Raw genomic sequence first — 144179 nt, forward strand, 5'->3', positions numbered from 1 at the left:
GCCCTTCTTCAACACAGATGTTCATGTAATAGTTGCATGAAGACAAGCCGCTACTCTCAGCCTAGAAACATTCTGTGCCTAGTTTCAACATAAACAGTTTTTAGCCAAGGAAGGGAAGTCTAAACAATGATGCACTTTCAGAAGCATCATAGTGTAGGACAACGCAGGCAAATGTGCCTTCTTGCTGATTTTTTTTTCTTCTTTCTTTCGTCTTTCTCTCTTCCTTTCCTTCTCTTCTTTTACCCATTTGTGTTGTCCATTGTGTTGTTCTGTGTATGCATGTCAGTAAGTTTATTATGTTTCACGTGATATGGTTATTTTGTTGGAATGTACAATGTAAGATACTGAAGATGTTTTGAAACTTTGGTTGTTATTGATTACTGTGAGACATTGTTTAATTTATGTGAAGTTGTTATTGTTTATTACAAATTTAATAAAGTGTTTTAAAAAATAAAATAAAAACAAATTTAAAAAAACATGTAGGAGAAATGGTGCCAAACGGTGCAGTGTATGTTGATATTCTCGTTAAAAAAAAATGGTTGCTTTGTAGTTGCACTTTCATGATGCTGGTGTTTCCGGAAACCTGCCTATTTTTGTTTCATGTCAGCAGTGAAGGAATACTGGTGTAGTGACACTCAGATGTACACATGCCATGAATATGCAATGCGCGCATGTAGAGCCCTGAGGTGAAACTCTTCGTTGCTCAAATAATGAGCCTCTAAGTTATTTAACTACCTGCTGCTACTCAACTGTTCCGTTTTAGAGGACACTCCCATTATGTGCAAAGTGAGAGTGAATGGTAGACTGGTGTGGATAGAGTGTGAGGCAGTAGTGTGAGTAGAGAATGTGGTAAGATTTGTGTGTAGGAGAGTGATGTAGGTGGGGAGAGCGTAGGGGAGAGAGCTGTGAAGAGGGGTGTGGAGAAAGGTAAGGATGCGATAAGGGGAGAAAACACATAGTGTGGACATCGGAAGGACAGAAGAATGATATGAAGAAGACAGGATTGTGTGAGAGAAGGCGTGGGAAGGAGAGTGGAAGGACAGAAGAATGATATGAAGAAGACAGGATTGTGTGAGAGCTGTGAGAGAAGGCATGGGAAGGAGAGCGGAAGGACAGAAGACTGATATGAAGAAGACAGGATCGTGGGAAGGAGAGCGGAAGGACAGAAGAATGATATGAAGAAGACAGGACCATGTGAGAGAAGGCGTGGGAAGGAGAGCGGAAGTACAGAAGAATGATATGAAGAAGACAGGATTGTGTGAGAGAAGGCGTGTGAAGGAGAGCGGAAGGACAGAAGAATGATATGAAGAAGACAGGATCGTGTGAGAGAAGGCGTGGGAAGGAGAGTGGAAGGACAGAAGAATGATATGAAGAAGACAGGACCGTGTGAGAGAAGGCGTGGGAAGGAGAGCGGAAGGACAGAAGAATGATATGAAGAAGACAGGACCGTGTGAGAGAAGAAGACAGGATCGTGTGAGAGAAGGCGTGGGAAGGAGAGCAGAAGGACAGAAGAATGATATGAAGAAGACAGGACCATGTGAGAGAAGGCGTGGGAAGGAGAGCGGAAGGACAGAAGAATGATATGAAGAAGACAGGACCGTGTGAGAGAAGGCATGGGAAGGAGAGCGGAAGGACAGAAGAATGATATGAAGAAGACAGGATCGTATGAGAGAAGGCGTTGGAAGGAGAGCGGAAGGACAGAAGAATGATATGAAGAAGACAGGATCGTGTGAGAGAAGGCGTGGGAAGGAGAGCGGAAGGACAGAAGCATGATATGAAGAAGACAGGACCGTGTGAGAGAAGGCGTGGGAAGGAGAGCGGAAGGACAGAAGAATGATATGAAGAAGACAGGACCGTGGGAGAGAAGAAGACAGGATTGTGTGAGAGAAGGCGTGGGAAGGAGAGCAGAAGGACAGAAGAATGATATGAAGAAGACAGTACCGTGTGAGAGAAGGCATGGAAGGAGAGCGGAAGGACAGAAGAATGATATGAAGAAGACAGGACCGTGTGAGAGAAGGTGTGGGAAGGAGAGCGGAAGGACAGAAGAATGATATGAAGAAGACAGGACCGTGTGAGAGAAGAAGACAGGATCGTGTGAGAGAAGGCGTGGGAAGGAGAGCGGAAGGACAGAAGAATGATATGAAGAAGACAGGACCGTGTGAGAGAAGGCATGGGAAGGAGAGCGGAAGGACAGAAGAATGATATGAAGAAGACAGGATTGTGTGAGAGCTGTGAGAGAAGGCATGGGAAGGAGAGCCGAAGGACAGAAGACTGATATGAAGAAGACAGGATCGTGTGAGAGAAGGCATGGAAAGGAGAGTGGAAGGACAGAAGAATGATATGAAGAAGACAGGATCGTGTGAGAGAAGGCGTGGGAAGGAGAGCGGAAGGACAGAAGAATGATATGAAGAAGACAGGACCGTGTGAGAGAAGAAGACAGGATCGTGTGAGAGAAGGCGTGGGAAGGAGAGCGGAAGGACAGAAGAATGATATGAAGAAGACAGGATCATGTGAGAGAAGGCGTGGGAAGGAGAGCAGAAGGACAGAAGAATGATATGAAGAAGACAGGACCGTGTGAGAGTGTAACGCTCACCTGGCTCCCACAGAGGCGCTGGTCAGGTCTGGGTTGCTGTGGCCTCTTCAAGCGTGATGCGCAGAATTCGGACCACCGATTGAACAGGACCCCCAAATCTTGCTTGTCTGGCCCGTAGGAATATCCTTCTGCAGATGAGAAAGGGGATTAACTGTCTGCTGAATAGTGTGCTTGCTCCCCCCTTACCCCCTTTGTTCTTCTCTGACTTCCTCCAAAACCCCCGGTTTAAGCTCACCTTATGGTTTGGAAGGATGAACTGTCCATCCTGCTTCTGTGCAGGGGCGCGCGTTCGTCCAGTTACTTCACTGGTTCTCAGAATGGCGCTGGCACATCCACTTGACTTTTCTGAGCGATACGCCGTAAGTATGAAGATGCAAAGTTCAAGTGTGAGCCTCCTTTTATGTTGTTTTTTCTGTCCTTTATTTCAGGTGCAGACAAAAGGCGAGGCGTTGAGGGGTTAAATTGCCGGTGGTAAAATCAGGTGAGTTAGTGATGAGGGTGACCCCTCTAAATGTCTTTATAATTCCCCAGTAATGTCTTTTGTCCTTTTCCCATAGGGGCCGGGGTGCGGTACCTGCCAAATATGTGGTGCCGACCCGCGATGTGGAATGGTTCACCAAGAAAAGCCGGTAGTAATATGGCTGAAAATTCGGCTTTCCTCTTGTGTTCCCTTGCTCACCTTTTGTCTCTTCTTCTCTCCCCTAGGTGCAGAGAAGTGGCGACCGGTGCTGAGAGCCGCGATGGAGCCGGGCGGCGTCTTGGGAACAGGTGAGTGAAGCGCGGCGCTGCAGCGAGCAACGCGGTGCTTTTAAATGGAAGTCTTCCTTCAGGAATGCTGGCGTGAAGATTCCGGATGCAGGTAAGAAGGTTGAAATAGTTCTTGGTTTTCACCTTTATCTTCTCTTATTCCCTTACAGGTGTTCCAGGTTCGAGGCAGGCGTGGCTGGAGTCCAGGTGCAGGAGCAGACACGGTGAGCCTTCAGCTGCTGGGATGCAGAACAACGCGAAGCACGTGTGGCTGTCCGGGCGTGGCTTAAATAGCTTTGGAAGAAGTTCCAGGTGAGTATTCTTCCACAGCCCCACCCAAGTAACAAAATAGTTCCTTCAGAAAAATAGTCTCTTCTAAGCCTCATTTGGCTTGGTTCTTCATGCAGCATGGTCTGCATCAGGTGAGTGTGCAGCATGGTCTGCTTCAGGTAAGTGCATGAAACACTTCCCCTATGGCGCCAGGACTGATGTCCAACATGAACCTGGCGCCAACGGCGCCAGGACAGAGTCCAAAGAGCCCCTATAAAGGGCCGCTGGGCTTTTACCCGGGGGCGTGATGCCTGCTCCCGGGGGTGCTGGGCCTGGCCTGGAGCTCCGGGGGTAGGCATCATGACAGCACTCCCCCCCAAGGCCCCTCCCAAGGTCGTTTCTCCAGGAGGTTTCGGTTTGTTCAGGAAATTCCGATGGAACCTTTTTGCTAGCCGAGGTGCATGTACGTGGTCGCTGGGTTCCCAAGATCTTTCCTTAGGCCCTTACCCCTTCCAATCAATTAGATAGAAAAGTTTTGATTTTGAGATCTTAGAGTCCAAAATGTTCTTCACCTCGAATTCAGGCTCCCCATCTATCTGGATTGGTTCTGGTGGCTTTATTAATCTGGTTCCTGGTTGCACTGGTTTCGAAAGTGACACATGAAAAACGGGGTGAATCAGCATGTTAGCTGGTAGATCTAGCTTGACTGTCACTGGGTTAATTATAGCTTTGATCGAGTAAGGGCCTAAATACCTTGGATTAAAAGTCCGAGGTCCCTTGAGCGATAAGTGTTTGGTAGCCAACCATACTTGATCCCCTATTTGGTATGGAGGCGCCTCCTTTCGATGCAGATCCGCATTCTTTTTGTATTTCCCTTTCGCATGTTGTAAGTGTGCAGTAGCATCCTTGAAGGCTTGAGTAATCGTAGAATGCAAATGGTCCACTGCGGGCATTTCGAGGTTCAAAGGTGAGTCCAAGTCTGAAGTACGAGGGTGATGTCCATATAGGGTATAAAAGGGGCTCTGACCAGTTCCAGAGTGTATCGAGTTATTGTATGCATATTCAGCCACCCATAAAATATCCTTCCAATTACCCTCCGATTGGTGCAACATACATCGTAGATATTGTTCAAGGGTCTGGTTCGTTCTCTCCGTCTGACCATCGGTCTGTGGGTGGTGGCTGGTTGAGAGTCTTACGTCGATTTGTGCCAGTTGACAACACTTTTTCCAAAAATGAGAAATAAACTGGCTTCCCCGATCAGAGATTAGTATGGACGGGAATCCATGCAGACGGATGATATTTTCGAGGATTCCTTGGCAAGAACAAAAGCTGAAGGTAATCCTTTCAACAGAATAAAATGGGCCATCTTGGAAAATAAATCCACCACAACCAGAATAGTATTGTATCCATTACAAGAGGGCAGGTCTGTGATAAAATCTAGTAACAAGGTGTGCCAAGGTGCTGGTGGAATGTCTAAGGGTTGAAGAAGACCAGCGGGTTTTGTTTTTTGACCTTTGTTTTGAGCGCAAACTCCACAGGACATCACAAAAGATTTAATAGCCTTTCGCCAGGATGGCCACCAGAATTGTCGTTTAATTTTTTCCTCTGTTTTGGCAATGCCAGGATGTCCTTCCATCAGAGTATCGTGATGACGGGAAATAACCAGTTCTTGCAATTCCTTTTCTGGCAAAAATAAACGTCCTTGGAAGTAAGGTAAGCCATCGTTGATTGAAAAGGCAGACCCCCTTTTGATCCAATCCTGCAAGGCTGAAGAGTCCAGGAACAGTTTTACCCGTGCTTGAATGTCTTCAAGGGTTTGTAAAGTGGTTATCCCCAAGATTCTTTGTTCGGGAATTATCGGCACAGGTTCTGAGTTAGTGTCCATTTCTCCCATTCCAATTCGAGATAGCACGTCCGCTTTCCCATTCTTACAGCCGGGACGGTAGGTGATTACAAAATCGAACTCAGCAAAGAATAAAGCCCATCGGAGCTGTCGTGAAGACTGAGCCTTGGCAGTTTTTAAATATTGTAAATTTTGGTGATCAGTGATCACGGTGATGGTATGCCTGGCGCCAAGAAGGTAATGCCGCCAAGCCTTAAAGGCGGACTTAATGGCTAATAATTCCTTATCGGTGATTGCATAATTTATCTCCGGCGGCGAGAACTTTCTGGACCAAAATGCTACGGGGTGCAGTTGGTTGGTTTCGGGGTCTCTCTGAGACAGGACAGCTCCCATGGCTAAGCTGGATGCGTCGGTTTCGACTATATATGGGAGATCACGACGCGGGTGTTTCAAAATAGGTGCGGACGTAAATTTAGCTTTTAATTCCTGAAAGGCCTGTTCAGCTTCCTTGGTCCATTCAAAACGTTTATTCTTCCGCAAGAGTGCAGTGATTGGTTGCACCACCCATGAAAATTCCGGGATAAACCTGCGATAAAAATTGGCAAAACCAAGCATGCTTTGGACACCTTTCACTGAACTAGGTGATGGCCATTTGAGGATGGCATCCACTTTCCGTGAGTCCATTCGGACCCCTTTAGGTGTCAGGATGAATCCAAGAAATTCAACCTCAGTGGTATGGAAAACGCATTTTTCCAGCTTTGCAAAGAGTTTGTGCTGGCGCAATTTCTCAAGGAAGGCCCTGACATGTTTTCTGGGATCAGATTCCGAAGAGGAGTACACCAGAATGTCATCGATATACACAACAACACAGACATCGATGAGTTCCCGAAGGACATCGTTCATGAAGAATTGGAAGGCAGCAGGCGCGTTGCACAACCCGAAAGGTATCACCTGGTATTCGAATAGTCCATATTTTGTACGGAAGGTCGTTTTCCATTCGTTGCCTTCTTTTACTCGTACCAGATGATAAGCCCCCCGGAGATCTAACTTGGTGTATATGCAAGCGTCCTTCACCTGGTCAAGGAGTTCAGGGATCAAAGGTAGAGGGTAACAATTTTTAACAGTTATCTGGTTCAATGCGCGGTAATCGATATAAGTTCTAAGGTCGCCTTCTTTTTTTGGCACGAAGAACAAAGCCGAGGATGCCGGAGACTTTGACGGGCGAATGAAACCATTGGCTAGGTATTGATCTAAATATTGTCTCAAATGCAGACTCTCCGGCTCAGTAAGGGCATAAATCCTGCTACAAGGGGGTTGTGCACCGGGCACCAGATCGATTTGGCAATCGTACGATCTGTGAGGAGGTAACGTGTTGGCCTGTTCCTTTTGGAAGACGTCCTGAAAGTCTTGGTATTCCGGAGGTCGTTGCATGGAGACAGAGGTTACTGATGGTAGACTGATCTTCAGATTTTCTGGGTAGCAGGTTCGTGCACACTCCGGAAAGGTTATTCTCTTCGCTCGCCAATCAATTCGAGGATTATGTGTCTCTAACCAAAGGATTCCGAGAATAACCTGAAACTGTGGAGCCTTGATTACATCAAACACAACTGCCTCCCGATGGCCGTCCGGACCTACAAGTGTCACCTCAGCTGTGGAATGTGTTACCGGTCCCGAGGCAATTTCGGTTCCATCAACTGTGGTGATGACATCTTTGCTGGTTTTAGGACGCAGGGGAAGGTTAATCCTGGAGACCAATTCACGATCCACGTAGTTTCCTATAGCCCCACTATCGATGTATGCCTTTATTGCATGCAACCGCTTAGGCTGTTCCGGATCTACGAGGACCATTGGCACGGTGAAATGCGAGGTCTGAGAGTTCGTTTTCAAGCTCGGCAAGCGGACCCCTACGCTTGTCGGGCGGGGTCGTTTCCCGATACAGAGGTTTCATGGATTTTATCAGTGGCTCCTACCACCTTCCTGGGCGGCCTTGCCGGGCAATCTCGTAGATAGTGTCCAGAGGATCCACAATAAAGACATAAGTGCATCTGCCGTCTTCTTCCACATTCCTTTTGCGTTAAAGGTCCTTTAACTCCTCCGATTTGCATTGGCTCAGAGGCTTCAGCCCCCTTGAGGTTAGCGTGGGTCTTGACTAACACCCGGTCTCAAACTTGGGCCGATCTGCTTTTCTGTTTTGCAGTCTGTGATCCAATTGGACCACTAAGTCTATATATTCTGAGCATTCTTGGGGCGGATTTACAACTCGGGACAGGACATCTTTAAGTTCTCCGCGTAGACCTCGATAAAATAACGTGATTCTTTTATCCTCTGGCCACCCAGTTTCCACAATTAGTCTATTAAAGGTTGCAATGTAGGAAAGGAGGTCTTGATTGCCCTGTCGCAGAGATAGAAGTTCGTCATCTAGAGCCCGCCCCTGGGAGTGACGAGCAAATAACCTTTCCATGCTTGCTTGAAATCCTTGAAAATCACAAAGAATCGGGTCATCTTGAGTTACCAGTGGAACTGACCAATCGGCAGCACTGCCGCTGAGATATGACAATACAAAGGCTACCTTGGTCTGGTCATTAGGGAAGGCCCCAGTTCTGCACAGGAAATGCAAACGACACTGATTCATAAATACGGCGAATCGTTTGGGGTCTCCAGCAAAGCGTTCGGGTGGGGCCAGCGGCATGTTTCCAGGTAGATTAATCTGCACTGGGTTACTGGAAAGCACAGCAGCGGGGTCCCCTCCGGAACCGGGTAAAGGAGTTTGTCCAGCTTGACCTTGCAAAAGCTGTCTAGCCAGGTCATCAGCTCTTTCCTTTGTTTCAATGACTTCCCTCCTGAGAGCATTAGTCTCTTGACGAGCGGCGTGTACTTCGGCCCGTAATTCCCCCAGTAGTTGGGCCAACTGGTCAGTCTCGGAAGTTTCCATAGCGCCTGGGTGGGAATTTGTAGGAAGGCTTTGCGTTCTGTAACGCTCACCTGGCTCCCACGGAGGCGCTGGTCTGGTCTGGGTTGCTGTGGCCTCTTCAAGCGTGATGCACAGAATTCAGACCACCAATTGAACAGGACCCCCAAATCTTGGTTGTCTGGCCCGTAGGAATATCCTTCTGCAGATGAGAAAGGGGATTAACTGTCTGCTGAATAGTGTGCTTGCTCCCCCCTTCCCCCCTTCGTTCTTCTCTGACTTCCTCCAAAACCCCCGGTTTAAGCTCACCTTATGGTTTGGAAGGATGAACTCTCCATCCTGCTTCTGTGCAGGGGCGCGCGTTCGTCCAGTTACTTCACTGGTTCTCAGAATGGCGCTGGCACATCCACTTGACTTTTCTGAGCGATACGCCGTAAGTATGAAGATGCAAAGTTCAAGTGTGAGCCTCCTTTTATGTTGTTTTTTCTGTCCTTTATTTCAGGTGCAGAACAAAGGCGAGGCGTTGAGGGGTTAAATTGCCGGTGGTAAAATCAGGTGAGTTAATGATGAGGGCGACCCCTCTAAATGTCTTTATAATTCCCCAGTAATGTCTTTTGTCCTTTCCCCATAGGGGCCGGGGTGCGGTACCTGCCAAAGATGCGGCGCCGACCCGAGATGTGGAATGGTTCACCAAGAAAAGCCGGTAGTAATATGGCTGAAAATTCAGCTTTCCTCTTGTGTTCCCTTGCTCACCTTTTGTCTCTTCTTCTCTCCCCTAGGTGCAGAGATGTGGCGACCGGTGCTGAGAGCCGCGATGGAGCCGGGCGGCGTCTCGGGAACAGGTGAGTGAAGCGCGGCGCTGCAGCGAGCAACGCGGTGCTTTTAAATGGAAGTCTTCCTTCAGGAATGCTGGCGTGAAGATTCCGGATGCAGGTAAGAAGGTTGAAATAGTTCTTGGTTTTCACCTTTATCTTCTCTTATTCCCTTACAGGTGTTCCAGGTTCGAGGCGGGCGTGGCTGGAGTCCAGGTGCAGGGGCAGACACGGTGAGCGTTCAGCTGCTGGGATGCAGAACAACGCGAAGCACGTCTGGCTGTCCGGGCGTGGCTTAAATAGCTTTGGAAGAAGTTCCAGGTGAGTATTCTTCCACAGCCCCACTCAAGTAACAAAATAGTTCCTTCAGAAAAATAGTCCCTCCTAAGCCTCATTTGGCTTCGTTCTTCATGCAGCATGGTCTGCATCAGGTGAGTGTGCAGCATGGTCTGCTTCGGGTAAGTGCACCAAACACTTCCCCTTATGAGCCTGGCACCTATGGCGCCAGGACTGATGTCCAACATGAGCCTGGCGCCAACGGCGCCAGGACAGAGTCCAAAGAGCCCCTATAAAGGGCCGCTGGGCTTTTACCCGGGGGCGTGATGCCTGCTCCCGGGGGTGCTGGGCCTGGCCTGGAGCTCCGGGGGTAGGCATCATGACAGAGAGAAGGCGTGGGAAGGAGAGCGGAAGGACAGAAGAATGATATGAAGAAGACAGGACCGTGCGAGAGAAGGCGTGGGAAGGAGAGCGGAAGGAGAGAAGAATGATATGAAGAAGACAGGACCATGTGAGAGAAAAATAAAGGATCGTGTGAGAGAAGGCGTGGGAAGGAGAGCGGAAGGACAGAAGAATGATATGAAGAAGACAGGAGAGTGTGAGAGAAGGCGTGGGAAGGAGAGCGGAAGGACAGAAGACTGATATGAAGAAGACAGGATCGTGTGAGAGAAGGCGTGGGAAGGAGAGCGGAAGGACAGAAGAATGATATGAAGAAGACAGGATCATGTGAGAGAAGGCGTGGGAAGGAGAGCGGAAGGACAGAAGAAGGATATGAAGAAGACAGGATCGTGTGAGAGAAGGCGTGGGAAGGAGAGCGGAAGGACAGAAGAATGATATGAAGAAGATAGGACCGTGTGAGAGAAGGCGTGGGAAGGAGAGCGGAAGGACAGAAGAATGATATAAAGAAGACAGGATCGTGTGAGAGAAGGCGTGGGAAGGAGAGCGAAAGGACAGAAGAATTATATGAAGAAGACAGGACCGTGTGAGAGAAGGCGTGGGAAGGAGAGCGGAAGGACAGAAGAATGATATGAAGAAGACAGGACCATGTGAGAGAAGGCGTGGGAAGTAGAGCGGAAGGACAGAAGAATGATATGAAGAAGACAGGACCGTGTGAGAGAAGGCATGGGAAGGAGAGCGGAAGGACAGAAGAATGATATGAAGAAGACAGGACCGTGTGAGAGAAGGCGTGGGAAGGAGAGCGGAAGCAAGGAGAGTGGAAGGACAGAAGAATGATATGAAGAAGACAGGATCGTGTGAGAGAAGGCGTGGGAAGGAGAGCGGAAGGACAGAAGAATGATATGAAGAAGACAGGACCGTGTGAGAGAAGGCGTGGGAAGGAGAGCGGAAGGACAGAAGAATGATATGAAGAAGACAGGACCGTGTGAGAGAAGGCGTGGGAAGGAGAGCGGAAGGACAGAAGAATGATATGAAGAAGACAGGACCGTGTGAGAGAAGGCGTGGGAAGGAGAGCGGAAGGACAGAAGAATGATATGAAGAAGACAGGACCGTGTGAGAGAAGGCGTGGGAAGGAGAGCGGAAGGACAGAAGAATGATATCAAGAAGACAGGAACGTGTGAGAGAAGGCGTGGGAAGGAGAGCGGGAGGAAAGAAGAATGATATGAAGAAGACATGATCGTGTGAGAGAAGGCATGGGAAGGAGAGCGAAAGGACAGAAGAATGATATGAAGAAGACAGGACCGTGTGAGAGAAGGCGTGGGAAGGAGAGCGGAAGGACAGAAGAATGATATGAAGAAGACAGGACCGTGTGAGAGAAGGCGTGGAGAGCAGGCCATCACATCCCTGAGTAGGGAAGGAGTAATACGATCATGGAAATGAGAGAGAGAGAGATAGAAAGAAAGAGAAAGTGAGAAAGAGAGAGGGAGAGAGAGAGAAAGAGAGAGAGAGATAGAAAGAGAAAGCGATAAAGAGAGAGGGAGAGAGAGAGAGAGAGAGAGAGAGAGGGGGGGAGACAGAAAGAATGCTTGTGTGCATGAGAGAACGGTTCAGGGTATTTGCTAACATTGCCATTGATAAACCTGGGAGTGTTACCTTACGACAACCCTAGAAGAACCCTGGATGGAGCCAGATATATAAAGCTTCTTAGTTTAGGCCATAATCTACAGTCAGCTTTAGATCGTAGGTGCTACTAATCGCTAGCAGGGAAATCTGAAGATTGGGACACCTGGGTTAGGGTGGCGGGGAGCCCTAGGGAGACAAGGGAGTGAAAACCATTAATCTACCCAGCTCACACCCTGACCAAGCTCACACCCTGACCAAAAAAAGAAAAACTAGGATTTGTTTACTACTTCGAAAATTAAAACCTTTGAAACAACTCTCGAATTGTGGTAATTATTAAAGCCATCCATGGCAGAACTGATGAATAAAAGCAACTCGATGGATCTGACTCCACCACAAACATGCCTGGGTATAGTAATGCACCTTCTCCCACTCCATTTTGCTCATTGGGACTTGGCTATGTTTTACATTTCTTTTTTTTACCACATGAATAGTATGTTGTCTCCTGGAGCCCTTAGCATGTACAGGCTCGGACCATCTAGGCTGCTTAGATTTATGTATTAATAGAAGCATAAAAGTAACAAAGTGTGAAGGTAACATTTCTCACCTGGATTAACCGCTGGTGCTTGCTGGGCACACAACCTTTTTCAAGACTTTTGTGGAGAAACAGGCCAACACTTTTATTCTCTTTTTTCACATTTTCCATAGGCTAGCATAAACCTATGTTACCAGGAGCTCCCATTGACTTTTTATAGAAATCCTATAAAATGAGTATGCTTTTGAGAATTTTCTCCAAAGTTATGTCTTAATTAAATTTGACCTGATTTGTAGGATACTTAGGTAATAAATATGTGAGCTCTTATTTTAACTTTGTTTGGATATTGCAACTTAAGTATTAATCTTGGTCCATGCTGTCCAAGGGTCAGATAAGGCATACTCGTAGTTTCTATTGTTCTCCAGCCTGGGGTCTCGCATGGATTCACATGCTCATGAATATTCCCGGTCGTCAGGCTGGGAATCCTCTGTAAAGAAAAAATCAGTTTCAGTTTCGTTTCTGAACTGTCTTTCTAGTAGTAACCAATCACTGGTCTCTGGGTCATACTGCCCCCAGCCAATGACTGCACTCTCCCTAAGCCCCTCCTCTGGCAGCCATCCTCAGATTTTTACTGCACGTTCAAGTGTTGGGAGTCCTCGTGCTATAGCTCTCGAGCTTTTACTGCGTTTTGCGTTTTTTCAAAGAGTTTAATCTCATTTTTTTTGGTCAATCGAGCCTCAAGCTCCACCGTTTCTACTTCCGATCAACGGGGACCCGTTTCGGAATTTTCTACTCCCCTCAAGGGTGAAGTTTTCGTCGAGTTATGCTTCTTGGAGGATTCCAGAAGATCTTGAGGCCTACTCCGTGGACATGGCCCAGGACAAAGGAAGCTCGACGCCCGGATCCAAGCTGTTCAGGAACTCCCCTGGATGCGGATTGCAGAATGTCTTCAAGGAGGACGAGCATTCGAGATGCCTCTACTGCCTTCACGAAGACAAAACGCACATGGAGAAGGACTGTGCATTTTGCAGGAACATGTCGGAACGGACTATAAGGGATCGTCGGATCCGCCTCACCAACTGGCTGGAAGGAAAGAGCCCAGCAGGTGAGAAGAAGAAGTCTGAGCGGTCTTCTAAATCCTGTGAGGGCGCTCTGGCGATGGGGCCCCAACAAAAGGCAGAGCACCGCGAGTCCGCAGGCACCGGGAGCGCCGAACGGTCGGGCTCCTCGGCTGCCAGGCAGAGCGCACTTTCACCGATGCCATCAACCACGAGCCAACGCTCTGGCTCGGGGAAGAGGAAATCGGAGAACCCGGGTAAGCTTGTGGAGAGGTCCCGGTTGATCCCGAAGGAGACAGCTGCAGGGGAGCGAGGCGGTGACCCTCCCCCCAATGTGAAGGCCTCAAGCGCGCCTAAAGTCATGAAGGCCTTGATTCACACAGCTAAGGCCTCTATCGAGGGAGTCGTGGTGGCCCTGGCAAAGCCTGTGGAGGCTACCCCAGTGGAGGCAACCTCGGGGCACAGAGTTTCCCTGCCACGGTGGAGGGAATCCTCTTTTCAACCCATCGATAAGACCCCCGTGAGAAACCCGGTGGAAAAAAGAGGGGGGGCAGTGGCCATCACAGACACGGATATATCCTCTAAAGAGGAGCTGGCTGGAGTCGTGAAGACCTGGAACAAAAAGTTTGAGGAGGTCCGGTCCCACGGGAGGGATCCCGATGAGGCGGACGAAGAGAGCGACGGTGGTGCCGACGAGGTTCCCGTGGAGGAGGAGGATTCCACTCCCCAATCGTCACGCCCGTCGCAGCTGGTGCCCGAGCCGCAGGACAACTGGGGAGCCATCTTTACGGCAATCCAGGCCTTATGTACGGAGATAAGGACGAGGTTGCACCTTCCCCCAACGGATGATCCAGCGGAGCCTGGCCCATCGGGAAGCCCTCCAAGCAAGCAGAGCAGAGTTCACCCCCCGCCCTTCCAGCCTTCGTGGCCCTCAGACTTCATCTCCTTCCCCTGATCCTAGGGATGACACGGGAACAGAGACGGCCAAGACGGATGACGACAGTGGTGATGACGGGATGGGCCTTCCATCACCACCTCCTAAGGCCTCCACGCCCAACGAAATTAGCTCCTTCCACGCCATGATCGCCAGGGCATCCGAGCTCTTTGAGCTCTGCCCCGAAGAACAGAAGAAGGAAGGCTTCCTCTATCAACGGCGTGAGACCAAGAGGAAGATGGTCCTCTCGGTACCGTTACTTGACGACATCTGGGACGAGGGACTGTCGCTCCTGAAGAACCTGTCCACGACTCCTGCCAAGAGAGACCGGTATGAGAAGAAGTACCGGGTCCCAGTTCCGCCCCTTTGTGCCTTAGGGCACAGCCGACCCCGGATTCGGTCATCTCAGCGACGGCTTCAACTTCAACCTCCCTGCCAGACGGCGAGGGGAAGAAACTGGACACCATGGGACGACGGGTCATCTCGCCGGTGGCGATGACAATTAAAGCGGCTAACACCCTAGCGATTGGGGCCCGCTACGACAGGAAGCTTTGGTTTAAGATCGCTCCTCTGCTGGACTTCCTCCCGGACGACAAGAGGGTGGAGGCCCTGGAGATCCTGCAGGAAGGTAAGGTGGCGTCAGACCACACCATAATGGTGGCCACAGACATTGCTGACACCGGTTTCTGCCAGTTGGGCAACAGTGTTTGTCTTCAACGGTGTGGGTGGCTCAAGGCGACCGATTTCTGTCAGGACGTGCAAACCAGAGTTTTGGACATGCCCTTCAATGGGAACAACCTGTTTGGCAAGACAGTGGATGAGTCACTGCAGGCCATAAAGGCCGACACAAAGACGGCTCGGGCCTTGGGAGTTTTGCAGGAACGACGGCCGCCCTTTCGGAACTCCGGAGGCAAGCAAGGTGCCTCCAAAGGATTTGGCGGCGGCTCCTCACGTACCGCAAGGCGGCCCGCTCCTCATCACAAGAGGCCTACAGAGGACGCGTCAAGTCAGGAGGATCTCGTCGTCGTCGCCAAGGAGGCCAAGGCGGCAAGGCCACTGCCAAGCAGGACTGAACCGGCCGTAGCGTCGGGCCTCCACCTGAGCCCCCTGGTGGGAGGCCGGCTGGCTAAGTTTGTCAGCATGTGGGAGTCCATCTCCACCGACCGTTGGGTGCTGGATGCCCTGGCCCGCGGACACACTCTCGAGTTCCTAAGAAAGTGCCCCTGCATTCCACCCGTGGCCAGGAAGGAAAACCACGTCCCTCAACTGCTGTTGGAAGTAAGGACGATGCTGAAGAAAGGAGCCATCAAGCTCGTCCCAAAGAGGCTCCGGGGCTCTGGAGTTTACTCACAATACTTTCTCGTAAGAAAGAAGACCGGCGGTTGGCGACCCATCCTGGACCTGCGTCGTTTAAACAAGTACATCAAGGCCTAGAAGTTCTGGATGGTCACCCTCCAGCATGTGCTGGGACAGCTGGAGGAAGGCGACTTCCTATCGTCGCTGGACTTGGAGGATGCCTACTTTCACATCCCCATTCTAAAAGGACATCGAAAGTTTCTCAGATTCGTAATCCAAGGGCAGCAGTACCAGTTCAAGGCCCTTCCGTGCGGATTGAAGTTGGCACCCAGGGTATTCACTAAGTGCCTGGCACCAGTGGCGGCGCGGCTGCACCTGCAGGGGATCCACGTTTACCCCTACCTGGACGATTGGTTCATCCGAGCAAAGACAAGCAAATTCGCCGTCGGGCACACCGTGAAGACCGTCCAACTGCTCACGGATCTGGGATGCTCCATCAACTTCTCGAAATCCCACCTGGTTCCATCGCTGGCCGCACTGTTTCTGGGAGCCAAGCTCGATACAGTGGCACGATTAGCCTCTCCGTCGGAGGAAAGGATGAAGGCCATCCTGGGTAAAGTGCAGCGTCTGTTGGCCATGGACGTTGCCAGGGGGAGGTCCATCAAGTCCCTTCTCGGCATGATGGCCTCATGCATCTACCAAGTGTGCCTGTACAGGCTGAGGATGCGTCCACTGCAAGAGTTCCTCGACGCCCGTTGGATGCAAGCGGCAGGCAGCTTCGAAGACAGGATCCCGCTCAACGAGGCTTTCCGCCAAGCTATCCGGTGGTGGGGCAACCGCGTGCATCTGGCGGCGGGCACAGACTTCCAGACCACGGCACATCAGGAGATGGTGACGATGGATGCCTCCCTGGAAGGATGGGGAGCGCACACCGGAGATCTCCACGCAAGAGGCCTTTGGCTCCCGGAGGAGAGGGCACTACACTTCAACGTCCTGGAGCTCCGAGCCGTGTTCTGGGCCCTCAGGTCGTTCCTTCCGTCCCTCAAGGGCAAGGTGGTGAGGACCTTCACCGACAACACCACCACGATGTTCTACATCCGGAAGCAGGGAGGCACCAGATCCCAAGCCCTATCCAAGGATGCCCAGGATCTGTGGCACAGGGCCGTCGCCCAGGGGATGTTTCTGGTGCCCTTCCACCTGGCAGGAATAAAGAACACCAGCGCCGACTCACTCAGCAGGGAGCTGCGCTCGTGCCACGAGTGGGAACTGCAGCAGGATCAAGTGGATCGGCTATTCCAATGATGGGGCAACCCCCAGATCGACCTATTGGTGACGGCGACGAACACCAAGTGCCAGAGGTTTGCCAGCAGGTTTCCCCAGCCGGGGAGCATGGGCAATGCCTTCTCATTCCCCTGGGACGGCATGTTCCTGTATGCGTTCCCGCCGTTGCTGCTGCGACTCATCAACCAACTCACGCGGTCCCGGTGCAGTGTGATCCTCGTTGCACTGGCGTTGCCAAGACAGATCTGGTTCCCGGACCTTCTGGACTTGTCAGCATCCACCCCACTCAAACTGCTGATGGACGCGGATCTCCTCGCCAGAGAAGGAGGTGCCATCCTCCATCACGACCCGGGGTCCCTGAACTTGAAGGCCTGGCTCCTGCAGCACTAGAGTTTGGAGGGTACGATATCCCGGCGGACTGCAAGGAGGTGCTTGGAAAGGCCAGGGCGTCCTCAACTCTCAAGTGCTATGGACACAAATGAAAGAGGTTCTCTGTCTGGCGCCGGGCACAGAAGATTAATCCTCTACGGATTACAGCCCCTCAAGTGCTGCCGAACTTATTGTCGCTGGCCAAGGCGGGGCTGGCCCATGCCTCCATCAAGATCCACCGGCGGCTATCTCCCGCTAAACCAGAACTCTGGGGCGCTCATCCCTGTAGTCCCATTGCCTGGTGAAGGAGTTCATGAAGGGACTGTTCTGATCGTTACTGCCAGTGAAGGCTCTGGCCACGGCATGGGAGCTCAACGTGGTGCTGACCAGGCTCATGGGGCCGCCATTTGAGTGTCTGCATTCGGCACCGTTGAAGTTCCTGTCGTGGAAAACAGCGTTTCTTGTGGCCATCACCTCCGCACGATGAGTGGGAGAGATCCAGGCCCTCTCCTGCAACCTCCCATACCTGACTTTCCACGAGATGAGGGTGGTGCTGAGGATGCACCCCTCCTTCATGCCCAAGGTGCCGTCGGACTTCCATCTCAATGAGCCCTTGGTGTTACCTGTTTTCATCCCGTCGCCTTCGTCGCCGGCCGAGAGGACTTTGCACTCGCTGGATGTAGCTAGAGCACTAAAGTTCTACGTGGACCGCACAAAGAGTTTTCGGAGGACATCACAGCTTTTTGTGTACTTTGGACCTGTGAACCAATGGAAGGCCCTCTCAAAGACTTCCATTTCCAGATGGCTCTCCGGCTGCATCATGCACTGTCACCGGTTAGCAAATCGACCATTGCCCGGCCGTCCGAGAGCCCATTCGACCAAAGCGATTGCTGCTACCACGGCGTTACTATCTGGTGTGCCCCTGCTGGACATCTGCAGGGCTGCAACGTGGAGGTCAACGCACACCTTCACAAAATTCTACTGCGTCGACCAGGATTCCAGGGAGGAGTCCAGAGTCGGCCAGGCAGTGCTGCGCAACCTGTTCGCCTGAAGGTAGGCCTGGTGAGGAGGTAAGAGATGCTTAATGTTGAGTTGATGAAATGCTTAATGTTGAGCCTTGCCACCTCCCGTGGTTGTGCATGTGTGTACTGCTATGTATTTTTGTATTCATGAGCATGTGAATCCATGTCAGACCCCAAGCTGGAGAAGGAACAAGTTACTTACCTGTAACTGTTGTTCTCCAGCATGGGTCTGGCATGGATTCACATGCGAACCCTCCCTCCTACCCATCTGCGGCTCTTCACTTGGTCCTACTGCCACTTTACATGCTACCAAATCTGAGGATGGCTGCCAGAGAAGGGGCTTAGGGAGAGGGCAGTAGGACCCAGAATCCAGTGATTGGTTACTACTAGAAAGACAGTTCAGAAACGAAACTGAAACTGATTTTTTCTTTACCGAGGATTCCTAGCCTGACGACGGGGAATATTCATGAGCATGTGAATCCATGCGAGACCCATGCTGGAGAACAACAGTTACAGGTAAGTAACTTGTTCCGTTCGCCAGCCAACACACCTCACTCCCAAAAATGGTGATTTCTTGGATTGCGAGTCAAGCCATTTTCTGACGCTGAAGATGTATGCAGTCTGCTGTTGGTATAAACGATTCTCCAGCTCTTATAAAAATTGAGTCCCATCCAGTCTCCATATGAGAAATCTAATGCAAACTGCAAAATGCTTTGCAAAAGCAAATCTTTCTGTTGGCATGCGTCAGATATTTGAGAGCCTGTTGAGGAAGTTATGCCTGTATCACTGTCATGCAAATAAATGCTGGTCCTCCATGTGCCAGCTTAAGATGTTTACTTAATATCCAAGATGAAGACAACATATTGAAGGAGCAGGTGTTAAAGAGACCGGATCACATTCACATTTTAAAATGTGAAATTACAATCAAGACAACCATATTATGGAGAAAATGTTTTTGGGAAAATGAGTGTGTCCTTATTATCAGCCTCTGACAAATGTGTGGGGTGAAATATATCCCCTGAATGCCAGAAATAAAGAGGCCAGAGTGATTGGTAATGCCCATTGAAGTATAAGGCCAGCATAGAAATGGTGATGTCAGACATGAGAACTATTGAACCAAAACAGGCCTAAAATCTAAAGAAATAAAGTGGGCTTGAATCACAAAAAGGCATTTCAGCAAGGAAAAGAAAGTCATGAGGCTGGAAATGCTGTTTTACTCAATCGATTGAGCGCTGCACAGTTACTTAAAGAGTCAGACAGCAGTGCTTCCTTTATCTTCAATGTAATACCAAATTGAACTTCCTTTTGTTTTTCCCTCATCCAAATGACAGTATGCAGTGAGAAGTGCTTGCTAGACTTTCCGAGTTTGAACATGTTTTTTTCTTATAACTTCACTACACATATGTTATGTTACTTTGCATTTATATAGCGCCTTATAGATTGAACGCCCTTGGGAACCAGAGTTCAGGTCAGTAGAGAGAGTAGAGAGAGTCAAAGGTGCGTGTGAGCACTGGATATGTGTGCAGCTGGTGTAGCATTCGTGTAATAGCTGCTTCTTAGCGGTAGGTGTGGTGGTTGAGAGATCAAGAGTATGTGTTCGTTCTGGCATGATTTATCCAGACCGATTGTGGCTGCGTTAGGCCTGAGGAGAACGCCAGGTGGGGGGTGTGTAACCAGCAGTGTTTAGTTAGAGTGCTGGGGAGTATGAGGCAGATGTTGGTATGAGAACAGCTATACCAAATGGTGTCATAGTATCTCTGTGTTCTAGTTGAATGGTGGTGTAAAGAAGAGAGAAAGCGTGGTGATGTGATATGATTGGTTACATGCTCTTTGAAACGTTCTATGCACTCCAAACCATTCCATGTAAGTCGCGCAATTCTATGCGCTCCAGTCCGCTCCATGCACTCCAGTCTGCTCCATGCACTCCAGTCTGCTCCATGCACTCCAGTAAGCTCCATGCACTCCAGTCCACTCCATGCCCTCCAGCCCGCTCCATGCGCTCCAGTCTGCTCCACGCACTCCAGTCCGCTCCACGCACTCAAGTCCGCTCCACGCACTCTAGTCCACTCCATGCACTCCAATCCGCTCCACGCACTCCAATCCGTTCCACGCACTCCAATCCGTTCCATGCATTCGAATCTGTTCCATGTACTCCGATCCGTTCCGTGTATTCTATGTTGTTTTATGCACTCCATTCACGTATTTCACCCGTACCATCCACATACTTCATCCATTCCATCCAAATATTTCACCCGTTCCATCCACATATGTCACCCGTTCCATCCACATACGTCACCTGTTCCATCCACATACGTCACCCATTCCATCCACATACGTCACCCGTTCTATTCACATAGATCACTTGTTCTATCCACATACGTCACCCATTCCATCCACATACTTCACCAGTTCCGTCCACTCTACACACTCATCTGCTCTACGCACTCATTCGCTCTAGGCACTCGTCCGCTCTACATGCACTCCCCACTCATCCGCTCTACGCACTCATTCGCTCTATGCAACTCATCCGTTCTACGCAACTCATCCACTCTACGCAGTCATCCGCACTATGCATTCATCCGCCCTACGCACTCGTCTGCTCTATTGACTCGTCCACTCTAGGCACTCGTCCGCTTTATGCCCTTGCATGCTCTACACATTCATCCGCTCTACTCACTCACCCGCTCTACGCACTCATCCGCTCTACGCACTCATCCACTCTACACACTCACACGCTCTACGCACTCACCCGCTCTACGCACTCACCTGCTCTTACGCACCCCTCCTCTCTTACGCACTCATTCGCTCTTACACACTTGTCTGCTCTATACACTCACCCGCTCTACCCACTAGTCTGTTCTACACACTCTTCCATTCTTACACACTCCCCCGCTCTGCGCACTCTTCCGCTCAGCGCCCTCTTCCGTTCTGCGCACTCTTCCGCTCTGCGCACCAATCACGCTCTGCGCACCCATCCGCTCTGCGCACCCATTCGCTCTGCGTACTCATCTGCTCCACGCTGTCATGACCCACAGAACATGCCCCTTCTGGACTTCCTGGTCCTCATCGCGGTGGGGCTTGCATTCATTGTTTCTCCCAACATGGCCGTATCACGTGACACGCCTCGCACCAGCCTTCACTGCGGATGTAGTATGTCCCATAAATATGCCACGCCCCCGCAGCCCCGCGCGTCTCAACGCTATCAACAGGTAGTGACTAGACGTGTACTTTGCAGCTTGGCAAACCTTCTGTTATCCAAGTTCCTGGACCCTTATTCCCACTCCTTCCACCCTCTCCTTTCCACCCTGTTCCTGGAATCCACGTATCCTTGTGACCGCTTCTTCCTTCCTGGATGTCTGTTAGGGAGAATTCTCTGTTTAGGCTGAATTTCCTAACCTAGTGAGTCCCCCAGCAGCTTTGTTGGATTTCTGGAGTTTGTTTTTGTTTCTCCTACCAAGAGTGAGACTCTTTTTCTCCCACTCTTGGGCATGATTTGTGGTGTTCCTTTGAATGTTAATGTGTTTCCTGGGCTATGGGGTCTTTTACTCCATAGGGTCTAATATGTTTTTTTTATGTGTGTTACACAGCACCCTCCGTGCAGCAACACTGGGGTGTCATAGTGACCCCCCACCATAGACTCCATACCCTGGGACTGACTACTGTCTCCCAGGGCATGTAAAGTCACCATTGGCTTTACTAGTCCCAAATTACTAACAGAACCAGTACAAGCCATCATATTGTGGACGTACTGGTAGGGGCAATTTTATTGCCCCTGGGTCTGTTGTTCGAGGGGGCACTGTCCATCCCCCCTCGTCAAGTTTTGGCTGGTGGCAGTGGATACTACTTTTTATATTCAACCACAAATATATCTCTATGGGATTTTCAAATTGTTCGAGGCTAATCCTCCTGTCCCTTAGTCTGGGGGGGAGGGGGGGGCAGTGTTAGGGAGAATTCTCTGTTTAGTCTGAATTTCCTAACCTAGTGAGTCCCCCAGCAGCTTTGCTGGATTTCTGGAGTTTGTTTTTTTCTCCTGCCAAGAGTGAGGCTCTTTTTCTCCCACTCTTGGACATGATTTGTGGTGTTCCTTTGAATGTTAATGTGTTTCCTGGGCTATGGGGTCTTTTACTCCATAGGGTCTCATATTTTATTTTTATGTGTGTTAGACAGCACCCTCCGTGCAGCAACAATGGGGTGTCATAGTGACCCCCCACCATAGACTCCATACCCTGGGACTGCCTACTGTCTCCCAGGGCATGTAAAGTCACCATTGGCTTTACTAGTCCCAAATTACTAACAGAACCAGTACAAGCCATCATATTGTGGACGTACTGGTAGGGGAAATTCAATTGCCCCTGGGTCTGTTGTTCGAGGGGGCACTGTCGCATCTAACTGGTCCTTTTCTGTTGATCCAACTCTTTCTGAAAATGTTGCGAGACTTTTGGGCACTTTTAACCGTGTGACCTTGGACACATTTCGACCAGAGCCTCTTAAAGTGGGTCTGGCCTTGTTAACTTTGACTTTACGGTCTTAATCTGCCTTCTTCTCTCACTGTGTTCTTCCGAAAGTGTTGGGATCTGTTCCTATCTTTGCTCTGCCTTTCTCTCCCTTTCTAACCGATTGATTAGAGTGCCATCTTCGTTAAGCGCTCACCGCTGTCTGAAAATAAGTGTTGCTTTACTTAAGACTTGTCTAATAATCGTTGAAGGGAGTGTATATCTTTTAGTGACCGTGTTTTTGAACTGCTTGATATTAGTGCCAGTGTGTTTAACTAGATGTGCTTTTAAATAAATAATTATATCTCTTTTACATCAAGCCCTGGTCAGTGTTTGCTTGTTCCACTGTGTTCTTTCGACCTATTGTGAATACTCCGTATACTGCCTAACTCTTCTTGAGAGAAGTCTGACTGCTCAGCCACAGCTACCAGGTAAATCTGGGTGGTACAGACTGCTACCAATTGGGTTTACTGCCAACCACCTGTAGTCTTAAATCTTTTGCAGTGGTCCCAGAGGGAACTCTACAGGTTTCTGCCTAACAACGTCCTGAACCCACGAGTATCCTGGAACGCTGAACACACGCTGGAGTCGGAAAACCCGATCCGCCCGCAAGAAGAATCTTCCCGCTGATCCCTGCAAGAAGCGATCTTAAGTGAGACGGGGGAGATTCATGACACGCCACTCATCCGCTCCCCGCACTCATCCGCTCTATGCACTCGTTCTTTCCACGCACTCATCTGCTATATGCACTCATCAGTTCTACAAAGTCGTTCGCTCATACGCACTCATCCGCTCTATACACTCATACACTCTATACACTCATCCGCTCAGCACATTCATCTGCTCCTACGTTCTACACACTCCTCCGCACTTCTGCATTCATCTGCTTTACACCCACGTCAGCTCTACACACTCATCCACTCTACACTCATCTGCTCTGCACATTCATCTGCTCTATGCACTCCTGCGTTCTACACACTCCTCCGCACTTACGCACTCATCAGCTCTACACACTCGTCCACTCTACACACTCGTCCGCTCTACACACTCATCCGCTCAACACACTCATCTGCTCAACATACTCATCCGTTCTATACACTCATCCGATCTACACACTCGTCTGCTCAATGCATTAATCCGCTCAGCACACTCATCCGTTCCACGCACTTCATCCATTCTAACCATTTAATCCTCTCCATTCACTTTGTTCATTCATCATGCATTATCGGTTCAGGCCATGTCACTTGTCATACGCCCTGGATCCGTTCCGTGCTCTCTATCTGTTTCATGCACTACACCCTTCTCATGTACTTGAATTTTCTATTCTGTACTTTCCATTTATGCCATGCACTCATACAGTCAGAGTCATCTGTCTGTGTACTCATCAGTCTCTTGTATTCATCTTTCCATCCTCTTCTCTTTATTCATTTCGGCCATTTTGTTCATTTTGTCCATTGCACTCATTACATCCATTTCATTAATTTAACCCTCATTACTGTTTTCGTACGATTTATTCTTTTTATCCACTTCACTGCTTTGATCTACTTTACTCGTTCTATTCTGTTTGTCCTTTTAGTTTACATTAGCGGTTATTAGTTGTCGATTTCTCGCATGGATCTTGATGTTGTATTGTTTTTTGTCTTAGTGTTATTCAGGATCTAGTAGTTTGTTGGATTGCTGTCATTGAGATGCTGTTATTCTGTTTGGGTTAGTTTGCGTACGGGTTGGTTTTAGGGGAAGAGCCACGTTTTCAGTAGTTTGCGGAAATACATCAGATCTTCAGTTAGGCGGATGTGGGGTGGGAGTGCGTTCCACAGCGTGGGGGCCAAGGCTGAGAATGATGATCCGCCTAACCTGACTGAGTTTGTTTTAGGTATGACTAGGAGGCCAGCTGAGCTTGATTTTAGAGTACGTGGAGGGTGATAGGGTTTTAGCTTGTCTTGAAGATATTGAGGTCCGGTTTTATGCAATGCTCGATGAGAAATGCATAAGGTTTTGAAAGTCACCCTTCAGGCCACTGGAAGCCAGTGCAGAGTTTTAAGGGCTGGGGAGATGTGGTCTCTCGGGCCGAGTGCAAGTAGCAGTTTGGCTGCGGCGTTTTGTGCCCTTTGAAGTTTATTCAGTTGGTAAGCGTGGACTCCGAGGTAGAGGGGGTTTGCGTAGTCCAGTCTTGATATAACAATTGATTGGACCGCGGAGAGTCTGTTGGGAAAGGAGAGATATGGAAAGATGCGCCTAAGAGTTTTAAGGTGGTAGTGGCAGGACTTTGAGACGTTGTTGACTTGGTGCAAGAGTGTTAGGTCAGAGTCAAGGGTGCATCCAAGGTTTTTTACTGAGTTAGAGGGAGTCAGTGAGTTACCCATGGCGGATGGCCAGGATAGTGGGTGTGGAAGAAGTTCGGAGTTGCCACATACCATGATTTCAGTTTTGGAGGGGTTTAACAAGAAGTGGCTTTGGGTCATCCAGAGCTCTATGTCAAGGAGGCAGGAGGCAAGGTCAGGTCGGCAGTTGGATTTTGATTTCAGGAGTTTTAGAATTAGTTGAGTGTCATCAGCGTAGTTGTAACACAGGATGTTGTGTGAACAAATTATTGGTGGGAGGGGGATCAAGTAGAGATTGAACAGGAGGGCAGATAGGCATGCTCCTTGGAGAGGGAGAGGGGTGGGGTGGTTGATGATCAATGGGAAAAGTGGGCGAGCAGAAAAGTTGGCGGGTTTCGGGTGGGAGTGGATGGATGTGTGTGTTAGGGTGATTGGGTTTGGCACGGGGAATTTGAAGGTGGGATGTGGGCGCTTAGGAGTTTCAGTTGCAGTCGGTGAGAAATCGAGGGAGAGGGTTTTCAGGAAGGGTGAAGCGAGGGGGGATGGTGGTGATTGGGGGAATGAGGTGGTGGGTCGAGACAGGGGAGGCGATGAGTGCTGAGAGATTGAGGGGGACCAGGCACTTTTCCTCTTTAGTGTGTTTGCTGCGATTGGTGTGTGAGAGAGGGTAGGGGAGTCAGAGGGGGATGAGGCTTCTGTTCTTGCTAGGGCTAGGCGTGCATTTTTTAGGGAGGGGAAGGGGTGTGGTCAGGGGGATGATAGTGGGGGTTAGTGGGGAAAGCGGGAGGGTGCATGATTGCATGGCGGGGTGTGCCCGGTATGATAGTGAGGGGGGCGGGCATGATCAACGTAGGCTGGTCAGTGGTGGGGTTCGGGCGAGCAGTGGTCTGCATGATTGCAGGGTGGGGTGTGCCCGGTATGATAGTGAGGGGGCGGGCATGATCAACATAGGCTGGTCGGTGGTGGGGTTTGGGGGAGCAGTGGTCTTAGGGTGGTTGGCTCACCATCGTGCCCCTCTGGCTTGGTGTTTGGAAAGGGGTTCGGGGGAGCAGTGGTCTGCATGATTGCAGGGTGGGGTGTGCCCGGTATGATAGTGAGGGGGTGGGCATAATCAACGTAGGCTGATCGGTGGTGGGGTTCGGGGGAGCAGTGGTTTTAAGGTGGTTGGCTCGCCATCGTGCCCCTCTGGCTTGGTGTTTGGAAAGAGGCAGGGTGGGGGATGTGGTGGAGGCAGGGAGGATTTGGGGGGGCTGGGATGGGATGTAGGGTTGGCAGGAGGGGGGGCAGTGCACAGCGTTCGTTTCCGTTAGTCCTCTGTGGATCGGGTGCACTCATGGTAAGTAGCTGTGATATTATTGAAGGTTTCAGGGTTCAAGTCAGTTCTAAGTCAGCCAGGGCATGCTATTAGGCATACTTCTAAATTCAGCTTTGCACAGAGAGGATATTAGGCACACTTCTAAGTTTGGTTTTGTACAGGGAGGATATTAGGCACAAGTCTAAATTCAACTTTGCACAGTGAAAAGTAGAATTTAGGAGTGTGCCTAGTATCCTCCATGTGAAAAGTTGAACTTAGAAGTGTGCCTAGTATCCTCCATGTGAAATGTTGAATTTAGAATTGTACCTAATATCCACCTTATGAAATTAGAAGTGTGACTAATATCCTCACTGTGCAAAGTTGAATATAGAAGTGTACCTAATTAGCCTGGCCTGAATTACCTTAAAACTGTGCATAACATATAAATCCAACTGTGGAAAGTGGAAAGTAGATTTTGGTGTCTGCCTGATACCCTCCCTGTAGAAAGCTGAACCTAGAAGTGTTCTCTCTGTACAAAGTTTGAACTCTGAAATGTGTTAATTATCCCCCCTGTGCAAAGTTTGAATTTAGACTTGTGCCTAATATCCTCCCAGTCCAAAGTTGAATTTAGGAGCATGCCTAGTACCCCCCATGTGAAAAGTTGAATTTAGAAGTGTGTCTAATACCTCTCAGTGCAAAGTTGAAATTAGAGGTGTGTCTAATACCTCAGTGCAAAGTTGAATTTAGAAGTGTGCCTAGCATCCTCCATGTGCAAAGTTGAATTTAGAAGTGTGCCTAATATCCTAACTATGAAAAGTTGCATTTAGAAGCGTGCCTATATATCCTCACTGTGCAAAGTTGAATCTAGAAGTGTGACTAATATCCTCACTGTGCTAGTTATTTCCCCATAGTAAAATATCCTGTTTGTCTGTGTAGATCCTTAGCATATTTAATTAATGTAAATCAATGAATTCCCCTGTAGAAATCTCAGGATGTGTTTTGTTGCCATTCGAAAACTAACAAGCTCTTCCCAGTGTGTTTTGAGCTGGTATAGACATAAAGATATGCCAAAAGAATGAATCCCATAATCCTGTTTACACGTGAGTGTGCAAACCAAAGTTTCCCATTGATCCCCTTCATTTTAAATCAGAAGTGTGAAGCCTGGTGGTGCCTTTTCATGTGCAGGGTGCAAAACGAAATTGCCCCCTTGTTCCCATTGTGCTCTGACCAAAACCACAAAGCCCTGCCTGTTCTTTTTAGGTGTGGCAAAACGAATTTTTCCATTGCTTTTCTGTCCCTCATATTGCATCTGTGGTAACAAGTAGAACAAATGATTTTCCCCTTGAATCCCTTTTCCAAAGAGTGCATTTTTATCAGAATTAATCCCAAAATGATTTTTCCAGTGTGTTCCCACTCTCTGTCACTGGCCTTCAATTCAGAGGGGCCAAGTCTAATTGATGTTTAGAGAGTGGGGGTTGCTGGGAGAAAAGTATTATAACCAAATCGGCAATCACTGTGTGTCTTGAATAGTTATTTTTCTGTATTGGGGGGCGATTTGAAAAGAAATTGTGATTGCATATCTTAGTGTTATCTCTGTTTTGGTTGCTTTACGGAAGTCATTTTTGTTCTTGTGTTGCCACAGCACTTGTGGCTGATGTTAATCTGTTTGTCTAACTTGGTTTAAATAAATACATTGATAAATATATTCATACTACACACCGACCGCGTTCTTAGTCCATTGTGGCACCGGGTACTTGTTGGGGTTGGGTGCGAGATGGGTTGGAGGCCTCACCAAACTGAACAAAAATCATAGTGATTTATTGTGCGCCACATTCATTGGGGGGAAAGGAACCCCCAAGTGTGACTGTGTAATAAACCGTGCCAAATGGAGTGTAACATTTTTTTAAAATATCAGAAAAAGGCTAGTCTACCTAATTCTGTACTTTATGTTTGATCTAGCTACTTGAATCCATACAAAAGAGTTGACCCTTTCCACCTGATCACTTATCAGTCTCTCTTTATTGTTCCCAGATGTGAGCACATTCAGAAAAAATGCATGTTTACTAAAAGTCATCTGGGTATTATGAAAGGAATTTGTAATAATGTTTGATGTTGCATAAATCATTTGGATACAGCTCCACCTATAAACCATAACGATTGCATTGGGGTACAACTAGGAGGGAGATGGGAATCTGAGGACGGGCACATAGTTTGCCGGTGTTGTTTGGTTATTTACCCACCCATTGACTTCCCATGAACATGCTAACCCTTGTGGCCATCTCCACCCACCATCTGCCTCATCCTAACCAAAACACGTCCTCCTAGGATCTCTTTGAGCTCCCTTTAGCAAGCAGTAACATCAAACAGTGTCTTGCCAGTGTTCTTTATAAACAGTGTTCTGAGAGTTAATGGCTTAATTGCAGTAAATGTGTTAATGGTGCAATAAATATGTCTTAACCAAGAATGCTTTCAGCCACTTGATTTATAACCAGTACAGTGTCCTTGCACTGAAGACCTGTTAAAAGCAATCACTGGCGAAGCCAACATTTTTTGGCTTGTGTATAGGCATCTGCCAGGCAGTGCCATCATATGCCCAGGTACTCATACCATTTTCCAGCTGTTGATATTTTATGGCCAGATGGTACCATTATGGCAGGGCCTGGTACATGGCCATTTCATGCCTACACAAAAGCCAACACTGTTGACTGCCAATGCTTGTTTTATTATAAGAAGTCGTCTGAATGCATGACAATGCATTCTCATTGGAAAACTTGTATCATGCTGATACAGGCCCTGTGCTTAATGAAGGAGCAATTAAGATCACACATGGCCGTGTGTGAGAGACAAAAATACAAACTCATGAACAACAACCATTTAGAGATCATTTGTTGCACCCATAATGGATTGATTCGGTTAATTTTCTATCTATTTAATGTTTGCATCCAAACTGACTCACTTTGGGCAAATGCGTATGGCAAATGTTGATTCGGAGAGTGTAATGGCATAATGGTAACAGGAGTAGCCCTACAGGCAACCCTAGGGTAAATAGAAAAAGTCACCCAAGGTTCCTGCTTTTTAACCTACAGTACTCAAGGTTAAGCTTCAGAAAAACGCTTGAGCCCCGTTATGTCTAACTCAAAAGTATTTTAAAGCACGGATTCTGTTAGAGGCAAACGACCCTAGAGAATCAATAATTTTATGTCACCCTCCCAATTATGGAATAATGAATTCTGTGCCATTTGGATCTCGGAAGCAGTGTAAGTAAATACACGCAGCGCTCAGCCAAAGAACACACCAAAGGCGACTTTGCAGTACATGGCCCTCATTAGACGCTTTCTGATATTCTGACAAACGACTTCCGAAAAGACTAATTAATGTTATGTAGAAATCCGGTGAGCAGCGCCTGGTTCTGCGTTTACAATTACAGATCGGTAATGGGAAAGAAAGCGCACCATTGGATGTCATCCAAGAACATTATGCTGACCCAATACTGAGTGCGGTATATACGGTTAACGTGTGGGCGGAAAACCTCCAAATCTGTGCCAGACATTTTTTTTAAAGGAAACACATTTCATTCTGAATCTTAAGAGCAGGCCGCCGTCCAGCAACCAGGGAAGACCCTTGAGGTCGCATGCAGAGAAAGAACACATTATAGCCCAGTGTCCTTACAGAAGGGGTCAGCCACTGACAGGCATTTCATGGCAAAAACTGTGCTCAAAAAGTGCTCTGGAACGGCATCGGGGAAGGAGTCTTTGCAGTTTTTCTCGCCCATCAGAGGTATATAGAATGCAAAAACACACAGATGGCCCTGAAGTAGTGGGCGAGGCAGCTGCTAGACAGGAGGGAGGGGCTGACCATGAGAGATGGAACTGCGCTGCACTCACCCTGCACCCATGCAGGAGAAAGTAGCCCCTGCCCCTAGCACTGCTGATCTACAGCGTATTGGGAGACAAGAGGTGGGAGCTCAACAGCTGTAGGTGAGTTACACATTTTAACATATGCACCTTCTCAATTAGTGTGAAACATCCGTTTTTCAACTGTGCACTTGACCACATGCAAACTATAAAGTAACGCCCTTGTGCGAATTCCACAAAAGACACACAACCCGAAATGACCAGTCCCTCGTGTCAAAGCTATGTATCAGACATGTTCATCGAATAGCAACACCAAGTTTATTATTATTATTATTATTATTATTATTATTATTATTATGAGATGTATATAGCACCTCATTTCAGACTCCTCCAGCTTTCAAGCGCTTGACTAGAGATCCCACTCGTATTGTAGGCATGATCTTGTTCCTAAAGGAAGCGGGTTGACCTCCTGGCATTTTTTCATAAATTAAAAGTCAGTGACTGGCAAACACACTGCTGTCAGGTTGCACCATTCATAAGTGGGCCATCCACCGTTGGGTATTCCGTTGTATCTTCAGGATTGCAATTCTGTATCCAAATGCTAAAAATAAAATACAAGTCTGCAGAATGCCAAGTGAAATCAAGCTGTGTCTGATCTAATTGCAATGGCATGGGGCAACTTCAAGGTTCTGCATACAGAGGGCCCACCGCCACTACCACTTATGCCAACACCACTACTACTCTTCTGCCACCATGGTCACCACCTCCACTGCTGCCACCTCCACCGTCATTCCAGCTACCACCGCCACTACCCATATTGCCATGGCAACACCATCTGAAAGCAATTTACGATTCTGGTGACCACTGGCTCTCAAGCTCCCAACGCACGGCATAGCACCACAGCAACCCCACCAGCCTTAATCTTCAGTCAGCCAGTAATGCTCCTCTCACTTGCATGTGTCACCGTAGGCTTCAAGAACACTGGAGGAGGTGATAGGGATCTGTGCTATGCGGTCATGAAGAGAGGACAACCTGCAAGGGAAATCTGGGACACCGATATCCAAGAGCCCAAGCCTGGCAGGGGTGTCAGTAGGTGATGCTAGCTATGCCTCTCCCATCTCCAGATGTAAAAACCACTTCTGACACAGCCGTTGAAGCCATTCTGCACTGTTTGGTGGTTGGGGAGGCCCCTGAAACAGTTTTGGCGGTCCTTTACCACCAGCAGGTTAATCCCATGGGGAAAATGGTGTCAGATGACAACCACAACCTTAAGAGGACGAGTGGTACTAGGAAATAAATGTAGAGGAGCAGGTGGAGGCCTCTTTCCTAGTCCCAAGCCCTCCGGCACCATCCAATTGGAGTAGCAGATGAAGGGCTACCATTGGGAAATAATGCACAAGTTTAGGTCACATGTTCATACCGCTTCCATTGTACGAAAGACAATATGTACTCAAACAGCCATTCAGAAGATATCCTCATGCTGAGTAAATGGAGGGAAGTTACCGAGAAGGATGTCAATTGCATAAATGCCAGGAAGCGGATCTGTGAATCAGGGATGAACGCTAAACAAAAATCTGACGACAGCAATATAATGTCATAAAGAAGACATATACAGCTAAGTCGAAATGATATGAAAATACTTAAGGCTGACGATCTAACAGAATCACTAAGAGAAACATGTACCAAAAGATGAAGTTATCATGAAAATAAGAAGATGTAGTAACGTGCTGACCAATAACTGTAAATGCCCTGTAATGGAAGGTAGAAGAAGCATATAGAAGCTTGCTAAAAATGAGGTGTAGATATATATATTCTGTAAAAAAAACTTTGTTACAGCGACGTTATGGTTCCAAGTAAAACCGAAAACCCCTGAAATTCGCCAGTTTTGGTAAGCTAAGCTACCACAACTAGCACCACCACCGTGTACTGTTAAGACTAATACCCAGGACATCAAAGATGACATCACTAATGTCATTGATGACAACACTGAAAAACTCATTATGGTAGCTTAGCTTACCATAACTGGCGAATTTCAGGGGGTTTTCGGTTTTACTTGGAACCATAACATCCCTGTAACAAAGTTTTTTTCACTGAATTTCATAGGTTTTTAGTAGTGCAACTTAACCATAACGTCCCTTTAACAAAGTTTTTTTACTGAATTTCATAGGTTTTTAATAGCGCAACTTAACCATAACCTCCCTTTAGCAAAGTTTTTTTTACTGAACATAGATATACATAGTGTGAATTACATATGTGTTTACTAGGATTCCTTTACTTTATATAAATGTAACATAGAATATACTGAACCCACTGCTATTGATTTTGATGTCGGGGACTGTGCGTATATCCGCGGACGGGCGCAGACAACATCAACACTACCCAAAAACTCAGGGAGTATCTTAGATTGTTGTATCATGCCATATAAACACTGAACAAGTTCAAAAAGCATCACATGAACATATTATATGTAATAATAAATAAGAAGTGGAACCTATACATGTAAGACATGAGCCGTCCATTTAAATAGCATATGTACTAGAATGGAATATACCAAATACAAAAAGATATGCCTCCAACATAATTACCTCACAGAAACTGCACAGCTAGAAGCAATAGCAGACCTACACAACAGTAACAACCAAACTTGCCAGAAACTAGTAAGTAAACTTAATTTCTCTTATATATTTCTAAACCTTCTGTATTAGGTACACTAAAAGTAATATTTTTTTTTACACAGAAATGTACAGTACTTTGAAATGGCTTGAAGAACATTTCCCACGTGATGAAATGAGTGAAGACAGTGATACTAATGGTGGACACTTCTCTATATAAGCCAATTAATAAACATTACTTTATGTGTATTTAATACATTTCTTTTTTTTAACAGGCCATACAAACAGTGAAAAGAAGATAACAAAAGAGACATTAGGAAATGCTCTGCAGCGAATGGAACAAAAAATGGATATGCTAATGGAAAATTTCAATCTTTTAAAACATTTTGTGGAGGACCACATACAAGGAAACAACAATATCATTGTCCCACATGTACCTGCTCCCCCTCTCCATGTCCCAGTCAACTATCCCCAAACACTCACCACCAAGAAAAACGTTATGATGAGACTTCCATCCCTTCATCGCCTCCCATCTATCCTCTCCAAACCCCTAATTCCCCTGTATTTGTGTCAGTTTCTGCTTCCCCCTCTCTTTCATAAATGTTATATTTGTATATAATAATAAAATATAATGTAGCTAATTCATAGAATTCAGCGCACAAGAGGCGCACACGGCTGGCGCACAGTGTGCGCGTGCGAATCCCTGCGCCAGCCGCGTGCGCTAAAATCCATTTCCGCGCACAGCGTATTCATGGATTCCAGCCACCAAAACCAGCCGTGGCGCACAGTGGCGCAGCGACCCTGCAGCAGTGCCAGTTACGCCCCCAAGAACGCCTGTCGCGCAGGGAAAAGCCATCAAAATCCCCAATCCAGCGCAAAGGGCTGCGCTAACCCTGTACCAGCACGGCAAGCGGGCTAAGTGTATCACTGGGGTGCGCGGGAAGTACCTCACGCGATTGGCCCCGTGCGAGCAGGGTACGCGTATTTCAGGGGTGTGTGGGAAGTTCCACACACGATTGCCGCAGGGTACGTGTATTTCAGGGGTGTGCGGGAAGTTCCACACGCGATTTCAGCAGGGTACGTGTATTTCAGGGGTGCGCGGGAAGTTCCACACGCGATTTCAGCAGGGTACGCGTATTTCAGGGGTGAGCGGGAAGTTCCACACGCGATTTCAGCAGGGTACGTGTATTTTGGTGTGCGGGGGAAGTTTCATACGTGACATCAGCAGGGTACGTGTATTTCAGGGGTGCGCGGTAAGTTCTACACGCGATTGGCCCCGTGCGAGCAGGGTACGCGTATTTCAGGGGTGCGCGGGAAGTTCCACACGCGATTCCAGCAGGGTAGGTGTATTTCAGGGGTGCGCGGGAAGTTCCACACGCGATTTCAGCAGGGTACATGTATTTCGGGGTGCGGGGGAAGTTTCACACGCGACATCAGCGCGGTATGTGTATTTCAGGGGTGCGCGAGAAGTTCCACACGCGATTGGCCCCGTGCGAGCAGGGTACGCGTATTTCAGGGGTGCGCAGGAAGTTCCACACGCGATCTCATCAGGGTACGTGTACTTCGGGGTGCGGGGGAAGTATCACACGCAACATCAGCAGGGTACGTGTATTCCAGGGGTGCGCGGGAAGTTCCACACGCAATTCCATCAGGGTACGTGTATTACAGGGGTGCGCGGGGAGCACCACACGTGAATTGCACGTGTGGGTCCTCCCAGGTGTTCCCTCTACACCCTCCACGGCCCCTGCAGGTGGCTCACACCACAGGGGCCTACCCTGCACATTTCCTGCAGGCACCCCATCCACCATGGCCATGCCCCCCAGCCAACCCACATGTCAACTTGCACTACTGCCCACGAACGCATGTCCCACTGCCCTCCACCAGGCCCCCACCCATGTCTCCCACCACCCCCACCCCCCAGCAGTGCAGGGGCACCCTCCACCCCCCCTCCCCCCAGCAGTGCAGGGGCACCCACCACCAGGCCCCCACCCATGTCCAACTCATGTTCCCCACCCCCCCAGCACTGTGGGGCACCTGCCAGCAGGCCCCCACCCATGTCCAACTCATGTTCCCCACCACCCCCACCCCCCTGCACTGTGGAGCACCTGCCAGCAGGCCCCCATCTATGTCCAACTCATGTTCCCCACCCCCCAGCACTGTGGGGCACCTGCCAGCAGGCCCCCACCCATGTCCAACTCATGTTCCCCACCACGCCCACCCCCCAGCACTGTGGGGCACCTGCCAGCAGGCCCCCACCCATGTCCAACTCATGTTCCCCACCCTCCCACCCCCCAGCACTGTGGGGCACCTGCCAGCAGGCCCCCGCCCATGTCCAACTCATGTTCCCCACCCCCCCACCCCCCAGCACTGTGGGGCACCTGCCAGCAGGCCCCCGCCCATGTCCAACCCATGTTCCCTACCCCCCCACCCCCCAGCACTGTAGGGGTACCTGCCAGCAGGCCCCCACCCATGTCTCCCACCCCCCCACCCCCAGCAGTGCAGGGGCACCCTCCACCAGGCCCCCAACATTGTCTCCCTCACCCCCCACCCCCAGCAGTGCAGGGGCACCCTCCACCAGGCCCCCACCCATGTCCAACTCATGTTCCCCACCCCCCTACCCACCAGCACTGTGGGGCACCTGCCAGCAGGCCCCCACCCATGTCTCCCACCCCTCCACCCCCCAGCAGTGCAGGGGCACCCTCCACCAGGCCCCCACCCATGTCTACCACCACCCCCACCCTCCAGCAGTGCAGGGGCACCCTCCACCAGGCCCCCACCCATGTCTCCCACCCCCCACCCCCCAGCAGGGCAGGGGCACCCACCACCAGGCCCCCACCCATGTCCAACTCAGGTTCCCCACCCCCCCACCCCCCAGCACTGTGGGGCACCTGCCAGCAGGCCCCCACCCATGTCCAATTCATGTTTCCCACCCCCCCACCCCCCAGCACTGTGGGGCACCTGCCACCAGGCCCCCACCCATGTCCAACTCATGCTCCCCACCACCCCCACCCCCCAGCAGTGCAGGGGCACCCTCCACCAGGCCCCCACCCATGTCTCCCACCACCCCCACCCCCCAGCAGTGCAGGGGCACCCTCCACCAGGCCCCCACCCATGTCTCCCACCCCCCCACCCCCCAGCAGAGCAGGGGCACCCTCCACCAGGCCCCCACCCATGTTCCCCCCCCCACCCCCAGCTCTGTGGGGCACCTGCCAGCAGGCCCCCACCCATGTACAACTCATGTTCCCCACCACCCCCACCCCCCAGCAGTGCAGGGGTACCTGCCAGCAGGGCCCCACCCATGTTCCCCACCCCCCCCACCCCCCAGCACTGTGGGGCACCTGCCAGCAGGCCCCCACCCATGTCCAACTCATGTTCCCCACCACCCCCACCCCCCAGCAGTGCAGGGGCACCCTCCGCCACGCCCCCACCCATGTCTCCCACCACCTCCACCCCCCAGCAGTGCAGGGGCATCCTCCACCAGGCCCCCACCCATGTTCCCCACCCCCCCACCCCCCAGCAGTGCAGGGGCACCCTCCACCAGGCCCCCACCGATGTCCAACTCATGTTCCCTACCCCCCACCCCCCAACACTGTAGGGGCACCTGCCAGCAGGCCCCCACCCATGTCTCCCACCCGCCCCACCCCCAGCAGTGCAGGGGCACCCTCCACCAGGCCCCCACCCATGTCTCCCACACCCCCACCCCCCAGCAGTGCAGGGGCACCCTCCACCAGGCCCCCACCCATGTCCAACTTATGTTCCCCACCCCCCCGCCCCCCAGCACTGTGGGGCACCTGCCAGCAGGCCCCCACCCATGTCTCCCATCCCCCCACCCCCCAGCAGTGCAGGGGCACCCTCCACCAGGCCCCCACCCATGTCTCCCACCACCCCCACCCTCCAGCAGTGCAAGGGCACCCTCCAGCAGGCCCCCACCCATGTCTCCCACCCCCCCACCCCCCAGCAGTGCAGGGGCACCCACCACCAGTCCCCCACCCATGTCCAACTCATGTTCCCCACCCCCCCCACCCCCAGCACTGTGGGGCACCTGCCACCAGGCCCCCACCCATGTCCAACTCATGTTCCCCACCACTCCCACCCCCCAGCAATGCAGGGGTACCCTCCAGCAGGCCCCCACCCATGTCTCCAACCACCCCCACCCCCCAGCAGTGCAGGGGCACCCTCGACCAGGCCCCCACCCATGTCTCCCACCCTCCCACCCCCCAGCAGTGCAGGGGCACCCTCCACCAGGCCCCCACCCATGTTCCCCAACCCCCACCCCCCAGCACTGTGGGGCACCTGCCAGCAGGCCCCCACCCATGTCCAACTCATGTTCCCCACCACCCCCACCCCCCAGCAGTGCAGGGGCACCTGCCAGCAGGCCCCCACCCATGTTCCCTACCCCCCCACCCGCCAGCACTGTGGGGCACCTGCCAGCAGGCCCCCACCCATGTCCAACTCATGTTCCCCACCACCCCCACCCCCCAGCAGTGCAGGGGCACCCTCCACCAGGCCCCACCCATGTCTCCCACCACCCCCACCCTCCAGCAGTGCAGGGGCACCCTCCAGCAGGCCCCCACCCATGTCTCCCACCCCCCCACCCCCCAGCAGTGCAGGGGCACCCACCACCAGTCCCCCACCCAAGTCCAACTCATGTTCCCCACCCCCCCACCCCTAGCACTGTGGGGCACCTGCCACCAGGCCCCCACCCATGTCCAACTCATGTTCCCCACCACTCCCACCCCCCAGCAATGCAGGGGTACCCTCCACCAGGCCCCCACCCATGTCTCCCACCACCCCACCCCCCAGCACTGTGGGGGACCTGCCAGCAGGCCCCCACCCATGTCCAACTGATGTTCCCGACCACCCCCACCCTCCAGCAGTGCAGGGGCACCTGCCAGCAGGCCCCCACCCATGTTCCCTACCCCCCCACCCCCCAGCACTGTGGGGCACCTGCCAGCAGGCCCCCACCCATGTCCAACTCATGTTCCCCACCACACCCACCCCCCAGCAGTGAAGGGGCAGCCTCCGCCAGGCCCCCACCCGCGTCTCCCACCACGTCCACCCCCCAGCAGTGCAGGGGCACCCTCCACCAGGCCTCCACCCATGTCCAACTCATGTTCCCCACCACCCCACCCCCCAGCACTGTGGGGCACCTGCAAGCAGGCCCCCACCCATGTCCAGCCCCTGTTCCCCACCACTCCCACCCCTAGCAGTGCAGGGGCACCCACCAGCAGGCCCCCACCCATGTCTCCCACCCCCCCACCCCCCAGCAGTGCAGGGGCACCCTCCACCAGGCCCCCACCCATGTCTCCCACCACCTCCACCCCCCAGCAGTGCAGGGGTACCCTCCACCAGGCCCCCACCCATGTCCAACTCATGTTCCCCACCACCCCCACCCCCCAGCACTGTGGGGCACCTGCCAGCAGGCCCCCACCCATGTCCAACTCATGTCCCCCTCACCCCCCAGCGCTGTGGGGCACCTGCCACCAGGCCCGCACCCATGTCCAACTCATGTTCCCCCCCACCCCCACCCCCCAGCAGTGCAGGGGCACCCTCCACCAGGCCCCTACCCATGTCTCCTACCACCCCCACCCCCCAGCAGTGCAGGGGCACCCTCCACCAGGCCCCCACCTATGTCTCCCACCCCCCCACCCCCCAGCAGTGCAGGGGCACCCTCCACCAGGCCCCCACCCATGTCTCCCACCACCCCCACCCCCCAGCAGTGCAGGGGCACCTGCCAGCAGGCCCCCACCCATGTTCCCCACCCCCCCACCCCCCAGCACTGTGGGGCACCTGCCACCAGGCCCCACCCATGTCCAACTCATGTTCCCTACCCCCCCACCCCCCAGCACTGTGGAGCACCTGCAAGCAGGCCCCCACCCATGTCCAACTCATGTTCCCCACCCCACCCACCCCCCAGCACTGTGGGGCACCTGCCACCAGGCCCCCACCCATGTCTCCCACCACCCCCATTCCCCAGCAGTGCAGGGGCACCCTCCACCAGGCCCCCACCCATGTCTCCCACCACCCCCACCCCCCAGCAGTGCAGGGGCACCCTCCACCAGGCCCCCACCCATGTCTCCCACCACCCCCACCCCCCAGCAGTGCAGGGGCACCCTCCACCAGGCCCCCACCCATGCCGACCACCCCCCCACCCCCCAGCAGTGCAGGGGCACCCTCCAACAGGCCCCCACCCATGTTCCCCACCCCCACCCCCCAGCACTGTGGGGCACCTGCTAGCAGGCCCCCACCCATGTCCAACTCATGTTCCCCACCACCCCCACCCCCCAGCACTCTGGGGCACCTGCCAGCAGGCCCCCACCCATGTCCAGCCCCTGTTCCACACCACTCCCACCCCCCAGCAGTGCAGGGGCACCCACCAGCAGGCCCCCACCCATGTCTCCCACCCCCCCACCCCCCAGCAGTGCAGGGGCACCCTCCACCAGGCCCCCACCCATGTCTCCCACCACCTCCACCCCCCAGCAGTGCAGGGGCACCCTCCACCAGGCCCCCACCCATGTCCAACTCATGTTCCCCACCACCCCCACCCCCCAGCACTGTGGGGCACCTGCCAGCAGGCCCCCACCCATGTCCAACTCATGTCCCCCCCACAGCAGTGCAGGGGCACCCTCCACCAGGCCCCCACACATGTCTCCCACCACCCCCACCCCCCAGCAGTGCAGGGGCACCCTCCACCAGGCCCCCACCCATGTCCAACTCATGTTCCCCACCACCCCACCCCCCAGCACTGTGGGGCACCTGCCAGCATGCCTCCACCCATGTCCAACTCATGCCCCCCACCTCCCCCCAGCACTGTGGGGCACCTGCCAGCAGGCCCCCACCCATGTCCAGCTCATGTTCCCCACCCCCCCACCCCCAGCACTGTGGGGCACCTGCCAGCAGGCCCCCACCCATGTCCAACTCATGTTCCCCACCACCCCCACCCCCCAGCACTGTGGGGCACCTGCCAGCAGGCCCCACCCATGTCCAACTCATGTTCCCCACCCCCTCCACCCCCCAGCACTGTAGGGGCACCTGCCAGCAGGCCCCCACCCATGTCTCCCCCCCACCCCCCAGCAGTGCAGGGGCACCCTCCACCAGGCCCCCACCGATGTCTCCCAACCCCCCACCCCCCAGCAGTGCAGGGGCACCCTCCACCAGGCCCCCACCCATGTCCAACTCATGTTCCCCACTCCCCAGCACTGTGGGGCACCTGCCAGCAGGTCCCCACCCATGTCTCCCCCCCACCCCCCAGCAGTGCAGGGGCACCCTCCACCAGGACCCCACCCATGTCTACCACCACCCCCACCCCCCAGCAGTGCAGGGGCACCCTCCACCAGGCCCCCACCCATGTCTCCCACCCCCCACCCCCCAGCAGTGCAGGGGCACCCACCACCAGGCCCCCACCCATGTCCAACTCATGTTCCCCACCACCCCCACCCCCCAGCACTGTGGGGCACCTGCCAGCAGGCCCCCACCCATGTCCAACTCATGTTCCCCACCACCCCCACCCCCCAGCAGTGCAGGGGCACCCACCACGAGGCCCCCACCCATGTCCAACTCATGTTCCCCAGCCAACATGTCATCACAATCTAGATCCCTGGTCCCTATGGTCAGCCTCCAAATGCGACAGAACACCAATTGCAAGTTCCGAAACAAACACATTTCCCTCATATACACCCAATGGGTGTCAGTGAATCTCAAAACCCATATCATGATATGCATGAAACCAATGAGATGATACTACACATTGAAGTTTGATAAAAAAAAATATGTATTAAAGGAAACATAAATAGAATCAAAAATAAAGAAACATAAATGGGAATGTACAAAAATGAAAAGAAGCATGTCCGTGAAAAAAAGCAAAACCAAAAATCAAAATCCAAAGTAATGGTGTCCAAAGTCACTGTCCACAAAACAAAATCCAATGGGAAATAAAAAAGAAAGCCATAGCTCCATGGTTAAAATGTGAAAGAAAAATACAATCCAACAGTGAACTATGTACATACGAACAAGCCAGGGTCCATTATCCCAACAAAAAAAAGGAAACCTAACTAACTACACTAACTAATAAAATAAACTATATACAAAAATGTGGCCAATGTCCAAAAGGTCCAAAATAAATCCAAAAAAAATGAAACCTAACACTACCTACATAACTATGTACAAGGGCAGCGGGCTAGTTTGACGGCTCACTTTTGGATGTCCCGGGCCAGGGCATCATCGAACTCCTGCTCAATGTCCCGGAGGCGGTCCTCCTCCATGGCCCCGAGGGTCCGCAAGGCCGTCGAAGTGTCCACCTCCAAACCCCTGCGGATTGCCTCGAGGCACTCGGCCCGCCTCAGGGCCCTCCGCATGGAGTTCTCCGCCCTGACCATTGTGACCCGTGCCTCTTCCGCCCGCTGCCGCTCCGCATCTATGGCGTGGCCCAACCGCTGCCACACGGAAGACACTCTCTGTCCTGGGTCCTCCTGCCCTCCGGCCGATGCCTGCCCCTCCGATGTTAAAGGCCCCGAGCCTTCATGGCTCCCACCACGTTGCTGCTGCTGCTGTGCCTCTGCCCGTGCACTGCCTACTGCTGCCTGCACATCCTCCGCCGGCTGGGGTGCAGTCGTTGATGTGGCCACCCCTGCTGGACGTCTGTCTCCCGACTGTGGCAGGGATGCCTCCTCCACCAGCCTGGCCGCACCGTCAGAGGCAGCTCCACAGGGCACCCAGGTGACTGATGGGTGGGAAGATGGCACGGAGGACGACTGGCGCGTAGGGGGTTCAGTTGAGGTGGGGGTCATAGCAAGCCCCATCATACGGAGGAATCTGGCCTGGGTGACCTGTCCCAGCAGGCTGACGTGGTCAACGAGCCATTCGAGATGACGTGCAGACTCCTCATGAAAAGACTGCAGGTCACCTCGCATGGCCCGTTGACGCAACGCCACACCAGTCAGAACAGGCTCAACCAGGACCCGGATAGCCACGTCCGCAGGCAGAGGAAGGCCAGTTGTCGTGAGCTCATCCCCTGCCTGAAAACGGGTCTGGACGTAGGCATCCCTGCTGGTGCAAGATGATGCAGGGACAGGATCAGGGACAGGATTGCACACAGGCACCTCCGCGGCGGCCTGTGCTGCCTCCTGTCCCTGGTCCTGCACTGCACCACTAGCACCAGTGGGATCCCCACCTCCAGACCCCGTCTCTGTTGCTTGCACGGCCTCCTCCTCCACCAAACCCCCCACCAACCTGGATGACTCCGTGCCATCTTCCCCTGTTGGGCCCTGTGGAGTCCCAGCTGCCCCTTCTGCTGCCGAGGAGTCCAACTCCAACCTCTGCCTCTTGGACCTCCCCCCGGCAGCTGCGGCCTGGGACGCGGCACCGGACTCCTCACTCCCCGACGAGATGACAACATGGGAGGGGAGCCGGGCCTTGCGTCTCCGGCTGGCGGTGGGATCCCCGCCGCTGTGCTCCACAGCACCTTCTCCGCCCTCTTCATCAGTTGACGCTGCAGACAGGGAGAAATAAAACACAGGCATCAGGGCACTGTACAATGGACACATACACACATGACAGTTGTACATGAGTGGCATTGGCAAACCTCAGACATGTCATCACAATCCCCAACACACATGTCATTTCAACTCGCACACATGAGCCATACCACAGCCATATCACAACTGCCAGCACCATCCATACACATACAACAGCATGAGCAGGCAAAGGTGAGCCAGACATCACATGCAACACAGGAAGTGCACCACACATGTACACACACCACCACACTTGCATGCATGTGTACACCTCTGCCACGCGTCGCAGTGTTCAGATGGGCATCCATGTCACATCTGCCGATCAGGCTTCCACATACCGCTGTCACATGCATCCATTTTGCATCACTGTTGCACCCTTGTCAAATACACACAGATGCACATGTACACAGTGCTGATACATGCAGCTGAAAACAACATACATGTGTGACATCACGGACATGTCTACTTACATACACATTCATCCAAACATGTGTGCCCACACAACTGCATTTGGCATGCAAGCCTACACACACAAGCACCATCCATGTCTCACACATTCCAGCCCTCGCATGTGTTAGCCCCACGGCCCTGTACACCCCCACCCATACTTGACCCCATACAAACAGATGTGCAACCTGCACACTACTGAAAAATCACCACACGCACATCTCACAATCAGGATGCATGTACACTTACCGCTCGACTCCAGACGGGTCTGCCTCTCAAGGACCTGGACGTGGAGCGCTGGTGATATGCGTTCCAGCAACCTCATCTGTTCTTCCGACAAGTGGCCCCGGCGCCCCTTGGCATCCGCTGCCTTCAAGAGGCGCCGGGCCTTGTTCAGGGTTCTGGACCTGAAGTCCACCCAGCGCTTCTTGACATGTTGTAAGTCGCGGACTGCCCCCCCTCCGCGTTGATGGCAGTCACGATGTCAATCAAGATCCGAGTCCGTCCTTCCTTGTCGGCGCGGGAACGTCCGAAGAGGGCATCATACTGCCCCAGGACTTGCTCCACCAGGACACCAACTTCGGTGGCACTGAAGCTGGTGCCCCTCTGCCTCTCTGGCCGGGGGTTGTCAGTGGTCTCAGATGGTGTTTTCCCCGACATGACAACCCCAGAGGCAGGAGTGGGTGGGCAACTGGGTCCTGGGGCTGGGCTGTGGAGCGATGGAATCCCAGTTGGGAGTCTTCGGTTCCAGCAGGGGTGGTCACAGCAACAGCACCCCTGGCTGATGTGCAGGCAGCAAATGGCAGGGCACGTGGGCAGCAGGCAGTCAGGCAGTAGCAGATGGCAGGTGGGAGCGTGCTCGGGGTTCTGGGGGGCAGTAGTTCAGCCTTCTGGGCAGGAGGGTGGTCTTTCGTGTGCTTACGTGTGGCCAGCTTGATATGGAGTGATTTGGCACATGAAAATTTGGTGTTACCGGGTGCCACCGCGTACTGCGGGAGGTTGAATCCACGCACGTAGGCTGCAGGGTTGCGTGCACGGTTTTACTGCAGTTTTGGGGTGCCTGAGCGTTGCGTGACCCATCACCACATCACCGGGGTCACATACAGCCTTGCAGGTGCAGGGGGGCTGTTAACATCTTGCTTCCCACCCCCTTCACCCCAATTACCCAGGTCAATTGTGGTGTACACCTCCCATTGGCACCACTCCATCTGTGCCAGCACTTCTACATAAGTGCCATGGTTGGGAGGCCACCAAAGGTGAGGGGCGCCTCAGCTGGGCGTCCTCCTCGTGGCGGGCGTGGTCGGGGACGTGGCCGTGGTGACCAGGGAGTAGGGGGACTCCAGGGTGTCCAGGGCGGCCACAGAGGGGGAAGAGGCAGGGGTGCGCCACTTGAGCACAATGTTGTGCCATGTGTCGGTGCAGTCATGCCACCACCCCCTGTGGTTCCGGGGGATGCAGCTCCTGCATCTGGCACTGACACCCGTTCGACCCGGCAGTCCGTTCCATCGACTGCCACGGGCCCAAGGTGCAGCTGTGGACACCACCACCCAGGCTCAGGGTCTGCCAGCGCAGGCTGCGTTGGCACTTGAAGAGCCCTTGGTAGATCTCCAACAGGCCAGCAGGGAAACGATAGGGGCAGGCTGGGCTGCTCAGACCAAGACATGTGTCCCTGGGGCAGTCATGTAATCTGCTGCCCCGAACAGCCGGGTGTTGGCAAGTGCTGGGGCAGATGCACCCAATAGCACCCCGGTTGTGAGTCTGCCAACCAGGACCGTTGCGGTCAATGACCCTGCCACAGCTGATGTTGCTGCGCAGGGTCCATTAGTGGGCACCCAGCTGCCACTGACACGAGTCAGGCTTTTGGTCATCCCTCCACCTGCCACTCCCTTGGCTCAATCCACCGAACCCACTGGCCATACTGGTAAGGGCGGCATTAGCCAGCCAGGGTCTGCGCCACAGTCCAAGAGGAGGAAGGTTGCACCTGCAGCACAGGCTGGGACCCCACACACAGCCACAACCTCCTGCACGTCGAGGAAGAAGCCTTTCTGTAAGCAGGAACTGGACTTCCTCGTGGACTACGTGCGGGGCCACAGCCGTGACATGCTAGTGGGTGCCAATAGTCAGACTACGGCTGCCCAACGTGACACCCACTGGAAGCATGTTGCGGAACATGTCAGTTCATTCGACCATGAAGTGCGCACGGCGCAAGAGTGCAAAAAGCATTGGAATGACATCAAGCACAGCACTAAGGCTAAGCGTGCCTCTAATTACAACTTGACTCTGGAGACTGGCGGTGGGCCTGCACCAGAGGAGGAAGAGCTCACTCCGCATGAGGCTCTCGTTGCGGAGTTCATACCACCTGAATTGGTCGAAGTAGTGGGAGAGATGCTGGACTTTGATGCATAGTCCAGTGAGTGTTGATGCGTGTTTGTTGAGGATGTGTGTGTTTCACTTGTGGGATGTGTTGTGCATGCTTGCTGCTACATTTGACGTGTACATGGTTCTGATGTGTAAGTAATGCAATGCTTCCGTCATGCATGTCTCCTCTGCCTGCATGCGGGACTCCATGTAGGCATGCTCCCTTGCCCCTCCTCCGCCACTCTGCACCCCAGTTCCACCTTTGCACTGGTCTGCTTCAATCTTGCCAATGTGTACTTTCTTGTTCATGTGCCCTGTGTAGATGCTAACTTCCAGCGTAGAATCTGCCAGACATATGCCGTGTGGTACAGCCTTAGTACTCGATGCAGGGTATCTCACTTGTACTGTGCATGGGTCAGATGTCCCGCAGGGACATGAGTGCCCATTCATGCTCCATGTGCATTGCACGCATGCCCCTATGTGTCCTTGACTGGATGATCACTGTAATATAAGTCCTTGGTTACATACATTGCCTGCCATCTCATCAGCCTTCCCATGTCAACTGTGGCTCAGTCCTGCGTTGCACACATGTTTAGGCTCTCACAATCTGTGTGGCTCACAGGCCTAAGCCTGTTCAATGGCCAATGACTCTGTCCAACTCTTGTTGTGTATTCTTCACACGTGGGCGGCCTCCGGGTTTTCATCATGTGTCCTGCCTACTGTCCCAGCATCATTTGCAGTGTTGTCATTTGAATCACATTAAGCTGTTGATGCCAGTCAACACTGCCTGTCAATACACAGGTGTATGGTCAGCCTTTTGATACCATGCTAGGCATCCCTGCTTTGGTACTGGTGTGGAGGGGTGCTTGGCTTCTAGATATGGTACACATTGAATGCACAATGCACGTGATGTCTGAATTTGACATTGCGCTGCCTTCTCATTTCCTGGTACACACCATGGAGTGCTTGTACATGTAGGTAGTGAGTGGCATACACATTTTCTGCACTGCATAGACCCACTTCCATGGAAACTGCCACCTTTCAACAGGTCTGATCACAGAAGCTATTCAAAGTTGACCCAGCATGCATGCCAGGTTATATGTTGTGTGTCACATGTCTGCCGGATGCGTTTGCTCTCAGTGTGTGTGTGTGTGTCGTGTGCTTCTGACATGTGTAGTGACCTTTTTTCTCTCTATTTTTCAGGTGATGACGCAATGGAGGCGGAGGATGGTATTGTCATGCCAGACACAGGGTTGGTAACACCACATCAACCCGGCACTAGTGGGCTTCGTGGGGTGGTAGGCCACGAAAACCCCCAAGTGCTGCAGTCCATCTTGTCTCTGGCTGCTTATGAGTCCAGCCTTGATGATGACTCTGACGTCCATGTTGAGTTGGATGAGCATCAAGTCCATGTGTCAGGGGTGAGTGATTCTGATGTGGACACTCCTCTGTCTGCGACCCCTGCACTGAGGGATCAGACAGTCTTGGTTCCTCCGCCCGTGGTGGATCGGGACGCAGGGTCACCCTCCACACCAGTCACTGATGTGCCTGTGACATCACGTCGACGGGGGCATGTAGTCGTGCAGCCGCGGGCGGTGCCAACACAGCGAGGACCCCCGGTCCTTGGGTCCCGCAGGGGTCAAGCCCGGCAACGCGGTCGCCGCACGCAACCGCTGTATACTGAATGGGAGCAAGACATGACTGCCAATTCCGATCAGCAGGGGGCAGCAATGGATAACATCGCTGAGAGCATGGAGCGTGTGGCCCGATCTGTGCTCCCCCCTGCTAGGCAGGTGCTTCTCCAGCAGCAGGCGGCACGGACCACGGCCTGCTCGCTCAGGCTGGGCATGGCGGCCTCAGACAGGGCACGCCAGGTTGAAATGTCGTCTCTGCGTCAAGCAATTGCTGCTCATGCAGAGGCGCACATGGATGCCCTGAGGGAGGAGTATGCTACCTTCAGATCCACTCTGGGTGTCCTTATGATGTCCCAGAGGCAGCAGGCAGAGGAGAGGTTTGCACAGCTTGAGCGTACCATCTCGGCTGAGCTACAGGCTTGCCGGGAGGTGCAGCGGTTGTCCAGCCAGGCCTTGCAGGAGGAACTCCGTGTTACACATGCTACCTTGCAAGAGGAAGCACGTGTATCACGTGAGGTTCTGCATGCAGACCTACGTCACATCGCCACACAGAACCAGGCTCACCCGTCCGGCAGACTTGCTGCCGATGAGGGGCAAGCTGCGGCTAGGCGTGGCCAGGCTACTGTGCCACGTCCTCCTTTACAGGATGAGCCAGACTCGGACGACCATCTATCTCCCACATAGGTCGGGCTGTGCTGGCGTTGAGCCCATAGAGGTTTTTTTTTGGCTCAGCATCATCGCATGTGGATGTTGAGCAGCACCCTGTACCTCCCCCCTCCTGGGTGCCTCCCCTCCCCCCGGGTCGTATGTGGCCAATTTTGATTTTTCTTTTAGTTTAGTTAGTTAAGTTTCTGTTTGATAGTTAGTTTAATTAGGTAATGTAGGTTTTCCATTGTTAGTGTAATTAGTTAATAGTTGATTTAGTTTAAAATTGCTAGTCTATTGTGCTTTCATGTGACAGTGCGGTGCTTTGTGGCTTTTGAAGGCATCCACTGTCTGTTCCAGCTGGGCCCTTCAGGCTTGTCTTGTGTATGTGTTTGCTGCTTGGGGTCCTTGACTCACATATGCCACTCCTGCCTCCCTTATCCATGGGCTTGCAAGGATGGTTCGGTGTTACAGAATATTACACAAGGGCTTTGGACTGTCATATCTGTGGCATGTCTGGTGCTGTGTGACTTGTGTTGACACCCCTAGTGGGGATGATTTTGGTGTTATTGTCCACTGTTCAGCTTTTGCTAGATGGGGTGTGTCATGATTAATCTGTACATTGATTACTATGCATTGTGTAGTATGTTTCATATCTTTCCTGTACACGTGCTTGTTGCAATTCATGCTGTAGATAGTGTTCCACACTTTGGATGTGAAAGACGGACTGATGGTGTGATTTGTGATGTGACTCTCTGACATGGTCAAGTAATGAGATGCCTGATGAGACACACACAGATGACTTTGAAGCATTAATCATGTGTTTCATGCCCTTTCTGCAGGGGGATGAGCCTCCAGAGCACCTTTGCCAGCAGACATGGCCCATTGGACGATGGAATTCTGGACCCATTTGTTGGTGCCCACATGCACATGTGTGCACAAGCAGAGGCACAGGGATTGCAGACCCACATCCTAGAACTGCTGACATGTTACAATGAACTCCAGGCAAGGTGAGCAGCACAGGGGGGCCACGACACAGCAAAGCTTGCACCAGGCGAGTTGTACATGCAGGCTTAGTCACAGCACAGAGGGTGAGCTTAGACGAATATTGGTGTTGAAGCACACAATGCAGCTCAGATGTGTTGGTGGACTGATTGCTGTTGATAGTAGGGTTGTCTGGGACACATGCAGGGGCAGTGGCACATACCCTCCGGTACACCAAGGTCCATTGAGGCACTTGTATCAACCATGTAGCCTTCCGAGACATGGAAAGGGGCAGCTCACAGGGACATACAGCAAGGGACATACTCGGGTGCAGTGCATGTCTTTTCCATGTACTTTATGATAAATGCACTGCCAACTTTGTTTCGGTCATGGTGTTACGCAACTTGCTCTGAAGTCATGGCTTGCTATATGGGTCTGTCTGCTTACCCAGGGAACATTGCATGTTGTGTGAATTGTGACACATTGGTGTTCCATTTGCCACGTACCCACCAGCGGCTGACTTACTGCATTGACTGTGTATGACCCATCACAGGGGTGATGTTATATATGGGTAAGAAGCATCTACACCAGATTGTCTGTTTGTAGAGTAGTTTGTTGCTATGGGGCATGTTTGGTGTTGTGTTTTTGTGTAATTGGCACGTACAGGTTGTTGACTGTGGCTCTCTTTGCAGCATTGCAGTGCTCCTGTAACCGGACCTGAGAGTGTGCAGGCAGGAGCTAAGTGTCTTGTTGTTTTTCTTTTGAACTGCTCTGCATAGGCCTGCTGGGGAGTGTACTAATGCATGGATGTATGTGTGGTTCAATTTGGTATGTTTTTTCTCCCTAATCACCCGTGATCCTATGCAATTTTGAACCCTGTACCCTCTACCCGGTGTTCCTGATTCCCGTACCTATCCAAGCAATGTTCCCTGACCCTCTTTCCCCGCTGGGGTTGCGGATGCCTGTGTAAGCCCCGAACTTGCAGGCGCCAAAACCCTAGAGGGGGTGGTTGGTTCGTATCACTCCTGAGCCTGGACTACAGAAGGCCATGACAATGATGTCCAAGTTTGTTTGGATTGTGTAGGTGTTCATGCAGGTAGTACATTTTCGTGCATTCCCTAGTTTCATGTGTCATTCCTCCTCCCCTCTCCTGCCTCTCATTCCAGTCATCCAGTGTGTCAACACCTGTCCCGACTGCATATCCCTGAACCTCCTTCCCCACCAGGGTCTCAGGGGCCTGTGTGAGTTTGACCTTGCAGGCACCCGGGACATGGTGGGGGTGGTTGTTTCGTCACACTCCCGCGCCTGTACAGGGGACCTGTGACAGTACACATCCGTTCATGGTGCATCATCCTATGTCATGTAACACACATGTTTGACATCCTGTCGTGACATTGTTTTACTGTGCTACCTTGGTTGTTGCATCATTGTGGTAGTACTTGGCCTTTGTGAGGTACTGCTACGTCAAGGCATCTACCGGAGAGTGTTCTGGTTCGTTTTTCTGGCTTGGATTTTGTGATTTTGGACATTGATTATGAGGGTGCAGGCACCTTTTTACACACAAGGAGGGAGATGGTGACGAAGGGTAAAGGTGATCCTGTGGCCAGGTGGAATTGAGGTTTGAAGGCTCCATGACCCAGGTGCAGTTGTTCAGTGGGTCATGGTCATTTGTGAGGGGGGGGGTTGTTGATAGTTGCCTTTCCCTGCAGTGTGATGGGAACTCTGACATTTTAATGGTGGTATCCTATGTACATGTTGTGTTCTGCTGATCAATGCCTGTTCATGTGTTGTGTTTACCTTTCAGGTGCGAGGGGATAGTTGTGGTTTGACATGCTGGGGTGTGCACATGGTGAATGTTCACATGTGATGTGTAGAGAACATTAATGGTCACTTGAGTGCACTTGCATATGTGGAGTGCATGTCCTTGCAGAACCACACACTTGCACTCTGATGCACTACATGTACTCCCACCCTTGCATATCCACGTGTACACTGTTTGCCTTCTGGTGCCCACTGTGTCCCTGCAGCACATGTTCTGTGACCGATTATGGATCCTGTACATGCCTAATTTGCTGTTTGATGTGGTCTGTCACTTAGATGTGATGCTCAGGGTGTGCATCACACACAATGGCTGTTCACTGTGCTGTGCGCTGAGCAGTGTGTTGCAGGAGTAGGACACTGCACACATGAGCTGCAGTGTTGATTTTGCAATGCACAACGTGCATGTAGACAAGTATTCATTGTTATGTTACGTCTACGACTCTTGTAATGCATTTGGAAATGACTTATTTTGGGTGGGAGATTTTGTTGGTCTGTCATTTTATCTGATTCCGGGCAGGCATCATTGTCTGATGCCACTGTACATTTAGGACATGGCAATGTGTACCTTATCGTTACTGTGTTGGTGTATGGGTATTGCTTGCCATGTCATGTTGTGGTTTGGGAGGGTTTGAGTGACATGACAGTGATGGCCATGGCCTGTTTTGCAGGTGTGTGTGATGCACACCTTGCATGTCAGGGTCATCCGCTTCTCAGAGCAACTAGCTGAGGGTAGATCTCTCTCCGCGGCAGGGCCCTCCCTCTGGAACAGCCTTCCTGCCTCACTTGAACTTGAGGGGAACCATCTCCAGTTCTGGAAGCACCTCAAGACCTTCATCTTTGCTTCTGCTTTCTCTCTGCCTCTCCCTTGCAGAATTCTTCACTGGAACTGCACTGGAGCTGCAACTGGGCCACTCTCACCGACCTCGGTCCCTGGCCCAGCCACTCTCCACTTGCACTGCCTCCCTGGCAACCCCTGCACTGCGGTACTGTCTCTCTATCCCTACAGCCCACCCTTCCCAGCACTTGTCTGCACTTACCTTTGCAGTTGCCACCAGCCGACCTATGTATTTTTTTTTGGGCTACTTCCCCTGTACTGCACTCCCCCCATTCCTCTTGCACTTTTCCCTTCCCCCTACCCCTGCACTTGCACAATCTCAATGACACCTGGCCTAGTAGTACCGTTGTCTGTCTTCCCTTGTTCCCCCCTCCCTGCCTCATCGCACCTTGAAATACTTGTGTATAGGCCATATCATGTCATATGTCATATGTGTGCCTTTTGGTCACACGGGATAGCTTGTGTTTAAGTAGCTAGGGATGCAGACGATGTGGCACTTCCATGGCAACTATCTCAGGGTGATAGGTTTGTGACAGTTGACTGTCTCTTTGTCATCATCGATTGTCACCTGGTATGTGCCAGGCCTGTGTGCACTCCGCAGGGGTGGGAGTTTAGGTGAAAAATGTGGCCACAAGCTGGGTCCGGGCTTCCTCGCCACGTTCCCTGTCCCCTCCCATGGGCAGCGCCTGTGCGTGTGATTGGGGATGTGGGGGCACCACCATGTCCACCGGGACGCCCTGCCGTGTTGCAACATTGTGCAGGACACATGCTGCCACAATGATCCTGCACACTACTGGTGGTGCATAGAGTAGTTGCCCACCAGAGCGGTCAAGGGAGCGGAAACGTGACTTGAGCACTCTGAATGTGCGCTCCACTATGGCCCTGGTTGCAATATGGGCGGCGTTGTATCTTACCTGGGGTGGTGTGGTGGGGTTCCGGATTGGCGTCATCATGTGGTTGCTCAGAGGGTAGGCACTGTCCCCTGGGGAGGTGATAATAGTTGAGATTATTAGGGTTTGGATATTTGTCTGTGTGTGACTTGCATGCATGTGCAAGGGCATTTGTACTGACCTAGGAGCCATGTGTCGCCATGCTGCCCTGCTTCCAGGGCCCGGCTCAGGGCGGACATTCTGTATATGAAACTGTCATGGGTGGAGCCAGGGTAGTTTGCATAGACAGAGGTGATGATTCCCTTTGCATCGCATACCACCTGTACATTGATGGAATGCCAGTGCTTGCGGTTTCGGTAGATGTGCTCAGTGGCCCTAGGTGGACGTAGGGCCACATGGGTGCAATCTATGGCACTGAGCACTTTGGGGAAGTGTGCCACCCTGAAAAAATCCAGGACAACGGCCTGCCTTTCTGCGGGTGTTATGGGCATGTATATGTGCCTGCGGACTGAGGGGCGCGCTATCATGATTGCCAGTACCTGGTGTAGGCAGCGTGACTGCGTGGCCTGTGAGACCCCCCCCACTATGGCAGTGGTCCACTGAAATGACCCAGTGGCCAAAAATGCAGGACATTGAGCAGCTTCTCCAAGGGGCTCAATGCTTGGGAGCAAAGGGTGGGGGATGTAAGGTCATCTTCCCACTCCCTGACCAGGTCTAGGATGATATGGGGTGGAAACCTATACCTGCCATAGACCTGGTTGTCAGGCATCCCAAAAAGGCTTGTCCGTGGTGCGAAAATGCATGCCCTGGCTATTCTCCTCCTCCTGCGGTGTCCCACGATCAGTGCTGCGACAAATGGGGCATTCATCGTAGCTGTATATACGCGTTTGTTGTTTGCGCGCACTTTTATGCTGTGCGCGGGGATGCTTCCGCCTGCCTTCGTGTGGCAGACGCGTTGACGCCTGTGCGCGTCTTTTGCCGTGCACAGGTTTCCCGTATTCGGATCCATGAATACAGGTTGTTCGCGTGCGTGTGGGCGTTCCGTGTAGTTCCCTGCAGTACTTCCCCAGTTACGCCTTCTTTTTCACGCATTGTTCCCCATTCCGCGTGTTACGCCCACTGTTCCGCCCACTTTGGTTGTGTGCGCCGCGCTATGTGCGCTTTTGCTGTGCGCGTAGCGCACGCCGTGTATGCCTGCGTGCGCCATGGCTGGATTGGGTGCACGGACAGCGGGAAACACGTGCAGCGTCTTCCTTGAATTGCACGCGTGCGCTGCGTTTCTCACGCTTGCGCTCCCTTGCACCTGCTTGCGCGTGGATTTTCAGCGCACGTTTGTTCCATGAATCGGCCCCTATGTGTGTTGTTACTTCATTCCTTTGTGTTTTATTTTTAAAAAAAGGCAGTTAAGGTGTCCAAAATGAGGGTGTCCTAACAACACTATACCTGTCCGTGCTGTCCAAAATCAAAATGGAACTGTTCTTAGAACACACAGTGTGTCTGGGATGTCCGCAATTAACCAAAATGGAGGTGTCCTTAGAACACTATGCCTGTCCGTACTGTCCGCAATCAAAATGGAACTGTTCTTAGAACACACTCCATGTCCGGGATATCCACAATTAACTAAAATGGCGGTGTCCTAAGAACACTATACCTGTCCGTACTGTCGGCAATCAAGATGGAACTGTTCTTAGAACACACTCCATGTCCGGAATGTCAGTAATTAACCAAAATGGAGGTGTCCTAAGGACACAATAACTGTTCGTACTGTTCGTAATTAAAATAGGAGTGTCTGCACTGTCCGTAGAACATCTACGCACATGCGCACCACACTCATAGGTCCTACGAACAACGCGACTGTCCGTAACTGTCCATCGCACATGTGTTGCACTTTTAATTAGTTTGAGGATCCGAACACTGTCTGGAGAACACCCGCGCGCATGCGCACAACCGTCCCTGTACATAGGGTGTCCTGCGTACAGCCATTCCATTGCGAGTGTCCTCGATGTCATCATTTGACCGCACCCACGCTGAGCATGTGTCTTTATTTGTGTACACTGGCCGGGTCCCCAAACACTTTAAAAGTACTTTTTTGCACAATCTAAAGTGTTTTCCAGTAAAAGTTCACCATTGCACATGTCCCAGACGATGTCCCTGGCGATCTACATACTTTTTGGAACTTTTTGAGCCTTTTGAGCGCACCAGCACCCCTATAAAAGGCCACACCCTACAATTGCTCCTCATTGTGCTTCTGGCTACCTGACAGACCATTGCTTCTTCTTGCATTTAGTGCATTGCTGCAGACTCTTGCCTGCTGTCCTGCAGATGGCAACCATGGCTGCTTCAGCTTCATCCCCATCCCCAACCCCTCCACCACCACCACCTCCCCAAGGGCCGGCAGAGAGGAACAGGCGTGAGGATGCAGAGGAGATGGATGAAGAGGATGAAGTAGTGGAAGTCCCTACTACCAGCATTCGCCGTGAGTCTTGGGTGTGGCAGTTGTTTACCACTCTTGGTGGAGTGCCAAAAGCTTGTTGTTAATAAGGTCACCTGCAATCAGTGCCACATGGTGCTGAGTCGTGGAAGACCTGGTTCGTACAGCTTTGGTACAACATCAATGAAGCGACACCTGATGTCGTTCCACGGTGGGGCTATTCGCAAGGTTATACCTTGCGATATTCATAGTAGGTTGTGTTTCTCTACAGCATCCTCCGTTTCCACTCCTGTTTCCACAAGAGACACTCCTGTGGGACAGCAGATCCCTCCAGCTGCCTCACAGGTCATTCATGATGCTGTTGACCCTTACCTTTCAAGGGTCACAATATTGTGTATATACTGCGACGCAGTACTCTGCAGGCGGGAGAATCTTTGCAGTGCTTTCGAGACTGCGGTCAAGGAGCACGAGAAGAACTGCCCACTACCTGAATAAGGCCCACCCTGCATCTTCCTCTCTCCACCTGCCCTTTCTTATCCCCGTGGTTGGTGTCCCTTCCTTACCCTCCTTTCCCCTCCTTTCCTAGTGTGTTGTGTTTAAAAACCCCAAAAGAATATAAAACAACAAACCCCCCAAAAAAGGCTCTTTTCAGAGCCGCCTTTCACAGTTTAAAAATAGAAGTGACAAATAAATAGTGCAGGGCCCTGTGCATTTTCTAGAAGTCTGCGGACATTTATTTTTTTGCTGCCCTATCAGAACCATTGGACTTTTCTATGGGAAGAAGTGGTGGCTCCGAAAAGAGCCTTTTGGTGGTGTTTTTTTGTGTTTCAAAAACTTCAAATGATTAACACCTACAGCAAAATGTATCAATGTAATTCGCAGAAAATCTGATTGCCAGCATAAGTAAGATGTACTCCATCTCTGCGAAAAATGTATGTGCTACAAAATGTAATATTTTCATTGTGAAAAGAGGACATACCAACATCTCTTAAAAAAGCACAAACAGCCTTTTGACATTGCGCCTCGCTTTCTCCATTTGTAGATCAAATAAAGAAGAACGCAGCCTTGTCTCTGCGCAATACGAGAAAAAAATACTTGGGAATTTGGAAACATGTCCATGACCTTCCCAAGTCCTTCTTTCATTGCAAATTGCAAAGAAATTCCAGACACATGTCCTAAACTGTTCCCTCAACAATGAATAATAATTATGTCTGGATGACGCTGTGTCACCAAAGTAGCACAGCGAGGTACCAAATCCAGCCACTTCATTCCACGCACTCCATGCCAGTGCACTTCCATATGAGGGAATCCGAGATGTGCAGCCACTCCACAGCGTTCTGCATGCACCTCCAACCAATGTATTCATGAGTCTCCCAAAATCCAGATAATCTGTTTTCTGAAACACACAGCCATAGCTATCTGCTCTTCTCTCAGCAAAAAGACTTTCTGACAAACTCTCTTCTTACACAACACACCCAGTAAACTTTATTGACCAATCCCTTGCTCTGCTCATTCTCATTGCATGCCTCTCCACCCCAAAATCCCCATATGTAACATGACGGATAACCGTCATGTTCGCGGACACATCGAAAAATCTCAGCGTGATGAATTTAAATTTAAATAATTTATTTGCAGCTGTTTGAGAGACACCTTTTATTTTGAATTGTTTTTGGTTTTATTTTCTTATTTTACTCCGAAAATCTTCACATAAGCTTCTCCACAGCAACCCTTATGTTCCAAAACAGCATGGCATTTCCAATAAAAGATAAAGAAATGCCACCTTCTTTAAAATAAATAGCATCACCAGAATCAATGTTCTCATTAGTACAAAATAACATAACAGCTCTAAGCATGAAAGTAAACATGCCTCGGTTGATTGCACACCTAGCAATGTTTTGCTGAGGACAAAAAACAGAACTATTGTCCCATATTGCCCTAGGTACTAAACCAGAAAAAATAACTTTGGCATTTGGAAGGACTTTCATTACTGCCTGAACCAAGTGTTCCAAATCTGCCAACAAAGTAGGTGCTCTGACTTAGCCCAAATACAAAGCACCACAGTGCAAAACTACCACATGGGGACTGTTCATCCTGCCGATATCTCCACATCCTGCACAGTGCTCCACACCACCTCCACTCCTTTAACATCAAAATTGTTTGCCACATTCCTGCATGTAACATACTGCTCCAAACCATACACAAATATATATCCAACCACCAACACCCTGACTTTCTTCACTTCTGCCATCTTCACTAAACACAGCCTCTTTCAACACAAATCTACAACCTCAACACCTGATTGGCTAATCCCTACAGTCCCATTTTCATGCTGGATTTGCTGGAAAAACCCAGATGTGGCACGCCCTGTCCACAGACAGCTGTGGTGTCTGAGGAGCGCGTAACTCTCAGATAGCCCTTTTACCTTTCCACTTCACTCTCTGTGCCATTCCCCCATCCACCAATCACATCCAAGAATTCTACATCTAACTCCATCATCATAGTTCAGCACTTCAAATGTACTGTTGATCACTCTGAGTACAAGTCTCATGTCGTAGGAAAGCACCTACTACAAAAACTACTATACAAGTCGCCAAGATTTCTACTTGCAGCTTCATGCATATTCACATGCATGAATAAAAACTACAGGTATGCATATTTTCTGCACAGTACATGTACAACTCTTATAAATGCATATAAACAGGGTAACTGCCAGTTAGCCTGTGTAACCTATAAAATTAACTTACTGTTGTTTTTCCCATTTGCTATAATCAACTGTCACTTCCAAACCTGTCTGCTATCTAAATTCTTTTTTTACACACACACATATTTAAAAAGTGTAATTTCATATTAAAAGGTGGGAGAAATAACAATATAATTGTTGAAAAACAGTAGTGCATTATAAAATTACACACACCCAGGATGAGTTTGTGCATCTTTATACACTCACACAGATAGACATTATCATTAGAAAAGGTCCCAGCTGAAATAATACCACTGACTCTACATCACATCCTTCTGCTTTATTATCCACACCTTCACACATGCATACCTTCCATGCTTTTCTATACAGTTTCTGCCATTTACCCTATAAAAAACGAAATAAGTATATAATTATTTCTTCTATCTCCTAACATCCAATAAGACAGACTTAAGAAACCAAGTGAGCTTCATACGCTTAGTATTATACTCATTTGCAAAGCATGTTCAACAAACAGATTCTAAGTAAAATATACAGGCTGCACATAGCCAAAAGAAACTGCATGCACACACTATGGTCAGTTATCAAAAAACATGACTACTACAAATACATAAAAACCAAAGTCTAAATTAACAACAGTGCTATAAACACACATATTCACTAACGTCTTTCTTTTACAATTGCAGTGAAGACCACTCTCCTGAAAAGCAGCAGCATCTGAAGTACAAATAAAAACTCAGAAAAAACCTCCTCACTCCGTAAAAAAAGTAAGTACAATACTACCATAATGTTCTAATTGTTACTCAAACACACGTGGGGCTGATTCATGGAACTTGTGCACCAAAAAACAGGGATTTGTATGCCATTCTGCCCACAAATCCCCATTTGTTAAACAATGATTTGCGGGCAGAATGGCACACAACCCCCACTTTCGGCACACAACTTACATAAATCAGCCCCTAGAATGTTAGTATTGCAGAACAAAGAACTGTTTTAATACTGTACCATTAGGTTTAATATTAGTGCTTCTCCTCACCACTAGCTTACTTTGTATTGTCATCTGAACCCCAGTATAGTAACACACACATACAAGAATAGCCTTCCCAACTTGTTGTAGCTGGCCATTGCACAATCACACTCCTCCACATACATCCTTAGCATCATACTCAGACACTCATGCACACAGCACACATAATAGCCCAACCCATACCTTCTTTTTTTTCCAACAGACGCCAAAGAATGCCTACCAAAAAGCAAGTCCATAGAAAGCAACGCAGAAGTAGAGCAAATAAAAATATAAGTGTCAAAAATAAGCATCCATCTCTCGGAGAATTTGTACAAAAAGTTCAAACAAAACAGCTAATACAGTCATTAAGCAAAACAAAACAAGCTTCCAGTACAGAAACATTACCTCCTCTTTCAAAATGTAAAACGAAACAGAAAGTGATTAACAAGAATTCAGCTACCACTACTACTAACACTGCTCCTATAAATCTTGATGTAGTGACAAGTAACCATGCTAAAAAAAAGTATTTTACAAAAAAATGTTCCAGCACAGAGTCCTTCAGAATCTTATAAAAATGGGAGAGAAATCAAGTACAAGCCTTAAAACCTACCGTAGAAAATTAATTTTAGAAGCTCTCATAGACAGTGCAATCCTTCTCAAAAGGAAGTTATTTATTTTAGTTTTAAACAGAATGAAGCTACTAACAAAATTAACTATTAAACTACAAAAAAGACTTCTCAATAAACGAAATGTCAACAAAAATAACATCTTAAATATCTGTGGAGGTGAATTGAGTCACACCACGAGCACAGAACCATATCTTAATAAAGAAGCATACAAACAAAAGAAAACAAACACAATTGCCATACATAGCAGTGGACATGGGTATGAAAATGAAACAAGAAATACTGCTTACAAAAATATTCCCAGAAAACTCAGTATCACTTCTCCATTTGACTGAACCAAAACGTCCAGTGTACAAATGGCCGTGCATGTCAATGTGTAACATTGCCAAAAATTCTTTCAAATCTTTATGCCAGTTCCTCAATCAGTATGTGAAAGGCAAAGACAAATTCAAAATGAAACTACTACAAAATATGGATACCTGTCCAGTGCGGATATACACAGGACTACAAGGACATTAATTAGCCTGCATTTCGGACCTATTTGCAAAAGCACCTTCAATCATATCAAAATGATATCAACACATCATTAAACTATAAGAAATCTAGTCCATAAACTGTACTATGCTAAAAGTCCTGCTTTAGCACTAGCCAATTTAAATAACAATCTTCTACATGGTACAGCCAAAGACCTACTCGAAGAAATAGAGCATATCCAGAGAAAATATTTTGGAAGTGAAAGCCACTTACAAAATGCAATAGCTTTACAACAGACTAGCAAAAATTGAACAGATGGCAACCTTCAACTACACACATACAAAAAAGAAATACTAACATTTAAAAGTACATCCACTGAAGTACCAAACCATGTGTGTGTGTGTCTTGCCACAGAACCTTTTATAAAAGTAGCACAAAAACTGTAGACATAACATACTAAATAGAAGACAATGAAGATTCCAAATGGTTTGAATTAGCTCTCTACCTTATAGCAGAAAACAAATACGAAATAGCTGAACCCTTAATACTTTGCTGTTACAGCAAAACTTGACAACAACCAAACTCCTTAACGAGCTATCACAAATAACTTGTTATTATTCCCACAGCCAAAACCCCTGCAACTACTCAATTTATAGGATAGCATCATAATTCAAACAGTGCACCCATTTCAAGCAATAATACGCCTTTAACCAAAAACAGTAAAAATACCTCCCTCTGAATTAGTGAAAGGCATTCGTAGCAAAGTAGTTTATTTATCATTAGATCTGAAGAAAATGTATATACTCTGGGAGTGCAACGTCCAATAAATCAATTTTTGATTGTCCTAGTAAATAGTGTACCTACAAAACACAAAAAATGTGGCAACAACTTGTGGACTTACATAAAGTTAGACAAGCCTTACAATATCTAAAAGACAATAATGAATACTACAAAGAAATTAATATTGAAGAAAACCTGAGGGAAACCACTGAAATAATTCAAGAGTCACCAGAAACTGGTCAATTTGAACTTCTAGATCCTGCTATAGTATCCAATATTTTAGACCATTATACTATTCATCCATTACACTCTAAAGACTCCATAGATGATGCCCTGGAAAAGTACCAAACGCGACAAACCAAAGGATCACCAATCAGCATATGGGAAAAAGTATAGAAGCATGTGCTTTTCCTCTACTCTTTCCTACTGGGAAAGGAGGACGGTACAATGATAGACCCACTCAGATAACAGCATCAGAATACCGCTTTTTACGAATGTATTCGGAAGATCCCAGATTTAGACAAAATGTGGAATACATATTCCACCTACTCTTTGAAAGTGAACTAGCAACTCTATGCTACAGAGTTGCACACAAATGGAATTCAGATACCCATTTTCAAAATATGTAAGCTACACAATTACTACAAATAGTACAAGAAAAAGATGAGGTCCTACAATCAAGCATTACAAATTTGTTAGCAAACGTGCGTGGTACAAAAGAATACTGGTTCCGATGTCACGTAGAAGTACGTTGTATTATAAGAAACCTTGCCCACCCACTTGGTTTGTTACATTAAGTTGTGCAGAATATGCATGGGAAGATTTACATGATTTATGACGCACAGCAAACAAAAAAAAACCAAACATAAATCTACTAACACCTGGAGAACTCTGCTCTGTAGATCCTGTTAATGTTTCAATATATTTCCATCATCACTTCATTGCTACGCTACACTTTATTTGTAATAAAACCGTTCCTCCCCTCAGAGAAGTGGAACACTTCTTTTGGTGAAAAGAATACCAAGGCAGAGGAGCACCACACATCGACATGCTTTTATGGATTAAAGATGCTCCCAAATTTGGTCAAGACAGTGATGCCACTGTTTTACAGTTTAGCGAAAAATATGTCACTTGTGGAATTCCTTCACAAGCAACAAATAGTGACCTTCATGCACAAATTTTGCAATTTCAAAGACACAAGTGTGGGAAATATTGTCGTTGCAAATATAAAAACAAAGGGAAATACTACACCAAATGCAGCTTTGGTTTCGCTAAACCAGTTACAGCAACAGGCCAAGTAAACAACTTCATGTCTTCAGTTAGACATAGTGTCAAAGGTAAATCACCTAAGAACACATATTACATAAAAAGAACAGAAGAAGCAAAATATATCAATGATTACAATGCAGTCATTGCCCTCTTATGGAATGCAAACATAGATGTGCAGTACATTGCAGACAATTCCACTGCAGTTGCACAATATGTTATAGCCTACTTAACCAAAGCAGAAAAAACAGAGCTTCAAGACCTCTGGGATGTCCTATTATCTGACAGAACACTGTCACAGAAATTGTACAGTTTAGGCATAACAATGCTCTCTCATAGAGAATGTGGCTGCTATGAAGCTGCACAGCATTTAACCGGTACTGCTTTGTATGGAAAATCTAAAAATATAGTATGGCTAAGTCTAGGCCCTGCTAAATCTAGAAAAAGAGTTCTCAAATCATATGAGGACATAGAAACAATAGCCAAAAATTATCCCAACAGCCAAGGCATTTTGAAAAACAATTTACTAGACACATACTACCCAAACAGGAGTACCACTTTGGAAACCATGTGTCTATACCACACAGCCCAAATCTTCACAAATAAAAATAATATAAAACCATATGAAAACAAAGGTAGATACAGAGTGACAAATTGTGAAGGCAGCTTAGTAAAACTTACCAAACGAAGCTTAATTTATCATATCAAATTGTCATTAAAAACTCCTCAACATAAAGAACTATATTACAACTTTTTAAACCATGGAGAAAAGAAGACGAGTTACTAGATATATATGACTCCTATGAAGACACTTTCAAAGCAAATGAAAACACTATAACAGATGTAAACTTTACCCAGTACAAAACAATGTTGCACAATGAACAGCAACATGAAGAGGAACTCCAGGCCCAACTAGATGAGGACACTCCCAACAGTAGTCAACCTTCTGTAACAGGAAGCCAAAAACCGCTGGGACAACCACTAATAGCAAATGAGGTGAATTAGCTATGACAGAAGTAGAAAACACCAGGTGTCACTATGAAGAAAATACAGAAGACTTCACTCTACTGAAATCAAAACTGAACAATGAGCAGCGTAGCATTTTCGAAGGAGTAACAAAACAAATTGAACATGGTGTACAACATGAAAATGTACCTGCCAAAACTACAAACCTATACTCCTATACATCTGTGGTGAAGCTGGTTCAGGAAAAACATTCTTAATCAAAATCATCAGCAAATTCCTTCAACAATTGACAAACAACAAACTGTCAGCTATTGTAACTGCCCCCACAGGTTTAGCTGCCTACAACATAGGCCGTGTCACTTTACATCGATTACTACTCCTTCCAGTAGTAGACCAAAACAAATTAGATTATCACAAACTTTCTACAGAAGCTGCAATTGAACTACGCAGAGTTTTGAAACAAATGAAAATGCTACTAATAGATTAAGTGAGCATGGTCTCCAACCTAATGTTGGCTTTGATTCACCTCAGATTACAAGAGATACTCAAAACAGACTACGAAGAGCTCTTTGGAGGAAAACACATGATCTTCTTCAATTGACACGAGTGAAAGGTGACGGTTGCCAGACATTTCGTCGAAAAAAATTGGTCGACCAGACAAATGGTCAAACCAATTTGGTCGAAAACCAAATGGTCGAAAAGTTTTTTTTTTTATTTTAACCCTTTTTTTTTTTTTTGGGGGGGTCCCCCCAACCCCCTTTTTTCTCTAAAAACCCCTTTTTTAACTAAACGAAAACCCGAAAAATAAATATATAAATAAAAAAAAATTCGACCATTTGGTTTTCGACCAAATTGCGTCGACCAAATTGCAGTCGACCAGTTTTTTTTCGACGAGTTGACTGGACACCAAAGGTGACCCTATTTTTAAAACCTTAGGGCACAAACTCTGCCGTAAAACTGTTGGCAGCATAGGAAATGTCAACCTTTGTGCTACTGATGTCATGGAAAAATTAGCACACATAAATGTCAATTGTATGTCCTTGATGCCAACTTTTGCAAGCTGTTCCAAATTCAATGAAACAATGTTGAAAAAAGAAATGCAACCAATAATTGAAATTTGCTCCACAGACAAACTGGACATACATGGTATGACACTACCCATGTGTCAAACTAATTGCCTTAGAAAACTCTATCTCCAACACAGCTGGTTTGGAAAAAATATAAATATTATCTTTAAACTGTAGAGTAATGCTTAAACGTAACCTTGACGTGGAGCAAGGACTAGTTAATGGAGCACTTGGTACAGTTGTTGGCTTTCAAACATACCCACGTGACAACAACATTCAGTTTGTCAATTTTCTCTTTGAAAAACTATCAGAAGTTAAAAAGATAGGACACTCAACAGCCTGATTCCTTCTTTTCAAAGACATGTATGTACGCAGAGAACAATTTTCTCTAACTCTGGCATACGCAGTCACCTTTCACAAATCACAAGGTCTTACCCTAAAGCATTGATAGATTTAAAGAAGAACACAGTATTTAAAGAAGGCACAAGGTATCATGCTTACGTACACTTGATGGACTATTTCTAATCAACTTTGATGCAAGTAAAGTAAATGCTGATATTCTTTGCATTCTATAATACAATAGAATGTTCACCGTACACCTCCTATTTAAAACCTATCCTGTTCCACAAAAAGCAAAACGTTGTAAAAGAAAACTACTTCAAACAGAAACGCAACAGGATCTCACTGCAAATCCTCCAAAGAGAGTAAAAGAAGCTAATACTTCATCAATTACTACAACCAAAGAAGAAACTACTGCTCAAAGTAACTAAAGTACTTCTTCAAAGAACACACACTCCGAAAAAATGACTTGGACGCAGAACTATCAGGTCCATTCAAATTTCCAAATATAACTGGTGTAAATTGCTATACACATGTAGCAATAAATATTCTATTCCAATTGCCACCAATTATTGACAACATTTACTTACACAATACAGACCAATTGTGTTTGCAAATGTTAGTCCTTCATAGAAATGCAACCAACAATCCTGACAACACCTACAGTGTTCTTGGAATAATAGAAGAATTGGACTACTGTGCTGGAATGGTCAAATTCACCATAAACTCACAAGAAGATCTACAAGAATGTCTAATGTACTTACTACAAGTACTGGAAAACAAAAACATACCTATAAATGAAATCTTCCAGATTTCATAGATGGGGAAACATACATGCACTCTCTGCAACCATGTGGCACAGGAACAAATCCCTAATGAAAGCTTCACGTATGTATCAATACCTAACTGTGAATCCATTCCATTTCAGCATCTTGTAAAAAATGCAAACCATGGCAGATTATGTACTACCTGGAATTCAGATAATCGCTCCACCTTACAAATACAGACACAGTAAATACGTAATACTAATGCTTTTATATTACAATGCAGATGGTACCAAAAACAACTGCAAGCTGACTGGATTCACACATGGTCAAGTATCACTTGGTAAGAAAACCTTCACAACAATAGGTATAATTTACCACGCAGGAGCCACAACCAATGCAGGTCACTACACTGCATACATAAAAAAGAATTGTGGATGGTTTGAATGTAATGATAGTACCATTACTTTAAAGCAGAGATTACCAGCACATTTTATAAACACTTATTTAATATTCTTAAAACCAAAATTTAATAACTAAACTGCGCATAAACATTAACAAAACCTCAATTAGAAAACTGTAAACAGGTAGAATACGCCAACAAGTATCAAACTGTCCCAAAAATCTGCAACAAGCCAACAGATAGAAGATTAGCCAGAAACAACAAATAAGCACTGAAAACAAAGAACTATATTGTACCATAAAAAAGGTATTTTTTTGATTCAGCATGAATATTTTCTTCCCACAGACCCAATGATTTAATAAACAAACACAGAAACTGAGCAAATTGCACAGTACACTGGTTTGAAATATAGTACTTCTAAATTACTAAATATGAGGGTCGAAATAATGCAGACATTTCTATTATGCAATGCAATAACTCATTATGAACTACCTACACTAACATGTGATCTTTTCTTCTATCACAGAAATTGAAAAAGAAAATCTGCTCCAGTTACCCAACTCATAAAAATATGTATCCAATCACAACCAAACCCATACAATCAAGCATCGATCAAATATTAACAAATCAAAAGTTTGTGTACTGTTTGATTTGTATAGTTTATATGTGAAGTTTTGGCTATGTCATGTCATTAAGATTGTAGTGTTTGGTAACAAGCACTGCAGTATAACATATCCATGGAAGTAAACATCTTGTATTGGTGTGTATGGTTAGATGTTTGCTTCAATGGTTCTGTTATGCAGCAGTATTTATGCGTTCTATTAGAATATACTTACTGTTTGATTTTTTGTGATTGGATATATTTTTTTCATGAGTTGTGTAACTGAAGCAGATATTCTTTTTCAATATCTCTGATAAAAGAAAAGATCATGTTAGTGTAGGTATTACATAAAGACTTATTAGACATTTCAGCTTTTTCCGACCCTCATATTTAGTAGTTTACACACCTGTGTACTGTGCAATTTGCCCAGTTTCTGTGTTTGTTTTTTAAATCATTGGGTCTGAGGGAAAAAAATCCATGTTGGATTAAAAAAAAACCTTTTTTTGTTATGGTACAGTCTATTTGTTTGTTAGTTTTCAGTGTTCACTTGTTGTTTCTGGCTAATGTTATATCTGTTGGCTTGTTGCAGATTGTTACATACCTGTTGTTGAATTTTAACTGCTTATAGTTTTTTATTTATATTCTCGAGTTGCTGATCTATCTGTTGAGTTGTTGCAGATTTCTGGAGCAGTTGGCGTATTTTAACTGTTTATTTCTTCTTATAATTTAGTGGTATTGATTTATCTGTTTGGTTGTTGCAGAATCTTGGGGCAGTTAGATACCTGTTGGTGTATTCTAACTGTTTATTTTTTGTTATAATTTAGTGGTATTGATGTATCTGTTTGATTGTTATAGAATCTTGGGGAAGTTAGATACCTGTTGGTGTATTCTAACAGTTTATAGTTTTTTAATTGACGTTTTATTAATGTGTATGCACAGATTAGTTATTAGTGGTATTGATTTATTTGTTTGGTTGTTGAAAAATTTTGGAGCAGTTAGATACCTGTTGGCGTATTCTAACTATTTATAGTTTTCTCATTGAAGTTTTGTTAATGTTTAAGTACAGATTAGTTATTAATTGTTGGTTTTAAGAAGATTAAATAAGCATTTGTAAGATTTGCTGGTAATCTCTGCTTTAGAGTAATGGTACTATCATTACATTCGAACCATCCACATGTCTTTTTTATATATGCAGTGTAGTGACCTCCATTGGTTGTGGCTCCTGCGTGTTAGATTATACCTATTGTTGTGAAGATTTTCTTACCAAGTGATACTTGACCATGTGTGAATCCAGTCAGCTTGCAGTTGTTTTTGGTACCATCTGCATTGTAAGGTAGAAGCATTAGTATTACGTATTTACTATGTGTTTGTATTAGTAAGGTGGAGTGATTATCTGAATTGCAGGTAGTACATAATCTATCATGGTTTGCATTTTGTACAAGTTGCTGAAATGGAACGGATTCACAATTAGGTATGGATACATACACAAAGCGCTTATTAAGGATTTGTTCCTGTGCCACATTGTTGCAGAGAGTGCATGCATGTTTCCACATGTATGAAATCTGGAAGATTTCATTTATAGGTATGTTTTTGTTTTCCAGTACTTGTAGTAAGTACATTAGAAATTCTTGTGGATCCTCTTGTGAGTCTATAGTGAATTTCACCATTCTAGCACGGTAGTCCAATTCTTGTCTTATTCCATGAACACTATATGTATTGTCAGGATTGTTGGTTGCGTTTCTATGAAGGACTAACATTTGCAAACACAATTGGTCTGTTCTGTATAAGTAAATGTTGTCAACAATTGATGGCAATTGAAATAGAATATTGATTGCTACATTTGCATACCAGTTTACACCAGTTATATTTGAAAATTTGAATGGACCAGATAGTTCTATGTCCAAGTCATTTTTTTGGAGTGTGTGTTGCTTCTTTGAAGAAGTACTATGAGTTACTATGAGTAATAGATTCTTCTTTGGTTGTAGTAATTGATGAAGTATTAGCTTCTTTTACTCTCTTTGGAGGATTTACAGTGGTAACCTGTTGCATTTCTATTTGAACTAGTTTTCTTTTACAATGTTTTGCTTTTTGTGGAATAGGATATGTTTTTAGATTGGGGTGTATAGTGAACGTAGTCTATTGTATTCTAAAATGCAAGGAATATCATTGTTTACTTTACTTGCATCAAAGTTGATTAGAAATATACCATCAAGTGTACGTAAGCTTGATAGTGCTACGTAGCTCATGCCTTCTTTAAAGACTGTGTTCCCAATATCTATCAATGCTTTATCTAAGGTAAGACCTTGTGATTTGTGAATGGTGACTGCGTATGCTAGAGTTAGAGAAAATTGTTCTCTGCGTACATACATGTCTTTGAAAAGAAGGAATCGAGCTGTTGAGCACCCTATCCTTTTTACTTCTGAAAGTTTGTCAAAGAGAATATTGCCAAACTGAATGTTGTTGTCACATGGGTATGCTTGAAAGCCAACAACTGTACCCAGTGCTCCATTAACTAGTCCTTGCTCCACGTCAAGGTTACGTTTAAGCATTACTCTACAGTTTAAAGATAATTTTCATATTTTCTCCAAACCAGCTGTGTTAGAGATAGAATTTTCTAAGGTATTTAGTCTTGTTGACAGATGGGTAGTGTCATACCATGTACATCCAGTATGTCTGTGGAGGAAATTTCAATTATTGGTTGCATTTCATTTTTCAACATTGTTTCATTGAATTTGGAACAGCTTGCAAGAGTTGGCATCAAGGACATACAACTGACATTTTTGTGTGCTGATTGTTCCATGACATCAGTAGCACATGCGTTATGGCCATTAAGTGTATGGATGTGCCAGGTTTTTAATATTGCTTGTGCTTCTTGAGATAGTACACCAACTCTAATACTTTTTTAAATGTTGGCGTTGGTGAGGTCTGCAGACTGGCGCATATTTTCTGTTAATTCTCTGTATTGGAAATGTTGCCAAAGGTTGACATTTCCTATGCTGCCAACAACGGCAGAGATTGTGTCCTAATGTTTTAAAAATAGGTTCACCTTTCACTGGTGTCAATTGAAGAAGATCTCCGAAAAAACTAGATGTGATTGGGAAAATGTTTGCAGGCTTTGACCTTGAAGGATTCCAGGAATGGCTGGTCTCAGCAAAGTGCAGTAATCCTTTTCAGACGGGTTTTGTTAAGAACTCATGAACCGCAGTCAACATCTTAACGCTGGGTACAATAAAGGCCAAGGCTTTTAAAGATGGCCATTCGACCTACATGGCTTTTATTGACCTTTTCCAGGCCTTTGACCAGGTCAATAGGGCCCTCTTATGGCAAAAGCTTGAACACATGGGATGCCCAGAGAACATCGCTGTCATGATGCCTACCCCCGGAGCACCAGGCCAGGCCCAGCACCCCCGGAAACAGGCATCATGCCCTCGGGTAAAAGCCCAGCAGCCCCTTGTAGGGGCTCTTTGGACTCAGTCCTGGCGCCTTTGGCGCCAGGCTCATGTTGGACATCAGTCCTGGCGCCATAGGCGCCAGGCTCATAAAGGGAGGTGCTTTGTGCACTTACCTGATGCAGACCATGCTGCACGCTTCAGGCCTCCCTGAGACCTGAAAGGGACTATTTTTTCATAGGGACTATTTTTTCACTCGGGCGTGGCCAGGGAAGGATACATACCTAGTTGGGGAAGGATACATATCTGGGATTTCTTTGGAGGCTATTTAAGCCACGTCCAGACAGCAGCTCATGCTTCGCGTTGTTCTGCTTCCTGCAGCTTAACGCTCACCGTGTCTGCTCCTGCTCCTGGACTCCAGCCACACCCGCCTCGAACCTGGAAGACCTGCAAGGAAGGAAGAGAAGAGAAAGGTGAAAACCAAGGACTATTTCAAACTTCTTACCTGCATCCGGAATCTTCTCGCCGGCATCCCTGAAGAAAGACTTCCATTTAAAAGCATTGCGTTGCTCGCTGCAGCACCGCGCTTCACTCACCTGTCCTCGAGACATCTCCCAGCTCCATCGCGGCTGTCAGCATCGGACGCCACATCTCTGCACCTAGGGGAGAGAGGAAGAAACAAAAAGTGAGCAGAAGGAACACAGAAGGAAAGCCTGATCAACAGCCATAATACTTACCAGCTTTTCTTCCACATTTCGGGTCGGCGCCGCCCCGTTGGCAGGTACCGTACCCCGGCCCCTATGGGGAAAGGACAAGAGACATTTCTGGGGAATGATAAGGACATTTAGAGGGATCGCCCTCATCACTACTCACCTCAGCAGTTTAACCCCTCGACGCATCGCCTTCATTCTGCACCTGAAATAAAGGACAGATCACAGGTTAGAAAGACAACATAAAGGGGGCCTCACTTGAACTTTGAATTTTCATACTTATGGTGTATCGCTCTGGAAAGTCAAGTGGATTTTGCCAGCGCCATTCTGAAAACCAGTGAAGTAACTGGGCGAACGCGCGCCCCTGCACCAGAAGCAGGATGGAGAGCTCATCCTTCCAAACCATAAGGTGAGCTTAAACCGGGGTTTGGAGGAAGTTAGAGAGGAACGAAGGGGGAAAGGGGGGAGCTAGCACACTATTCTGCAGACTGTAATCCCCTTTCTCATCTGCAGAAGGATATTCCTACGGGCCAGGCAAGCACGATTTGGAGGTCCTGTCCAATCGGTGTTCCGGGTCCTGCGCATCACGCTAGAAGAGGCCACAGCAATCCAGACTAGACCAGCGCCACCGTGGGAACCAGGTGAGCGTTACAGAACGCGAAGCCTTCCTACAAATTCCCACCCAGGCGCTATGGAAACTTCCGAAACTGACCAGTTGGCCCAATTACTGGGGGAATTACGGGCCGAAGTACACGCCGCTCGTCAAGAGACTAGTGCCCTCAGGAGGGAAGTGATTGTAATAAAGGATAGAGCTGATGATCTGGCTAGACAGCTTTTGCAAGGTCAAGCTGGACAAACTCCTTTACCCGGTTCCGGGGGGAACCCCGCTCCTGTGGTTTCCAGTAACCCGGTGCAGATTAATCTACCTGGAAACATGCCTCTGGCCCCACCTGAACGCTTTGCTGGGGGCCCCAAACGATTCGCCGTATTCATGAATCAGTGTCGTTTGCACTTCCTATGCAGACCTGGGGCCTTCCCTAATGATCAGACCAAGGTAGCCTTTGTGTTGTCATATCTCAGCGGCTGTGCTGCCGATTGGTCAGTCCCACTGGTAACTCAAGATGACCCGATTCTTCGTGATTTTCAAGGATTTCAAACAAGCATGGAAAGGTTATTTGCTTGACACTCCCAGGGACAGGCTCTGGATGACGAACTTCTATCTCTGCGACAGGGCAATCAAGACCTTCTATCCTACATTGCAACCTTCAATAGACTAATTGTGGAAACTGGTTGGCCAGAGGATAAAAGAATCACGTTATTCTATCGAGGTCTATGCGGAGAACTTAAAGATGTCCTGGCACAAGTTGTAAATCCGCCCCAAGAATGCACTGAATATATAGACTTAGTGGTCCAATTGGATCACAGGCTGCAAAACAGAAAAGCAGATTGGTCCAAGTTTGAAAGCCGGGTGTTCGCCAAGACCCACGCTAACGCCAAGGGGGCCGATGGCTCAGAGCCTATGCAAATCGGAGGGGTTAAAGGACCCCTAACTCAAAAAGAACGGGAAAGAAGACGACAGATGCAATTATGCCTTTATTGTGGGTCCTCTGGACACTTTCTACGAGATTGCCTGGTTAAGCCGCCCAAGAAGGTGGCAGGAGCCGCTGATAAAATCCATGGAAACTCTGTATCGGGAAACGACCACGCCCGGCAAGCGTAGGGGTCCGCTTGCCGAGCTTGAAAACTAACTCTCAGACCTCGCATTTCATTGTGCCAATGGTCCTTGTAGATCCGGAACAGCCTAAACGGTTGCATGCTATAAAGGCATACATCGATAGCGGGGCTATAGGAAACTATGTGGATCGAGAATTGGTCTCTAGGATAAACCTCCCTCTGCGTCCTAAAACCAACAAAGATGTCATCACCACAGTAGATGGAACGGAAATTGCCTCTGGACCGGTAACACATTCCACAGCTGAGGTGACACTTGTAGGTCCGGATGGCCATCGGGAGGCAATTGTGTTTGATGTAATCAAGGCTCCACAGTTTCAGCTTATTCTCGGAATCCCTTGGTTAGAGACACATAATCCTCGAATTGATTGGCGAGCGAAGAGAATAACCTTCCCGGATTGTGCACAAACCTGCTACCCAGAAAATCCAAAGATTAATCTAGCATCAGTAACCTCTGTACCCGTGCAACTACCTCCAGAGTACCAAGACTTTCAGGACGCCTTCCAAAAGGAACAGGCCAACACGTTACCTCCCCACAGATCGTACGATTGCCAAATCGATCTGGTGCCCGGTGCACAACCCTCTTGTAGCAGGATTTACGCCCTTACTGAACCAGAGAATCTGCATTTGAGACAATATTTAGATCAATACCTCGCCAATGGTTTCATTCGCCCGTCAAAGTCCCCGGCATCCTCAGCTTTGTTCTTCGTGCCTAAAAAAGAAGGTGACCTTAGAACTTGTATCGATTACCGCGCATTGAACCAGATAACTGTTAAAAATCGTTACCCTCTGCCTCTGATCCCTGAACTCCTTGTTACACCAAGTTAGATCTCCGAGGGGCTTATCATCTGCTACGATTAAAAGAAGGCGACGAATGGAAAACGGCCTTCCGTACAAAATATGGACTATTTGAATACCAGGTGAGGCCTTTCGGGTTGTGCAACGCGCCTGCAGCCTTCCAATTCTTCATGAACGATGTCCTTCGGGAACTCATCGATGTCTGTGTTGTCGTGTATATCGATGACATTCTTGTGTACTCCTCTTCGGAATCTGATCACAGAAAGCATGTCAGGGCCGTCCTAGAGAAACTGCGCCAGCACAAACTGTTTGCCAAGCTGGAAATATGTGTTTTCCATACCACCGAGGTTGAGTTTCTCGGATTCATCCTGACACCTAAAGGGGTCCGAATGGATTCACGGAAAGTGGATGCCATCCTCAAATGGCCATCACCTAGTTCGGTGAAAGGTGTCTAAAGCATGCTTGGTTTTGCCAACTTTTATCGCAGGTTTATCCCGGAGTTTTCACGTGTGGTGCAACCCATCACTGCACTCTTGCGAAAAAATAAATGTTTTTAATGGACAGAGGAAGCCGAACAGGCCTTTCAGGAGTTGAAAGCTAAGTTCACGTCCGCACCTATTTTGAAGCACCTGCGTCCCGATCTCCCATATATAGTCGAAACCGACGCATCCAGCTTAGCCATGGGAGCTGTCCTGTCTCAGAGAGACCCTGAAACCAACCAACTACACCCCGTAGCATTTTGGTCCAGAAAGTTCTCGCCGCCGGAGATAAATTATGCGATCACTGATAAGGAACTATTAGCCATTAAGTCCGCCTTTAAGGCTTGGCGGCATTATCTCCTCGGCGCCCGGCATACCATCACCGTGATCACTGATCACCGAAATTTACAATATTTAAAAACTGCTAAGGCTCAATCGTCTCGACAGCTCCGATGGGCTTTGTTCTTTGCTGAGTTCGATTTTGTAATCACCTACCGCCCCGGCTATAAGAATGGTAAGGCGGACGCTCTATCCCGAATTGGAATGGAAGAAATAGACACAAACTCAGAACTTGTGCCGATAATTCCTGAACAAAGAATTTTGGGGATAACCACTTTACAAACCCTTGAAGACATTCAAGCACTAGTGAAACAATTCCTGGACTCTTCAGCCTTGCAGGATTGGATCAAAAGGGGGTGTAACTTTTCAGTCAAGGATGGCTTACCTTACTTCCAAGGACGCTTATTTTTGCCAGAAAAGGAATTGCAAGAACTGGTTATTTCCCGTCATCATGATACCCTGATGGAAGGACATCCTGGCATTGCCAAAACAGAGGAAAAGGTTAAACGACAATTGGGGTGGCCTTCCTGGCGAAAGGATATTAAATCTTTCGTGATGTCCTGTGGAGTTTGTGCCCAAAACAAAGGTCAAAAGACAAGACCCGCTGGTCTTCTTTAGCCCTTAGACATTCCACCAGCACCTTGGCACACCCTGTCACTAGATTTTATCACGGACCTGCCCTCTTGTAATGGTTGCAATACTATTCTGGTCGTGGTGGATTTATTTTCCAAAATGGCCCACTTTATTCCGTTGAAAGGATTACCTTCAGCCTTTGTTCTTGCCAAGGAATTCCTCGAAAATATCATCCGTTTGCATGGATTCCCGTCCATGTTAGTCTCCGATCGGGGAAGCCAGTTTATTTCTCATTTTTGGAAAAAGTGTTGTCAACTGGCACAAATCGACGTAAGACTCTCGACCAGCCACCACCCACAGACCGATGGTCAGACGGAGAGAACGAACCATACCCTTGAACAATATCTACGATGTATGTTGCACCAATCGGAGGGTAATTGGAAGGACATTTTATGGTTGGCTGAATATGCATACAATAACTCGATACACTCTGGAACTGGTCAGAGCCCCTTTTATACCCTATATGGACATCACCCTCGTACTTCAGACTTGGACTCACCTCTGAGCCTTGATATGCCCGCAGTGGACCATTTGCATTCTACGATTACTCAAGCCTTCAAGGATGCAACTGCACATTTCCAACATGCGAAAGGGAGATACAAAAAGAATGCGGATCTGCATCGAAGAGAGGAGCCTCCATACCAAATAGGGGATCAAGTATGGTTGGCTACCAAACACCTATCACTCAAGGGGCCTCGAACTTTTAATCCAAGGTATTTAGGCCCTTACTCGATCAAAGCTATAATCAACCCAGTGGCAGTCCAGCTCGATCTACCAGCTAACATGCGGATTCACCCCGTTTTTCATGTGTCACTTTTGAAAACAGTGCACCCAGGAACCAAATTAACAAAGCCACCAGAACCGATTCAGATAGATGGGGAGCCTGAATTCGAGGTGAAGAACATTTTGGATTCTAAGATCTCAAAATCAAAACTTTTCTATCTAATTGATTGGAAAGGGTACGGGCCTCATGAAAGGTCTTGGGAACCCAGTGATCACGTACATGCACCTCAGCTGGTAAAAAGGTTCCATCGGAATTTCCCAAACAAACCGAAACCTCCAGAACGAACAACCTTGGGAGGGGCCTTGGGGGGGAGTGCTGTCATGATGCCTACCCCAGAGCACCAGGCCAGGCCCAGCACCCCCGGAAGCAGGCATCATGCCCTCAGGTAAAAGCCCAGCGGCCCCTTATAGGGGCTCTTTGGACTCAGTCCTGGCGCCTTTGACACCAGGCTCATGTTGGACATCAGTCCTGGCGCCATAGGCGCCAGGCTCATAAAGGGAGGTGTTTTGTGCACTTACCTGATGCAGACCATGCTGCACGCTTCAGGCCTCCCTGAGACCTGAAAGGGACTATTTTTTCATAGGGACTATTTTTTCACTCGGGCGTGGCCAGGGAAGGATACATACCTAGTTGGGGAAGGATACATACCTGGGACTTCTTTGGAGGCTATTTAAGCCACGCCCAGACAGCAGCTCATGCTTCGCGTTGTTCTGATTCCTGCAGCTTAACGCTCACCGTGTCTGCTCCTGCTCCTGGACTCCAGCCACGCCTGCCTCGAACCTGGAAGACCTGCAAGGAAGGAAGAGAAGAGAAAGGTGAAAACCAAGGACTATTTCAAACTTCTTACCTGCATCCGGAATCTTCTCGCCAGCATCCCTGAAGAAAGACTTCCATTTAAAAGCATTGCGTTGCTCGCTGCAGCGCCACACTTCACTCACCTGTCCTCGAGACATCTCCCGGCTCCATCGCGGCTGTCAGCATCGGACGCCACATCTCTGCACCTAGGGGAGAGAGGAACAAACAAAAGGTGAGCAGAAGGAACACAGAAGGAAAGCCTGATTAACAGCCATAATACTCACCGGCTTTTCTTCCACATTTCGGGTCGGCGCCGTCCCGTTGGCAGGTACCGTACCCCGGCCCCTATGGGGAAAGGACAAGAGACATTTCTGGGGAATGATAAGGACATTTAGAGGGATCGCCCTCATCACTACTCACCTCAGCAGTTTAACCCCTCGACGCATCGCCTTCATTCTGCACCTGAAATAAAGGACAGATCACAGGTTAGAAAGACAACATAAAGGGGGCCTCACTTGAACTTTGAACTTTCATACTTATGGCGCATCGCTCAGGAAAGTCAAGTGGATTTTGCCAGCGCCATTCTGAACACCAGTGAAGTAACTGGGCGAACGCGCGCCCTTGCACCAGAAGCAGGATGGAGAGTTCATCCTTCCAAACCATAAGGTGAGCTTAAACCGGGGTTTGGAGGAAGTTAGAGAGGAACGAAGGGGGAAAGGGGGGAGCTAGAACACTATTCTGCAGACTGTTAATCCCCTTTCTCATTTGCAGAAGGATATTCCTACGGGCCAGGCAAGCACGATTTGGAGGTCCTGTCCAATCGGTGTTCCGGGTCCTGCGCATCACGCTAGAAGAGGCCACAGCAATCCAGACTAGAGCAGCGCCCCCGTGGGAACCAGGTGAGCGTTACAATTGCAGCATCGATTCAAGAATTTTATCGGGAAACTACAATGACTGTAAGATTGAGTCAACAAGGCCTTTTGTCAAAAGTAATTACGACTGAAAGAGGAGTAAAACAGGGGTGTCCACTGGCACTGGCGCTATACAATGCTTATATGGCTGACTATGCAGACACAGAATCTACGGTCAGAATGTTCCACCCAAAAGAAGGGGGTATGGACATTTCCTGTCTCTTATATACAGATGACATTATTCTTTTAGACATGACTCCGGTAGGGCTGCAGAGGCAGCTGACTAACCTGAGTGAGTATCTTAAGGCGAACAATCTACAGCTGAACTTCTCAAAAACGAATGTAATGGCATGGGAACCCCATGGCAGTAAGAAATATCTGCAGGCCAACTGGTTTGCTGAAGGACTGAAACTGGAAAAAGTAAGCTCCTTTAAATACCTAGGAGTTATGATAAGCCAATCCATGAAAGAAACAGAAATGCAGGACTTGCTGTGGTCCGAAATAAAGAACTTAGCAAACCAAGCAAAAGCAGTGGACCAAAAATATGGAATATTTTCGGCAGTGGCGTCCTTAACTTTTACAAAGCGAAGGCAGTTCCAGCTGTACTATATGGGACCAACGTTATGCTTTGACTTCCGGAGAAATTGTGGACTGATCTGGAGAGTTTTTTCTGGAGAAAAGTACTGAGCTTGGCACAATCATCTCCAATATCGCTCATCAGACATGAATTATACCGAAAACTCCTCCGGGACACCAAACCAAAAGCATTAGAATTGTTTAGCAAAGAGATGGAAGGAGGAAACATTCCTGATCGGGAACTTTGGAAAAAATTGCAACGTCAAAATCCTAGAATCCATAAATGCCACAGTTGAACTACTGTTGACAAATCTTAATAAAGTGATCAAGAAACATTTTGAGGCTGATTGGATACTTACGGGAGAGATGGCAAATGAACTCAAGTTGACAAATCTTTTCCAACCACCCAGATGAAAAGAAACGATGTAAGAAGCTATTTGGAAAAGTTTCCAGATAAAAATCTAAGCAGGCTCTTTATGCGCTTTCGCTTGAATCAACTAAAAACAAATGAGATACTGTTCACACAAAACCTTTCACCGATGAATAAGTGTAGATATTGCAACAAGGAGAATGAGATAGAAACAAGCAGACATCCTCTCATTAGGTGCAAAGGGACTTACAGTGTGAGGGCAGCTGCTATGGGTAAAATGCTGAACTCATTTGCCACATTAACAGAAGATGACTGGTGGACAATTTTGACAAGCGGTGATGACACCCGTTGTGTGATCGGAGTAACTACATTCTTTAGATATATCGATCTGGAGCATCATGCACTTGATGTAGCAGAAAGTATGGTGATGGATGGGACAAGTTCAAAGTAACAACAACATACGCCAGATGGCTCGTGCCTATGAGCCCCGCACTACATGTGACAAGGTGGTAAAGAAGTATGGGTGATTGAGGATCTGGGGCCTTGATGGACATCTATTCAGCAGGACATTGCTTTCTGATTACTGAAAAAATAACACACAAGTTCCCCCTTTGGCTACTGTTAAGAAAGGAATCTGCTAAGTGATTGCTATTTTGTAAAAAGTGTTTATCAATTTAAATCAATTAAAAAAAATAAGATGTTTTCCTCCAAAGAGCTCTTCGTAGTTTGTTTTAAGTACTTCTTGTAATCTGAGGTGAATCAAAGCCAACATTAGGTTGGAGACCATGCTCACTTCATCTATTAGTAGCATTTTCATTTGTTTTAACACTCTGCGTAGTTCCATTGCAGCTTCTGTAGAAAGTTTGTAAAATTCTAATTTGTTGTGGTGTTCTACTGGAAGGAGTAGTAATCGGTGTAAAGTGAAAGTTGTAGGAAGGCAAACCTGTGGGGGTAGTTACAACAGCTGACAGTTTATTGTTTGTCAATTGTTGAAGGAACTTGCTGATGATTTTGATTAAGAATGTTTTGCCTGAACCAGCTTCACCACTGACGTATAGTAGTATAGGTTTGTAATTTTGGCAGGGTCATTCTTTATTTTCATGTTGCACACCATGTGCAATTTCTTTTGTTACTTCTTGGAAAATGCTATGCTGCTCATTGTTCAGTTTTGATTGTAGTATAGTTAAGTCTTCTGTATCTTCTTCATAGTGACACATGGTGTTTTCTAATTCTGCCTCTTTTGCTATTAGTGGCTGTCCCAGTGGTTCTTGGCTTTCTGTTACAGAAGGTTGACTACTGTTGGGAGTGCCCTTATCTAGGTGGGCTTGGAGTTCTTCTTCGTGTTGCTGGTCATTGTGCAAAATTGTTTTGTACTGTGTAAAGTTTACATCAGTTATAGTGCTTTCATTTGCTTTGAAAGCATCTTCATAGGACTCATAGTTATCTAGTATTTCTTCTTATTTTGTCCATGATTTAAAGAGTTGTAGCAGGACATGTAACATAGTTCTTTACGTTGAGGAGTTTTTAATGACAATTTGATATGATTAATTAAACTTGGTTTGGTAAGTTTTACTAAGCTGCCTTCACAATTTGTCACTCTGTATCTACCTTTTTTTCATTAGGTTTTATATTATTTTTGTATGTGAAGTTGTGGGCTATATGGTATAGACACATGCTTTCCAAAGTGGTACTTCTGTTTGGGTAGTATGTGTCTAGTACATTGTTTTTCAAAATGTCTTGGCTGATGGGATCATTTTTGGCTATTGTTTCTGTGTCCTTGTATGATTTGAGAACTCTTTTTCTAGATTTAGCAGGTCCAAGACTTAGCCATACTATATTTTCAGATTTCCCACATAAAGCAGCACCGGTTAAACGATCTGCAGCTTCATAGCAACCACATTCTCTATGGGAGAGCATTTTTATGCCCACGCTGTACAATTTCTGAGACAGTGTTTTGTCTGATGATAGGTCATTCTAGAGGTCTTGAAGCTCTGTTTTTTCTGCTTTGGTTAAGTAGGCTGTAACATATTGTGCAATTGCAGAGGAATTGTCTGCAATGTACTGCACATCTATGTTTGCATTCCGTAATATGGCTTTGATTGCATTGTAATCATTGATATATTTTGCTTCTTCTGTTCTTTTTATGTAATATGTGTTCTTAGGTGATTTACCTTTAACACTATGTCTAACTGAAGACATGAAGTTGTTCACTTCTCCTGCTTCTGTAACCGGTCTAGGGAAACCAAAGCAGAATTTGGGGTAGTTTTTCCCTTTGTTTTTGTATTTGCCACATTTGTGTCTTTAAAATTGTTCAATGTTTGCATGAAGATCACTATTTGTTGCTTCTGATGGAATTTCACAAGTGACATATTTTTTGGTAAACTGTAAAACAGTGGCATCACTGTCTTGAGCAAATTTAGGAGCATCTTTAATCCATAAAACCATGTGGATATGTGGTGCTCCTCTGGCTTGATATTCTTTTCTCCAAAAGCAGTGCTGCACTTCTCCGAGGGGAGGAACAGTTTTATTACAAATAAAGGTAGCATAGCAATGAAGCGATGATAGAAATATCTTGAAACATTAACATGATCTAGAGAGCAAAATTCTCCAGGTGTTAGTATATCTATGTTTGTTTTGTTTTTGTTTGATATGCGTAGGAAATCATGTAAATCTTCCCATGCATATTCTGCACAAATTAATGTAACAAGCCAAGTGGGTGGGCCGATGTTTCTTATTATACAACGTACATCTCTGTGATGTCGGAACCAGTACTCTTTAGTACCACGCATGTTTGCTAACAGATATGTAATGCTTGATTGTAAAACCTCATCTTTTTCTTGCACTTTTTGTAGTAATTCCGACATATTTTGTAAGTGGGTTCCTGATTTTAATGTGTGTGTAACTCTGTAACATATAGTTGCTAGTTCACTTTCAAAGAGTAGGTGGAATATATATTCCACATTTTGTCTACATCTGGGATCTTCAGAATACATTCGTAACAAGCGGTATTCTGATGTTGTTATCTGAATAGGTCTATCATCATACTTTCCTCCTTTGCCAGTAGGAAAGAGTAGAGGAAAAGCACGGGCTTCTATACTTTTTTCCCATATGCTGATTGGTGATCCTTTGGTTTGTCGCATTTGGTACGTTTCTAGTGCATCATCTATGGTGTCATGAGAGTGTAATGGATGAATTGTATGTCTAAAATATTGGATACTGTAGCAGGATCTAGAAGTTCGAATTGACCAGTTTCTGGTGACTCTTGAATTATTTCAGTGGTTTCCCTTATTTCTTTGTAGCATTCATTATTCTCTTTTAGATTTTGCAAGGATTGACTAACTTTATGTAAGTCTACGAGTTGTTGACATTTTTTTTCTCTTTTGTAGGTACACCATTTACTAAGACAATTAAATATTGCTCTATTGGATGTTGCACTCCCAGAGTGTGCACATTTTCTTTTAGATCTAATGGTAAATAAACTCCTTTGCCACGAATGCCTTTCACCAATTCAGAGGGAGGTAATTCTGCTATTTTTGGTTGAAGGTGTATTATTGCTTGAAATAGGTGCACTGTTTGAAATATGATGCTCTCATATAAATTGAGTTGTTGCAGGGGTTTTGGTAGTGGGAATAATTCCAAATTATTTGTGATAGCATGTGAAGGAGTTTGATTGTTGTCAAGTTCTGTAGTGCAGTAACTGCAAAGTATTAAGGGGTCAGTTATTTTGTATTTGTTTTCTGCTATAAGGTAGAGAGCTAATTAAAACCATTTGGAATCTTCATTGTTTTCTATTTTGTGTGTTAAGTCTATAGTTTTTGTGTTACTTTTATAAAAAGTTCTGCAGCAACACACACACATATGGTTTGGTACTTCAGCGGATGTATTTTTAAATTTTAGTATTTCTTTTTTGTATGTGTGTAGTAGAAGATTGCCATCTGTACAATTGTTGCTAGTCTGTTGTAAAGCTACTGTATTATGTAAGTGGCTTTCACTTCCAAAATATTTTTTCTGGATATGCTCTATTTCTTCCAGTAGGTCTTTGGCTGTACCATGTAGAAGATTGTTATTTAAATTGGCTAGTGCTACAGCAGGAATTTTAGCGTAGTACAGTTTAAAGACTAGATTTCTTATAGTTGAATGATGTGTTGATATCATTTTGATATGATGGAAGGTGTTTTAGCAAATAGCTCCTGAAATGCAGGCCAACTAATTTCCTTGTAGTCCTGTGTATTTGCGCACTAGACAGGTATCCATATTTTGCAGCAGTTTCATTTTGATTTTGTCTTTTCATTTCACATACTGATTGTGGAACTGGCGCAATGATGTGAAAGATTTTTTGGCAATGTTACACATTGACGTGCATGGCCATTTGTATACTGGACGTTCTGGTTCAGTCGAATGGAGAGATGATACTGAGTTTCCTGGGGATATTTTTGTAAGCAGTATTTCTTGTTGCATTATGGTATATTATTATAAGTTTTTCATACCCTCGTCCACTGCTATGTATGGCAATTGTGTTTGTTTTCTTTTGTTTGTATGTTTCTTCATTAAAATATGGTTCTGTGGTTGTGGTGTGACTCAATTCGCCTCCACAGATATTTACGAAGTTGTTTTTGTTGACATTCCGTTTATTGAAAAGTCTTTTTTGTAATTTAGTAGTTAGTTTTGTTAGTGGTTTCATTCTGTTCAACACTAAAATAAATAACTTTCTTTTGAGAAGGATTACACTGTCTATCAAAGCTTCTATGATTAATTTTCTACGGTAGGTTTTAAGGGTTGTGCATGATTTGTCTCCTGTTTTTATACGATTCTGAAGGACTCTGTTACGGAACATTTTTGCTAAAATACTTTTTTTGGTATGGTTACTTGCCACTATATCTTTTATAGGAGCAGTTTTAGCAGTAGTGGTAGCTGGATTCTTGTTAATCATTTTCTGTATTCTTTTACATTTTGATAGAGGAGGCAAAGTTTCTGTACAGGAAGATTGTTTTGTTTTGCTAAATGACTGCATTAGATGTTTTGTTTGAACTTTTTGTACACACTCTGCTAGAGATGGATGCTTATTTTGGACACTTTTATTTTCATTTGCTATATTTCTGCGTTGCTTTCTACCGACTTGCTTTCTGGTAGGTATAATTTGGGGTTTGTTGAAACAAAAAAATAAGGTATGAGTTGGGCTGTTGTGCAATGTATGTGTGCTGTATGCATGAGTGTCTGAGTATGATGGTAAAGATGTATGCGGTGGTGTGTGATTGTGCATTGGGCAGCTACAATTAGTTGGGAAGGCTATTCTTCTATTTGTGTGTTAATATACTGCGGTTCAGATGGCAGTAGAAAGTGAGCTAATGGTGAGGAGAAGCACTAATAGTAAATCTAATGGTATAAAATTAAAACAGTTCTTTGTTTGGTAATACTAACATTCTAGGGGCTGAGTTATGTTATTTGCGTTCTGAAAAACAGGGATTTGTGTGCCATTCTGCCTGCTAATCCCTGTTTAATAAATGGTGATTTGTGGGCAGAATGGTGCACAAATCTTTGTTTTTTGGTGCATAAATGACATGAATCAACCGCACAGTGTGTTTGAGTAACAGTAAGAATATTAAAGTAGTATTGTACTTAACTCTTTTTTTGTGGACTGAGTAGGATTCTTTGAAGTTTTTGTTTGTAGTTCAGATGCTGCTGCTTTCCAGTAGAGTGGTCATCACTGCAATTTTCAAAGAAAGAAGTAAGTCATTTTGTTTGTTTATAGCACTGATGTTAATTTAGACGTTGATTTTTATGTTTTTGTAGTAGTATTCTTGTTTGATATCTGAACATAGTGTATGCATGCAGTTTCATTTGACTATGTGCAGCCTTTATATTTTATTTACAATATTTTCGTTCAACATGCTTTGCAAATGAGTAGAATATTAAGTGTATGAAACTCACTTGGTTTTTTAAAGCTGTGTTATAGGATGTTAGGAGAAAGAAGAAATAATGAAATATTTATTTTGCAATTTTTATAAGGTAAATGGCAGAAAAGCATGGAATGTATGCATTTGTGAAGGTGTGGGTAATAAAGCAGAAGGATGTGATTTACAGGTAGTGGTGTAATTGCAGCTGGGAGCTTTTCAATGATAGTGTCTATGTGTGTGAGTGTATGAAGATGCATGAACCTTTACTGGCTGTGTGTAATTTACAATACACTACTAAGTGTTTTTCCGCAATTATATTGTTATTTCTTCTATCTTCTAATATTATAATTTTTTAGATGGGTGTGTGTGTAAAAAAGAATTTAGATAGTAGACAGGTTTGGAAGTGACAGTTGATTATAGCAGATGGGAAAAGTGACAGTAAGTTAATTTTATAGGTTATAGAGGTTAAGTGGCAGTTACTCTGTGTTTATGCATTTCTAAGAGTTGTACATGTACTGTGCAGAAAATAAGCATACCTGTAGTTTGTATTCATGCATGTGGATATGCATGCAGCTGCAAGTAGAAATCTTGGAGACTTGTAGAGTAGTAGGTGCTTTCCAATGCTATGAGACTTGTACTCAGAGTGATCAACAGTACATTTGAAGTGCTGAACTCTGATGATGGAGTTAGATGTAGAGGTCTTGGATGTGATTGGTGGATGGTTGTGTGACGGCTTAGCTGTATCCAATGAGGGAATGGCACAGAGAGTGAAGTGGAAAGGGTAGAAGGGCTGTCTAAGAGGTATGCGGTCCGCGGACACCGCGGCTGTCCGCGGACAGGGCGTGCTACATCCGGGGTTTTCCAGCAAATCCAGCATGGAAAGGGGACTGTAGGGATCAGCCAATCAGATGTTGAGGTTGTGGATTTGTGTTGAAAGAGACTGAATGTAGTGAAGATGGCCGAGGTGGAGACAGTCAGGGTGTTGGTGCTTGGAGATATGTTTGTGCATTGTTTACACAGTATGCTCAATGCAGGCATGTGGCAAACAATTTGGATGTTAAAGGTGTGGAGGTGGTGTGGAGCACTGTGCCTGATTGCAATGTACAAGGAATTGTACAAGTCTGTGAAGATATGGGCAGGATGAACAGTTCCCATGTGGTAGTTTTGCATTATGGTGCTTTCCATTTGGGCTATGTCAGTGCCCCTACTGTGTTGGCAGATTTGGAACACTTCAAGCAGTAATGAACATCCTTCCAAATGGCAAAGTAATTTTTTCTGGATTAGTGTCTAGGGCAATATGTGACAATAGTTCTGTTTTTTGTCCTCAGCAAAACATTGCTAGGTGTGCAATCAACCGAGGCATGAGTGCTTTCATGCTTAGATCTGGTATGTTTTTTTCAGTAATAATGAGAATATTGATTCCAGTAATGCTGTTTATTTTAAAGAAGATGGCATTTCCTTATTTTTTTGGGAAATGCCATGCTGTTTTGGAATGTAAGGGTTGGTTTGGAAAAGGTTATGTGAAGATTTTAGGAGTAAAGTAAGGAAAAAAACCCCAAACAAAATACAAAATAACAGGCGTCTGTCAAGCATCTGCAAAAAAACCCCCCCAAAAATGTCTCTTTTCAGAGCCAACCTCAAAGGGGAAATGGGGCGCACTATTTAAATTTATATTCACCACGCTCAGATTTTCGATATGTCCGCGTACATGCAGGTAGTCCTCGGACATCGCGTATTACATACATGGATTTTGGGGTGGAGAAGAATGCAAATGAGAATGAGCAGAGCAAGGGATTGGTCAGTAAAGTTTACTGGGTGTGTTGTGTAAGGAGAGAGTTTGTCAGAAAGTCTTTTTCCTGAGAGAAGAACAATTAGCTATGGCTGTGTGTTTCAGAAAACAGATTGTCTGGATTTTGGAAGACTCATGGATACATTGGTTGGAGGTGCATGCAGAAATCTGTGGAGTAGCTGCAGATCTTGGATTCTCTCATGTGGAAGTGCACTGGCATGGAGTGCGTGGAATGAAGTGGTTGGACTTGTGGAGTACCTCTCTGTTCTAGTTTGGAGACAGAGCTTCATCCAGACATAATTATAATTCAATGTGGAGGGAACAGTTTAGGGCATGTGTCAGGAATTTCATTGTGATTTGCGATGAAAGAAGGACTTGGGAAGGTCAATGACATGTTTCCAAATTCCCAAGTAATTTTTTCTCGTATTGCGCAGAGACAAATGTGGCTGCGTTCTTCGTCATTTGGTCCACAAATGGAGAAAGCGAGGCGGAATGTTAACAAGGCTGTTTGTGCCTTTCTAAGAGATGTTGGCATGTCCTGTTTCCACAATGAAAATATTATTTTTTGTAGCACATACAATTTTTGCAGAGATGGAGTTCATCTTACTTATGTTGGTAATCAGATTTTTCTGAGAAATGTACAAAATGCATTGTGACCTTTTGTGGAATTACAGCCATGCAGTAGGTTTTGACTATTTCAAGTTTTTCAAACACAAAAAAAACACCACCAAAAGCTCTTTTCAGAGCCACCACTTCCTCCCAAAGAAAAGTGCAATGGTTTTGATAGGGCAGCACCCCAAAATGTTTGATGTCCGCGGACTTATAAAATGCACAGGGCCTTGCTCCATTTATTTGTCACTTCTATTTTAGACTGTGAAAGGCGGCTCATTGTCGGGGACATGTGCTACGGTGAATTTATACTACAAAATACTTTGGATTGCCTGAAAAAGTACTTCTAAAATGTTCTGTTCAAGGACCCGGACAGTGTCTGCAATTCAGCACATGCTCAGCGTGGGTGCGGTCACATGATGACATTGCGATCACGTCCGCGAAGGGAACGGGTGTCCGCAGGACACCAAATGTACAGGAATGGCTGTGCGCATGCGTGCGGGTGTTCTACGGACAGTGTTCGGGTCCTGAAACTAATTAAAAGTGTGACACAAGTGAGACGGACAGTTACGGACAGGCGCGATGTTCGTAGGACTTATGGGTGTGGTGCGCATGTGCGTAGATGTTCTACAGGCAGTACGGACAGGCATAGTGTCCTTAGAACACCCCCATTTTGGTTAATTACGGACAACCTGGACACCGCGCATGTTCTTAGAACAGTTTCAACTTGGCTGCGGACATTACGGACAGGCATAGTGTCCTTAGGACACCTCCATTTTGGTGAATTGCAGACATTCCAGACACCGAATGTGTTCTAAGAACAATTTCAACTTGCCTGCAGACAGTACGGACAGGAACAGTGTCCTTGGAACACCTCCATTTTGGTTAATTACGGACAACCCGGACACCGTGTATGTTCTTAGAACAGTTTCAACTTGCCTGTGGACATTACGACCAGCCATAGTGTCCTTAGGATACCTCATTTTGGTTAATTGCGGACATTCCGGACACCGAATGTGTTCTAAGAACAGTTTCAACTTGTCTGAAGATAGTACAGAGAGTAATAGTGTCCGTAGGACACCTCCATTTTGGTTAATTACGGACAACCCAGACACCGCGCATGTTCTTAGAACACTTTCAACTTGCCTGCGGACATTACAGACAGGTTTAGTGTCCTTAGGACACCCCCATTTTGGTTAATTACAGACATTCCGGACACCCGCGCTGTCCGCGGACATCTTAACTGCTTTAAAAAAAATAAGACACAAAGGACTGAATTAAAACACATGTAATATTTTCTGTATAACATACAGATATAAAATGTATGCAAGAGAGGGGGAAGCAGAAACTGACACAAACACGGGGGAATTGGTGGTTTGGAGAGGATGGATGGGAGGAGATGAAGGGATGGAAGTCTCATCGTAACCTTTTACTTGGTGGGGAAGGTTTGGGATAGTTGACTGGGACATGGAGAGGGGGAACATGTACATGTGGGACAATGATATTTAATTTTTTCTTTTATTTGGTCCACCACAAAAGATTGAAATTTTCCATTAGCATGTCCATTTGTTCTTCCATGCACTGCAGAGTATGTTCTAAGGTGCCTTTAGGTGTATTATTCTCAATGTTTGTATGGTCTGTTAAAAAAAATTAAAATGTTAAGTACACATAAAGTTATTAATATTAATTTGGTTATATAGAGAAGTTTCTACCATTAGTATCACTATCTTCAGTCATTTCCTCACATGGAAAATGTTCTTCAAGCCATTCCAAAGTGCTGGCCAGTTCTGTGTAAAAAAAAATATATTACTTTTAGTGTACCTAATACAGAAAGTTTAGAAATATATAAGAAAAATTAAGTTTACTTACTAGCTTCTGGTAAGTTGTGTTCTTACTGTTCTGTATGTCTGTTGTTGTTTCTAGCTGTGCAGTTTCTGTGAGGTAATTATGTTGAAAGCATATCTTTTTTGTTTTGGTATATTCCATTTTAGTACATATGGTATTTAAATGGATGGTTGATCTGTTACATATATAGGTTCCACTTCTTATTTATTATTACATATTATGTGTTTATATGCTGCTTTTTGAACTTGTGCAGTATTTATATGACTTGATAGAACAATTTAAGATACCCTCTGAGTTTTTGGGTAGTGTTGATGTTTTCCGCATCCGTCCGCGGACATACACAGAGTGCGCGGACATCAAAATCACTTGCTGGGGGTTCAGTATGTTCTATGTTACATGTATATAAAGTCAGGGAATCCTAGTAAACATCTATCAAATTGATATTATGAATATGTATATTCAATAAAATAAAATTTGATAAAGGAAGGTTATGGTCCAGTTGCGCTATTAAAAACCTATGAAATTCAGTAAAAAAACTGTTAAAGGGACGTTATGGTTCAAAATAAAACCAAAAAACCCCCTGAAATTCACTAGTTATGGTAAGCTAAGCAACCATAACTCACGCCACCACCGTGCATAGCTGAGACTAACACCCAGGACATCAAAGATGACATCACAAAAGTCATTGATGACATCACTGATTTTTTACTGATATATATAACTGGATTTTTTAGGGTTTATAAAAATGAGACTGATACCTCGATTTCACCGGCCCATGAGGGAGAGAAAGAATACATGTTGTAACTCCATATAGGAGTGTTAAGGTGGTTCCTGAGGTGTAAAGCCAATACGAAGGGTGTGTATTAAGCTCCGAAATGGTGTCAATAAGACATGAGATACATTTACTAAGAATAGTAAAGGAAGACGTCCGTAGGGGAATAAATTAAAGTGTGCATGTGTATGGGAATTGATATGTTTTTATAATGTTTTCTGCATGCTTAAACTGAATTAATGTCAAACAAAAGCAAAAAGAAATAAAAAATAGATTTTTGGTACACTTTTTAAACAAAGGATTGAAGTCAATAAGAAGGTGAAAATCAATTAATTGATTATGAGCAGTGATTGATGGTGCTTGCTCAAAAGATTAAAACAACATATTTAGTAAACTGTAATGTGTGTGCGAAAATGAGCTAAAATATGGCGCTGGTGCGCTACCATTTTGGATATTCACTTCCAAACCGCAATCAAAGTCTATGGGCCTCATTACGAGTCCGGCATTAACCGTGCTGGAAATTGCGGCAGGTTACCGTCGGACTCGTATTACTATTCCGCCTCCGTGATTGACGGAATCACCGGGGCATTACAACCCCAGTGACCCGGTAATTCCGGAGGCGGAATTCTGTTAATCCCCATTGCCATGAAGTCCCATAGGACGTGGAACACCGGCACCATGCTGTAATGATGCCGGTGTTTCCAGGTCTGCCTGCAGGCGGGTGCTGTTAAACCCGCCAGTTCAGACCAGGCAGGAGTGACACCTCCCGCCTGCAGGACTCTTAAGCAGCCGGTCTGGAAAGAACGGTGGTGGTGGTATGGACCGGCTGACTTGTAATGAGGCCCTATGTTTCTGTAAGCTAAGTTAGAAGGCAGACATGAATTCTGCAATGGTTGCAATATTATATTATGAAACAGAGGAGCTCACTATGAAGGATGGTAGTTGTATTGTTCGCTCAAGGACGAGCCGAGAAGGGAATCAGAGATGTGCAGGGGCATTGATATGGGGTTCTGGGAATGAGCTTGCGGGAGCCAAGCTGGGTTTTCCCACTACTGTCTAGATTTTTTTGCTCTTTGCCTCCTATGCTTGCTGCCTGTCATTCAGCCGGTGGCAGTTTGCAACCTATGAAAAGGTGGGGATTTGTCCCCCATAAGAAGAGAGCTATCCTGATGAGAAGACAGATAATTGAAACCCCAGGAGATGCAGTCTCGCTGAGAGAGAGGACGCTCCGCTCCAGACTCCGTTAGTACGTGTGATCTCTCTGCCTACCTCCCTTGGGATTGTAAATGGGTAGTGTCATCATGACTGAGATAAGGTTTTCTCCTACAACTGCACTAGCGATGATGTAGACCCTTTGAAACCATCCTTGTTTGTGTGTTTATGTATAACCCATTAGATGTATTCCAATAGTTATTTGTATGCTTATAATTTGTGTGAATAAAAGGCCTGTAAAGAGCCAATTATATTCCAATTGTTGGTCTAGGTGTGTATTATTGCCTTCCTGAGTCCAAGAACTTTTGCTCCATATAATAGGGTGAGTAGTTATGAGGTCATTACACATGTCCAAAATGCAAAACATAAACCTAGGAAGGAGAATAATAGACTGGAATAGTATTGACAGTCTGAACTGACTTGTCACCATGGAAGACACACCACATTCACAGCTATGCCGAACGTTACCGAGATTGACAGCCAAAATGAGAAAATACCATTCCGAATTGATCAAGGGCACAACTAATAAAGCACTCATGTCATGGCCTCAAGAGGGTCCATTATCATCAAAATCGATATTGCATCACATGATGACATACATGCCAAACAGAAAGGAACACATTTAGAGAAAAGGTTGGCAGAGTTAGAACTCTGGAAAATGTATCAGATTGAGAAAGAAGATCCAGTAGAGAGAGAGTGGATGCTTATTCAGAATAAAGGAGAAGATGTAACACTGTTGGCTCCTATTTTATCTCCTGAAAAGCAAGATGAAAAAGTGGTAGAAAAGGGATTTTATCCTTTAAAGAAATTAAAGGCAGCAGCTGGGTATGTTAATCCAATATAGGAGCTCCCTGCTTAGAACAGTGAAGACACCGCGGAAGAGAGCGGGAATAGAGAACGACAAAGTATATTAACACGCAATGGGCCTCATTACGACCCAGGCGGTAAGGGGTTAACGGTGCCGTAAAAGGTTGCGGCGCCGTTAACCCCTTACCGCCTAATTACGAGGTCCCTTTGCAGGTCCCTACCTTAACGGCGGGTCTTGACCCGCTGTTAAGGATTGGACCTGCAAAGGGACCTTGGAGGTAATTATGGTACCGCAATTTGCGGTACCGTAATTACCGCCTTCCCCATTCCCATTGAGCCCTATGGGGCAAAAATGGGAATGGGGAAGGGCCAATGGGGAATGGGGAATTACCGCCCCGCCATCCTTGGAATGGGGCGGTAATTCCACCATCCACCATGGCGCAATCGTTAAAACACCAGCGTCAACCATGGCGCTAATAGAGCCATGGTTAACGCCTGGGTCGTAATGACCCCCAATGAAAATAAACAACATGATGAAAGAAAGGAAAGGCAAGACAAACAAATTGAGATAAAAGGAGCAGGCAGAAAGACAGAAGGGAACAAAGGATACAGCTAAGGGCATGACAATAGTACAGAACGAATGGGTGAGAGGACAAATATTGCCCAAACCAGATGATAAGGGCATTGATGGAGCACTGGAAAAAGAGGAAATGGAGGAGAGAAAGAAAAGAGAAGAAGAGAAAGAAGAACAGAGATTATACAAAGAAGAAAGGGACAAAGAATGTAAGCAAATAGAGGAACCTAAAAGGTGTGAGATAGGAAAAGAGGAGAGATTGGATGAGAAGAAACAAAAAGAGACAGAAGCCCAAAGATTGAAAGTACGCAGGTTGCAATGAAGGCGAGAGAAAGAGGAGTTAAGGGAATTGAGGGGAAGAAAGGAAGAAATGGACAGGGATAGGGGATTTAGAGATCACAAAGTAGAATATTTATGCCACAGGAGTATAGTGCCCATAGAAGCACAAGAACAGTTGGAAGAAGAAAGAGGGTCACAACAGCCCCAAAGGGATTTGCCAGGAATGCTGCGATCAGCATGGGCTGATGGACAGGACACAGCAGTCATAGAGCAGAGGCTTTGGAAAATTATTTAGGCAGATGAGGGACAGAGATATGCATGATACGTAAAAGGACATTGAAAGTTCCCAACTAAAGGGAACTGAAGGTAAATCAAGGGGCGCCCTAATAGACGAACATAGAACGGTGTCCCTAAGTAGGTTAGATCTTCACTATATAGAAGAAGAGAACAGTCACACAAGTTGGGGCATAATGATGTCATATGATGAAAGAGAGGAGAAGGAGAAGGCACATAAAGATTTTCAAGGGAATTGAGCGTAGATGAAGGGGTACAATGGTCAGATTTAGAAGACCCCATAGAAGAAACACCAGAATCAACACCATATCTTGGATGACCACAAGCACAATCGTGTAATACAGGGGCTATAGCCCTGTTAAGTAGAATCATATGCAGTACCCTTTAGGAACACCATACACAATTAAGACTACAAGTGACAGTACACATTCACCTTTGGTACAAGCCTGTACTACACCACAGTAAAGTGGTAGTGATGGCTGAGCAGCCAACCTTATCTCAGGAGTAAAGTGAACAGTACCAATAGTTACACAAAGGACAGCAATTACTGTGGTTCAAACAAATACTGACTCAAGGTTTCTGAGTAAAAGAATATACATGTATTTACACATCAGTTATAAAACAATTCACCAAAGTAAAGCAGTAGAAAAATCACACTCTTAATACACTCCACCCTACCCAATAGATTCTGGACAAGTTAAGCTCAAAATGAAGAGTGAGCAAAATGGCATTCCAGCAATTTAAATGGAAGAGAAAAACAAGGTTAGACAAAAGTTGAACAGCACCAACAAGTAAGTAAGCAGGGCAATCTATAAAAAGTAACTACAGTGAGGAAATCAAATCAAGAGACCTGGGCCAAAGTCAATAGACCAAAGTCTTTGCAGAGGATCACACAGTTCAGGGTAGTTTGCGATTAAGTCTTTGCCAAGAGTTCAGAATGAAGTTGGTCGGATGAAAAGTTACTTTAAAGAATGGAGAAGGACAAGCCCACAGATTGGCGAAAGGTTACAAACATTTTCACCACGGTCGGACGGAACAAACAACTGGATTTGAACGATACCTTAAATGAAGAAGAAGGCTGTAGTTGAGGCAGACGTTCCTGGCAGACCCTGCAGGCTCATGGTTCCTGAAGAGACTGCCGGACTGACACAAAGTAGGAACACTGGAGGGTCCTGCACTGCCCAGGGAAGAAACCAGCAGCAGAGCAAAGCAACAAATAAAAGGTGTGCTTCTTAAAACCCAAGCAGGGTCCGGTCCTCCTGGCTATCCGGTTCACTGTAGCTGTGCACAGCAAATTAGACCAGAGGTGGAAGGCCTGGCTTGCAGTTTGGCGAACTGGTTGGTCCCACCAGCTCAAGGGGAGAGGATTCCTTGCAGATCTTCCCTGTCATCGAAGTTTGAAGATTCAGACCCACAGCAGGGCTTCACCGGGAGGTTCAGTCATGGTAGAGGTCCTCTTCTGTCAGCTTCTCTTCAGTTCTTTTGATCTAGTGGTGACTCTGCCTTCTCAGTCCCAGAGACCTGCTTTTTATGCAGTTTTCCTCCATTCACCCAGCCTGGCTGTCAATCACACAGCAGGGTGGCTTTCCCAGCGGGTCAGTCACCACAGCCAATCATACAGAGGACAACATGGGTCTCCAATGAGAACCTGTGCAGGGAGTCCCAAACTCCTCCCTCACATCCTCTGCCCCTCAGACATTCAATCGCCTAAGGAAGGCTTCTGTGCAGAAGCTTGCCAAAGAATGCTGAACAAAGGAACCAAACCTGGTTTGGCACGCGAATGTCACAACCTTATCCCCACCAAGGGCTCACGGGGCCCTAAGGACCTTATTCGGATCCCCTTGGATGCCTTGGAGCCAGTCCTGGCGCTGTTGGCATAGGAGACGCTTGCTGGGACGGGGTTTCTATGAACAGAGGACAAGCATGGGCGCCCCCATGCGTGATACTGGAGAACTGCATTCTGCGGTCTAGACCCCAAAGACACCTGGGATACTGCCTTGCTATTTAAACCACGCCCAATCAAGGGCACGCGCTTTGCGTTATTCTGCCTAGCAGCGTGACGCTGATCTGATCCTGCCCTTACCTGCTCTGCAGCATCCATTGGTGTCGAATTCTTCCAAGGCAAGAACCATCGCCATCCTTACCTGCTCTGCAGCTTCCATCGGCTCTGAACTTATCCAAGACAAGAACCATCGGCATCCTTACCTGCTCTGCAGCTTCCATCGGCTCTGAACTTATCCAAGGCAAGAACCATCGCCATCCTTACCTGCTCTGCAGCATCCATCGGTTTCAAACTCTTCCAAGGCACAACCATCGCCATCCTTACCTGCTTAGCAGCACTCACTGGGTTCAATATCATCCAAGGCAAGATTCATCGCCATCCTTACCAGCTCCACTGGTCGCCCGGAAGGCCAACATCTTCAAGACATCTTCATCTCGTTGGACTCTTGGGAAACATTCTCCTCCAGGTCTTCGCGACCTACAGAACAAAACCAAAATCACAGGTTAGGCACTTGCTAGGACGCTCCCAGCGCCGCTTGGCGTTCTTCTTACCTGTCCTAACCGGACTTCGACTTCCACTGCAGCGCTTGCCACCTGCAACAACATCCACCGCCGCGCTTGCCACCTGCAACAAGAAGCGAGAAAGACAAGACTTACCTGCAAGAAGGAGTTGCAGCCAGTCTGAACTCTGGCCCTCGCCAGTGAAGAAACTCGGAGGAACGGTGCCAACTTTTGATGCGCCCCTGCCCAGTGCGGCAGGATGGAGAGCGCTCCTTTATAGAGAACCAGGTGAGAGACAATCCCTGGGAAACTGTGAGGGGATCCAGGGAGGTGGGTTGCAAGGAAAGGACCGAAGCTTATCCCCCCCCATCCTGTCTTCCAGAGTCGTCCCTCGATTATCCAGGTCCCAGGACAGGCGAAGGGTTACCGAGAGCATTCCAGCTATTCGAGAGACGCCCCCGTGGACCAACAAGGTGAGCGTTACAGCAAAGTAAAACACGAGAAAGATCTTTACAAGAAGAAATGGTGAATAAACACAGCCGGAACCGAAATAAAATAAATGGGATCCAACGGGTTTATAGTTCGAAGTACCAACTTAGCCTAAAACAGTACCAAGGCTATTTAAATAGACGCGGCAGGAAAAATAGGGTAGATACCAGTGCCACCAGTCAAATCTTAAAGAAGGGGGAACGAAATAATGTTCCATGAGAAACAGACAAAAAGGGATAACTATTAGCCCTTTCCAGAACTCTATGTAAGATAGTTTGTACTGGGTCTGTGAATTTAAAAAGACTAAATAAAGTAAATGGCAACTTTACATGTTCTGGGAGACAGTAGTCAGTCCCAGAAAATGGAGTTTAAAGTGGGAAGTCTGAAAAATACAACCCTGTGTCACTGCACTAAAGGTGCTGTGTAACACACAGTAAAAAGATGATGCCTGTGGAGTAGGTGAGGCTCCACAGTCTATGAACACAAAAATGTTAAACACACACAGTAAAACACATGTAAGAGTGGGGAAAAAGGCTCACACTCTTACCAGGTGAAAAAAATAAATCATAGAAATCCAGCAAAGCTGCTGAGGGACTCAGTAGGTAAGGGAAATTAGCCATTCTGGAGAATTCTCCCTAACACTCGCCCTCCCCAGACTAAGGGACAGGAGGATTTAATCCACTCCTGGATGAATCTCTTCACTCTAGTTAGTTAAAAACATCCTAGAGAGACCATCAGCATTTTGGTGGTGACATCCTGACCTGTGCTCAATGGTGAAATCAAACCCTTGCAGGCAGATTGACCATCTTAGAAGTTTTGGGTTCTCCCCTTTCATTTGCATTAACCACCTCAAGGCATGGTGGTCTGTCTGAATCACAAAAGTAGATCCATACAAGTATGGTCTAAACTTCTTCAGAGACTACACAATGGCAAAACATTCACGCTCTATGGTTGTCCACCTTGTTTCTGGTTCCTTCAGTTTCCTACTGATGAAGCAAATGGGGTTCTCCCTACCTTTCTCATCCAGATGACTAAGAACTGCACCTATACCTGTATTAGATGCATCAGTCTGCACAATGAAGGATTGGTGGTAATCAGGAGCTCTTAGGACTGGACCTGCGCTTTCTTCAGGTTTTCAAAGGCTTGAGTGCACTCCTCATTCCATCTAACCTTTTTAGGGAATTTTGGAGAGAAGATCACATTCAAAGGAGAAGCTATGGACCCATAGTTCTCAATGAAATTCCTGTAGTACCCAGCGAGAACTAGGAAGGCTCTCACTTGGGTTTGAGTAGTAGGGGTGGCCCAGTTTTGTACAGCTTGTACTTTGCTAGGCAATGGCCTTATTTCACCTCCTCCTAACTCATGACCAAGTTAGACCACTTTGAACTGACCAGTTTGACTTTTGCTTGCCTTTATGGTCAGATGGGCCTGCTCAAGAGCCTGCAAAACATATCCTAAGTGATAAACATGTTCTTTCCAAGTAGGGCTGAACACTACAATGTCATCCAAGTATGCCATGCAGAAGTATTCCATCCCATTCAGAACTTGATTGACCATCCTTTGGAATGTAGCAGTTGCATTCTTTAATCCAAAAGGCATAACCTTAAACTGGTAGAGGCCTGCTGAGGTTGAAAATGCAGTTTTGTCCTTGAGATGGTCTGTCAGGTCTATTTGCCAATAGCCTGCCATCAGATCAAATGTACTGAGGTACTTGGCTGCACCAGGATGTTCAGTCGTGGTAGAATTTGTTAGGGAGAATTCTGGGGAAATCTCCCTAACAAACCCCACCTAACATGAGCAGATTAAGGGCATTACCAGGCTACAGACAAACTGACGAGGATAACACTGTTTGGAAAACAAGGAGCGTGGGTGGGTATGACTGTAAAGCAAGATTGTCGCAATTCCCACTATTAGAGAAAGGGGGGCGGCACAATAAATACCATGGCCCCAGATGGATAAAGAACATTGAAAGTGTATGCTCCCAGGTTTAACTTCGGGCGCAGGAAAACTGAACTGGAGAAAGGAATGTCAGGAGGGACTTTAGCTATAGGCGATATTAAAGGCCTATTATCACCCCTCCTAGGGGAGAGAGCTGATGACGTGTGGAAAAGAGCTGGGAACCATAAAGTCACTGCACAACACACGGTGCAAGGTGCAGCACCATTTAATAATTCTAGAGCAGATGTAGAGCAATTGTAGAGAGATGTAGAGCAGATGTATGGTGATCACTAAGATTACAATATCCTGATACATCAGATATAGGGGCAATAATGACTAGCAAACTAGGGGAGACTGAAGACCCCAATTCCTTTATAAAGGAGATTCAAGACAGATGGAATCTGGAAACGCCTGAATCATGGGACAAGACAGTAGCATTATTTGACCATATCTTGTGTAAAGGCCTGCCATAGCCAGCGCAAAGCCATCTAAAGAAACAGGTAGGAATGGAAGCAAAACCATGAGCAGAGATACAATTGGCACTTGTACTCCATTGTAGAATCTTAAGGGAGAAAGACAAAAAGAATGCAGAGGCAAGAAAACAGGAAGAGGCAAAGTTAGTGCAGTAACAACCATCAAAATATACAATAGAAGGGGCGGTATTGACAAAAAATGAGGGTGCGATGGTATAAGCAGTGCAGTTTCCACAACAGAATAATATGGCATATGTGATGGATCAGAATGGGTATGGGAGGAGGACAAGGTAGATTTCAAAACCCTCATTTAATGGTTAACAGCCACTGCAATGTTGGAGCTGCAGTAAATTAGGACATTTAGCTAGAGAATGCAGAAGTAGGGGAGGCATGCAGCAACAGAATTAGCAGTCTCCAAGATGGGGGATGGGATATGCTCCACAGTATAATACAGATTCACAAGGATATTATGCCCAAGATCACACACAAACTCAGACATATGTACCGCAAGTACAGCAAATACAAGTTTCAATGCAGATGCAGCCACCACATGGGCAGCAACAGCAAGTGCCTATGCAGATGTAACAGGCAGTGATGCAACCAGTACAATATATTCCAATGCAACAGACAGGTACATCACAATGGCTCATGGATACAGGAGCCACTCAAGTAGCTACACTCAAATCGGGGAGTATGACTGTTGTGGGAGTAAATTCTTTCACTCGTACAGGGATGAATTTAAATCCACAATCGGACAGCCCAGAGAGCAATCTGATGTGTTCAGTGCTATCTCTAACACCGGACCCCAGAGAGGAACCAAGGGTCAAGGTGACAATAGGAGGCAAGACGTTTTCATTTCTTATGGACACTGGGGCAACTTGTTCCTGTGTCCTTGAGGAAAAATATCCAATGTCAGTTGTCATGAATGTGGGTCTATTGAAAGGATTAGGAGCAGTGAACATTAAATTCAAACCAGGAGCAATTGTGCCAAATGCAAAGCAGTATCGCATGTCTAGAGAAGAAGATGAAGTTTAATGAAGCAAAGCATATTGGTACCATCAGACGTCAGGACGTCAAGGAGGGAGTTACCCTTGCTATTTTCAACCTAGACCTGTGAAGCGTCCGGCAAAAGAAACATAAGACCAGGATTTGCAGCTGTCAATAGAAAAGACAGTGAGTTCAGCACAGCCAGTGATTTGGAAGTACCTGATAGTGGGCCGGACTGTGCTAGATTCAAAGTTGCAGTGGCAACATTAAGAAGATTAAGATACAAAGGGTTTTTGTAACCAAAGACACTGTACTGAAAGTACAAATACCAAGAGGCCATAGGGAAGGCCAGCGTGAAGTGTCAAGGTGGCCATACAAGGGTCCAGCCAAACTCCTTGTACAATCGAAAGTCCTTGACACATTGCAGAGGATTTTGTGATGAGTGCGAAATTGGGAAATAGGCGTTTGTGCCCGGCGAAGGGCAACACTGTGCGAACTGTGTTTTTTGGGAATGAACACACACTTGCCATAGGCTAACAAAGTGACCCATCATGACGTGATCGCCCTTCGGAAGTCTTTGTTTAAACTTGGCAAGTGCTATGGAAGGTCTGAGCCAGGATGAGGGGGACCTAACAAAATGGTGGTTGTTTAAAAAGACATTAAGACTTTTGAATATTACAAGTAAGGTGATGGAAAAGACGATAGCTTACCCGAACGATGGACGTCAAGAGAAATGTTGTGAAGAAGCGAGAAGTGAACAACATTGTGATGACAAGTAGGAACCCGACTGAGTGATAGCCACAGTGAACGGGTGGTCTGAGCCCGATTGAGGGATGCTAATGAGTAAGAGAGGGATCAAAGCCTGGCTGAGGGGAATCCAAGGGGTGTAGTGTAAACACCCGATGTAAAGGTTAACATTTTTGCATATCAGGCCCTTTGAAGCAAGAGACTATGCCTGAGAAGAGACTTGGACACAGACCATCCTGATATTGAGAAAAGGAACTGCAACTTTGTGCCGGAGAAGCCCAGGAGTGTGCTGTGCTCAGGAGTCCTGCCTTGCCCCGTGCTAAAAACGTGGGGAAGAGAGACCCCAGAATAAAATCCTGATTTATCATATTGTGAACCCTTCTTTCTTTTCTTGTGAACATTATACCACACTATTTTGTAGCATAGCGGTAAGGGTTGTCATAGTATTGCCCCTTTTTTATTTGACTAAATTCCACTACGACTGTATTGTTATTATTATTTAATGGTCATAGCTTGCTCCCATCTTAGCTTTTGGTTTTTATTAGGTGTTCATCTTACCCATTTTACAGTTTAATAAACACCCGTGAACTGTGATCACTTGTGTCTGTCTTACTTTTATGCCATGCCTTTCTTACATATGGTGTCAGAGTGGGATTTGATGCAACTGATACAAATTGAAACCCATGCTGATAATTGTCATACCACCAGAAGGGGAAAATAGAATCATTGAACTCCTTCAATCTAACCCTGTATTCACCCTAACAGAGGTGTTGTTCTCCCAACTTCGGGTCCTGACTGGTCAGCAAGATCTATTCTTTAAGACTCAAGTATTATTGGACACTCTTCCTCTCTTACATTATAATATACACAAGTGGGACCGAATAATACTGAAAGTTTGACCCACCTTTACTTTTATTAGAATTGAAGAATTGATTAAGAAGCTTTTTTCATGTGCAGAATAAGGAGAACATTGGCCTGAAGTCAAAAACGCTATTTAGAGAGATGGGTGAAAGGCACAGAGAGGGGTGGATGAAAAGACCACGTGCATGAGACATATTTCTGCTAAGATTAAGAGGGCAAGGACATTAGCTGATGCTAAGTGTTGAACAACCACAAAGGCAAAAGCCTATGTGAGGTGGAGTGAAGAAGTCTCTAAAGGCCTGAAAGGGTAATAGTACCCTGGTTAATTAAATCAAATAGCAGTTACTGGACAAAATCGTTGTCTACTGACACATATTGATTTGATTTGATTTGATTTCAGTCATTTGTATCACGCACCAGACGAACTAAATCGTATTTGGGCGCAGGTGGGACTATAGATATTGAGCTGTCTTTCTCCAGAATAATAGCTAAATTGCCTCCGTTAGTATCTCCCATGGGAAGTGTCAACAGAACAAATGGGTGTTTCAGAGCGCAACAAGGCAAGGGAGGGGAACATGGGAGAACAAAACAGCGATCTTACTAGGCCCAGTGACATTGAAAACACGCAAGTGCATGGAAGAGGGGAGAAATGGAAAGTGCGAAGCAGAGGAGAAACAGATAAATAACAATAAATAAATAATAAAGGCAACAAACAGTGGTAGTGCAGCCAGCAATTTGCAAGTGCTAGGTTTATGGCAGCAGATAGGGTAGGTCTGATAAGTGCAGGAAGAAAAAGGGGAGCTGTATGGGTAATGATACAGACCCCAGTGCAACGGGTGGCCCGGAGGCAGTAAGGGAGGGTGGCAGGGTGAGCAGGTACCTGGGCCCGGAGGACAGAGGGTGGCCAGGTGCACAGTGCCAAGAGAGAACAGATCAGTAGGGCAGAGGGGGAGCGAAGGCAGAAGAAAAGAGGAAGGTCTTGAGGTGCTTCCGGAACCGGAGATGGTTCTCCACAAGTTTTAGAGTGGCAGGGCGGCTGTTCCAGAGGGAGGCCCCAGCCGAAGACAGAGATCTACCCCCAGCTTGTTTCTTTGAAAAACGACTGACCCTGAGGGAGTTGGAGGTATAGGAGCGAAGAGCTCAAGAGGGAAGGTATTTGCGGAGGTATAGCGGAAGGTATTTTGGACTCAGGCCCCAGAAAGCCATGTGGACAATGCAGAGGGTTTTGAATTTAATCTTTGCATCCACTGGGAGCCAATGGAGAGATTTTAGAGCTGGGCTTCTGGGGGAAGGAGAGGAAAGGCAGAGTACCTCTGAGGAGGTGCAGTCGGAAATTTGACTTGTTAGAGACCTCAGAGATGTGGGCAGAGAAGGAAAGGGTGGAGTCAAGGTTCTCAGCCTAGCAGGTGGGGATAGGAGGAGGGCCAAGGGAGGCCGGCCAGAGAGTGAGGGGAAAGGATGGTGAAGGTGTGCCGATGAGGAGGACCTCCATCTTACTGGCATTCAGAAAAAGATCATTGGCGGCACACCAATCTTGAATGGCAGTTAGGCAATCAGAGATGAGAGAGGGAGAGGAGGTGGCAGAGGGCAGCCTGAAAATGAGTTGAGTGTCGTCAGCGTAGCACTGGAAATTTGAGCAGAAAGTGACAATGCAGTGGGCGAGAGTTGGCAGGTATTGGTTGAAAATCCAGGGAGAGAGGTTAGACCGCTGGGGAACACCACAGGTAGAGAGGAAGATAGATGAAAGGAAGGACCCAGGTTGGACCTAGGAGGGTCGATCAGAGAGGAATTACATGATGAAGAACTCTAAACAAAAGCTATTTATTAGAGCTTCAAGTTAAGTTATTGGTGTGCTCTCACTCCCTCGAATGTCCCAGAATAGTGAGCAGACTATGAGGTCAACTACTAACAATAGAACTTAGCTAAGGATCAAGTTGATGACAAACGATGGACTAATTGGAAAAAGAAAGAACAACTTGACGCAGCTTGAACACCTAGGTTTCACTTTGTTCACGTGCTGCTAAAACAGGCTGAAAGTCCAAAGTTGAATAGGGTTGCCAACCAATCAAAAGGCATGTCATGCACTTTCATATGCAATGTTGCAGTTATTAGCCTGCTGCCATATTCTCTGCTATAATCAGTATGTAACATACGTAGAAGTAGGTCAGGGTGTGTCCTACAGACAAGGTGCAGCCAATGAGATATTAACACATGTTATTCTATAAGTAGATATGTTCTCCTAATCCAGTCCCTGCCGGCATTAGGTTTTTATAAAATGCCACATAGGATAACGCCATGAATGACGTATGTAAAAGTATATAAACTCTCTGCAAGCAAACTTTGGTGTGAATATCGAGCTTCTACTGAGATAGCTGTATTTCTCCCTACTTTCTTTTACTGAGATTAAAGCAGTATTTTATTATTTAGTCTGTGATAATTATTGGTAATCCCATCTAGCACAAAGAAGAGGCTTCAAGGTGCTAGATCACATAACCCTTTTGCAGGGCAGACAAATGCTTCTCCATACAGAAGGATCAGGGAGATTGCAGAGAACATAGGTATTTTAAACCATGTCCTGTGCCCTTGAGCTGATGGAAACAAGGTCCTCCCAAATAGGCCTGAGGTTGTCAAGCAATCCAAAGACCGTTTTTACTGCCAGGCAATCATTAGTCACCCACTTGAATCATCTGCACTTAGCATCCCTGGTGGCATTCTGCCAGACTGAATGAAATCCCCTCCAACCCGAAAATCGAAATTTGTGAGGTTAGTCTGACTGGGCCCACATCAGCAAAGCCATTGGATTTAGTGGAGCACCAGCTCCTCTCTAAAATGGCTGCTGCCACCTCACCTGACCCCACCTCAGCATATACAAAATGCGGAGTGGCACCATCTCCTAATGAAAGGCCCAATCACGGGGAACCGGCTGGTGAAGCCGATCCCCTCCAAAGGCCCCATCACAAGGCCTTACTTCCCTGTCTGGCCATAGCCGCCATGATGCCACCCCATGCCCACCATATCCTCGTTACCAGACTGCTCCCTGCACCATCTACATCCAAAGCTCTGGGCCCACATCAGCAAAGCCATTGGATTTAGTGGACCACCAGCTCCTCTCTAAAATGGCTGCTGCCACCTCACCTGACCCCTCCTCAGCATATACAAAATGCGGAGTGGCGCCATCTCCTAATGAAAAGCCCAATCATGGGGAACCGGCTGGTGAAGCCGGTCCCCTCCAAAGGCCACATCACAAGGCCTTACTTCCCTGTCTGGCCATAGCCGCCATGATGTCACCCTATGCCCACCACATTCTCGTTACCAGACTGCTCCCTGCACCATCTACATTGCCTTCATACCAATCTGCAAGCTTCACTGCTACCGATCTACTCAGCCGCAGCAACTCCACACGAGGTGACAAAGCTCTAAGCCCCGATTCTGCCTCTCACTGTGGCTTTGATACTGTACCCAACACTTGCAGGCAATGCCCAATGCCCATCCGCTCTAGCGCTAAGCCTCTCACTGTTCTAGCTGAACCTCCCACTCTGCTTCCTTCTCCGTCCAGCGCTCTGCTCTCTCTCGGTGCAACCTCCCATGTAACCTGCCCAAAGCCCGTCTCCCGCCCTCCTGCTCCTCCAGAACCGCGGCTGGGGCAGATTGACAATAATGCTCCTACTTGCCATGTGCCTGCCACCATCCCTTCGCTCATCTGACCTATTTAATCTGTAGCTTTTCCCTGAAATGCTTGTCTGGCACCTGACCATTGCCATCCCAGGCTTTGCGCTTACTCCAGAGCCTCTAACTCTGCATCCTAGAATCTTACTGCCAACTGAGACCGCCATGACTTCAGCACCATTCCCTTGGTGTAGTGTGGTAGTGTGAAAATTCTAAAGGTAAAAGCAACCTTGCTCCGCTCTATACATGCATTTGTATTACACACCTGTGTTGTAGCTGAGTCCCTACCGATCCCGATGCACTTCCATCTGCCATTATGCTGTGCCTGCATTTGCTCACACGGTCACTTTACTTTACTTTTACTTTATGGCATTTGTAGAGCGCACTGTGGACCCTCAGGCATAAAGGCGCGAAAAGGTGTACATAAAACCTAACTATTTAGAAAAAGGAAATAGTCAGGAAAGGTGGTGAGTTATCCAAAAAGATAGGTTTTTAGCGCTTTCTTAAAAGCAGGTAAAGTACTCTGTAGTCTTAGGTCTTTTGGTAGGTTGTTCCAGAGTTTAGGTGCCGAGGAATAGAGAGCTCCTTTCTCGGCTTTGACTGTTCTGCATCTTGACTGAATGAGTAAGTTTGTCCACTAGACCTGAGATCCCTACCAGTTGGTTTTACGGTGATGGATGCCTGCAAATAGGCAGGCATGGTGCCTAGCCTACACTTAAAGGTGATAGTAAGGAGCCTAAATACTACACATGCTTCAATAGGAAGCCAGTGAACAGAGTGTCTGGCAGTCGTGACATGGTCTCTTCTAGAGAGCACCAGAACTACTCTAACCATTCTATTTTGAATTATTTGGAGGCTGTGCAATTCATGTCTACTAATTCCCGCTAGTAGGCTGCCGCAATAATCTATCTTTGCGCCTATAATGGCTCTTGCGATAATCTCAGCGCTCGCTTGGGTGATAAGTGGTTTAAGATGATGTAAAAGTTTGATGTAATATGCAGAGGATGCAATTATACTTGATACATGAGATTCCATGGTTAATGATTGATCTAGCGTAACTCCTAGGATTTTAAGTTTGGGAACAGGGGCAATTAAGTCCGTTCCAAGTCTAAAGAGTCCATAGTTGCTGTCTAGCTTTTTTAAGGCGGCAGAACCCACTATCATGAGCTCTGTCTTGCTTTTGTTGATAGCAAGGTTATTGTTGAGCATCCAGTTCTCAATAATAGTAAAGATCTTCAACGTCTCCCAATAGAACACACACACAACTCCCTCGCACCCTTCAATCGCAAACCGGTATAGGCCTCAACACATACCAGCTCCAACTAGGCTGAGTATCCATGATACTCGAGTATCTACTTCACTACTCAGTGATTTGGATGAGAGGTATGGGTGCCTCTATGTTTGTAAAGTCTAGTAATGGTTTTCAGTAGTTGGATGCCTCTTCTTCACTTAGTAGAAACAGGAAGGGACATTGGTTGTAATTGTGTCACACGGCGGTATGGATGCTCATGGAAAATAGGAAGTGGTTAGCAGAATGTTCTTAGTTTCAAGAGATGATGCAGCTGCATCAAACCTCTGGGTGTTTGTGTGTGTGTGCTGTATATAGATAGCTGTTATGCTTGAGTTAACTGGTTGTCTTTTTGATATCTCTAAGGAGGGGAGATATGTAAGGATCTGGTCTTATCCTGCATCCTAATGGAATCTGGAGTGAGTGTCATGATTGACAATGGAACGTTACTGGTTAGAATGTTTATGTGTGATTGGTGTTCTCTTGAGGGAGTTGAGAGATGTAGTCTGAGAGAGAGGATGCTGGTGCTTGTCTATATGATCTGGACTTTACCATCTGATGAATAATGACTCTAGAAACTGGATGTTGCACATGGAAACTGATTAAAGAAGTTACTCATCCAAAAACAAAACAAAAAACCAAAAAAAAATAATAGTAAAGATTCTTTTGAGTTCCTGTTCATCCTGCGAACGGTTACTCGAGTGAGGAACGAAACTTTGTTTATCGTCCGCATAGTTGCAGAACATTATGCCTTCAGCTTCCAGTTCAGAAAAGAATGGTGTCATAAATAGGTTATAGATACAAGGTGACGTACTGGCACCCTGAGGTACTCCAAAGAGGACTGGAATCGGCGGGGCTTCTGCTATGTCAGAGCACACTCGACTAGCTCTGTTTCCTTAAAGGAAACTATCCAAGAAACGGCTAAGGGAGAAAAATTGGCAACCTCAACGAGTCTATGCTTCAGGATAGAATGATCGACTAGGTCAAACGCCGCCGATTGATACGAGACTAAGAGGGATAGTAAGCCTTTATCTAGTCTCTTAAGAAGGTTGGATTTGAGTTCAAGGAGTGAGGTTTCGGTGCCAAAGCCACTTCTAAAGCCTGATTGATGTTCATTCAAAATGGGATGCAGATTTAAGTGTTCTGATATTTGACCGTAAGCCACTCTATCTAAGATCTTCAGAAGAAAAGGTGTATTTGAAATGGGGCGATAGTTCAGGGGATTGTCCCTGGCTAGTCTGGTTTTCTTTAAAATAGGCGTGAACATAGTTTGTTTTATATCATCGGGTACTAGCCTTTTTTCCACTGATTCGTTAACAAATTTACAAATTGCTTTAGTAAGAAGAGGGGGACAAGTTTTTATAATTACAGAGGCACAGGCATCGCCTTTGCAATGAGAGGGTTTTAAATTCTGAATAATTTCTTGTATAGTCTCCTCTTTTATGGAATGGAAATTAAATTGGGGAATAGTTGGTTGACACCTATTTGATTTCTGAGATTCGGTTGGGGCATTAGGTGGGAAGTTCTTCTTTCATTCCAGCATTCTTGCCCTAATGCCCAAGAGTTTGCTCTGCATACCCTCCTGAATTTTCTGGCACCAGGCAGCATCCCGCGTCTCAAGTTGATCAACTGGAGGTGGGACAGACTCTTGTTCTTTTAAAATTTAGAAAATGTCCTTGGTGTTTGAGATAGTGTTATCTATTCTTTGCTTGTAAAAATGTTGTTTAGCCTCTAAAATTGCTGATTTGTATGTTTGTACTTGATACTTGTAAAATGACAACAAAAGTGAGGACAGCGCAGATTTCCTTGAATAGAATGTATTGAGAACTATAGCCTTAAGCTTTCTTCGGTCACTCGAAAACCAAGGTTTGCTTTTTTATCTGAATTCTTATGTTTCTTAATTTTTAAAGGAGCTAGAGTTTCAGAGATATTGGCCATATTAGAGGCCAAGTTCGATAACATGGCTGATACAGTAGAGTGCAGCAGGACATTTACATCAAGTTTCAGTAGAGAAACAATGTTATCCATTGTGAGGTGTTTTCGATTGCGTGACAATACATGTTCGTTATTAAGATTTTTGTGTTTTATAGGAAAAGGAACTGTTATGGAGAAGTAAATAAAAGCATGGGCTGACCACGGGCATGGGGTGATGTTCAGATTGTGACATGCAATATTAGTGCTCACAATCCAGTCTAGTGTATGGCCTAGAATGTGAGTGGGCTTTGTCACTTGTTGCTCAAAACCTAGTTCAGAGGGGGTATTATGAACCTGTGAAGCATATAAATCTTCAGGGTCACCTAACCAATAGTTTAAGTCTCCCACAATTATACATTGCGACAGTGGTTTCAGCCCAGGAAGCACAAGATGACTAAGGGCCTCTATCCAAGTGTCCTTCAGTGATGGAGGGCGATATAGAAGGACAATGTTAATTATGGCCTCAGCGTTCATTCCAATATTGATATATAGCAGGTGAATTTCTTTGTTTATCTCTGCTGGAACCTCCCATATGGAAAGAGTGTCTCTTAAAATGAAGGCTAACCCCCCACCTCAGCCTTCTTGTCTATTATTACGTTTCATAACGTAACTCTTAGGTATTGCCAGATTTAGACTAGGGCCCACAGCCTCATGGCTCCAGGTTTCAGAAACTGCACAGATATCTATATTGTTGACTTCAATGTAGTTACAGACCTCAACACCGTGTTTCACCAAGGATTGTGTGTTGAGCAACACGCACTGTAAATGTGAGACCGGGCTAATGGGGGTGGAGGGTTGAGGATCGGTTCGTATTAAGAGTAGACATTGCACTATTGCTATCATTTATTTGTTCAGCAGTGATCAGATGTGCTGTGTGCCCCTCCATGTCAAAGGAAGATCGAGAATGCAGAATTTCTGTTAAGTAGTTAATTGAATCGATTGGCTCTGGCCCTGCATCTATTAGAAGTGCACAATCCAATGGAGAGGGGACCTGAACTGAATGTGTGTGAAGGGTGGGTTTGCGTGAGTCTGGTGACTGATACAGGAATTGTGCAGGACTCACCTTTACTGAAGGTGCTATAGTGGCAGAACGTGCCAGTGACTTGGTTCACTCTGTCTCGATTCGCGCCATTACTTCGGATAATCCCATATTGGAGGGAGCCATGTGCCTGCCTACGTCCTGACTGCGGACTGCTGCAGACTGCCCCTAACGTCCGCGCCGGCGCAGGGTTTCTGGTGAAGTTTGGATCCGGAAACTACAATCCTGCAGGGGGTTGTAGTTTCCACTAACCTAGAGTGCGTGCAAGGGCGCGGGGCTCCAGTGATTCAAATCGCACCTCTGTAGGTTTAACAAATACAAATGATGCCTCCTAGTAGCTTAAACAAATGGCCACGGAAATGCTGGCTAAGAAATGCCTCTTGAGCAATATAAATCAAATGCACACAAGAATGATAAAAACTATTTAGAAATGGAACGTAGTTAAAACGCAGTTAATAAGCAATTTTCTGTCACCATAAGTCTCCCCACCACGATCAGCTACCCCTGCATTCCCCATGTCGGATTCCATGTCCACTGTCCCGTTGTCTACTCTTCACCCCGCCGACCAAATCAAGGTAGTGCTTGTCGGGCGATTTGTTTCACTCTTCCCCACACCCTCCGTGCGCTGTGTAACCTACTAACCTCACCTTCACGATCCATGCTAAAACCCACAACATTGTGCACAAATCCATTTTCAGCAGAACCACGCTGCTGCACCTCACCTTACCGCCCCAGACCCAATTCCTTCCACGCCTACTCTTGCCTAGTAACCTAATGCCTACACTGACCACAATAAGCAATCTAACATACCAGCAAATCGTGACACCTACTTCTCCTCGCAGCGCCAACCCCATACCCTCCCCTACCCTATCTGCTCCCACGCGCAACCAAATAGCACCCTCACAGGCTACATTAGACAATACTATTCACTTCAATATCCAGGGCCTGCGCCACCTAACCAGCACCTGCCTCTTGCACTCAATCATGTCAAGGCTGAGTACTCACCCATTACTTTCACTATGCCTAAAATGAACACGCAAGCACCACCTGTCACCCTAGGGCACAATGGGGGTCCGGTGCATGGATGCGCCGGCATAGTTAATAATTACGAGTTCTGCTCACGGGTGCCGCACAGCCCGCCAGGTTTTACCTGGCGGCCTGTCAGGATACCGCAAGCGGAATACGTAATGTGGTGGCCCGGTATGAACAGTATGAACGGTGACGGTGCCTTACTTGCATGGTTCATACTGTGGCCGCCACTTTTGTAATGAGGCCCAGTGTGCCTTGGGAAGAATGACATGTAAGTAAGAGACAATGGGCCTCATTACAAGTATGGTGGTAAGGCAACAATGGCGCCGGTATCGCTACCGGCACTGTTGCTACCGTACTGCCATGCTACGAGTTCTGCTAGCGGGTGCCCTTGCAGCCACCAGGTCTGACCTGGTGGCCGTACCAGCACCCGCGAGCAGAATGTGATGGTAGCACTGGTACGGTTATTAACGGTACTGGTGCTACCATCCTCCCCACTCCCATTCAGCCCTATGGGCTGAATGGGGATGGGGAGTCCCTTATTACCAGCACGCGCGAATGGGCAATTACCGGTTCCGCCAAACTCGGCATGACTCTGTAGTTGTCCATTCCCGGGTGCCGGATGTTTTTGCAAGTTTGGAGGAAGCCTCCAAACTTGATATTCTACCCAGGCATGGCTACCTCCAAACTCGTAATGAGGCCCAATGTCTTCCCATACTACCACTAACTTCTTAGATATAGAGAATAGTTACGCTTCTTCCTTTCTTTACTATCTAGACTGTAGAGATTTCCTGTCTTCCATTTTAAATAATCACGCAGGAATTGTTGTTCCCAGTAACCCATTGCCTGTGGACATCTAGACGAGGTGAGATTATACCCTTTTCGTTTTAACTTACGCTTGCATTATCTTATCATGAATAGTGACAACCATTACTTGCCTTCGCAGAATTTCCCCGGGTATAAGGAAACTGTTAGAACACTTAACAGCACTGCTTGTGATGCTGATATGAGATGGAGGTGATTAATTAAGCTTGAATTAATGAATGTGTTCGTTATATGAATAAAGGTGCTTTTTCTGGATAATGTATGTATATTATGACTCACTGAATCCATTATTTGTTATACCACAGACATATGAAGTTTGCAGCTCGAAACGTGTTGGGCATTCCAGTAAAAAGAAAATGATGGACACTACAGGAGTGTGTTTGAAGATATGTTGTTTAAGAATATTCACATGATTTACATACTAATGTGCATTAATAGTCTTTCTTTTTACTAATTGCTTTGAAAATGTAAAACGTTATTTTTACTTATCAAGTTAAATCGAGACCACTCATTCTACCTTTATATCTAATATTTGGCTTTCTATAGCCAGTGATAGTGTGCAGGGGATGGGAGTTCCCCAACTGTGGGACCTTGTTTGTATATTTGCCACTGTAACCCATCAGGTGTCTCTGCCTGCCTCTGAAACTGACCTGTCACCTCTGTCCACCTATAAAACACTCCAAGCATCCCTGCCTGTCACTGTAACCCACCTGGCTCAGCCACACCTCACACCCCAGTACTCAGCCAAACGCTCACAGATGCTAACCTGTGACCTTGTAAATGCTTGCTCCCTAGGAGCACATGCCACCAACATACATGATGTACTGCTCGAACATCAGCTCGACATACTCGCCATCACAGAATCCTGGCTTCACAATGCCTCAGGCACACTCTTCTCCCTAGCTATCCCTCTGGATTACGCAATCTTCATGGCAGACCTAAATGCTACTGCAGGAGTAGCCTTCATTGCCAAGACCTCCCTTTTCATCAGATCATCAATCATTCCTGAAACACCAAGGTATGAAATGTTACTACTCAAGCTTTCAAGCAACCCCATGACCGCCTACAAACTTCTCTTACTTTACTGCCAGCCAAATTGGTCACCCACCCTGACCTGGATATCCCCCTCCTGGTCACAACACTCAGGAAATCCACCACCAAAGTCATACTGGGCAACTTCAACTTTGCATTTAATGAAGTCTCTGACCCCAAAGCCACTGCGCTTACTCCAGCATTAAATGATATGACACTCACCCAATTGATTAAGGACCCCAACCATGCCAAAGGGCGTATCCTTGACTGGATTCTCACTGCAAATGCCACCATTGAGATCACCTCTATTGACACTATACCTTGGTCAGACCACCGGCTCATCCACTTTAAGCTCTGCATTGCCCTACGCCCAAAGCTGCCCACGAGCAATTAACCCTGTTCTAGCACACACCACCTGGAAACGTACCCGTGAACTTCTCAAGCTGACTATCTAAATCTCCTTAGATTCCCCCCTGGTCCTACATTAATGATCACCAGGAACTGGCAAATCACTACCACACCTACCTTCTCCGAACCATTCACCAGCATGCCCCTATCAAAGCCAAGATCCCAAAACCACACAATCCAAACTCTACCTGGTTCTCAGAGGATCTTGTGGAACTACGCAAGAACAAAAGAGCCCTTGAACATTTGTGCAAAAGGCATCTGTTATGCTCACCTGATATCCCCGGGGGCGTCTGGAAGGCTCTGAGATCTGCAACCCTGGATGCGTAGTTGCCCAGTGCTGAATAATGAATCTGCAATTACAGAAGGGAGGATTTGTGATACCTGTCTCTAATGGGTGAATCTACCACCTCCCTCTGACCGATTCCCTTCTCACTGGGTTCTTTTCTCACCTTAGTTATTTGTAGGGTGAGCTATCCATCTTGCATTTCTTGTGCAGGGGTGCTTGATGTTTGTTGGCCAGCTGTCCGAGTTGCTTCACTGGTGCAGTACGCCTTCCTTGGGTCCAGCCTTGCTGTGACCCCGAATCTGCTGGTAGGCAGGCAGGTTTGTTAATTGTAAGTCTTTGTTCTGTTTATGGTGGGAATTCGTTAATGTCTTTATCTCCTTCTTTTCAGGTGTGAAGATCTTGATGCTGGCGTGCCGGATGGAGAAGCACGTTTCTAGGTAAGAGAAAGCGTGAAGCGCTGTGCCTTTATTGTCTTTTAAAGTTAACCTGTGTTTTCTTCTTCTTCTCCTCACAGGCCGCTGTGGTGCTGCAAGTGGATGAGAGCGCAGTGAAAAACAGGCCCCCGGAATCCGTTAAGGTAAGTACAGCGCTGTGCGGTTGTTTAATATTGAAAGCGAACCTTAATATGTCTCTTTTTCCTTTGCAGATGTTGCTGTGGTGCTCCGGATGGAAGCACGGCATAGCGCGATGGAATTTAGGTAAGACTGATGGAGTTCGATGTTTTGGAGCACACGCCTTCTAATATTGTTTTTCCTTTTCTCGTTATTGCAGGTCGCGATGTTCGAGCAGCAGCTGTGGTAGCGGTTGCCGGAAGTACTTAAGCTAGTCCTCACAGGTGAGTGATGTTTCTTCTTCTCTCGGTTTCCACAGATTGCAGCCCGGTTGAGATGCTGAGTGCTGGATGGTGTTTTCTCAGGTAAGACAGAATAATCTTGTTGTTCTTGCAGGACTACAGGAAGATGCTGAAGACCAGGAGCTGGACACGGTGAGCGTCACGTTGCTGGTTGCAGAATAACACAAAGCATGTTCTGCAGTCAGTGTGTGATTTATATAGCCCAGGTAAAGTAGTACCAGGGAAAGTAGTTCCAGGCCTGCCAATCCCAAAACACTAGACCGCATGGCTTGGTTCTTAGAACTAGGCTGTGTGGGTGCTTCCATGTTGGATTTAAAGGCCCATGTACATAAATGGGACCTAGTTTGAACATCCCTTCCTTCCTACATATTAGCCTGGTGCCACGCCAGGATTGGCTCCAGAAGCCCTTTTTTTAAAAAAGTATTTTTATTGGCATTTCTTTAAACATAAACATGGGGACTCAACAGTGTCCTGTATCAACCCCCATCCCTCCCCTCTCCCCCCGTACCGGCCGCATCGTTCCTCAGTGTCCCACTGAGTCTCTTTTCCCGCTTCTGAGTTATCCTGTGAACAAGTCCAGTATTCTGAGTTTATGTGGACACCATTGGAGCATGTAGTCGCTTTGTAAATACTCTATCGCATCCCCCCAGTCTGTTGCAAATCTCTGTCTGTCTCCTTGTATATTGTATGTGATTCTTTCCATTGCCACATATGTCCATATCCTGTGAAGCCATTCTTGACTGGTTGGAGGTGATTTTCGTTTCCAGTTTTGAGCTATCGCTAGCCATGCTGCCATGAGGAATCCCATAAAGTTGCTTTTTTGTGTCTTTGTGAGAGACCTGTCTCGAGGGTCCCACATGCCGCACATCCAGACTTCCTCTCCTAGTTTTGTCTAGGAGAGGCAAACCTCTCTTCTTTGAAGAGAGTCTGCATTTGTGATTTCACCTCTGACCAGAATGGTTGCAGTTCAGTGCAGTCCCACCATATATGTCTCCATGACCCTACTGTGTCGCATCCCCTCCAGCATTTTGGTTGCGTGGTGGGATACATTCTGTGGAGTTTTTCTGGGGTATGGTGCCATTGTATCATTATTTTTGTCCAGGCTTCTCTCGTCTGGATCGACCTAGTTCATTTGGGGATTATTTGCCAAATGTAAATCCATTGTTCCCTCGTTAGTTGTTTCCCTAGGGTCTTTTCCCATTTCTTCATGTATTGCCACGTCATGGTTTCCATCTGGGCGTTCAGGAACTTATATAGGTTGGAGACAAATTTCCTTTCGCTGGTTTGGGACATTATATACGTTTCGAACAGTGTCAGTGTTCTTGTCAATGCCTGAGTTATTCTTGGAGTTGTGAGCCAGTGGTTCAGTTGTTCGTACTGATATCTGTCCTTCTCCGTGAGGCCCAGTAAGTCTTGACATTCTTTGAATGTTCTGATTCGTTGTCCGTTCAGCATGTCTCCTACTTTTGTGCAGTCGAGGTCTCGTCATTTCTGGAATGCTCCCTTTCCCATCCCTGGGGGGAAGTCTGGATTGTCTAGGATTGGAATGAAAGGGGCTGGATCTATTGTGAGTATTCCTTTCCTGGTCGATCTGTCCCAGACGTTCATTACAGAGCTCATGATCTCACCTATCTTGATGTTCTGGTGTCTGTGCTCGGATTTGCTCAATAGTATAGTAGGTGTCGTAGATTAGATCTCGCTACAGCTCCATCCTGCGCTTCCCACCACTTGTCCGACGTGTTGGTGATCCATTCGTTCAGCACCCATAGTTGGGCGTCCTCATTCTTGAAGTGAGGGAGTGCCATGCCCCTGTCTAGTTTCTGTGCCGTGAGCGCCTGTTGTGACAGTCTAGGTGTTTTGTTTTGCCAGATATATTTCGTGACTATTTTGGCTAGGGTCTTGAAGAATGTTGGCGGTATCCGAATAGGGACTGCTTGAAAGTAGTAGAGAAGTCTTGGGAGTATTGTGATTTTGATGACTGTTATTCTGCCCCACCAAGAGACTGCTAAGGGGTTCCATCTGTTTAGGTCTCTTTTCACTTTTTCTATGAGCTCCGTGTAATTTCCTGCGTAGAGGTTCTTTACTGTGTCCGTTAGGGTGATTCCCAAGTATTTCACTCCGTCTTCTGCTGTCTGCAAGTGGAGATCCTTCGTCTTTTTGTAGATTTCTTGTTTGTCTCCTGCCAGAGCCATCACTGATGATTTCTGCCTGTTTATTTTTATGCCTGAGATTGCGCCGTATTCCTCGATTTGTTGGATGAGGAGAGGGAGTGTCATGATTGGGTCTGTTAGGGTCATCATCATATCATCCGCGTATGCCGCTGTCTTGTGGGTCTGTCCGCCCATTTCCATGCCCTTTATCATGGGTGTTTCTCTGATCATTGCCAGCAGTGGTTCGAGGAAGACGGTGTAAAGCAGGGGTGATAGAGGACAACCCTGTTTGGTTCCCCTTCCAATTCGGATCGGGTCCGAAAGTTCTCCATTCACTGATATCCTAGCCATTGGTGAATTGTAATTGGCCCGAACCATATTTATGTATGAGTTGCCCATGCCCATTTTCTTCAGTGTCGCGAAGAGCATTGTCCATTCTACCCGGTCAAAGGCCTTTTCCGCATCAACTGATAGTATTGCTGAGGGGATATTTGTGATTCCGGCTTTCTCTATAAGATGAATTATTCGTCTAATGTTATCATGGGTTTTCCTATTCGGGATGAATCCTACTTGTTCTTGATGAATTAACTTCGGGAGTAGTGGTGAAAGTCTATTGGCGAGTGCTTTAGTATAGAGTTCCGCATCAATATTGATCAGGGCTATTGGGCGATAGGAGCTCAGGTTTTCTTGGTCTTTCCCTTTCTTGTGGAAGACTAGGATCTTTGCTTCGTTCATGGAGGGAGCGATGTTGACCGTGTCTTTGAAGGTGTTGAAGAGAGCCGTCAAGATAGGTGTCAGTGTTTCTGCATATGTTTTGTAAAAGGCTGCTGTAAAACCATCCAGTCCTGGAGATTTATTCCTGGGAAGGTCTCTGATTGCCTTTGCGACCTCTTCTGGTGTTATTGGTTCGTCCAGTGCTGTTTTTTCGTCTGCTGTTATGGTTGGGAACGTAACTTCTTTTAGAAAGGTTGACTGTTCCTGTTCATTCGGGTTCTGTGATGTGTAGAGTTCCTGGTACTAGTCTCTAAATATTTCTTTGATATCTTTTGATTGCGTTCTTATTGACCCCTGCTGGTCTTTTAGTGTTTGCACCGTTTGGTTTTGCTGTTTGCCTTTTAGTTGTCTCGCCAGTAGTTTGTCTGCTTTATTTGATTTCATCGCATACCAGTGCTTTGTGTTGAGAAGTTGTGCTTCTGCTCTTTTAGTTCTGAGCCTGTCAATCTGACTCTAGACGTGTCGGTATGCTCTCTTTATTTTCAGGGATGTGTTCTTGGTCATCTCTTATCTCTTTCAGTTTTTTTTCTAATTTGCTTTCCCATTTGTAGAGTTGTTTGTCTTTTTGTACTTTTAGTGCTATGATTTGACCTCTTATCACCGCTTTAAAAGCTTCCCAAATTGTACTTGGTGATAGATCTGGAGTGTCGTTGTGTTCAAAGTAGTCCACTATCTTTTCTCTTATTGTTTCCTTCAAGGTGGGGTCTTGTAGAGTATCTCTGGGGAGTGTCCAGCGCCAGAGACCTTACCGTTTACGTATTTTGGGGAGTGTGATCCATAATGGGGCATGGTCTGACAGAGATATATGTCCTTCCTCTATATCTTGGATCTCGCCCATTAAGCTTCCAGAGGCCCATATGTAGTCTATTCTGGAGCTTGTGTTGTGTACGTGCGAGTGGTACGTGTATCCACTGGTCGTTCCTCTGAGTCTCTGCCAAACGTCTTCTAGAGCCAACCTGTTCATAATCTGTTTTAATGAAGGGGTCCCTTGATGGGTCTGTTTGGGGTCTGATCAGTCTAACAGGTGATTCCATGGAATGTTAAAGTCCCCTGTTAATATCACTTCACCTTTTGCAAAATGTTCTAATTTGTTAATCGTTTCTTTGATTAATCCATCCTGGCCCGTGTTTGGGGCATATATGGTTGCTATGGTTAGTAGTCTATTTTCCAACTGGGCCACTGTGAACAGGTATCTGCCATTTTTGTCCGCCATTGTCTCTTTGATTTGTGTGTTGAGGTGGTTGGCAAATGCTATCAAGACTCCTTTTTTTTTCTCTGTGTCATTGGATTGGAGTATTTGATTGAAGCCTCTTATGCGGGTTAGGGTCTTCCTGTTTTTTGGTATGTGTGTTTCTTGGAACGTTATTATATCAAACTTTCCTCTGTGCAGGAAGTTTTCGATTTTTTTCCTTTTTACTGGCGTGTTCAAGCCTCTGATGTTATACGTCAGGATTTTTAGCCCCATCTTTTCTTTTGGGGTCGGTTCTGCAGGTGGGGCTCTTCTCGCTGGTTGCGGTGTTGCACTTTAGGTCCGGTGATTGTGTCTATCTCCCTCTGAACTTCCCCAACAAATCCCCCCCTCCCTCCCTGCCTTTCCTACCCCCCAACTTTTTCCCTGAGGAGGGCTCTGGGCCCTATGGTTGCTCGGGCGTTCCGCCTTTGCCCCATGCCCTCTAACATCTCAGGTGTACAGTTCCACAGGGGGTCCTAAACCCTGCTTGAGTTGTGGATTCCAAAGGTGTCCCCCTGCTCTGCCGCGACCTTAAGTGGGCACCTGCCCAAAAGGAGGATTATTTCCTTTTCATCGCTCTTTTCCTTGAGGCCCCCTCTGTTTTTACTTAAGTCTGTCATCCGTGTACGAGCCCGTGTCCATTTCCCTCTTATCTGCGGGATTGGAGTCTTGTCTTTCTTTTCTCTGTCTGCCATGCCTTCGGTTCTCTCCTTCTTCTATTTGTTTCTCCATCGTTTGGAGGTTCTGGCTCATGTTCTTGACTTCCTATGATCTTGAGGCCTTCCTCGCAAGTTATGATGCGATGTTGACGCTCCTCCCATGTGAATAGTAGGCCGAACGGGAAGGTCCACTTGTATCGTATCTGTTTTTCAGTTAGGAGTTTTGTTATTGGGAGCATTTCTCTTCTCTTTCTGAGTGTGGATTGTGCCAGGTCTTGATATAGCTGGACTTCTTTGTCGTTCATTCTTATGTGTTCTATTGACCTAGCCTTCTTGAGGATTTGTTCCTTTTGCATATATTGTGTCATTGCCACTAGAATGTCTCTCGGGCGGGTTCCGAGTTCGCCCGTTCTTTTTGGGCCCACTCTGTGTATCCTGTCTATCTGGATTTCTTCCCCTGTGTCATCTGCGAGTATATCTTTGAAAACCTGTTGTGTTGCAGTGTGAAGGTCCTTGTCCTCCACCGTTTCCGGCATATTCTTAATCCTTATATTAGACCTCCGGGATCTATTTTCCAGGTCTTCACATTGTGCTTCTAGTTCCTGCACCAGTTGCGCTAGTCTGTCTTGCGCTTCTGCATGTTGGAGAGTTTCCTCGTCTATGTTTTTACTGCCCTTTCCAAAGTGTCCGTTCTGTCCTCCAGGTTTTCTATGTCCCTCTTTAATTCTTGGACCGCTTGCTTCATTTCCCCCTTCATGTTCTCGAATTGTGCCTGGGTTGTGGATATGAATTGCTCCTGAAATTCCTTGAACCAGGTTTTCATATCGTCCTTCGAGGCCATGCCTGCTTTCCCTTCTTGGTCTGGCATGCTTTCCCCCTTGTTTCTTAGTTTGTCGGTTTGTGTTGGCGCTATTTTTCCTGCACCCCAGACTTGGATCAGGTCCTGAGCCTGTTTAGTTCTGTTATTGCTCGTTAATGCTGCCTGAGCTCTGTGTCTGATTCTGACTTTTGACATGTATGTGTTTTAGGGGACCTTGGTTGCTTGTTTCGTGAATGTTTCGTATTGATTTGAATTGTAGCTAGGCCGCGCCGGTCCGCGTGTATTTCCTTTGCGGTTGTGGGGGTGTCCGCTTCTGTGACCCTTCATCCTGTATTACGCGTGATCTGTGTGGGGTTTTCGGTGGTCTCGGTGCAGGTTTGTTTTTTGTGTTGGGGGGTTCTTTATTGTTCTCTGAGAGCTCCTTTGTCGAGCTCTCGGGGGCGTCGGTGTGGGCCCTCGCCAATGTGCTTCTCGGTGCTGCCCCTTCTATTTGGAGATTTTGCGCGTATGTTCTGTCCTTCTCGTTATCCCTTAATTTATTCAACAGTTTTTCCCCCTCGTTTGGCAAAGTTGAGGGCCAGCACCCCCGATGCTTTTGGGGGATATGAGTCTCAAGGGGGGGATGGGTTGGTGCTCCGCGGCCTAGCAGTGTTACGTTACCGGCGCAGGGGTAGGCCCCGGCCTGTCGCTGCGCGTAGTTTGATCGGTTATATTTAGGGCCTTGCTCTCCCCTCTTCGTGGCGCCGGGGTCGTTTGCTACTTGGGTCTCCCTGCCAGCTGTGGTGCCCTGGGGCGCTTTGGTATTTTCTGGGGTGGGGGGTGGCCAGCCGTTGTTAGGCTCTCTCCCCCCACCTCGTACCTGTGTGACCGTAGGTCCGGCGCTTCTGCGGAGGCCCGTCGCCCTCCGGTGGATTGTTGCCACGGCCGGATGTCCCTCGCTCCTTGGATCAGGATCGTCTCAGAGCAGGTTTTCTACCGCTTCGATTGCGGCTGCCTCTTCTTTCCGGGTCCCCGCTTCGCCTGGATTGCTGTGTCATCCGCGGCTGGGCTCTCTGTGTCGGGCTGGCGCCCTCCCTGTTTGTGGCTGGGAGTTCTCCGGAGCCGCTCCTGGGTCCTCTGAGACGGACCTCTTCGTCTAGTCTCCGCTCCTTCCTTTCGTCGATCGGCCCTTCTCTCCTTGCTGCAGGTGGGGGGTGGAGGGGCTTTGCCGGCGGCTGGCTCCCCGGTCTGTTGTGCATCTCTCGGCTGCTCCGGGGCCGGGCTTCCGGATCTCGCCCGTCTTCCGCGCCGGCATCTCTGGAAGGGCTCGCGGTTCGTGCGAGGTCCTCGCTACTCGGGACTTCTCTTCTCGCCTGAATTTGGAGGGAGGCTGCACTCCGCTGGGCACGGTGAGCGCTTATGTGTGGTGCTTTATTGTTGCGGCCCTAGCTGAGGGACGGAGCTCCGCTCACACACGTCCACTCGGGTCGGCCGCCATCTTGGAATCTCCAGGAGCCCTTTTGCAGTGGTTTTAAGGCTCTCAGGGTTCTGGTGGTAGCCTGCTTGTGGCAAACCTTGTGCCCCCTCACAGTGGTCATGACAGCATCTGACCACAATAACCTGCCTGGTCGGGTTTGGTGGGGTTATCCAGGTGAAACCTCTCAATCAGACGTAGTGCGTGAATTTCCAGTCCACTAAATAGTATAGCTTTGATCTGGTACATTTCAAATCCAGGATGTTTTTAACTTCAAATTCAGGCTCTCCATCAACTAGCACAGGTTTTGGTGGTGTTAAGACTCGGGTTCCTGGTTGTACAGGTTTTGATAAGTGACACATGGAACACCAGATGAATTTGCATGCTTGGTGGTGAGGCTAACTTGACGGCCACAGGATTTATCACTGATTTAATGGTATAGGGTCCTAGATATCTTGGACAAAAGGTCTGGGTACCTTTTATGGGCACATGTTTTGATGCCAACCAGACTTTGTCTCCAACTTGGTCTCCAAATCTCGCCTTTCTTTCGATGCCGGTCTGAGAATTATTTTTGTCTGTCTTGTAAGAAGATTCAATTCAACACTACAGCTAAGTCAATGCCTAGTCTGGGGTACTGAATGGAAACCCTTATTGATATATCTTTATGTCCAGTTCATGAGTTCTGGATGACTACCCCTATATAACACCCCTCTCTTAGAATCCCCCTGACCCTACTGAGCCAAGAAGTAGTTCTGTTTTGCAAGTTTAAAAGGTTTATTTGAGAATTTAAACAATATAAATATATCACACTTTATAATAAATGAATATCTGATAGTACACTTAGACATATGATTTTGATCAACAATGGGTAATCTGGCACTAGCACACTTCTTTACAATCAATGAAGAGTTAGTATAGGATGGATAAAGTAGCAAAACTACTTTTATGATTTCAAGGGAAAAGCAATGAGGAATAAAATGCAGTACAGAAATACTTGATATGATTTTAGCAAAAGATAAAATAATCACTTTTTCTCTGGCAATTCACCCCCCTCCCCTATGCAATGTAAGAAATGGAAGGAGATGGAAGTAACACACACAGTTCTTAGGAATGCAATCAAATATAATTCAGTTCACCCCAGCAAGCTTAGACCACAGATAGAAGTTTGAAACACAGGCCTAAAATGCTTTTAAAAGGTGATGGCAATGAAGTGAGAAATATGTTGAGAATGGTTTTAATTCCCTTTAGGAGGTTCAGGGGGAGTGAGAGATACTTGGGAGGAGTTCAGGCTCACTTTAGCAATGATTCAGAGATGGTGATTAAGAGGCAAACAAATTTTTAGCAAGGAAAGAAATGACTCCTGAGGGTTACACGTGGCTGGATTTTTAACCAAATCGCGGTAAAATTCGCGAGTGCGTGAGTCGTGATTACGGCAACAGTATAAGAAGTCGGTTCAAGGCTTGTCGGAATGCAGAGATTCTAAGCTTTCAGAGGAAAGTTAAACCAAGTTCCTAGCCCAAACGGTTCCAGAGATACGGACGATTAAATAAAGGTAGTTTTTCGGATTTAAGTAAACTCAAAATGACAGGTGACGGCTTTGCAGCTGCAGAATTGACAAATGACAGTGGTGCAGCTTTACAAATGATAGGTGACAGTTAGGAGGCAGTTCTGGTTAGATTGAAATAGTTTGGATTAGATTATTTTAACTAAGAGATTGGTTCTGCACAGTTCTGCTAGGTACTCACAATATAAATTTGAAATAGGCCTCGCCAAGTATCTGGTCAGGTTTTGGACTGGACTCCGGTTCTGGTCTCGGCACTTCACAGTGATCTGGGTCAGCTCTCTGGTTCTGCTCACAGCGGTCTGGGTCACTCTGGATCTCTGGCCTCTGGTTCTGGATACTGCTCTGCTTTCTCTGGGTACAGCACTGCTTCTGGATCTTTTCTGGCGCAGGGTTTCAGGCCAGAATCAACAGCTCAGCCCGGCTGTGAATAGTCTGCAAATGATTTTTGGGCCTGCTGACAAATACTTTTGCTTGCAGTGGGCCTTCTTGGTTCAAAGTTCTGTAGTCTCTGTTTAGCTTGGAAGTCTAAGTGTAGGATCTCTGGATGTGAAGTCGTCGGTCAGCATGCTCCGCAGCAAATGGAATTGAATGTCTCTACCTGTCCCAGCAGTCTCTTTTTATGTGTTTTGAAAATGGTTGTGTGCCTGGGCCTAGCTAAGCCTGCCCCTCTCTACTTGTCATTGGCCAAATTCTCCCCTTTCCCATGATTGGGGAAGGAAATGTGAGTCAGAGTGATGCTGTAGGTTTTATGGGTCAGAGGATCCTCCCCTGGTCAGTTTCTACACAAATCTATATTTGACCCAAATACATATTGCACAGATACGCAGTTGTTTAAAATTACATGCACCCATCACATATCACATGAGGTATACTCTGTTCAAACTCTGCTCTTCCTGGGGGCTTGCATTCAGAAATGGCAACATTTTGCGCTTTTTAACTGGTTTTGCAATATCGGACATTTACCCAAATTTTGCGCAAGGAGTATGGACATTAATTGATGAAGTGTCAAATTTTTAACATGCAGACATTTGGAGTGAGACCCTATTTTCCGCTAGCAACCCCCCAGAATACACCACAGGGTCCTAACGCATCTCAAAATGTTCACAGAAAAATCACAAGAATTATGGTATCATTTAGATAATTTTGACAAGTCCGCACCATGAGTTATACATCTTTCTTAAAATCATATTCTGGCCAACAGGGGTGTGTCTTCCCAGGTCACATGGTGGAGAAGCCAGTCTATCCACTTTCTTTAAGCTCAGCCTGTCCTCAGAGGGGGCTGCCCCTCCCCGTTTCTGCCAAGAGGAAGCCACTTTTACGACGCCCCAATATAACATTTGCCTGAGTCCAGGACAGGCCTTTGTTCAACTCCCTGTAGCTGCTCCACCCCTAGTCTAATCAGAGAGGTGACCACTCCTTTTGGCAAGGGGAAGAGTGGCTGAGCAGGTTTTAACTCCTGTGGGGGTAGATGTCAGGCAGAATTCAGTTTCATTAAGCCAGGTTTCAGATAAAATGTCACTTTTTGTCCCCCAGTTTAAGTCAATACAATTTTTACATATGCAGCTAGAATGCTAATTCTAAGTTCTAAACTATGACATTTTAACAGTTACAAACTATGTGACACTAAAAGTAGGTCACTCAGTTAATTTAAACATTTCGATTTTGGTGGTTTTAATCCAGTTTCAGTTAGGCTGCTGACATGCATAGCTCAGCCAGTTTTGTTATGAACATTGTTTTGGGCTATTCATCTTCCCAGATTTTGTATGCACACATACTTCATTCTGCCAGATGTCCGCTGGTGTTCAGTGAGATTTTTGGATGTGTTGCAATGTTTGAAAATAGGTATTTTGAGCTGGCATTCAGAGAAACCAAAGGTAATTTTAAAGCGTTTTTGAGCTAACAGGCGCTGCTGTTTTACCTTTGGCACCCATTCCACTCATGGCACCCTGGCCCATCATGCTCGCACTGGTGGGTGGCAAGTTAGGCAGCCATTTTGGTGTACGCACAAACTGCCTGGTTCTCCTGGATTCTGGCGCACATGTGGGCTTTTTGGCCATCTTGGATTTTCTAAGCCCACAGCACAAAATGTTGCAGCATGATAGCTCAAACGTGGGTCAGGACACCCAACAGTCTTTGGCTTGAGGTAATTGTTCATTTGCCCTTTTGAAGGCTTGGGTTATGCTTGTGTATAGAGTCTTTACCGCTGGCGTTTCCAAGGTTGTGGGGGAGTCTAGTTCAGAGGTATGGATGTCTTCCAGATATTGTGTAGAACGGACTTTGTCCCGTGCTGGTGTGTATGGAGTTATTGTATGCGTATTCCGCTATCCATAACAAGTCTTTCCAATTCTCTTCCACTTGATGCAGCATGCAACGTAGATACTGTTCTAATGTCTGGTTTGTTCTTTCTGTTTGTCCACCCATTTGGGGGTGATGGCTAGTGGATAATCGAACATCGATTTGTGCCAGAAGATGGATATAAATTGGCTTTCACGATCTGAGATAAGGACTGAGGGTAAACCATGCAGTTTTATAATTTGTTCAAGAAATGCTTTTGCCAGACCGGTAGTGTTGGGAAGTCCCTTGAATGGAATGAAATGTGCCATTTTAGAGAACAGGTCTACAACCACCAAAATGGTATTAAAACCTTGACAGGGAGGTAAGGCCGTAACAAAATCAAGAGAAAGAGTATGCCAGGGATCCAGTGGAAGATCCAGTGGTTGTAGGAGGCCAGCTGGTTTCTGTTTTTGTGATTTAATCTGTGCACATATCCCACAGGATAGAACGAATTGAGCAATGTCCTTACGCCAGGTTGGCCACCAATAATTTCACTTAACCTTGGCTAGAGTCTTATCAATTCCGGGATGGCCTTCGATCAGGGAATCATGATAACCAGACATGACCAATTCTTGCAGATCTTTATTTGGTAGATATAGTCATTCCCTGAAATAGGGAAATCCGTCCAGAACCGTGTGATGTTCATTTTAGGTATTCCATTTCTGCTAGATCTCGGGCTTCATTAAGGTTTGAATCTTATCTTTAAGTTCACTCAGAGTCAATGTGGTGGTGAGTCCCAGTAGTTTATCACTTGGGATGATGACACCAGGGTCCAGGGTACTGTTCATTTTCTCTTCAACACCCATACGAGACAAGGCATCGGCCTTCCCATTCCTTGAACAGATTTCAGGTTTGGCTGTGGTATAGATTTCGGGTAGCAAGCGTGGGCGCATTCATCAGAAAAGCTCAGTCTCTTTGCATGCCAGTCTATGTGGGGATTGTGAGTTACTAACCATGGCATCCCTAAGATAAACCGGAACTGAGGAGCTTTGATGAGGTCAAACGTGATTGCTTCTTGATGTCCATCCTGACACAGAAGGGTTAATTCTGTTGTGCATTGGGTTAATGGTCCCGAAGCAATTTCTGTACCGTCAACAGTAGTTACCTTTTCAGTTGTTGGTTTTGTGCATAAGGGAAGTCCCATTTCTGTTGCCAGATCTCAATCTGTGTAATTACCAACTGCTCCACTGTCTATATATGCCTCTATGGCATGCATCCATGACGGTCATTGATGATTGATCAAGATTACTGGTAGGGCTAAATGTGAAGTCTGTGACTCATCCTTCTCGCTCGACAGGCAGACCTCTACGCTTGCCGGGCATGGTAGTTTTCCAATTCCTTTCCATCATCTTCTTTCTCTCTAGCGCCTACTACCTTCCTTGGAGGTTTCACTGGGCATTCTTTCAAGAAGTGACCTGATTTATCACAATATAGGCATAACTGTAGCTGTCTCCTCTTGTCTCTTTCAAACTTGGTTAAAGAGGGTCATACTCCTCCAATCTGCATGGGTTCTGTAGTATTTTCTGATGGACGTTGAACATTGTCCTTTGAACGTACGTACATGGCACGGTTTTCGAGTCTGCTTCGGTCTGTTCTTTGATCCTGTAATCTGTGGTCCAACTGCACTACAAGGTTGATAAACTCTGCACAGTCTTTAGGTGGGTCTACCACTTGAGCATGGACATCCTTCAGGTCTCCTCATAGGCCCTGATGAAACAACGTGGTTCTTTTGTCTTCAGGCCACCACGCTTCCACGACCAGTCTATTAAAGGCAGCAATATAAGTCAGCAAATCTTGATTTCCTTGGCGGAGGGACAGGAGTTCATTATCAAGAGCTTGTCCATGCAAGTGTCCAGCAAATAGCTTTTCCATCTCTTGTTGAAAAACCCTGAAGTCCTGCAGTAACGGGTCTTCCCAGCTCACTAAAGGTACCGACCAGTCTGCGGCACTTCCACTCAAATATGAAAACACGAAGGCCACCCTCACCTGGTCATTTGGGAAAGCCCCAGGTCTATAAAGAAAATAGAGACGGCACTGGTTCATGAATGTTGCGTACCTTTTGGGGTCTCCATTAAATCGTTCTGGTGGTGCCAGAGGTACTGCTCCTGGCAACGTTATCTGTACTGGGTTGACTGATGATGGTGTAGCGACAGATGGGGCGAATTCAGGAAATGGAGCTTGTCCCATCTGTGTTTGTAGTAGCTGTTTGCTTAGTTCATCAGTACGGTCTTTCGTGACTATTAATTCTCGTGTTAAGGCATTGGTTCCTTGCCGGTCTGCATGTACCTCGGTGCGTAATTGTCCCAAAAGCTGAGCTAACTGGTCAGTTTCAAATGTCTCCATGATGCCCAGGTGGATAAGGTTTAAAGGCCTTGTGTTCTGTTACGCTCACCTGATATCCCCGGGGGCATCTGGAAGGTTCTGAGATCTGGAACCCTGGATGCGTAGTTACCCAGTGCTGAATAATGAATCTGCAATTACAGAAGGGAGGATTTGTGATAACTGTCTCTAATGGGTGAATCTGCCACCTCACTCTGACCGATTCCCATCGCACTGGGTTCTTTTCTCACCTTAGTTATTTGTAGGGTGAGCTATCCATCCTGCGTTTCTTGTGCAGGGGCGCTTGACGTTTGTTGGCGAGCTGCCCAAGTTGCTTCACTGGTGCAGTACACCTTCCTTGGGCCCAGGCCTGCTGTGACCCCGAATCTGCTGTTAGGCAGGTAGGTTTGTTAATTGTAAGTCTTTGTTCTGTTTATGGTGGGAATTCGTTAATGTCTTTATCTCCTTCTTTTCAGGTGTGAAGGTCTTGATGCTGGCGTGCTGGATGGAGAGGCACGTTTCTAGGTAAGAGAAAACGCGAAACACAGCACCTTTATTGTCTTTTAAAGCTAACCTGTGTTTTCTTCTTCTTCTCCTCACAGGCCGCTGTGGTGCTGCGAGTGGATGAGAGCGCGATGAAAAACAGGCCCCCGGAATCTGTTAATGTAAGTACAGCGATGTGTAGTTGTTTAATATTGAAAGCGAACCTGAATATGTCTCTTTTTCCTTTGCAGATGTTGCTGTGGTGCTCCGGATGGAAGTGCGGCGTAGTGCGATGGAATTTAGGTAAGACGGATGGAATTCGATGTTTTGGAGCGCGCGCATTCTAATATTTTTTTTCCTTTTCTCATTATTGCAGGTCGCGATGTTCAAGCAGCAGCTGTGGTAGCGGTTCGCTGGAAGTCCTTAAGCTAGTACTCACAGGTGAGTGATGTTTCTTCTTCTCTCGGTTTCCACAGATTGCAGCCCGCTTGTTCTTGCAGGACTACAGAAGATGCTGAAGGCCAGGAGCTGGACACGGTGAGCATCACGCTGCTGGTTGCAAAATAACACAAAGCATGTTCTGCAGTCAGGGTGTGGTTTATATAGCCCAGGTAAAGTAGTACCAGGGAAAGTAGGTCCAGGCCTGCTACACCCAAAACACTAGACCACATGGCTTGGTTCTTAGAATTTGGCTGTGTGGGTGCTTCCATGATGGATTTAAAGGCCCATGTACATAAATGGGACCTAGTTTAAACAGCCCTTCCTTCCTACATATTAGCCTGGTGCCACGCCAGGACTCGCTCCAGGTGTCCCTTTGCAGTGGTTTTAAGGCCCTCAGGGTTCTGGTGGGAGCCTGCTTGTGGCACATCGTGTGCCCCCTCACAGTGGTCATGACAGCATCTGACCACAAATAACTAGGATCCTATCTGCCAAGTCTACAAAAAAGCCATTACCACACAAAGAGCAGAGTCTTACAATAGGACAATATCAAACGCTTGTTCTAACACCGAAGAGCTCTTCTCTATCTTGAGAGAACTCAAGACCCCCGTCCCTATCATCTCTGTGACCACCAATGACAAAGAATGGTGCACCACAATACAAAATGCTCTCTCTTCCAAAATGAAATCACTGCGTGGAAAAATCAACGCAAAAAAGGCTACCCTTGCCACCAAGTTGCCTACACACAACGCACTTACATCTACTAGAGTGACTCACATTGACTCGCCACTGTTTTTTAACTTCAAGGAAGTTATTTAAGAACAGGTCTTATCTGCCATCCTTGCCCTAAAACCCTTCAACTGCAAAGGAGACACTTGCCCAACTGACATAGTTAAGATGTGCATGCCCCCCCGAGCCCCAATCATCACCAATTTAGGGTCACGCCAATCTGGCATCCGCCCTAATCACAGCACATAAACTTCCCTTCTTGACTTAAAAATACAGATGGACAACAACTATGACTCAGGCAATCTAGCTATCCTATTGCTGTTAGATCTATCAGCAGCCTTTGATCTGGTGGATCACGATGCCCTGTGTTGCAATCTCTCACACCACTTCCACTTCTCCCAGGATTCTACCTCTTGGATCAAATCATTCCTTCGCGAACGCACCGCTGGAGTGTTCATTAGGGAAGCCTCTGTTGACCCCATCCCGGCTCCTCTTGGCATCCTGCAAGGATTCTACCTTTCATCCACGCTGTACAACACCTATACAAAGCCATTGTTTGACTTATTGGATGCCTTGGGTATCAGCTATACTAACTTTGCTGATGATACTCAGATGGGTATCCCCATCCCAGGTGATTACACTCTTGACATATCCACATTCAACAATGTTTACAGCACCATAAAGACCTGGATGGATACCCATAACCTCTGCCTTAATGATGAGAAGCCGACCTCCTCATTGTGGGCTCTTGTCATCATCTAAAAACCCTTGACCCTCATTTCTCCACTCTTTGCATGGACAGTACCAACATCACAGTACTGCAACAAGTTAAAACACTGGGTGTGTACCCCTTTTTCTTTTTATGTGCACCAGTCCTGGCGGTACTGGAATACCAGGTTGATGTGTGGAGTGGACAGAGCAAGCTTCCATACCATCACACTGTTCCAGAAATCCATTTAATATATGGTTCCCACATAGAGGACGTATCAGATATTAAACTGATAAGAGCAGATACTACACTTGATCTTAGCCAAAAGGCCGAGAAGCAATCTGGGTGTTTACCTTGAAGCTGACCTGTCCATGTCCAAGCACATAAATGCACTTGCCTCCGCTACCGCCTACACATCAAAGCTCATCGCATCAAGCAGACAATTCCTCTCCCAGAGCAACTGCCTCACTCTTGCAAGAGTCCTCATACTCACCAAGGTGGATTACTGTAACATTCTACTCATGGACACCGCAGCATCTAACCTGGCAAAACTGCAACTACTACAAAATAAAGCACTGCAGACTGCTCTTGGTTTGAAACGATCCAACCACATCTCAGTGATAAGACGAGAAGTCCACTGGCTTCCAATCAAAGCATGCTTAGAATTTTAATCTTTGACTATTGCCCACCTTTGCATATACAATGAGGCTCCATGCTATCTCAACAGCTCTATCACCCCGAGAGCCCCAGTGCGTTCCTTAAGATCCAATTCAAACATTTCGCTCCACACTCCCCGTTTCAGAAACAAAAGAGATGGTGGTGCTAGCTCTGTGTAACTGCACCCACTCTATGGAACTCTCTGCCACCTGCCACCAGGAATGAACCATCTGATACTGCGTTCAAAAAGCTGGTAAAAGCGTGGCGTTTCGACAAATATCATTAATAACTACTGTTACCGCTACATTCATGTCCTGACATTCACCCTGATCTTTGTACCATGCCCCGTGATACCCCTGGTTCTGGGTGTTCTCAAATGCTATAAATAAATAAACAAATACAATACTAGTCATGTAAAACAGCCATCACATTGTTAAAAATGGACGATGTGAAATGGTAGGTGTTTGGCTAGATAGGGCATAAATAGCATGTAATAGGTTTACGTATATGGAAGGGACGGGGGTCTAATGGGTGTTGAGTTAATAGAAGGGGGTGATGGGTGTTGGGGGAGGCTGGCAGAAGGGGTGATGGGTCATGTATACCGTCAAACCATTTGTAGGATAGAGAAGGGGGGCAGAATATTAATTTTCCTGCAAACCTATTTTCCTAATAAAATGACACTGAGAATAAGCTTCAACTGAATCCGTCAAAAACTGAAATACATCGAATAATTAATTACCTGTTAAAGGGGAGCACAGCGACATTTAAAAACATGACACTGCAGTGTACCCCAACTTTCCTTTCCAACAGTACAATAAATAGCACGTAAATAGTATTCATAGTCTGGTTGTGATAGCGCACTATACCGAAGCTGTATGTAAAAAGGGAGTGGAATGGAAACATGCCTGCTGCCTGTGCTCCCGAAGCATTTGCCTACAAGCTCCTGGCCGGTGTGCATCGCCCTAGGTGAGTGGATAGAGGAAAGCCTGCTCACCCTCATCACCTTCCGAGTCCTGATAGTCCAGGTCAGCATTGGCACCCATCCCCGATTGCCAAGATATGGCCCATGCAGAACAGGAAGTTGATTTTGACAGGTTTCTCATGGGCTATGCTGCTGTGCTCCCCTAGTGTGAACTAGGCATCAAAATCTGATGTTCAGGTGCCTTCTCTACAGTGCCATGGTTCTTGGTGTTGGCAGCATTATAATGTTCTTTATGACCCTTTCTTGTGTCTCAGTTGAGCAATTTACAAATATTTAAATGTCAAAGGTATGATGGCAGCCGGATGCAAATCCAGAGAAGTCTGCTGACTTTCTGACACATTGTGCATGCAGTGACTGTGAATTGCCACTTCCATTGTGTTAACATGCATTCTCCTTCTGTAATTGGGGGTGATCAATATTGCTCTACGTAAGGGTTAAATTAAAGAGGGGGAGCCAGTAAGTAACCAGGGGCATAGAGGGGGAAGGTGTAGTCATGTCATGTACATTGCAGCTAGGCATTTGTGGGCTTGCAGGGCCCCATCTACAGGGCACCCCATTATTCTGTAGGACCATGGAGTGATGGGTGGATCCCAAGAAGCAGTCACAGCAGTGTGTGATGCAGAGAATTCCACAGCTCGTCATCTGCAATATTCCGGAGTGCTGCTACTTCTGCCCCCTTGATTGGGGAAAGCTGGAGGACCAGAGCAATTTGGATGCAATTTAATGCCACCAGGACACTAGAGAAGCCAACAAAGGAAATGAAAAGGACCTTGGAAGGTATGGCCTACTTCTGGGTGGTGGGGAGAGAGTTATTCTGATGTGCTGGTACCAGGAGCCCATCCAGTCCCAACTGGACAGGAATGATACATTTCCATAGTGTTCTGGAATGCCTCCAGTGGCGTAGTTACTAGGGGTGGGGAACGAGGGGGGATCTACCCAACCATATTCCCCTACAGTCCTGGGAGTGGGATATTTTCTCCAAATCAAGTGAATTCATCAGATGTCGTTTTTGTTCTTTCCTCTCCAGTAGATAACAGGGCAGACTACTGCATAAGAAATAATCATTTTTCCGAACCAGGCAGCCAGGCCTACCCCATAGGAATGGCATTCTACTGACAACAGTTGGGCGTCGCCCCAGGGTCTGCAATAACAATAGAGATCAGAAACGTTTGGTGGTGTGAATGCTACACTTGCCATACCACAAAAGAAAAGCATGGCTTGCAAATGACATACAAATTACAACTCACGGAACTCCCTTCATATTGTACCTGGCAGGCATAGAGAGACAATAAGCAAGATTGTAAAATAGGACCTCTTAAAGGCCAGCAGCAGAGGGGCAGAAACACGTATCAAGTGTGCTTCTCAGCGTGATACATGCTGAATAGGCAACTAGGTTATATTGAAATGGAGTGGTTTATATCAAATCAGAACAGGCTCCTCTCAAGGGTCTTGGTCTTTAAATAACTTTCATAAAAACAGTTTAGCACCCTTCCCTGTATTAGCAAGGAAAGGGAAGCTGAACAGACGAAAGTGGGTGGACGGGGGCGACTCATAACACTGCCAACACTCCAGATGTTATATGCATTAGATTTCAATTGCAAAGCTATAACAGCTCAATGCAAACCCGAACACGGACAACCTTTCATTGTGGCTTATTTAACCACAGGGAGATTGCTTCTCAAGTGGACTCCAGTGTGATGCAAAGACTGTGTTCTTTGTTGGGGAACAGTACTTGCTCTCGCTTGTTGACTAAAAATGCCATGACTGCTTTTGTCTGTGATAATAAGGCATCAGTTGGTTAATATAACATAATTCATTTAAAGCAAGTTATAAAACATCAGTGTTTGGCATTTGTAATTTGATTTGTCAAACTAGTTATTCTGAGAATTTATAAAAAAGGAGTTTTTTCGCATTTTAAATGACGTTATTAAGAGACCAACTAGCACAGAACACTTTGCACTCGTTATACTAGAAATCATTAGTTGATTATATTTTAGTCCACTCTTTCCTTTGGGCCCTGATAGAGAATTGTTGTGTCTTCTGTCCCTTTTGTTATGTGCAGGGTTTTATGTTGCGCCCATAAGCCTCCGGGTCATGTGGTGCGCTTTATGAATGATTAAAGTAAAGTAAAGTAAAGGAACCCCCTCGAGCCTGCCCGGCATCTCCCAGCACAGGTGGGGGTAGGTGCTCCCATTTATTTGGTGTAATATTCGAGGTGCTAAAATGTCTAAATCCCAGGCAGCCCTGGATTTTTCACCAACACCCTCCAAGAAATCTGCTACCACTGTACTCCCAATTATGCATGCACATGAACTTGATTTGGTTTAAGGACTTATAATGCGCATATCTCATAAAACCAAGCAGAGACAGCATCTGGGCGCAGATGCTATCAGTAATTAAACAGAAAGCCAAACAATCATCATATGTAGTCATTCAAAAAAGAAGGTTTTCAGTTTTTACCTAAATTCACAAAGAGGTTCAATTTTCTGAAGATCGTTTGGCAGCAAATTCCATGCTCGTGGCCCTGCAAAGGAAACATATTTATCATCCCAAGAAACGGATCTGGATGATGGAACTACCAGGAGATGTTGTCCCGAGGACCGTAGAGGGCGGTTTGGATGGTAAGCAACAACATTTGAGGAAAGGTATGGGGGTGCCAGGCCCTGAAGGCATTTAAAACCAAACCAGGGGTCTTAAAAAGGATCCTCTGCTGTACGGGAAGCCAATGAAGACTCCTGCAAAACTGAGAAATAGATGATCTCTTATGCAGGGAGAAAATGAGCCAGACAGCCGCATTTTGAGCAGCATGCAAATGCTGCCTTTGACTTTTTGGAATCTCCATGAGCAGGGCATTGAAATAATCTAACCTAGAGTTAACTAATGCCCCAACTATCACTGGACAATCTTTCTCTAAAAGAAGTGGTTACAGGGGTTGCAACAACTTGAGATGAAAGTAGACAGCTTTAACGGTTTCTATAACCTGCAGGTTGCAATTTAAATGTGCCTTCCAAATACATCCAAGGTTCTTTACCTTTGATGAAAACATTGTTGGAACTTCAAAAAGTGCTGTACAAGAGACAAATTGTAGAATATTAGCTAATGCTTTCTTGGACCCAAACACAATGATTTCAGTTTTTGACGGATTCAGTGAAAGCTTATTCTCCAGCTTCCAACTTTTTATTTTGCCTGCACAAGATAACACTAATACATGAGATAAAGAATATGAAAGACCCAAAGCTATGTAAGGAGGATAAGAGTAAACAAAGCCCTGCGGTGTGTGTATCAATGAGGATTCCCTGGATCTTATCACGATCGCAACCACAGGTGAATTCCATATACCTTAAAACCTTACCTGAAGAAACAATACATTTGCCTCCACGGCCCGTCCATGTGGCCTAGGAAGGTTAACTCCGGATAGGGTAGAAATCCCATGGGACCCGTAGCATGAGGCTGGTCAAAATGTTGAAGTGAGTCTTACAACCCATAATACCAAACGCACCGAGGAGCAACCACCCCCAGGAGTTGGAAGAGGTTTCATATGTAACCTCTATGCCTATCATTTGCTGTGTGGAAACAGCCACCGATTGTCTGCTACAGCCTGTCCGCCCTCTATTCCTGTGGCGCCATCCAAGCAACAGAATGAGCATTGACTAAACTGCACTAATGAAAACCGAAATGAATACTGCAGCCACTATTTAAACTGTGGCAATATTGTAAACGTTTTAAAAGTTGATGTTGATTTTTTGAAATTGCACTTAATCTAATATTTTTAATTTGTTAACTAATTTAACTAGGACTAAAGTCTGAATGTTTAATGGTGCACCCCTTATTATCTTGTATCTATTTCTCAATCAAATTTGGGATATATTCCTGCGCTTCTTGTGCACAAGCAGGAAACCTCAAATATTACTTGGCAAACGGGGGGCACACAGCCATAGAGTTAGGCCGCGAGTCTTCCAAAATCCATCCCAGGCACCAAGATGACCCAAGGAAATCCGCAGATTGCTAACGCTGTGGTAAATGGACCATTACATACATTGCCTAGGCTTGTTGATGCAGAGCCTTATTGGACCAGACATGCAAACCTCCCCGTACAGTTTAACGAAATTTAACAAATGACAGCTATGGCAGCGTTCCATTCATGTCAAAAGCTCAGAACATCTCAGTCTTTATAACTGGAGTCAGTGGAGTAACTTTGCTGAAGATTTTGGACGAGACATGACATCTAAAGTAAATGCGGAACAAAATGGTGTGCCACAAAGGTTGGGGGACAACACCCGTTTCTCCCCTTAAAATTAGGCCCATGACTGGAGTCCTGAAACTTTCATGTGTTACAAGAGAATATACTGAGACTTTAATTACTAAATGTATGCATTGGTTGTGCCACAAAAGTAGCTGCTTGGCATTCAATTCATTGGCTAATTGTAGCCAAACACTATTTCATGGGCATCATTTGTAATGGCACACATTATACATTTAGTCCCTGCACCCGAATATTATTAGCTGTGGCACTACTGGCAAGTGAATCAAGCATCAAAAGTTATAATTCCAGATGTCTAAACTCATCAGCCAGGTTCTCTTCATCTAACAGAAACTTCATGTAAGATTTGAAGCAATAGTTCCTCAGCTGCTAATGATACTCAAGCAATGATAGCTGTTGATTGGGACATTGACCCCCCTATCAAAGTTGTAAGAAAGACTAAGCTCTTATCATTCTCAATTCTTTCTTTGAATATTTCTTTATTCGGGAGTAAGCATTTTGATGTGGACTGGAATGTGCATATATTACAGGCACCCATATTTATAGGAACCAGAGACCTGGCTAAAGGACCCACTCTTTAAGCCAGGATAGGGCATATTCTTTCGGCCTACAACCCCTCATGTTATTGCAGCGTGTGTGTGTGTGTGTGTGTTCCTCATGCACTTTGTGGAATGGTCGGCCATTAAAGCCACCTTGGTAGCAATGCGCTGCAGTATCTGCTTCATCATTGCAGATATTTTCCACTCTAAGATCCTAAGAACTAGGGTGCCTACTTCATGGCCTCATCTAGATTATGGGCAGCTGCTCATCTGTAACTTTTACATTACTCTGTCTGCCAGGACCTATAGAGCCCAATGAACCACTTTTCACACTTGTCATGGGTGAATCTGACAGGCTGGGTGACAATGGATTGTTTAATTGCAAAATGGCCGCAAGGTGGATATTATCCTCATGGTAATTGGTAGCAGACAGTTTCCATCAGTCCTCCAGCGGAAACAGTGCTTTCATAAAAATGCACTGCTGGAAACAGTATTTTGTGGTTTTCCTAAGCTAATACCTGTATTTTAAATACTGTTACCGCTGGTTTGGTGGTAGAGTTGTAATTGATTAAGCAGACTGCAAATACCACCGGCAGATGTGGAATTTGTGTCAGGCATACCTTTAATGGCAAATACCACCCAACGTGTAATGAGGCCCTTACTGTGATTGTGACTGTAACATAAACGAGATTGCCAGGGGAAATAACTTCAGCTCAATAGTACTGAAGGTTACAGGCTTGTTTCTCTCACAGATACTCAGAACATGTTGAGTGTTGGTACTTTTGATTGGACTAACTAAGAATACTATGCTGTGATTGAAAGTTCCAGAGATGTTGTTGATCAGATGTTAATAAACAGACGTGAGGGGAGTAACACTGCATGGAATGCAGTCCTTGCTCTGATCATCTTATCTGAGGCGTGTAAGTCTAGAACACAGAACCCTTGGCTTGCAGGCAAAGCAGTATGAAACTGTACACACATGGGAAGTGATTTTTGTAAAGATTATCGAGACCTAGGGAATTGAAAAAAGGTATATTTCTGTTCATGGTAAAAAAAATCTCGAAGAGCAAGGTTTACACATTTCAGAAGAAACAGGGTTAATATTGCATTAATTTTACAGATACCATTGCATTGCTGAAACACTCTGCACTAAACATTAAAGATTTTAAATCCTGACTGCTTGTGCCGAGTGCCCGATTCTGACTGATTGCAGTGGATGTAAAACTTAATAGTTGAAACAATTATTTTACACTGCTATGCATAGTAGTTGGTCAGATCTTTTAGGTATGTGTAATAATGCTGTGTGAACTCCATTTGTGCCAACGAAGTGCAATTGCTAACACCTACATGGCATTGAGGGGTACATTACTGATGGTTGCATGGTATGTTTCCCGATGGTATGTTGCCAGACTTCATAGTTTGCTTTAGTGAGCAATGAATCTCATGTCTCCCTTCAACCCTCGGTTCTTTAGGTCAAGCGTCTTCACATACTTGCGTTCCCATGTATTCTGTGTCTTGTATTTGGGAGATCTCCCTTCAATACCAAAACTGACAAGTCATTTAGTGTATGTCCATCGTAAGTAAAGTAATGTATACATGGTGTTTCTGTTTATGGTTCGAGATGGTATTGTTAATGACTCCAATCAAGCATTCCCACTAAGTCAGTGCCTTGTCTGGGATTGCTCAAGGGAAGCCCTTATTTATATGTTTTTATGACAAGTTATAATCTGGATGATGAACCCTTGTATAACGCCCCTCTCTTTGAATCCCCCTGACCTCACTGAGCCAAGAAGTAGGTTTGTTTTGCAATTTAAAAGATTTATTGGAAAAATTAAACAATATATATATATTACACTTTTATAATAAATTAATATTTGATATCACACTTAAGAATATGACAGTGATCAACACTGGGTGATGTTACACTAGCACACTGATTTAATTACTTAAGAGTTAGTATAAGGAGGAAAAGGTAACTGAGAATGCTTTTATGGTTTCAAGGAAAAACAATGATGGAAAGAATGCAGTACAGAAATAACTGGTAGGGTTTCACAAGAGATAATACGTTCACTTTTCCCCTGGTGGCAATTCACCCCCCCCATGCAATAGAAGATGGAAGGAAGAGCACACAGTTCTCAGGAATACAATCAAATGTAGTTCAGTTCCCCCCTAGCAAGCTTAGATCACAGGGATGATTTTAAAACACAGGCAAACTCCTTTTAAATGTGGTTTGCAAAGAAGGGAAAGATATGCTAAAAATGATTTTTAATTCCCTATAAGAGATTCAGGGTGGGTGATAGCCACTTTAAATTAGTTCGGGATCACTTTAGCAATGCTCTATGATTGATTGTCAGGTTGCAAACGAATTTCAGCAAAGGAAAGCAAGAAGCTGCTATTTTGACAAGTGAAGAAATTTGAGCCAAATCGCAAATTGCAGCACTTTTTCCGAGTGCTTCTAGCACAAACGGTTCAAGAGATACGGGCGATTTCGTGAAGGTAGATTTTCAGAAATGAAATAATGATTCAAAATGGCAAAATGACACTTTTACAGGTTTAAAATCGGAGAAGGGACACATGATTCTATGATGCATTTCCGGACAGGTTCAAATGTTTTGAATCAGATTAATTTAAGCTAAGAGATTGGTTTTGCACAGTTCTGGCTAAGTACTCACACTATGAATTTGAAATAGGCCATCAAGGTCTGGTCAGCAGGTTGGACTGGACTCCGGGCGGGTGGTTCTGAAGTCACAGCTCTCTGGTTCAGCTCACAGCAATCTGGTCTGGTCTCTCTGGATACAGCACTGCTTTCTGGGTACTGTTTTCTGGAGTTCTCCGTCAGCGTGCTGCGTAGGAATTCAGTTGAAGGTTGGAAAATGAATGTCCCTGTCTGTCTTCCAGTGGCTCTTTTTATGTCTTTTGAAAATGGATGTGGATGCTAACTTTCTTTGCCCAACCCACTCACGATTTGATAGGTCAAGGATTTCTCTTTGACCTGATTTGAGAAGGGAGCAGTGAGTCAGAGTGAGTCAGAGTTTTACAGTCTATTGAAGAAACGCCCCTTTGCTTTTACTTAGAAAATGAATTTGTCATAACTAACAGGTTTCCCAGATACACACATTGTTGACATTACATGTACATATCATATATCACATAAGGTAGTTTCTGTTCCAACTCTGATGTTTCTAAGAGCTTGGATTAAGAAATGACAACATTTTGCGCTTTTTGGTTGGTTTACCAATATTGGATTTTTACCAAAAATGACACAGATATACACCATCTCTCTACACATATTCCAGTGAATTTTCATTTTTCTAGCGTGAACCCCGTGTCTGCAATCTCCATAATTCATGGGGTTTTGCCTCAGAACGTGGTACAGAGTTCTAACACCTCTTAAAATGTGCACAGAAAAATCACAAGAATAATGATATTAATTATATAATTTTGACAAGTCCGTACTATGAATTATCCATCTTTTTAAAATTATGCTCTGGCCCAGAGGGGTGTGGTTTCCCAAAGCACATGGTGGAATGTCTGGTTTGTCCACTTCCTCCAGCTCAGGTTGCTCACAGAGGCACTGTCCCTCCCCGTTTCTCTCAAGAGGAAGCCATTTACGACCCCCCCCCTAATTTAACATTTTCCTGAGCCAAGGAAGGCTCATTGTTCAGTTTCCTGCAGTCCCCAGCTGCTCCTCCCCTAATCCAATCAGAGAGGTGTCATCTCCCTTTGGTGAGGGCAGGAGAATGCAGGCCAGGCCTGGGAAGAGTGGCTGAGCAAGTTTCAACTCCTGTCGGGGGTAGTTGCCAGGCAGAATTCAATCTCTTTAAGCCAGGCTTCAGCTAAATGTCACTTTTGTTCCCAGTTTTTCTTCATCCAAATCAAACTTGTCTACCTTCTGCCAAATGTCTGCTGGTGTTCATTGAGATTTTTGAATATCTTGCAATGTTTAAAATAGGCATTTTTAGCTTGCATTTCAGAGAAACGAAGGTATTTTCAAAGTGCTTTCTGAGCTAACCGGCACTGCTGTTTTTCCTTTGGCACACATTTCACCCATGGCACTCCTGGCCCATCACGCTCGCACTGGTGAGTGGCAGGTCAGGGGAACATTTTGGGGTGTGCCAAAACTGCGCCGTTTTCCTGGATTCTGGCGCAATGTGGGCTTTTTCGGCCATCTTGGAATTTCTAAGCCCACAGCACCAAATGTTGCAGCATAATAGTCCAAACATGGGTCAGGACACCCAACAGTATGTCTGTGTAGGTTCATTCTTTTGCACAGTTCCTAGTGGATTCCAATATGTACTTTCCTAGAGGGCATTTATTGCATTGGATGGGTACACAATGATGGACGTTTTTGCGGTTTTAAGTCTGTTTAATCTATATTGTTGAGCACTGGCGGTTGGTATAGTAGATTGAGTCAGATTTGCTGAAGGTTTTGCATCTCCTTGTATTGCAGGCATATGTTCCAGATTACATTTTTTTCTAATCCATTTGAAATACACTTTTGATCTCGCACTGTTATACATCGTTGGGTTGCTTGTATGCAAACAAGTGTGGGGGCGGGGGTGTTCGTTGAAAATGTTCCTAAATTCTTTGTGCCTGCTGAATATTGGTTCTTGTCCTACACAATTATGTTCAGTTGTGTTAACTCTGGGTGACAATTAGGTGTGCTCATTCAGCAGTCCTGCTTTCTTTGTATTGTAGCTGGTTCTCTATTTCAATGTTTAATGCACACTCAAACTCCCAGTTAATATGTGGAGTGCAGCAGGTTGCTTGTCATTTGCCCTTGCGTTGGAGCATATATGTTGGTGCCTAATTGCCTGGCTGTAAACGACAGACCTTTTTGTGTGGCTTGGCTGGAAACTTGTCCTGTGCAGGTACATGTTACTGTCAGTGGGTTTCTTGTATACATCTGTCTCCAGCTGGCCGTTTCTTACCACAGAGATAGTGGTATTCAGAAAAAGTATGTTCACCTTGGAATAGTCAATGGTGAATTTAATGCCATGGTGGAAGCTATTGATTGATTCATGGAATTGTTTGAGAGAATCTTCACCTTCTGTCCAAGCAATGAAAATTGCATCAATGTATCACAAGTAAGTTAGTAGTTTCTGAGATTGTTGTTGTAGGAACTCTTCCGCGGCGTCTACCATAAACTGGTTCATATATTCAGACGTCGTTTTCATGTCCATAGCTATTCCATTGTTTTGTAGAACATGCCATCCATTGAAACAAAAGTTGTGTATCAGTATGCATCATATGAGGTCACTAGTTGCTCTGCTTGGCGTATCTATCTTGTTGGTAGTTGTTTGCAGGAATCTCTGGCAGGCAGCTGTTCCATCTTTATGAGTACTGTTGGAGTAGAATGAGGTTACATCCAATGTTACCAGAAGTGCATTATGTTGTACACATCTCTACAATATTCATGAGGAAGTGTGTTGTGCTGTGTACAAAGCTTTCTGTGTAGATTGCTAGAGGTTTCAAGATCGAGTCAATGTATCCAGATATATTGCTTTGGTTATTGAGCTAATGCCAGAGATGACGGGGTGGCCTTGATTATCCGGTTTGTGAATATTTGGCAGCAAATAGAAAGTCCCAGCAGTAGGTTTGTCTGGTATGAGGCTTTGAATATATTCACCAATATTGTTAGGCATGGACTTGATGATTTGTTCTAGGACTTAGTTGAGCACTCTGACCAAATCGACCTTTGCATAGAGATCACAGCTATATGAACCATTCTTGTAACCCAAATTTGAAACAAAGCACCAGACATAATCATATATCAGCTACTTTGTTTTGCATTGTCACTGTCTTTTGAGCCCCAGAGATCTAACTCAGGTATGCAATGCCATAATGTATGTTTGTTTCTGTATCATGAAAATCTATCATCATAGTCCCAATTAACAAAATGTACACAGGTGTTACTCTAAGGATTATTGCCTGAACTCACTTATAGATATATTATTTATATTTAAAGTGTTGGGTAGTGACATTCTAATACATACAGAAGAAGGATTTGTGATGGGAAACATCATGGACAGTACTTGGCTGGTTTTCAGAAGGCAACTGGCACATTAGTCTAGGGTTACCTAGTATGCCTAGCTATAGCTTATAGTAGTAATTTATTAGAAGCTGAAAAAGGATACAACCATTTAATCTTATAGTCCTGAAATGCTCATATGACTCTGTCAACAGCGCCTGGATTTGGGAAAGTGTACATAAACATTGTATGGTCCCAATCATATTCTCCATATGGAGGCGTTTTACTCTGATAACATGAGACAGGTTGGATATTGTGTGAAGAGCTAACTGAACAATTCATTTGAGGTTCATCAGGAGTGAGACAGAGGTGTGTTATGGCAACATTTCTATTCCAATTGTTTATGAATGATTTTAACATCTATTTTTTGGAGTTTGGGCAGATGTGTGCAGATCAGAAGGTAGACCGACTCCCTTTGTACTGTCATCTTGTTTGTAACATGCGTAGCTTCAATTAAATGTTGCAGAGCTTTACTAAATATTGCCAGAATATTAAAATGTGCTCCTAGAATACTAAAGTAATGCTTAAAGGGAAATGTGGGATGAGGAGATTGACTGCTGAATTTATGAGATTGGCCTTGGCCAGGTCAAATTGTAACTATTTAGGTGTTATTTATCATTATTATCTTAGAATCCTCAAATGTCCACAAATACAGTGATGTAGTACCACTTTATAGTCAGGAGCTCCATAATTATCATTAACAGCAGATTTGATATGTTGGCTATTAATTCTGCTATAGAAATGTATAGAGCAAACACTGTTGCTGGTGCCTCTTAGGCATCGACATTTCTTAAATATAGAGTCTCAAAGAGTCAATACTAGGCCTAGCTAAAAGAACTACTTTGTTATATGTAAAATCCAAAGAAGATCAGATATATTTAAACCTCTCTTATCATAGGAATTGCTGTGGTCACACAAGCATTCTAGTGCCTAAATATGAACTCTTATGGTAGGGAGTAGGAATAATGAAAGTTTACCTAAGTTTTGGGGACTATCCTTAGTTAGGGTTGTTGCATTACCTATCTAGAAGAATTGGGAAAGCAGAACCCTTGATAGTAAACGTGCTGCCCTGCCACCTGCTGATGCTTTTACTTGGTGGTTGGATTCTCAATCATGTCAAGAATGTATGTAAGATTAGTGGATAGCTTTATTGTAATGTTCAACACAGCTGCAATGATCCTAGAAAGAAAAATATTAATAAAATGCTAAGAAAAAAGCATAAACTAGTGTGACTAGCCATCCATTCACTTCATTTCATCCAGGAATGGCTAAGCCTTCTAAAAACCAAATTAGAAAAATGGATCATGATGTCAAAAATATAAACAATTAAATAGTATTGGTTTGCATGTGTCTTCACTAGTATTTATGCATTCCTCAGAACCAATAGGAAAAAGGGTCAAACCCAGTTTGCCAAAGAAAATCGATTTAAAAAAAACAGAAACATGAGAACTGTTAGGTCCTCCTATTGGAGAGATTTTCATTGCTTCACTCCTTTTCACAATGAGACTGGTTTCAGGAACTAGAGGCAATGTATAAACAGTACAAATCTGAGACACAGTGGGTCTCCCTAGTATTTAGAGAATGACTGCAAAAATTAGTTGGTTTATTTCACTAGTTATGTACCGTTTCCATGTAATTTTTTTCCAATGTACCATGAGTACTGTATCAATAACCTACACACATAGGGTGTAACTCTTTGGATCTCTTATTCATCTCCACCTCTCTCTCTGCCACTAATACTACTGTCACACCATCCATATCTGATCACTCAATTGTTTCCACTACCACCTCCTTTCCACACTCTGACCTTTCCTCACCACTTGCTTCACCTATTACTCAAAGGAAATGAAACCTTCTGCCATTCCCCCTTTTCTCGCTAACCTACAGTACTCGCTCTCCTCCTTCACACCCAATGCCTCTTCCACCAACACTGCCTTATCCAGCTTCCAATATCTACTATACGACTCATTCTCTTCTTACATCCCGCTGCTTACTTTCACCCCTAAGTCTCAGCTTCCTGAACCATGGGTCACCCCATTCATATATTCTCTCCGCACGAAAATGCATTGATGCTGCGCAAATGGAGGCGTACCCACTAGCATGAGGACCTGCAACTCTATCTCTCTGCCTTGAACTCTCTGAAGTCCACTCTTTATAGAGTGCAAAGAGAATTGTATCTAACCCTCATTGACTCTCACTTCAACCATCCTCGCTGGCATACAGGGTACCATAAACTCACTCCTCACTCCTCCTAAGCCTATGAGTATCAACTCCACTCCCTATTGACCTAGCTGAATACATTGCTGCAAATATTTCCAAAATTAGAGAGTTGGATGTAGGGTGGGGCCTAGCGCAGAAAGCCTTGTGGATGATGCAGGGGGTCTTGAACTTGATCCTTGCAGCCACTGGGAGCCAGTGGAGAGGTTGGGTGGGCCAATGTAGCAGGGGAGGGAGGGGAATTGGAGCCTATGCCTCACAAGGGCAGTCCCAACTGTGACACTGGAAGGTGATGCTGCTTTTTCATTGATCACAGAAAAAATTAAATTGGCTTTGCCGTGCTATGCTATGAAGAGATGATCCAGTATGGAAATGAATATGCTTGACCAGAGTAGGAGAGAATTTATGAGAGAAGACTCCTCCAGAAAATTGCCATTAACATCCAGTATGGAAATTAATATGCTTGACCAGAGTAGGAGAGAATTTATGAGAGAAGACTCCTCCAGAAAATTGCCATTTACATGGAAAGCACACCTCTTAGGACAGGTATTGGATGAGAAAAATCCACATCATATAATGAAGACTAAGAGGCAACACATCTATTTTAAGAGCGGAGGTGGAATGAGGCAGTTTGAAAGATCCTTTCTAGTTTCTATGGAAAGAGATCTTTTCTCTTCAGGCTTACCTGGCCACAATGCCACAGAAGAAGATCAGAAACGGTTCATGTGTACTAGGTACAATATACTCCCAGTATCTCAGATCACTATGAGATGGGGTAAAACAGCAACAGATTTCTGTTAAGTATGCCTAAAAAGGGTCACTATCTGAAACACCTGATCCTGAGCAGGATCAGAAGAAGGACGATAATGTCCGCAGAAAACAAAAACTTGAAGGAAATGAGTTGCTGTTTTCTAATGGGCGAAACCCCTGATATTACATTGTGGCTAGCTAAATAGCTGATGCAAGCATGGCCATTGCGGGTAAAAGATGTGTCAATACAATACAGGCTCTGAGGAGAGTCCCCAAATTAGTCACAGCTCAGACCAATGGGCTGAGGACAGTATGCTCCTCTGGAAGTTGTTTTAACATTAAATGTAAGTATTTATATTTACTGTGTTTCAATCTTATTCTAGTGGAAACGCCTGTGCACATGGGCTAATGTTCAGAAAGGAAGACATTTTTAGAGTGTAAATATATTATGTGGTGTATTTTAACACAATTTATGTTAATAGAAAAACAATGTGTAAAGGATTTTGCTCCTTTTACATGGAGGAGTAGTAACTTCAAACAACATCTCACAGTATCCATTGAAAGTTCCCCAATTGTTGTATCTGCTTCTCATTGTTTTGGAATCCACCTATGGGTTTTGGACTCAAATATATAATGTTGAGGGATGTTAAAGTAATACAATTCACATGCAGCAAGATTTGAAGTGGACATGAGATCATAAAATAAAGTATATTAAAGTAACAAAGTTTAAAACGTACATGAAGAACATTGTTGATATAATAATACATGCCAAGAAATATAACACGTTAGTACACTTAAAAAAAGTAATTTATTTTGTTAGAAAAATAGTGCGCAATCAAATTAATTTCTGTTGATATGTTTTTTTTAATGTATATATTTTCTTAATGTATTCAACTGGAAGTATACTGTTCAAGTGGTATCGCTGTCTTGAGCCTTTTCTGCAGCTAATGTTGAAATACATATTTTGTTCGCCTGGGAGATGAACTTGAAGTCTTATTGTTGTATGCGTAAGGCAACCGCTCCCTCTAAAAGTAATAACATGCAAAGTGGGCGGGACGCTTCGGACAAACATACATCTGGCCTTTTATTATTTAGTTTGATATGATTTGTAAATGCTTTTTAGTAATCTGAAACAAAAGGCAGTAGGCCAAATGTTTTTTTTAAACTGCATTTGTAAAATCTGACTGGAGTTTGTTTTGTGGGAGAAAGTAAACATACTTCCTGGCAATAAAAAGCTGATGTAAGCGTTTTCTTGAGCACACCTCAAGTCCTTTACACAGCCACAGACTAATTTAAGTAATACCTAATTGTACCTTCCTAATTTCTGCAATCGTGTTCTATGTCCTACTTTTGATGGACACTAGCCTTCATCCTTTAACCTGCCTGACCTCTGTTTGAGGCTCACTGTTTTTTTTAACCTACTCCCACTTCTCCAATCCTCTATCCTTTGCCCTTCTATGTTCTCACTCATCCCATGTTATTTATGTCACACTTTAGACAAGCCTTGTAGCTGTACGGCTGCTATGGTGGTGATGGGCAAATTATAAAAGCTAAGTAATGTACCATAATGTATACAAAGAAATAAGGTTTGACAATGATACTGTTTTGCTGACATCTGACCAAGAATGGACCATATCTAAAATACTGATTCTTTTTACGGAGTTTTACAAGGTAGCAACATACCAAATAAATTCGTCTAATGGTGAAATAGTATCACTGTCTAAAATATCAATATGTGCTCATTTTAAATATTGGTAGCTTAGATGAAACATTGACACCTTCAGGTACCTAAGGGAAAGCGTTAGAATGTTGGAGAAAATCTTTCACCACTAATTCACAATATTGATTCGCATACTTCACCTATTCTTTAGGGGTAGCGCCAAATGTATAAAGATTAACACCCTCCAAAGAATTCATGGCATTGTGAAAAATATCAGTACCAAAGCAATGTTGGAAAAAAATTGCTATGCACTTGCAGCAGTTCTTTTAATATGATAATAAACAATTAGTA

At 46.1% G+C, this 144179-nt stretch overlaps 1 non-coding gene across 1 annotated transcript; it reads right to left on the reverse strand.

Moving 5' to 3' along the window:
- Positions 1–126881: 126881 nt before the first annotated feature.
- LOC138517519 (U2 spliceosomal RNA) lies at positions 126882–127072 on the reverse strand. The gene has a single exon (XR_011282694.1). It is a non-coding gene; the product is annotated as a U2 spliceosomal RNA (small nuclear RNA).
- Between the last annotated feature and the right edge of the window lie 17107 nt (positions 127073–144179).

Source organism: Ambystoma mexicanum, chromosome 6q, assembly GCF_040938575.1.
Source record: "Ambystoma mexicanum isolate Mex_15411 chromosome 6q, UKY_AmexF1_1, whole genome shotgun sequence".
NCBI lineage: Eukaryota > Metazoa > Chordata > Amphibia > Caudata > Ambystomatidae > Ambystoma > Ambystoma mexicanum.